This window comes from Erpetoichthys calabaricus, chromosome 2, assembly GCF_900747795.2.
Source record: "Erpetoichthys calabaricus chromosome 2, fErpCal1.3, whole genome shotgun sequence".
NCBI lineage: Eukaryota > Metazoa > Chordata > Cladistia > Polypteriformes > Polypteridae > Erpetoichthys > Erpetoichthys calabaricus.
In genome coordinates this window covers 263,761,002-263,905,180 of record NC_041395.2, presented here as the reverse complement: position 1 = coordinate 263,905,180, position 144,179 = coordinate 263,761,002, and the positions used below count along the sequence as shown (strand labels likewise).

The following is a 144,179-nucleotide window of genomic DNA, read 5'->3' as shown; positions in this document are numbered from 1 at the left end:
AGGCAGAAAAGACTACAGTGCAGCAAAATATAACAGGCTCAAGTTCTAAATATAATGGAGTTCGTGGGGGCCTATCAGTGGGCTCACAGCACTTTAAATTCAATGCAAAGGAGTGCGACAGGAAATGTTTACGTATATAAATGAAGACTTGGAAAGTATCTAGAACCAGATTCTTTCTTTCTTTAGCAATTATGGCTTAAAAGTACAAAAACATTTAGGACAAATGAAGAGGTCCATCCCTTTTAATTAGTACAACCTATAGGCATCATGGATAAGAGCAAAGGCGCACCGTGTGGTTATGTAAACTGCATGTCACCTGTTCTTTAGGTGCATCCTATTCCAATATTGTTTTCTGCATTGTACCCGACGCCACTGCGTAAAGACTCCAGCCACAGCAACCCTTAACTGGATTAACAGGGTCTGATGATGGATGCTTTCTTACTATCTGAGTCACACTGGCAAGCTGTATGAGATGGTTTCTTACACTTTGTAGTCTTGGATAAAGATTCAGAGTCCTTTTTATTAAACAAGACAGGCTATAACTGAACTTTTGCGTGCTTTGGTGATAAAGACCCCTGCAGCGTGGTCAATCAACCAAAACACAAATTCATTCATTAATGATGCAGGCTTATTTCAATAAAATTCTTTTTTAGGAAAACAAAAATAATCATTATTTAGAGTTGGTCTCTTTTTATATTAGGAAAAAAAGTAAAGATTATTCCCACTCTGAAAAAACGGATAGAAAATTTAGAGAAAACATATTTTAGCTGTGTGGCTTTCATTAGTGTTTTTAAACTTCATTTCTTTCTCCAGCATGGGGATGACCTTTACTATTTTCCTATTGTATTTAACATGCTGACACAGCCCTTCACTAACTCTATTAGTGCTCCAGTTTCCTCCCACAATCCAAAGACTTGCACTTTAGATGACCTGGCATTGCTAAATTGGCCCTTGTGTGTGTGTTTGTGCGTGTGTGTGTGTGTGTGTGTGTGTGTGTTCCTCCACTGAGGATCATCCACCATTGGACCTCTGATGTCACTTCCACTTTCAACCTGATGCCCCACCTCTTCTGCCCAGAAACTATACAAGGATCTGCCTTGCCAGAAGTGCTCAATCTGAGTAAGATGTCCACCTTAAACTGCGGGTTGAAATCTTCATTTTTTTTTTTTTTTGCATTTTAGCCTTGGCATTTTGACATTTCAACCTGACATTAAATGGGGTGCCCAAGCTCTGTGTGCTTGTCTGTCTTATCTTTCACAATGAATATAGTATGATACATGGGTACCACCCAAAAAGAAATCTCTAGTGATTATCATATCATGTAATAATGTCTCTCTCAGGTACAAGTCGAGAAACTACTCTACACAGAGCAGTTCATGTAATTAATGTAATTACTGGCACTCATGCCTGCACTCAGGTGCTAAAGTGGTTCTTCAGAGCAATGCCATAGGGCAGGGATTACCAAACTCGGTCCTGGTGACCCCCTGTGGCTGCAGGTTTTTGTTCCAATCAGATTCATAATCAGTGATAATAACTGATAACACTCACTTCATTTAATTAGCTGGTATTTTTATCTCTTCTCTTATTTTGCAATCAGAAAAGCACAGCATTTTTACATTTATAAGACATGTAGAAATATTTTTATTTTACTATAGTTTTAAATCTTTTGTTGATTTCATTTTATTTTGCCCTTTCTCTGTGTAGTTTTCTCCCTTCATTATATCTTAATAACGACAACCAGCAGAGCAGACAGCCAGGCAAAATCACGAAAGGCTGCAACTACTTTAGCGTCAGACCCACTAATTAGTAAATAATGGATTAATTAAACAAAAGTAGAAAGAAAATTAAAAAAAAATACATTATTTCCATATAACTGCTTAGTATACATATTTTAATATTCATAAACTGCTCAAAAATATTAAAGGAACACTTTGAAAACACATCAGATCTCAATGGGAAATAAAATCCTGCTGGATATCTGTACTGATATGGACTGAGTAATGTGTTAGGAACGAAAGGATGCCACATCGTTTGATGGCAATGAAAATTATCAACCTACAGAGGGCTGAATTCAAAGACACTCCAAAAATCAAAGTGAAAATATGATGCGGCAGGCTAGTCTATTTTGCCAAAATTTCATTGCAGCAACTCAAAATCGAACTCAGTAGTTTGTATGGCCCCCATGTGCTTGTATGCATGACTAACAACATCGGGGCATGCTCCTTATGAGATGACGAGTGGTGTCCTGGGGGATCTCCTTCCAGATATGGACCAGAGCATCAGTGAGCTCCTGGACAGTCTGAGGTGCAACCTGGCAGCGCAGGATGGACTGAAACATAATGTCCCAGAGGTGTTCTATTGGATTTAGGTCAGGCGAGCATGGGGGCCAGTCAATGGTATTAATTCATTCATCCTCCAGGAACTGCCTACACACTCTCGCCACATGAGGCCGGGCATTGTCGTGCACCAGGAGGAATCCAGGACCCACTGCACCAGCATAGGGTCTGACAATGGGTCCAAGGATTTCATCCCGATACCTAATGGCAGTCAAGGTGCCGTTGTCTAGCCTGTGGAGGTCTATGTGTCCCTCCATGGATATGCCTCCCCAGACCATCACAGACCCACCATCTCCGGTCATGCTGAACGATGTTACAAGCAGCATAATGTTCTCCACAGCTTCTCCAGACCCTTTCACGTATGTCACATGTGCTGAGGGTGAACCTGCTGTCATCTGTGAAAAGCATAGGGCACCAGTGGTGGACCTGCCAATTCTGGTGTTCTATAACAAATGCCAATCGAGCTCCATGGTGCCGGGCAATGAGCACAGGGCCCACTAGAGGACGTTGGGCACTCAGGCCACCCTCATGAAGTCTGTTTCTGATTGTTTGGTCAGAGACATTCACACCAGTGGCCTGCAGGAGGTCATTTTGTAGGGCTCTGGAAGGCTCTTTTCCTCCTTTGCCCAAAGGAGCAGATACCAGTCCTGCTGATGGGTTAAAGACCTTCTACGGCCCTGTTCAGCTCTCCTAGAGTAACTGCCTGTCTCCTGGAATCTCCTCCATGCCCTTGAGACTGTGCTGGGAGACACAGGAAACCTTCTGGCAATAGCATGTATTGATGTGCCATCCTGGAGAAGTTGGACTACCTGTGCAACCTCTGTAGGGTCCAGGTATCGCCTCATGCTACCAGTAGTGACACTGACTGTAGCCGAATGGAAAAGTAGTGAAAAAACAGTCAGAAAAGATAAGGAGGGAAAAATGTCAGTGGCCTCCACCTGTTAAACCATTCCTGTTTTGAGGGGTCGTCTCATTGTTGCTCCTCTAGTGCACCTGTTGTTAATTTCATTAACACCAAAGCAGCTGAAACTGACTAACAATTCCCTCTGCTACTTAACTGAGCAGATCAATATCCCAGAGGTCTCCCTGAATTGATTCTGTACTCTGATTAAAATGTGTTCCTTTAATTTTTTTGAGCAGTATATGGTATTTATGTATTACCAAACTTAGCTTTCTAATTTCTATATTGTTCCCAAAACACAGAACTTGGGTAATAACAGTTCACTTAATCAGCCCAGGAGTCCAACTAAAAACAGAAGCTGGTTGGAACAAAAACCTGCAGCCACAGTGGGTCCCCAGGACTATAAGTTTGGGAATCCATGCCATAGGGGAACCAATTTTGGTTCCTAAAAGACCCATCCACATGAAGGTACCAGAAAGAACCTTTATTTATTTAGATCTGTAACCAGTAAATAAGCATGAATAGATGGTAACAGATTTGTGAAATGCCAATGGGTCACAATTTTAAAAGGACTCTTCTTGCATACAGTAACACAGAGTAAGTTCAAGTTTTCTTAATCTGTTAATGCCCTGCTAGGAAGCCTACCATACATTGAAAATTTCAGGATTTTTCTACATATTTGAAAGTTTTTCAAAGCACAAAGAACCAACTGCATATGCAAAGATCCCATCCCAGAATGAAATGGTGGTTTGTCAAGCAATGGAGCTATGAGGAACCACACAACCCAGTAAAGAACCATAAAGAGCCATTAAAGAATCAGTATTTTGAAGAGTGTGGGACTAGTTTAGAGTTCTCAGTTATTTTAACCTGCATGTCTTGGGGGATAAGGGAGGAAAAAACCTGTGCAAACAAGAGTGTGACGTGGTAACTCCAAAAGCATGGGATTCAAACCCTGGGCACTGAACCTTGGAGGCAGTAGTGCTACCCAATGTTAGATAATGCATATGTGTTTCTTTATTTCCAGCAAAGATCTTACTTTGTGGTAAAGAAATATAAAATTTGTTTCAATTTCAAAAATGGCTAGTCCTCACAGAAAAATACAGCAAAGCACAGAGTAATGCCAAAACCCCAATGTCACAATGATCAGAGTCTACTCCCTTTTCTTTCTACATTAGCAACAAATTTATCATTATCATTCCCTTAGACACAGAAAGAATAGCAATGAAGGCCACACAGTAGCATTTCACTGGCCAGCAGCACAGACAAGATGTTCAGCTACTGAGTGAATCTTTTGTCTCTCTCAAGCGAGGCGCAGCTAGAGATTTATATGCATGCTTCTGCCCTGACAGCGAGGACGCCCCTATGGCTCACTCACTGAGGGTTAAACTGTTCTTAGAGATTCGCCCGAACCTTGCTTCACAAGCCTAGCACCTTGGCATGAAATGGTCTCTTAACAATTCATCACCTCTCCAGCTTGCAAGAAAGCAGCGAACAGACCCATGAAAGAAAAATCGCTCCTTTCTTGTGCCTCTTCAAAGATGTCTGTGTTGCATTGGTGCCTATGCCTACATCGTGTGAACAGGCCCTTTGGTGCTATTCTTTGATGTAATCACTGGATACTCTGGCCAGTTAGTTTGATTCAATGCATACTCTATGATGTCATGCCACCCATATGGGGTACAAGATGAGGGGAGATAGATGGCAGTCGCCGGACTCTGTTGTTCTTAATTTTGTCTTTTTCCTCCATTTATCCATACGGTTTTCATAGTTTCCATCATTTTACATAAAATAAATGCAATAAAAGATACCATGCATCCACAATTTAGAATAAAAGAGAGCCTGCTTTTACTGAAAAGAACGCAGCCTATTCACTCTGAGCAGCATTGTGCGCTAATGTCAGATGTACCTTTCTCCAGTATTGCTCAGTGAAACAGCAACTGTTGAAGGTTTTTGGTTCTTTTTACTTTTTATTTTTTCTGGAAACGGTCCACAGTATGAGTGGTAAAGCAGTGCTGCAGATTCAAAGGAACATAAGTTTTAATTCTAGTCTCAGTCACCATGGAGTCTGCACATTCTTGCAGTTTCCGCTTTCTCCTGATACTCCCATTTCCTCTCACAACCTAAGGACGTGCTTGATAGGTTATTTGGCATCTTTAGTTATATACTGTGAAAAGTGTCTACTGTGATTGCCATGTCTGTCTGTCTGTCTATTTGCATGAAGCAACTTGGCTCCTAGCGGACTGATTTTGTTCAGATTTGGCATACTGATTATTCACAGAACCTTGTCAAGTAAGTTCAATTTTTCTTGAAATAACTCGAATGGAGTGCTCTCTACAATGTTTGAAATTCTACAAACTTCACATCGGCTAACTTCTGAACTGATCTAATTTAAAATAAAGGAACTTTCTATGGGACTTAAATATGGATTAGTTGAATGTTTCAAATTTACGTTGAGAGAGGTCACGTCAATTTCTATATTTTGTAAATTTTCCTCCTTTACTCATCCAACAGCCACTCCTGATGACAAAACATATCAAAAATACATGTTAGTCAAATAAATGAAAGGAGAGGCACACGTGTGTAAGCCGTACCTCCGGTTCACAAGCTCACTTCAAATCCTATTATTTGATATCATCTCCTGTTGAATTCTGCTCTGTAGTTGTAATATTTTTATCGCACTATTATATTGTATTGAGGATTACTTGTGTTCTGTTCTGTGTGTTGTATTTACCTCCTTTTTTGACACCCACTGCACTCTTTGAACTGCCTTTCCCGAGGTTTCTTCCATTTTTTCCCTACAAGGTTTTTTTTCCTTGTTCTTTTAGAAAGTCAGGGCTGGGGGGGCTGTCAAGAGGCAGGGCCTGTTAAAGCCCATTGCGGCACTTCTTGTATAATTTTGGGCTGTACAAAAATAAATTGTATTGTATTGTACTTCTGCTACTTAAGGTAAGTAAACCATTAAAGAAAAAACAAAACCTCTTTTATTTAGAAAATAAATGTAAGAGGAAAGGAATTACAGTGCATCCGGAAAGTATTCACAGCGCATCACTTTTTCCACATTTTGTTATGTTACAGCCTTATTCCAAAATGGATTAAATTAATTTTTTTCCTCAGAATTCTGCACACAACACCCCATAATGACAACGTGAAAAAAGTTTACTTGAGGTTTTTGCAAATTTATTAAAAATAAAAAAACTGAGAAATCAAATATGTGTCCTGCGGTGGGTTGGCACCCTGCCCGGGATTGGTTCCTGCCTTGTGCCCTGTGTTGGCTGGGATTGGCTCCAGCAGACCCCCGTAACCCTGTGATCGGATTCAGCGGGTTGGAAAATGGATGGATAGAAATCATATATACTGTACATAAGTATTCACAGTCTTTGCTCAATACTTTGTCGATGCATCTTTGGCAGCAATTACAGCCTCAAGTCTTTTTGAATATGATGCCTCAAGCTTGGCACACCTATCCTTGGCCAGTTTCGCCCATTCCTCTTTGCAGCACCTCTCAAGCTCCATCAGGTTGGATGGGAAGCGTCGGTGCACAGCCATTTTAAGATCTCTCCAGAGATGTTCAATCGGATTCAAGTCTGGGCTCTGGCTGGGCCACTCAAGGACATTCACAGAGTTGTCCTGAAGCCACTCCTTTGATATCTTGGCTGTGTGCTTAGGGTCGTTGTCCTGCTGAAAGATGAACCATCGCCCCAGTCTGAGGTCAAGAGCGCTCTGGAGAAGGTTTTCATCCAGGATGTCTCTGTACATTGCTGCAGTCATCTTTCCCTATATCCTGACTAGTCTCCCAGTCCCTGCCGCTGAAAAACATCCCCACAGCATGATGCTGCCACCACCATGCTTCACTGTAGGGATGGTGCCAGGTTTCCTCCAAACGTGATGCCTGGCATTCACACCAAAGAGTTCAATCTTTGTCTCATCAGACCAGAGAATTTTCTTTCTCATGGTCTGAGAGTCCTTCAGGTGCCTTTTGGCAAACTCCAGGCGGGCTGCCATGTGCCTTTTACTAAGGAGTGGCTTCCGTCTGGCCACACTACTATACAGGCCTGATTGGTGGATTGTTGCAGAGATGGTTGTCCTTCTGGAAGGTTCTTCTTTCTCCACAGAGGACCTCTGGAGCTCTGACAGAGTGACCATCGGGTTCTTGGTCACCTTCCTGACTAAGGCCCTTCTCCCCCGATCGCTCAGTTTAGATGGCTGGCCAGCTCTAGGAAGAGTCCTGGTGGTTTCGAACTTCTTCCACTTACGGATGATGGAGGCCACTGTGCTCATTGGAACCTTCAAAGCAGCAGAAATTTTTCTGTAACCTTCCCCAGATTTGTACCTCGAGACAATCCCATCTTGGAGGTCTACAGACAATTCCTTTGACTTCATGCTTGGTTTGTGCTCTGACATGAACTGTCAACTGTGGGACCTCATATAGACAGGTGTGTGCCTTTCCAAATCATGTCCAATCAACTGAATTTACCACAGGTGGACTCCAATGAAGCTGCAGAAACATCTCAAGGATGATCAGGGGAAACAGGATGCACCTGAGCTCAATTTCGAGCTTCATGGCAAAGGCTGTGAATACTTATGTACATGTGCTTTCTCAATTTTTTTATTTTTAATAAATTTGCAAAAATCTCAAGTAAACGTTTTTCACGTTGTCATTATGGGGTGTTGTGTGTGGAATTCTGAGGAAAAAAATGAATTTAATCCATTTTGGAATAAGACTGTAACATAACAAAATGTGGAAAAAGTGATGCATTGTGAAAACTTTCTGGATGCACTGTATGTGTCATAATAAACATTATTTTTGTAGTTTTTATTGTTGGGAACTCGTTTAGGAACAATTTGAATTTATTTTCATTTTGCCGTTTATTATTTACGTGAGGTAAATTATGGGTCATGTGACCGCTATCATCGTGCTTGTGTTGTAAGCAGACGTTCCTGCTATCAGTTGGGTAAACAATAAGCAGCAAGTGGTAGTGCTAGTTAGTTTCTGTTCTGAGAAGGCCAAGTGCTAGGTTCACTTCAGTTTCATTCCGTTCTTTGCCTTTGACGTTCGAGTTCTGGTTTACCTTTGGTGCTTTGGTTGCTCGATATATTTTTTTTTTAACCTAGCCTGGCACTGACTATGATTCAGGTTCATGTTATTATCTCCTGGTCCTTTCACCTGTCACAATAAAACCAGAGGCTCAATCTCATCAAATTATAGAATTCTGTAAGTGTCACTCTATAAGCATAGAGCTAATGTATATGTACTCGATATTTACATTAGGGTCTACACATTCTGATGATTTCATATTGGACTGACACTGTAATTTATTGGCAAAGCTCCAGACCTGTCTCCATTATGGACTGAAGCAGCCAATAATGGATACTTTTTTCAAAAATGTTGATTAAATTTGAACTACAATATATCACAGACTCTCCACAACTGTAATTTAACAATTGGACATCAATTGATGCCATTTGTACCTCACTAGATTTACAATCTGGTCGTCTATGAAACCTGCTCAGTTACCTAATTGGGCTCCAGTTTTAAAGTTGTAAAGTTCTGTTAAAAGGCTTGTTTTTAATTTAGTCTACTAATGTGTGTAACTGCATTCTATTATCGCTGGTATTTTTGACCTTGATCAGTGTTGTGTAACGTAGCCAACAGCCATACCTGAGCAGAGGTAGAGGTATCTTTCTGGAAAGTCAGTCAGTCAGTTATTTTCTAACTCATTTAGTCCTGAAAAGGGTCTCAGGGGACTTCTGGAGCCCATCCCAAAAAAAGAACAAATCCTGGACAGTGCACCAGTCCATCGCAAGCCAATGTAGGATCACCAATTCACCTAACCTGCATGTCTTTGGAAACAGCGAAGAAATTTTTGGTCATCCTGTATATTGTCCAGGGACAGCAATTCAAACAAAAGGAAAACAAAGAAGACACTCGTAAGCTTTTGTCCCTTCAGCAGGATCATCAGGAAAAGTGAACAATGGGTTGTCGCTGCTATCAGAGCTCCCTCTGGTGGGTTACTCGGCCTCCTTCTAGGACGTTCAGGGTTTAATGGTGGCTGGATTGGAAGGGGTGGAGTTATGTGCCTTCATCAGAAAGCTTCTCAGTGCTGTAGGGAAAGCAGGAAGCAACATCATTAGAGGCAGAGCCCCCCTCTCGTTTCAGCAGGTTACCTCGAGTGAGCTTGCGAGGAGGTCCTTCGATGCGCACGCATGACAACTGAGAAATGTCTGCTGAAATACTAGCCTGAAAAAGCAAAGGTAAAACACAGGAGTAGAAGTGTTGTGGAGAACCCATACATCCTCTGTTTATTATGGGATGACCTGTGCATTATACTGCCTTGTCAGTTATGTAGACTCCTGCATGAGCTACAGTCAATACACCCATCATACTTGGGTCAATGTGTCCCTGACTGTGTTTTCATTAATTTACATGACTCTCCATGTTATTACTATAATATACCCTTTTAGCATCACCCAAGAAATTCATCTGGCGATGTGGCTGACCTTATTTATTCGTAATGTTTTAAGTGTAATCAGTATCTGCTGCCTGTATCCTTTTTATTCTTGCAATTCAACTATAGGCGCTCCGGTTTCCTCCCACAGTCCAAAGACATGCAGGTTAGGTGGATTGGCGATTCTAAATTGGCCCTAGTGTGTGATTGGTATGTGGGTGTGTTTGTGTGTGTCCTGCGGTGGGTTGGCACCCTGCCCGGGATTAGTTCCTGCTTTGCACCCTGTGTTGGCTGGGATTGGCTCCAGCAGACCCCCGTGACCCTGTGTTCGGATTCAGTGGATTGGAAAATGGATGGATGGATGGATTCAACTATACTGTTATGGTCTTTACTGACTCATGATGGCGGTAAGTGCTTGAGTCCGGCAATCCATATGTAACTTTCCCTGCATTAACCAGAAGCTTGCTATTAGTCTCCTTTAAATTGGTAGAAGCAGAGCTCCCCAATAAACCATCCCTTTGAGTCTTGGGCAATTTATTTTTTCCTGGTTGCTTTTTTCTTTGTAAAGCTAAGTACGCTGAAGCACTCACAGACTTAATGGCATACAGCACAATGGTCATTTTTCCATATGAGAAGTATTGTAGCTCCTTTGGTTATTTCTTATTTTATTGCCTTATTTTTTCACATATTGGATTTTTTTTTTTCTAAATAAAGCAGCTGGTAAAGATGGGATGGACGCAGTTAGCACTGCTACCTCTCAGCTACAGAGTCCTGGGTCAGAATCTGGGTCAAGTCTGCATGAGTGGGCTGAACTCTGCTGCTTTCATGTTAAGGTCATTAGTGACTCGGGACTGGCACTGAGCTGGCACCCAGAGATGCCAGCTACAATGACTTGGAGTTGAACTCAACAGGTTCAAAGATAGGTGTAGAGACTAGTAAACTACTTGTTGATGAAGTTGAATCTTTATCTTTAATCTTTTGTTGCTTGTGACTGAAGAACAGAATATAAAAGCTGAGTGAGAAAGTTAAGTAACACTGCAGAGCATATGCAGCCCCGTTGAAAAAAATTTTAAATAAAGTTCGTTCAGGATGTGTTTTTTGCACTATACATTAGAGTAGCACATGAAGAGGAGACCTTATCTTGCTGGCGTTTACTCAGTATTTAAAATGTGCATTCACACAACCCATTAAGTAAAAAGCCTGTCTGAACAGTGTGCCGCATTGTGACTGGCATGTAGCGTATGGAAGGAGGGGAGGAGGTTTTGGGAAACTGAGAGGTAGAGGGTGCATGAAGAAGGTGGAAGGAGGAAGGAGAGTGGAGTGAATGGATGGAAGACAAAAAAAGAAAAAATGACTGAAGCTGAATGAAGAGGCAATTTTGAAAATATAGGGGTCGGCGATTTAGGCATTATGAAGACAGAGGGTGTGTAAGTAGTCCACACATTTCAGACACCTGTACAAATTGACTGTATCAACTTTCAAGATGGTCAAAGGTGTGTTAGAGGCATTTATATAGTGTGTGTCACCAAGTATATGCATTGAGCTCGTAATAAAATGGAAAGTATATGTACAGTATACTTAGTGAGTGAACTTCCCTGATATTCTGCGACACAGCCTGGCTCATCTGCTGTGGTGCCATTTCTGTACAGGATGGGTTGGTGAGACCTGCAGTCTGGAGCTGGCCATAGATGAAATCGGTGTCAGCTTATCATAATGGATTTGAAAGAGCCATGAGTAAGGCGAAAGGCATTCAGCATTGTTCATTTACTTTTTTTGTTTGTTTGCTTGTGATATACAAGTAAAAATGCAAGTTGTTGTTTTGTTTGTGGGGCCTGCAATGTTGGGTAAAGGACACTACATGTAAAGGGGTACACGAACATTGATATAGCCTGGAGGTATGCATTGGGTCTGTTCCCTTTTAAATATTGTTTAAAGAAATAAAGCCCTTTCAAAATACTTTTTATGATGAGCTATCTTTAAATGAAATTTCAATTTTTAGCTTTGATTTATAAGTGCTTCAGCCATTTATCATTTTTAGGTTCAGCCATCTTTCTCAATAACTGTACATGTATGTGTGTTTGTGTGAAAGTCACTTTATCAGATTGACGCAACAGGCTATTGGCTCCACCCCTTTCTCTTTGGCCCTGGGCCTGCCTATCTTCATCTGTTGCTGGGCAACATCAGTTGGACTGTAGTCATGTGATGGAAGGGCAAGTGAAATAAAGAGCCAGCCAGGAGTGGAGCTCCTCGGGCTTATTGCCTCTGCAAAAATCTGTCTTTGGTAATTCACCGGTAGTCTGGGGTTTTGTATTTTTGGCCTTATGCTTTATGACCACTAGAGTTGGCACCAGCAAGCCTCAAACACTAGACACAACTCCACAAAACACAGTTGTAGGTTAAAACAAAGATGTTTATTACCCAATAATATCTTCACAGGCTTTAAACTCAGTCCAACACAGAACCATACAATAGTAGCAACTTCCCAGTTCCCTTCCACTCCTCCACCATGTCTTCCACCTCTCAATTCTGACTCTCTGAATGGCGCAGAATGGCTCCTTTTGTGTGGGACCCAGGAGTACTCCTTGTACCATTGCATGGCCCACCAGTAGCATTTCCGGGACACACAGAAGTTGCACGAACCAGGAAGGTTCTCTCCCCAAGGGATCCACCGGCAGCACCCAAAGACCCCAGCAGGGTTGCCCTTCCACACTACATATACCAGGCAACCCTGCGGGTGTCCAACCCGCCAAGCCAGAAAAATACCGCCAGCTCTGACACTGGGGGATAAATTGCACTTGATAGAGTATGCCCCCCAGTCCATTCATTATCCTTTCTATCTGATTTGGACAAGACTGGAACCCCATCCATGCAAGGTTTTAACCTCCATCCGTGTTGAAGTTCTGCTATGGCCTCCTGGCCAGGTAAGGAGTCGACCTCAATCCCAGTCATTTACAGCTTGTTTCTGTATTCCACCATTCTGTTTAACATTTGAATACCATTACCAGTTTTAGTTGCCTACCCTGTATCTTCTTCAACTTTTGAAAAAAGTGTTATACTATATGTATTATAAATACTGTATGTATTATATTTTTAACTGCCTGTCATGGCTGCACTTTTACCTGCTCATCTGGGTTTACATAACTGACAAACTGGGAGTGATGAGGTGTTGGTCCACACCTGTACCAGAGAGGCTGAAATCGGAGGATCATACAGAGAAAGCGACCACCACTTAAGGAGTCGATAATCAGATAAATGTAATATGCGTGGAATTGTGCTTCTATGAATTTAAACATCCAACCATTAATGAGCAGACAACTGAAAAATATTAAAATGAACAGATTTTGATAATATGGTAAAGCCCGCAAGGTAAACTAAGTGACATGCATGCACTTCAGCCATTATTTTTACTTGTAGCACAACAGCAGATACTAACAGATAGATAGATAGATAGATAGATAGATAGATAGATAGATAGATAGATAGATAGTTTATTAATCCCAAGGAGAATTCACATACTCCAGCAGCAGTATACTGATACAAAAACAATATTAAATTAAAGAGTAATAAAAATGCAGGTAAAAACAGACAATAGCTTTGAATAATGTTAACGTTTACCCCCCCGGGTGGAATTGAAGAGTCGCATAGTTTGGGGGAGGAACAATCTCCTCAGTCTGTCAGTGGAGCAGGACAATGACAGCAGTCTGTCGCTGAAGCTGCTCCTCAGTATGGAGATGACACTGTTTAGTGGATGCAATGGATTCTCCATGATTGATAGGAGCCTGCTGAGCACCCGTCACTCTGCCACGGATGTCAAGCTGTCCAGCTCCATGCCTACAATAGAGCCTGCCTTCCTTACCAGTTTGTCCAGGCGTGAGGCGTCCCTCTTCTTTATGCTGCCTCCCCAGCACACCACCGCGTAGAAGAGGGCGCTCGCCACAACTGTCTGATAGAACATCTGCAGCATCTTATTGCAGATGTTGAAGGACGCCAGCCTTCTAAGGAAGTATAGCCGGAAGTATATATAACACTGAATATATATATAACAGTGAATCTCGTCAACACAAATACACTGCAGATGTTTGTTTAATGTTGATAACTCAGATTCTGCACTGCCATTGAGAATCTTGAGCTGTCAGAAGAATGTGGCAATGGCAATGTTGCTGAAAACCAGCCTCTGAGGTGCAACAAGTAATACAAACTGAGACTTAGCAATGCATACAGTCGTGGTCAAAAGTTTTGAGAATGACACAAGTATTGGTTTTCACAAAGTTTGCTGCTTCAGTGTTTGTAGATCTTTTTGTCAGATGTTTCTATGGTATACTGAAGTATAATTACAAGCATTTCATAGGTTTCAAAGGCTGTTATTGACAATTACATTAAGTTTATGCAAAGAGTCAATATTTGCAGTGTTGGTCCTTCTTTTTCAAGACCCCTGCAATTCACCCTGGCATGTTGTCAATCAACTTCTGGGCCAAATCCTGACTGATGGCAGCCCATTCTTGCATAATCAATGCTTGGAGTTTGTCAAAATTTGTTTCTTTGTTTGTCCACCCGTCTCTTGAGGATCACAAGTTCTCAATGTAATTAAGGTCTGGGGAGTTTCCTGGCCATGGACCCAAAATTTCAATGTTTTGTTCCCTGAGCCACTTAGTTATCACTTCTGCCTTATGGCGCGGTGCTCCATCATGCTGGAGAAGGCATTGTTCGTCACCAAACTGTTCTTAGATGGTTGTGAGAAGTTACTCATGGAGGATATTTTGCTACCATTCTTTATTTACGGCTGTGTTCTTAGGCAAAATTGTGAGTGAGCCAACTCCCTTGGCTGAGAAGCAACCCCACACATGAATGGTCTCAGGAGTGTGCCCAGTGTTGTCAGGATAGGCTCAAACAACCCTGAATTGGAACACCTGAGTCTTGTCTTATGTTAAATTGCTATACAGTTATTTCTAAAGATCGATCTTTCATTTATTTATTTTATTTATAGAGCACTTTTCAAGCAATGTGCACAAAGTGCTTTCCAACAACAAACAAAAAGGAATAAAAAAGAACAAAAAAATAAAATAAAGAACCATTCTGTCTAAACATAAGCATTTTTCAAACTACAGCTGACCATTCAGTCCATTAAACATGTTTGGTTTGTCAATAGCTTAGCTGTGCCAATATCTCTATCCGAACATTATATAGGGTCTCTTCTTCAAATAATATGACATGGTTGTTTCATATTCCCAAGTCCTCCTTCACGTTTTCATCTTGATGACACTTTCTGCTGATGGTTTCAAGAAGGTCACTAACATTTTAACTGCCTGTGTTCGGTTTGACCAACTTTATTGATGACATTACATTCTCGAACCCATTTAATCCAATCTAGGATTGAGGAGGTCTATCCTGGCAGCATCAACAGCAAGGCAGAGTGGGGTGCCACTCCATCACTGGAGTCATACTCAGACTCACCAATTTCGAGTCACCAATTACCCAAACACACACTTCTTTATGACAGAAGAGGAAAAAACTTGAAAACTGTGCACACAAAGAGCCACCACAGTAGGTGCACAATTCAATACCACATCACTCATGAATAAATAACCACTCACAATATGTGCTGCTAAATTTGATCAATCTCTTTATTATAAAAAAAATCTTGGAAGTCTTGGAAGGAGACGATACGTGATTTTCTCGGAGACGCTTTAACGTCCTGTGAGACAAAAGGACAGCTGCTGTATAGGCTTTTAAATGATCAACGCGCAGCACGACAAGCAAAACATGCAGCTCGGCAGCAGCAAGCCAGCAGCTGATCTGTCCGCATCTCCTTAGTGTGTGTTCAGCAGACCCCCCCCCCACTTCACAATGCGAGCGGCAGAGATGCGAAGTGGCTGACGCGTAGCGCGCCCTGGCGCTGGAGGGGGTGGGTGAGCGAAGCGAGCAGGAGGCAAAACCCCCTAGTGTATTTTAAATTTCCAAAACCTAAATTAGATCCACACACAGTCTTCTCTAGTCCTGACTAAAGAGATTTAAATTCCTGATCCTGTCAGAGTAGGACATGTTCTTTAGTTCCAAGGATACATTTGGTTATTTTTCACCCCACAGCTGCAGGTTCTGCTCTGTCTTTCTTGTAGCGTGGTGATCAGAACTGCACACAATGCTTGAGTGGTGGTTCCACTAATGCATCATGTAATCTGAGCATAACATCCCTCAATTTATATTTAAGAGTTTAATGCTTCAGGAAGGACATCTAACCTTAAAAATCCTGCCGAACTCTATAAAACATCAACCCCACATAGAAGTGGAAAAAGATGAAGAGGAAGAAGAATATATTTGTGCACACTGTTATATAAAAATATTACAGAAAACTCCTGAATCAGTTCTTGCATGATCTGTTTTTAATTTTTATAGTAAACAATATTGAAAAGTGATTGACAAATAAAGATCAACAGTGTGATTATTTAAACATAGAAAGGTTAGCTGACTTGCTCAGAGTCACCAAGTCAGGCAGAAGCAAAAATGAACGAGCAAACCCACAGGTTAAAGTTCAAGTTCCTTAATCACCAAGCCACACAGCCTCCCAGCCTGTTAAAAGTCACAAATGTTTATTCCATCATCTTCCAATTCTGAGAAAAGAGAAATGTGCAACACAAAACCCTCCATATGCCCATAGAATGGCACAGCTAGGCGAGTATCGTTCTTATTTATAACCTTGAACAGTTTCCATCACAATCAGACAGAGTGTCAAAATTTTTCAATAACCTAAACTCTCTGAATATGAATCATGAAAATATTTACATAGAAAGGTGTCATTGTGACAAGCCACAAAGTATAATTGTAAAATTGCTTTCGTTTGAAGGCTGGCAGAAGTGGCACAAGAATAAAAAAAGTCAAAGCCAATGAAGTCATCTTTCATGTTTTTCCTTTTGAACTGCAGTGTTACCCATTGTCTCGCTGAGCCAGAGCTCATTACCAATCGATTAATGGCAAACAAAGACTGGTGACAGTTACCTTTAATGTATGCCATATGCATTCTCTGTGCCTTCTTTTACACATTGTATAATAATACAAGCCTTAATGCATCTTGATTTTAAAGGCAAAAAAAGAAAGGATACATTGAATGAGACACATGTTAAACCCTTATAAATCTTCATTTTCTTTGAAGGATGCTGCTGTCAGAGATGTTAGCAGTGAGTCCAGATCATGACACTGCTGGTGTTTCATATACAGTACAATGATCAGAAGAATAAGATCTCAAGTAAAAGAGGAAGAAATGAGGTTTCTTTGTCCTGTGGCTGGGCTGACACTCTGTGACGTGACAGGGTGAGAAGCAAAGTGATTTGGGAGAGACTCAGAGTAGAGATCGAGAGGAGTCAGTTGAGGTAGTTTGGGCATGTCATAAAGACTTTGCACTGACCCCCGGATTACATCTCTCCGCTGGCTTGGGAATACCTGAGAATTCACCGGGAAGAGCTGGAATATGTAGTTTGGCTGACCTTTATGACCTGCCACCACTGCATCCCTTCATCAGGATAAGGAGATGAGACGAGATGAAATGAGGCTCAGAAACCGACAAAAAGCGCAGGCAAAGGTTTTCAAACCACTGCAGTAAAAAGAAAATCCAAGGACAAAACACTAGACACGCAGCTCAAGAGTAAACTCAACTGAAGGCTTCACATACTGGCAAGTAGTGTGCTTGCTAGAGTGAAGAATAACGGCACGTCCCCTTCTTATACCAGCCGTGCCCTTCCCTTAACTCAGTGCTGAGCAACAGGTGGAGTTTGTGGGGTCATAGAAAAACTGCTCATGAAAGACTGAGCCAGCAGTCGACCCTAAGCCCTTTCCTGGCCCATTGAAGTGCAAAGATTAGTGTTGCTATATTGCAGGTTAAGGGACCTCGGTTCTGTTCTGCCTGTGTGCGGCTTGCACGTTGTCCTTGTGTGTTTCTTCCCACGTATCAAAGAGGTCTAAATTCATGATTATGGACTTAGCCTGGTGTGACGGAGTGCTGGGATTGCCTCCAAGTGCTCTTTATCCTGTACCATGCACTGCCTCTTGGGACACCTACTGTCTTTATTCACTGTTCTTTTTGAATTTTCTTTTAATTTTCACTGTTTACACAGATGCTAATGGAGCCTCCTTGTATTTTTTGTTAGACTTGCAATGTGAAAGTGATTTACGATAATAAAAGACACACCAGAAGGTAAAGATTCAAAAAGATGAGAGTGTCACTTTGATTGTCGACTCTCAATAGGCTCTGTGTGAAGAAATATGGATTGACTTTATTATGTTGCTGTTATGTGTATTTTCCTTTTTAATTATTGTTTGAATGATTACTTTTGACGTTTTTTCTGTATGTATTTTATGTTATGCTTATTTATTATTTTGTATCTGTTTTTTTAACTCCAATAATTTATTTGAGATCTACCAATCTGGCTTTAGGCGTTTTCATGGTGTTGAGACGGCCCTCCTGAAAGTATTCAATGACATCTCTATTATTACTGACTCAGGTGACGCGGCAGTCCTTCTCCTCCTTGACCTGCCCGCTGCCTTTGACATCATTGACCATGAGATATTGCTGATGCGACTTGAACATCTTGTTGGGCTTAAAGGGGCTGCTCTTAACTGGTTCAGGTCATATCTAATTGGTAGACTCTTTTCAATGACTTTAAATTCCTCTTTTTCGTCTACTGCTCCTCTTAAATGTGGTGTTCCTCAGGGATCCATTTTGGGTCCTATTTTATTCTCTATATACTGTACCTTCATCCTATTGGAGCGATTTTTAGGAAATTTAACTTTTCTTTTCACTGCTATGCTGATGATACACAGGTTTATATTCCCGTCTGCAACTCTGCAACAAATCAACTCCACAACTGTCTGTCTGAACTAAGATCCTGGATGGCTAATAATTTTCTTGATCTGAATCAAAATAAAATGGATGTACTTATAGTGGGTCCATCAGCTAAAGCCCAAATTGGTCTTGGACTTCTCGGCTCTTTCTCTGTCTTTTCCAAACCTCAAGTCCTCAATCTTGGTGTTATCTTTGACAGTAACCTCTCTTTTGAGAAACAAGTAAATTCTGTAGTCAAAAGTTGCTTTTTCCAGCTTCGTCTTTTAGGTAAGATCAAGCCTTTTTTATCTTCTAGAGTGGGCCCACTCCCTTGGATGAGAAGTAACACCATACTTGGATTGTCTCAGGATGCTTAACTGTTGGCACAACAAAGGACTCATGATAGCGTTCACCTTTCCCTTCTCCAGACAATCAATTTTCCAGATGTCCAAAACAATTGGAAGGAGGATTCATCAGAACAAATAACTTTGCACCAGTCTTCTGCTGTCCAATCCTTGTACATTCTTCAGGATTTCAGTCTGTCCTTGATATTTTTCTTGGAAAGAAGTAGCTTCTTTGCTGCCTGTTTCTGACACAAGGCCATTGTCTAAAAGTCTTCACACCTCACACCCACCTGCTGCCAATGCTGAGTAAGCTCTGCACTGGTGACAACATGATTCTGTAGCTGACTCCCCAGGTGCTTGCTGGACACTTTTAGCTGATCATTTTGTGCCAGGGTCAAAATAAGTGAAAATGGGTTTTTGTGATAAAGTTAGCTTTTTATGCTAATAAAGCTCTTTGAAATGAATTAATATGCATCTGATCACTCTGCACAATAATATAAAAAGAATGTGAATTGCCACCACAAAAACTGAAGCTGCAAATTTTGCAAAACACAACATGTGTGTCACTGCCAGCACTTTTGACCACTAGTGTATGTGTATATATTGATCTATTTTATGGTTGTGTATTGCACATATTGTTTGTTTAAGGGGTTTCTTTTCATTTTAATTTATTTTGAGAACATTGTATTTTTTTATTTGCTATCTCATTCTTTGGTTATGGGATGCATTAGAAGTCATTACATGACCATGATTGTTTTGCCGGTTATGTTACAGGATGTAACATTATAGGTGTGGTGGTAGTTTCAACATTTCTCATCCCTTAGTTTGATCAAATTTAATATGAAACACCTCTAGTGTTAGTTTGCTTTCAAACAGGTAGGTCCCAGTGTCAGGTTTCATCTCTGTTTATTGATCTCTTCTCTGCCTTCGACTTTGTTTCTTGTGTTGCCCTCGTGTTTACTTTGCATCTGTTGTTACTGACCTGTTTGCTAATTTTTAAACATTTCTGAGCTCACATAATCATATGCTGGTAATTTTTCCCTTCCCACAATAATCCTTGGATGTGGAGTCTTACAATGTTTGGGGTCAGACTGCTTTGGGTGAGGCAGGCTAGTGGAGGATCTATCTAGTTTGTGAGTTCTTTAGAGGTCTCACACCTGGTTTTTTTTTTGGCTATTTGGTGAAGAGTTGTAGTTGTCCCCTTGCTTGTCCCTGATGATGCCAGTATTCCTGTCCTTCATGATCCTGTATTTAAAATACTGGGTACAGGAAATGGCCCGATTGACTGACACCCCCTCACCCCCACCAATTCCATGGGCTTGCAGGGTCTTCAGTCTATCCTAGCAGCAATTAGTGCTGGGCAAGAATCAGCTCTGGATGGGACTCCATTTCTATTCAGTGACACAGAGTCTGTTTTGGGTCACCATATTTTTCATCATCATACAGTCCTTGTGAGTGACAATCACATCATATGATGAGTTGAAGCTTTCCTATCCCCGAATGTAATGATTAAGGCAAAAATCAAGACATTAGCAAACAAATAAGGGAATGTTAAGTTTGGGCACAGCTCTACATGAGGTAAGCAGCACTGAAATTCTATCTGAGATGGCTTGATTTCAGAGTGGGCACACTGGCAAAGTGGTTGAAAGCATAAAGCTAAAACCAGCCAGAAACAACATTTAACTAAAACTCTTTCCACCCTTAGACATTGATGGCCCAGCAGTGGCCAAATTAACCATAGCGAGGTTAAAGAAAACACATTTTGGTATTAACTGATGAGCAGTTTTTACAAAATTCTCCAGGTCAGCCACGTACTGTGTCCCTCTAATTGCAGAGGAAGTCAACCGACCCCCTGATGTCACAGTTTATTCTGTGAACAGGACCAGTTTTATCAAAAAAATACTCAGTCTCAGGAATGAGTTAAGCTCCCTATGCAAATGATCGTAATCTCATCAGGAATTTGTAGGATGTAAATCTGGCTATGATTCAGCACACATAAATCTGTTCCTCAGTATAGCTAAACTGCCAGATGCCATCCGGCTGCTTCTTTCAGGCCTGAGGCACTAAAGCAGCCCGTACGTACCATGCTTAGGCCTGAAACAAAAGACCCCCAAGAAAAGGCTTTGTTTTACGGCCTTGGGAGCAGCTTCCCACATTTTGCTACAAAGCAGGGAGTATCTGAGTGTCTGGCTTCATTCAGATCTGCTGGGACCCCCCCCCCCCCCCCAAATCACCCCCTCAACCGGTACATTGAAAGGAAGAAGAGTTTGTCTTCAAGAGATCCGACTGCACATCTTAATTAGTATACAAAACATCTGTGATTTCAGCTGCACTGATCGTCCCATGGATGGCGTTTCTTCAGCCACCGTTAAATCAAACTTCTCAAAATTGAAGACTGCAGCAGACATTATTTATTATTTGGTATTCTGCCTGCTGCCTTTAAAAAATTTAAAAACTAATGTTGAAATGTTTTCCTGTACCTTCCACTCTCTATTTGTAAGACTCAGTACACTTTACTAGTGCACTAATGCTGCCGCTTTTCATACCAATGGAAAAACAAATAAATAACTTACAGTGCTGTGTGTACAATACAAATAACTGACATAAAAACGGGAGCTGTCACATTGATATAGTCATTTCTATTAGCTTAAGTTAAAATCCGAATATTTGGTTCATCTGAGGTAAACATTTTATGTTATAGGGGAAAACTCCACATAGTCACCGACTTGAACCGAATGGCAAATTTTGGACATCAAGCACACTTCTTAAAAATTTTATCAGAATAATAAAATATGCAGTATTACTTGCCATTGAGATTTTGATTATTTTTATTATTTTTGACTATTGCCCAGGTTCTACCCTAGATTGTCCTTGTGTAAATATATACATAACACAGCTCAATTCTGGGCAGCATTTTAAAGCAAAGCATGAAGCAAGCCTGTACAGGGGGCACTCCATTGAAGGGTCACTCACGTGCATGCCCAATATCACACAAGGCACATTTAGAGCTTAATGTCTTATAAAATGCTAGAGCATCAAATGCTTTAGTATCAAGAGAAAAACCCTTGGAAGCATTGGAGAACATGCAAACTTCATACAGGATCAGGTGCACTAGAACAACCCAGGGCACTGTGCCACTTGTGCCATCCTATCAACATACCTGACAGTTTAAAAACAATAGGAAACCTTTAGTAACGTTGGCATGATGGACCAATATTTTATTCTACCCCTGTTATTCAATGCTAGTGATGAGCCAGCAATTTGCATGTGTTTCATTTCACAAAGGATTTGTGACCAGCAAAAGTATGGTTACTGACATGTTTAGTTCCTGTCTGGAAGCATTTTTTCTGTGCTAATTCTGCCTGCATTTGCCTTTCATTTAGTGTTTAGTGAAAAAGAAAAAAAAAAAAACACCCCACTTATTTCCTTGTCACATGGAGGAATATTAGATGTGTGTTCAGTTGGCCTGGTAGTGCGATGCTCACTTTTTCAATTATGATGATGGCTTTGAATGATGACAACCTTGGCAGTCAGAATCCTAAAGACATGTCAAAATATGATACTCAGTACATTCCTTCGAAGTTCTGACAGCATGCATATCATCTGTAGGATTCAAGAAACAGGAAAAGGAGTTTCTCAGATAACAGCAGGGGGCGAGTTCCTATGTGATGTGCTTACATTGCAGGGAAAATGTACTGATGTGTACAATGGTGTCTTTTGGTTTGTCTTTGTGTGAAAAATATGCAGCATGTTACATAGAAAAAACTCCTCAATGAAAACCATAAAATATAACTGGCAGTCACGGCAAAACTAAACAAGTTTCTCATTTCACATGCAGTTTCACAATTTTAGGATCCATTTTATAAAACTATATGCAGAACTAAATTTGGTTGTTTCGTTAGTCACTAATTCATGCTGAATGAACTTGATTTGATTTTTTTTTTTAATTGATGTACTTTGTTAATCCCCGAGAGGAAACTGTCTTTTCACATGACATTTGGGTGTTTAATACTAAAGAAACACTTTAATTTTGTATAGAGTTCCCGTGTCTGCACAGAATTTCCTTCTACAACCCTAAAAGTCAAGAGAGTTAAGCTGATGGGTGTCTCCATATTGGTCCTTGCTATGCATGCAGAACTAAATTTGGTTGTTTCGTTAGTCACTAATTCATGCTGAATGTCTAAAAGTCAAGAGTGTTAAGCTGATGGGTGTCTCCATATTGGTCCTTGCTATGCATTATATGCTGATTAGGGCCGTTTCCTGCCTTGCAAGCAGTGCTGCCAGGAAAGACTCCAGCACTTTAATTTGGGTAAACCAGGTTTAACAATCTTAAATTTCATTACGGTATGTTACCTTTCATGACAATCATCACTCTAAAGTACAACACAATGTTCTCTGCTGATTGAGGCCTTGGAGCCCTGGCAGCTGAAGTGTGTGTTCTGTTGTGAGTCAGTGACTGAGGCTTTTCACCCTGAAACAGTAGTATGGTGCAGAACTGACCACTGCACCACCATATACCATACGTGACGTTTTCAAACTTTAGTTCAATTCTTGAAAGTGTTGTACTTAAGATAGGAACTTGCTGTGCCCCTCACACACATCCTCTTATACACTCACTAAGTAAATTATGGGAGGCATGGTAGTGCAGTGGTCGTGCTGCAGCCTCGCAAAAAGAGATGAGGGTTCGCATTCCTGATCCTCCCTGTGTGAAGTCTGCATGTTCTCCACATGTCTGTAGGTGTTTTTTCCAGGTCCTCAGGTTTCCTCCCACAGTCCAATGACATGCAGGCTAAGTGGATTGGCGTCATTAAATTGGCCCTAGTGTGTGTGTTGAGGGTTTGCTCCTGCCTTGTGCCATGTGCTAGCTGGGTTAGGTACCAGCAACCCCTGTAACCCTGCTCAGGACAAAGACAGCTAGAAAATGACTGAGTAAATTATTAGGAACACCTGATTATCCATGTAATTATCAAATCAGCCAATCATGTGGCAGCAGTGAGATATAGAAAATCGTGTAAGGACAGATCAGGAGCTGCAGTTAATGTTCAATCAAACACCGAATGGGGAAAAAATGAGTTGCAGTGATTTTGAACTTGGCATGATCAGATTAGTGTGAGCATTTCTGTAACTGCTGATTCCCTAAGCCCGGTCAGTACAGGCTTACAAAACCTGGACAGCTGAAGACTGGAAAAATGGATACTAGTCTGATGAATCTAGATTTCTGCCAAGGCAAAGAGACAGTAGGGTCAGAATTTGGTGCCAACAGCATTTACCATTGTGCTCAACCTGCCATGTGTCAATAGTCCAGGTTGGTGGTGGTGTAATGAATTGGGTAATGTTTTCTTGGCACTCTTTGGGCCTGTTAATACCATTAATTTATCACTTGAATGGCATGGCCTACTTGAGGATTGTTGCCGACCATGTGTGTCCCTTCATGGCCACAATTTTCCCATCTTCTAATGTAGGGGTGTCAAACTCCGGGCCTGGAGGGCCACACTGGCTACAGGTTTTCATTCTAGCCCTTTTCCTAATCAGTGACCAGTTATCACTGCTATGTAACTCCCTTTTCCCTTCATTTTAATAGCCTTGTTTTTAAGGATCCAGTCCTCTGAATGCATTCCTTTCTTCATTACATGACAGCCAAACAGAAATGAGATGTGAAACAAGCCAACAGATGACCAGCTAAAGTGGGATTTCAAACTCCAACCAGTCTCTTAATGAGAAGCTGATTCTTGCTGTTAATTAAACCCGTTATTTAATTCCATGGCTTGTTGCTGTTCTCATTCTGCCACAGCAGACATTTCCAAAACTGTTAATTTTTCTGTTTTTTTTTCTTCTTCTAAGAACACCGTCAAAATGTTTTGGTGTCCTAAGAGATCAACCTTACCGAGACCTTCACTTTTCTTTATTTTCAGATATTGTGTGAGCTGGTCATGTGGCGGCTTGTTTTGTGTCTCATTATTGTTTGGACCGCTAATTAAGGAAAAGAAACAACTAAGCGGCCTGAGTCAAGATAATTAAAACTAAGCCAAAAGAAGTTAATTAGCAGCAAAAACTGGTCACTAATGAAGAAGATTTTTAGAATGAAAACCTGCAGCCACTGCGGCCCTCCAGGACCGGAGTTCGACACCCATGTTCTAACGGCTACTTCCAGCATGACAATGCATCATGTCACAAGTCAAAATTTACATCAAACTGCTCTCATGTACATGACAGTGACTTTAATGTTCTTCACTACTCTTCTCAGTCACTGGATGTGAAATCGAACAGAACACCTATGGGATGTAGTGGAACAGGAGACTGGCAGCATGAATGTACAGTTGACAGATCTGCAGAAAATGTGAGATGTGGTCCTATTAACATGGACCGGAATCTGAAAAGGATCGTTTCCAACATGTTATGAAATCCATGCAATGATGAAATGAGGCTGTTAGGAGGTCAAAAGGAGGCCATGCTTGTCATAACTTGCTCATTGAGTGATGTGGGAAGAAACCTGGAGGACCCAAAAAAATGCACAGACAGCAACAGGCAATGGAGTCAAACCAAGGAGGGTGGGCGCCGTTTGGCAGCAGGTCTACTGCGTCACACGTTAATTTACCAGTCTGGCTTTTTAGGGCATATATAGGACTTGCCAAGGCACTATATAAAGTAAAAATGCATGCATTAATCTGTGGGAATATGGTGGCATCACAAATCCTTGACCCCGAATTTGAATTCTGCCCTGGTGAGAGTTTGAACATTCTCCCCTTCTCCCCATATTTCCTCTCACATCCCAAAGACGTGTATGTTAGCTGGGCTAGTGACATCAAATTGTCCTGACATTACAGAATGTGACTTGCTTTGGGACTGGCCCTGCACCTGATGCCACTCTGGAGACCCTCCTTGATCCTAAAATCAGATTAAGGAAAAAACTGCGTGTGAACTCCATAACAGCAGGCAATAACAAATACTGAGCTGATTGAAGGAGTTTGGGATGAGATGACAAAGCAGCGACATCCTAAACCTCAGTGCTTGGCCGCCAGCTTCATTATGACCATTTTTTTTTTTAACTCTTTAGAGTAGGGGCCATCTATAGCTGATTGTTAGCCACCGACTGCTGCCTAACAAGACCTTAACAAGACTGTGTTTTTGTTATGTTGCAGTTAGTGACCTTAAAGCCCTCTTTTAAAAGTGTTATCATTATTTCTTCTGTTAACTGCATGCAAATGGCAGCATTTCTCTCATCATAAAAGCTTTGTTCTGACCTTCCTATGAAAAAGGCTGGGAGAAGTGCCCAAGCTTGGTATCGATCTTTTTATTTGTCAGTTCCTGTGAATCCAATCACTTTGTACACTTCCCAGTTGGCTGCTGGACAGGTCTGAAGTGGGGCCTCTTCTTAAGCCGTTGTCCTTATTACTGGTGGCAGTGTCCCTGCTCTATGACATGAGGCTATAACTCTATTTCTTTTGTGGTGTCGAGATTTATTGTGGGAATTTTATTCAGATGAAAAGATCAACAATGGGTACCCGCACATCCTTTTATTTTCTGGAGCAGGGAGGATGATTTATTATTAGTGACAGCTATTTAAAATGAGTGTGACAATACGAAAATAAATCATTAGGGAGAAAATGATAAGGTACAAAGTGCAGATAAATTTTAAAATGAATATATTTCATGATAAAATAAGAAAAAAACAAGGGACAGTTTGGAACTGTAAAGGAAAGAACAGTTTAAAGTCGCCAGACCGTAACAACATGAAAATTGAACAAGTACTAAGGATAAGAGAGGCCTTGTCTTTAAATGTGTCAGTCATGCAGTTAACAATTCTGCAGAAAGTAATTTCTCTTTTCAAGTTACCAAAAATAAATAAAATACGTTTAAATTTACCTGATGATTGAACTCCTGAAAAGATTGCTTGGCAAATCTTTCCTCAGCAAGCATCAAGTACTGTGAGGTAACAAGATGGCATTTTAATTACGAGCCTTAATAACTTTGAGAGGCAATTCATATCTGGTGGCTTGACGTCTCACGAAACCCGTTAATTTAATAAAAACGGCCAGTTTTTTCCGCCAAATTATGCAAATCCGGGTGCAAGTCTCTGAAACAGGGATTAAAAGGGCAGTCAGGTTCAGCAGGATGAAACTTGAAAGCCACCATGTGAAAGATATTTTCAAGGGCTGGCATTATGAAATGCAAGAGGCTGTTAAACTGAAGCATCGCAAGTTCATTTTAATGTCGACTCACTTCTGACTCCTGCCTTTGTAGGATCCTCAAAATTCTTTCACCCATTTTTCTAAAGGCAAACTTAAGGTAATTAAATTAGTTTATGAAGTCACTGTAAATTTTTGAAGTAGGCACACATCAACCAAGTTGTCTATGATGTTCACTTACTTTTCCACATTGCTCCTCTTCGCATTCCAGTACTCCTTACATTGATTGGCTGCCAAAACGATCCTAACGTTATGTCATTCACACAGAGCAATACACAACCTAGAAACGGGAAGAACACTCAGAAAAAATCTTACAAATAGTCACTCACAGTAATTTACCAAATGTGACAACTCCAGTGACAGAGGAGTGGCAAGACTTTAACAACCGCAGTCCTTAAATGTGACATGCCTTCCACCTAAAACTCACTGCGAGTTGCTTAGAAACATAAATGTGACACTGCCTTAAACCAACCCTTACCCCCAAAGCTAATGCATTCCTGCAATTCTTATCTTGGTCAGTAACTTAACTTAAAACACAAAGTAAACCAGTGTTCTAACCTCCTACATATTATAACACTACATTAGAAATGTGTTATGTTTTAGTAGTATAATGGACAGACTAGTGTCCCAGCTGGGTGGCCAACATGAAGAATTGCACAGAAGGGAAGAGCAACAGTACTGGCATCCCAGCAGCCATAGATGGTAATCCCATGGCCAGCTGGAAAGCCAAAGGACAACATGGATGGAGTATCCCAACCAGGAAAAGTAATGGACTCTTTGCAGGTTGGGAGATCACATATATGGGACAATAGGAGACTGCCTCTCACGTGCAGGTCATTCCTCCATACACTGGATGCCAGGTTGGAAGTTGGTTTTCACTGGGGCCACCAGGGAGAACTGCCAGGAAGTGAATACTCACGTTCCACCTGACACAGAAGTGCTTTTCAGAGACATGCAGTTGGGACTGGTAGTACTTCTGGGTTGGTGCTTAAAAAGAAGACCTCCATTTCATGCGAGGAGTTGGAGAAGAGAAAGAGCACAAAAGATTGTGCTGTGTGAAAAGAAGCCTGTTAAAAGGACACTGTTCAATAAACACTGGGGACGTGTGTCTGGGGTTTGGGGCTTGGCGGCACCTCCTAGTGGTCACAATGGGTATGAATATTTTGATTATGATTCAACTGAAAATTTGTCTGTCTTTTTTGTGGCTATGTTTTGAGTAAATATGATTCAATTTAAAATATAAATGTATACTTTCTTTGTGGATATGATATTGTTGTAACTAAATTAAAATCAGTATGCTTTCCTTAATGTTATAAAATGACATTCTTTATATTATTTATTTATTGCTACTATTATTTAACTATTAATTGGCACAACCCCTCAAAGACTCCTATCCAACACCCCCACCCTTGTCCTGGGACAATAACCAATGCCACACACCCACCCAACTAATCAAAAGACGGCTTCATAAAAAGCGTAGAAATGACCTGCACACTAGAATCCAAGGACCAGTTTCAGGCTGCTCTAGCTGAGCTGAACAAACTGAAGCATCTCAGGAAGATTTGCATCTTATGGAAGATAAGCCCTGATACTTAAAGAAAGAAAAAGATTGCATTATTTCACCATACATACTGTGTTATTTTTCAATAATTATTGTGTTATCTTGTAAAAGAATTGTGTGATTTCACAAATTTTATTGCTTTCACAAAGGTATTGAGTTATTTCACAAAGACATTGTCTACTGTGGTCACTGTCACTGGACACCTGGATGTTCCAGTCATCTAGTGACAGCTATTGAAGAAGAGGTTAAGCATGTGCAAGGCATTCAATCAAGTGACAAGTACCAAACAGACATTATAGGCTGTGAAGGGTTGGAAGGACAATTGTAGACGTCAAGGAAGTGTTTGGGTGCCAGAAGGGTCACCCCTACTAATTCTAACACAAATAATATTAAACAAAGACAACACTTGGTAGTTAAAAAGAAACAAAAAGCAGTCTGTGCGACTTTTCTTTTAAGGGTAGCAGGTCGATAGAGTGGGAGCTCCGTTCTGGTGGCAGTTTGAGTCTGAAATGAAATGCCATTCTCTGGGATGTCTGCTGTTTTATAGGACTCTGGCTGAAGGGGTGGAGTCACTTGCCCTTACTGAGCGTCTTCTCATTGCAGTGGGTGAAAAAAGAGACAACAATGTTATGAATGTGGCCCCTTTTGCCCCAGGGTGGTATCGCTTACCTCTGATAAACCTGGAATGTGATCCTTAGACGTGCATGCGTAACAAGGCATATACTGGAATTCAGTCCTACACGTGCTGATGAGTATATTTATTCCACACAGTTTAGGGTCACAGGAAGCCAATGATTACACAAGGACCAAACATAGTAGGCAGTACGCTGGTCCTTGCAGGGCTCAGTCATACAGCCAAGATGAAAAGAGTATGCTGTGTGGAATCCAGTAACAGAAACCAATAATAATAAAAAAAGTATCAGTTTAGTTTTAATCCAGTTACTTGTTACTTGCTATAGATATTTTGAAACAGTGTGAGCTAGTGGTGCTATGGCCAATGTTCATATCTTGAATCTTCTGTGGTTTGGCTTGGGGATGGATGTTATTTACTTCACAGCACATGATGGACTTGACATATTTTGTAACTTGATATGCACTGCTGTCACGCTTCCACCATCCAGTGTTAAATACTTAGTCATACACAGTTAAGCACCCTCACAGATATTAATCAATCCACAAATGCATGCGGAGAACATGAAAACAACATGCCCACCCTGTTACTGTGAGGCAGAAATGACAGCTCTGTGTTGCCACTCTGCCAAGGTTAAAATATCTGTCCTAAACTTTAACCTGACTAAAACTAAATGTATTCTGTAAGAGCCAAAATTAAAAGTTAAAGCTTTGAGTTAAACTCATATTAGTGTTTGCTTAATTTGAATAGAATATAATTTTCTTTCATAGTCATAGAGAATGGTACAGTCTTTTCCTCCTATAAGTTCGTAAGAGATAGAACTTTCTTGCTATAACTGAGACACAGAGTAATAATTGAGCCAGTTGTTGTTTAGAATAGGTCCCAGTTCACAGGGACTTAAAAGACCCATTTTCAACTTAGAATTGGGATAGACATCCAGTTTTCTGACTGTTTTGAAATGGTTCAGAAACGTTTTGAAGTGATTTGTAATGATTTGAAATGTAACAAGATTTAAGCTTTGAACAGAACTTTGCTTAGCAAAAACTTTTCTTTTTTTGGCTATTTTAATTTTTTCTTTTTTGTGTGAACTGTTTTACTTTGAATTTTAACTAAAACTTTTAAAAATGAAGATATTTTGTCCGTGGAATCATTGTGCGTCAGGCTTTTGTTGAATCCCATTTTTATGCTAGAGCTGCTGAACTTGGGTAATTTTGGAATAAACGCAACTACATATACCTATACGTTTTATTCGCTTCTTGTTGCTTGATGACACACTACGTACTTATTTTCTCCTTCTATAGCTGACACTACACAAACAAAACATGAAATTACAGACAGCAGTGGGCAGTATCTTTACGAAATAATGCAATACTTTCACAAAATAACATCCTACATCTTGCCTGAAGAAAGGGCGTGAGTTGCCTCGAAAGCTTGCATATTGTAATCTTTTTAGTTAGCCAATAAAAGGTGTCATTTTGCTTGGCTTTTCTCTACATTCATAATGGCTAACACGGTACAACACCCTAGTACTACAAAATAACAGAATAATTATTGCAAAATAATGCAAATCCTTTGCAGAATAATACAATAATCATTGGGAAATAATGCAATACTGCTACAAAATAATGCAGTAAAAACTTTTTTTGAGTCGTGGGTATAAGCTTCCATAGTTTTGCACTTCTCCTTTTATATCCTTTTCATTTTATAACAGTCTGAGGGAGGATTTTTTTTTTTTCAAATTTCCCATTTGATTCAGTTCTCTTTATATTTTTATGGTTTCTTGCACTGAGGATATCATTCCAGGTACTGTATGCCTTGTTGTATGCACTGTCATCAGGGTTGGGGAATATTACTTTTAAAAATAGTTACTTTATTAAATATGTATGTTATATAGTTCCTTGTTATAAAATGTAATGTGTGACAAACAGTGCTTGCTGCCATTGCTTCCTTGCCTGCATTACACAAGGTGCTCGTGCCTGAGCACTTGCTGTATTCACAAGTTCTTTCTCATTGCGTTTGCCCTCAGAGTCTGCTGGACTGACATGGAAGGCTTCCACATTGCAGTTTACCTGGCCTGTCAGAGGTCTCTCTGCTAGTTATAATACTTAAATCAGATGTGCAGTTTTGATTCATGCTATCAATATTGCAATTTGACAATGAAGCTACATTGAAATGAGTTTTTCTCTAAACCACTTTGTGGTAAGTGAGGGAGGGGGGATTAAATGATTTTCATTTTTAAATCAGCTAAACATTTAAAATGTTTTTAAATACATCCTTAACAAATATAAAACAAGTCCTTGGGCTATGAACAACATATATAATTTTATGTACAGACATAATTTTGTCTGTATGTTGCAACTTGCACTGAAAATATCTGCTAATGGAAAAACCCACAAAAATTCACAATTGCAAATTACTTATTTTACATAAAAAAAACATTTCAATACATTTTAATAAAGGGACAATGAAACAGTATTAATGTGCTTTAAATTCAAACCCTGTTCAGGACTAAGTGGGTTAGAAATTGAAGAATGACAGGTATATACAGTGTGTTGAGCATATGTTTAAACCTCCTACTGTCTTTGATAATGATACAGTACATTAATTAGTGCAAAACATCATAAATCAAAACCAAATACAGAACTTTCATTTTCTCTTCATTTTGAAGAAAAGCTTAGAAGGATTTAATGGTGGGTCGAGAGTTCTTCCAGGGAGGGTGCTTATTATTTTGTTTTTTGACTTTCTGCTTACATTCCATTCCTTTAATAACATGCCTTGGCCGAGTATGAAATTGCTGGCTTTACATTAACAAAGATCTTGTGACCACCCATCCATTTTTAAACACAGAGAATCAAGGTCATGGGAATCACAGCCAACTGCATATCAGGAACTGCCAACTATATATCAGGAACTAACGCTGGATTTGCCATCGTGCCCTCAGAAAGCCAATTAAACTGACAGACACATTTTTAAGGTGTAAAATGAATATCCACAACCACATTGAGAACATGAGCACTCTGCCCAGACTGTGAAGGGAGCCCGGCACTCTGAAGTTACATGTCAGCAGTGCTAATCACTTCTCAGTCTAGTGACCCCCCTCCTAATTTCCCTGGTCTACGAAGTGGTGGCACCACTCCTGCTACAGTAACATACTGTATACAATTTCAAAATGTTTTATGTGGGCTGAGCATGTGAATGCTGGTTACTCAGATTAGCTGTACCGCAGATATGCTCAGTGAAACCCCACCAAATCAGGAGGTCCCTTTCTTCTATTTTCTTCTACGGTCATTGTTTCCTCATATTTTATCATATATTCAATGATCTTGTGTTTTATGTGGCTACTTTCTGTGATGGTGTGGGTTGGCCCCACACTCCCTACTGCTTTTGAACCCACAACTGTCAGTAACATAAATGGGACAAACCAATTTATGTTATGTGTCCTGTAAACCACTTCATCATGCTGTGCCCTGTATCTCATTAACCTAGAAGCATCTGACTGCTGCCTATTACCTGGCTGTCATCATACCTGGCCCTCACACTTCAACCTTGTGGATGTTCAGCCCACATGGCAACTTCAGGCATTATCCGACTGACCCTGACTAGGTCACCAGGCTACCAGGTGCTTGTTGATGAACACCAATCCCAGCTAAGGTGGGTTGAGCATGAGAAGACTGAGGGGCAAAGCCAGGACACACTGAAATGGCCTTGAGTGGCTAGGAGTTCCTCAGGAGGAGCTGGCGCAAATTGACAGAGACAGAGGACACTGATCAGCCCAGCGCAACATGGAGCTCCTGTGATCCTCACCAGGAAATGTGGAAAATGACTCTGATTACGGGTGCTATGAAAAGTGCTATACAGTATAACAGAGTTTGACCAATTATTGAAATGACTTAATTTTTCTTGTTGTTAACCCTACTTTACCTATATTGGCAGTTTGCCTGTCAAAGAGAGAGCTGTTTTTGGGGATTTTGCTGTTTTTTTTCCCCCGAAACTCCTCCTCAAACATAATATGTTTAATCCATGAAAACTCATTTTAGTGTGCTCAAGGACCAGGGTAAAATTGGATTAGTGTAAACAGAAATTCTGAACATCTGGAAAGGAATATAAAATGCATAATCATTGTCAAGCCAGTGATGATAACACTGAGCAGCAGAATTAAAATGTTAAAAATCAGCTAATGAACAGGCACACCATTAAGAGAAAATGCAGAAGGCGACATCTCCATAGTGCTCTCTTTCATGGCAATTAATCCCGAAGGTGCTGTGAGGTCATCTCCGATAATAGTCAATGCTGTCATTTTGAACTTAACATCTCTCCATTTACCACCCCCAAACACTGCTCCAAAGACAGTAGATTTTAATTAAGTCTACAGCTATTTCTAGATCAGGGGAAAAAATATGTTTTGAATGGCTGAATGATTAGAGAAATGAGGAAATCCTTCTGGGTATTGTCAGTAGCAACATGCACATATGGTGATTCTATAATAGAGTATGAAACCTGGTCTTAACGGTCAAAATGCTATCGTGAACCATTAATTATTTAGGGACACAGGCTGAATCTCACTACTCCCTTTTTTAATTTAAAGGCCAACAAGTAAGAGCAGCCAACTCAGACCCTATAAAGATGATGGCTTATGAGCAAGTCTCTTAATCCAAGGTTATTTTCAAGTTTTGATTGAACTCTCCTTACACACCAATGAAGACTAAACTGACAGAATGGTGTCTCCTTCTCAAAATTACTTTTAATATTTCAGCCTAAAAATGTCTGTTTTTACTATCCATCCATCCATTTTCCAACCCGCTGAATCCGAACACAGGGTCACAGGGGTCTGCTGGAGCCAATCCCAGCCAACACAGGACACAAGGCAGGAACCAATCCCGGGCAGGGTGCCAACCCACCGCAGGACACACACAAACACACCCACACACCAAGCACACACTAGGGCCAATTTAGAATCGCCAATCCACCTAACCTGCATGTCTTTGGACTGTGGGAGGAAACCAAAGTACCCGGAGGAAACCCACGCAGACACGGGGAGAACATGCAAACTCCATGCAGGGGGGACCCTGGAAGTGAACCCAGGTCCCCAGATCATACCATTGAAAGATATATATTTTGGGGCATCAACTCGGCATTCCCATTTTACTTTAAAGGAAAGCAAAAACAAAACAGAACAAAGTAATAGCCACCAAATAACGTGGGGCTGACAAATTCTAAACATTTCGTCTAGCTTATACAGGAGCTCCTTCTCTCTGGAAGCTCGGTTGTCAAGTGATGCCTCCTTCCCAGGCCCAAGGACAGGAAGGGGAGGGGTCAGTTGCCCTCACTGGGCGGTTTCTCAGTACTATGGAGGAAAAGGAAGACAATACAGTCAGCAACAACGCCCCCACTTGGTCTTGGGTGGAACCCTGAGGGTGACCTTCTAACTGCCTGCGTGACAATATAAATAAATTCTATTAAGCTCAGATAGTATTTTGTTTTTTTAGGATTTCTAAAATTAATAGCTGAATGATGGCAAACGTAAAACATATTTACAAACACAACCACCATGTAAAACCGCGCTAGCTACTGTATACAGGGTTTTTTCTTCAGCAGAGTTTTCTCACCACAGGGTTTCAGGAACTGGAAGCACAACTGAAGGAGTGAAAACAGGGAAAGGAGTACATTAGAGAGGCTGATCTGTTTTCTATTAATAAACATGACACTAAGTATTTTAATACATTCTTGTTTACTGTGGTGCTAGACAGTGTGGCATGTTACTCAGACATGAAGCCTCCTTAGCATTATGTTTACCTCCAGAAAAATGGTTTAAAAAAAAAACTGAATTTTTTTAACAAGAAAAAATGTTAAGTGTAACAGAAAAATGTAAATACCAAAACATCAGCATCAATACAGTAGGAAAGGTATGTCTAGTGTCCACAGCTGTACTGATGTAGATTTAGCATACGACCTTCTTGTGATATGTTTTGAAACGGCCAACAACGCATAGTTCAACACCCCACTATAGGACAGATAAAGCGTGTTTCTTTGAGAACTTATTTTTTCTGTAGGCTACCACGACACAAGGCTTAGTGACTTGCACGTTTCCCCTAATAAACATTGACAGTTGCTGCATTGTGATGAATACTTAGGGGACTAACATCTTTCTTGTCCTTACACTTGATCGCAATCACTTTGTCTTTTTTGCGACATAGCTACTGTCACATCATTTTGAACCATCAGGTGAACGAATTTCGCCAGAAATATCATGGTGGCTTGGTCATCCACTGTCTGTGTCAACATCAGATGACCAGTTTACAGTGTCATCACTATCGTTTTATTCGAGCAATGGTTCAGTTTCAGGTTGTTCTAAAACTGGCTTTATGGGTTTTCATTTGTCAGTGTGTTTTTGGTTGAAGGCTTCACCCCACTCATTAATACTGATGAGTTGCCACAGAGTTATCACTGGCAGAATGAATGGAAATATTCAAGATTAATGGCAGCATGATGTTATTTCATCCACTAGATGGCAGCAGAATACTGTTCGGAGTCTTATACAGGCCTAACATTGTAAAGCAGATTATTACACATCACTCCAAGTCTGACTCAGGCTTAACCATATTTACATAGAATTCTGAGCCAGAGTCACACCCAGTATTAATTCCAAAGAGCTTAAGTAACCATTTGAATGTAGTGTGTACATGCACTGCTACTATTTATGATATCCCTATAACTGTACTTTATCTCCTTGAGCAGCGTGAGAAGAGCAGAATTTAGGTAAACAGAAATGGCATGGTAAAGGAGATGACCCATTCTTATTTAAGCCTTTGCCCATTTGATGGGAATGTATGCCTTTAAATGGATCACTTACATAAGCATTATGGGAAAAAGCAAGTAAGGGACTGAATGTAAACCAAAAGTACAGTGACATGAGAAACACAAGCACCTACCACTGCAGGATCATTTGACTAAATAAAAGTCTAGACAGGTCCATAGGGTAAATGTTGTTATGTGTATAGGGTACAATAAAATTACTTACCTGCATTTGCTAATCAACAGGGAATACACTGCCATTCTTGGACACCATGATTAGTGAGTGCAACTGCCTTACTTGGAAACATCTCTCTTCCTAACCTGAAAAACTGAAACAGAACATCACAATTCAAAACAGTTTAGTTAAAATTGTTATTTAAGACAGAATTTATAGTCAATGCAACTTTATAACACTGAATTCTGAAAAGGAACCACAAGAACCAGGAACATATATTGTACATAAGACATGAAGCTGTGATGTTCACACCTACAGGCCATGCTTAAGTGACACAAAGCTATGGTGAGACCACAAACGGAAGTATCAAAAAAACAAAGCAATGCCAGAGGGGTCTAATTTCAGCTCCAGTGCCTCATGCCCCATGCCCCAAATTTTGCCAAATTTCCCCCAGGGACAAATAAAGTTTTATCTATGTATAAAATTTGCTTATGCTTGGAAATGAGTGCAAGCTATTTCTTACACAAAAGTCGAGATTTATAATTCATAAACTTGGTGTAAAGGTTTGGCTTATTGTTACTGCAAATTTCAACCATCTGTAAGTCTTACATATACTTCTTATTACTGGCATTTTAGTGACTCCAGGTGGCAGGACAATGAAGTGAACAGAAAATCTCATTTCATTGCTCATTTCAATGCTGTGTTAGTCCAATTCTAGTGTTCGTGAAATAATTATAGCAAAATTAACCAACATGTTCTCAGAGTACAGCTGTCTTGAACATCAGTAATAACATCAAATGTATACACTTAGTATCGATTGCTATTTTCTATAAGCAAAGGGTGTGCTGTATGTTGTACGAAATAACTGGCAATGGCAATATTAGCTCTTCTGGAGGATATCGCCAATGGCAGGCTATGTAAGGAGTGAGTTTTCAGGGATCGCAACAAAATCTTTTGGCACGTGAAACTGATGGACAGTTAAGCTGAGTCCCGTCACCCTGAAGTTGTGAGGTTAACTGGAGGCTACATTACGGAGACATTCACGCAGAAATCACACCATGCCTGTTCCACTATAGGTTTTAACAGCCTTAACATATTTGGGAATGGGTGCCTTTCAACATGAAGAAGTCGACCGGACAGGAATCTTACAGTCATCCCTGAGCCATGTCATGCCATCGGTATGGAATGGTATGATTAAGATGCTTCCCAGGGACGTCCAGTTTCCTTATGGTCAGGGTAAGCAAGCCGAGATCAAAAGGCAATTTGCAATGACTGCTTATTTGTCTACTGTAATTGGCACAATTGCCTGCACACATTGTGATAAAGGCACCATCACAGAATGAGTCTGATTTTGTAAACAGAAAGTACTTTCATTTAATTCATATATACTGTAACTAAAATGTGATGCTCAAGTGTGCTGACTAATGATTTTGGGAGGTGGACTAGCTCAACCCAGGATTCCTTCATTTTATCAAATGGTAGTGTGTAAAACAGGCTTCAGGATCGGGATGTGTGTGTTGGTTGCTTCTTGGTAAGCCTAATTGAAAGGACTGCAATTAAGTTTAGTACATTACAGAAAACTTGTATACTGTAATCTTAAATTCAGCTGACAGTGAGTACACCACAAGAGAAGAGGATATAGGCTTTCTGGCACACAACTGGTGACAGAATGGACCGCTGGTTCATTAAAAGATAGATGGCAGTGTTTAGACTTGTACAGCCCCACAAAGGTTTGCTGCATCATAAAGGTATGTTGCAGTATTGCACAACATATTGCAGAAACATGGAATGTCTCTGGCATGTAAGAAAGGCCAAGATGAGCACATGGATGAACCCACAACCCTGTTGGTCAGGACATCAATGAAATGGCAATTCAAACATGTCTGGATGTAGCATGTTGAATATAAAGAGAGGCTTGTGAATTGCAACACTGACATTTACTGGGCAAAATTATTATTATTATTATTTTTTTTTTTTTAAAGTTTAATAAGAATGTTCTCAATATCTCACAGTTCAACACCTATTGCCTGCATCAATTCATGTTGTGTACTGGCGGCTATTTGGCCACTGCATGATGGCACATCCATTCTGCTTCTGTCACCCGCTTTTTTTTTTCTTTTATTTGTGACTCCTGCAGAGTGAACATCAAAAAGAATGTTTTTGCAGTTCTCCATTGCAGTCACCAATTACCTCAATGTTCACATTCACTAAAATTTCATTTCAGTGTTCTCCCACGATTTGTAGTAATGATGTTACTCAGCAAAACGGCCAAACGTAAACGGTGGTTGCATCATGAATATTAAAAAGGGTGTTTTAAGCCATACATTATTACTGACTGGAGGTGATGGAAAGTATATAAACAAATAGTTTTCAGTTGATTTGAGAGGGACTTGGCAAGGCATGTGGCTAAAGTTCAGTTTTATAAATCCCATTGCTTTTGTGAGAAGGTTTTCTACATGAGGTCCCAGTCCTTACACATCACAATTTTTTCATTTGTGTAATCATCGGTCTGCTATGTTTTATCAGTATCCTTAAGGAGTTTGTTCAACACTCCTCTCTTCATGAACACAGGCACATATTAAAAATATGGTTGACAAATACATGGTATGTTTGTGGCTTATGAACGCAAATAATCGTAACATACAAAATGTATGGTTGGCCAGTTTATTTTTCTCAAAAAGCAAACAAGAAGAATTGCACAATGCTAAAAGTCACTCAATTTTCAATATTAATCTTAGGGCTCTAGAAAATATCCTGTCAGCATCAGGGAGAAGGCAGGACCCACCACTGGAGAGAGTACAAATTGATTTCTCAAGAAATTACTAGAAGTGTCATTGCAAACTAGTCAATAGAAAAAAGAAGGGCAGGAGAAACACGCATATAATTCAGGTGGCAGTTTAAACCAAATTGGAGGGCAGTGTAAACACGGAGATTTACCCTATTGAAGCAGCACTGCACAAAAGACATACAGGATGCCAGCTTGTAGCCAGGAACACTCCATCATACCTGCCAATTAGAGATGCCTATTAACTTTTTAAATTTGGTGTTACTGGTAATATCAGGCAACTGAACATTTGGTATTTTTCAAATCAGTTATTTTTTTCCAATCATGGCATATTTTAATTGTGAAGAGAAATTGAGTTTTAAGGCAAAGCATCTTTTATAAATTAAAAAAAAATACTCTGACTGTTCTTGCGGTTTAAAATAGCAACTATGAGGCACAAATCAAAAAGTGAAAACAAAAATCTTAAAAAATACCAAAAACATCCAAATTCAAGTCAATAGTACAGTATTCTTGTGTATTGACACAGGTCTTGGGGTTGCACACATATTGTAACAAAGTGCGTCTGTCTCTTCTTTGGAGGTTTTAAAAACCTTTTGTGAAGTTCTGCCATTCTAAAAGAATGGCAACTGTGCTCTTCTCCTCATTGCCATTGTTTCTTGTGGCTCATTGTTTTTCTGAAAGTGATTCAAGCACATAGGGAAAAGGTTTTTCTCAAGATTTAGAAAAAATAAGCTTTCATTTTAATGATAAATCCAACTACAATGTGCCATGTGTCGCTTAAAAGCTTCAGACACAACTAAGCGCTCCTGTTATTTTATTTTACTATATTATAAATTATGGGTTGCCTGTCTACAACCCAAAAACTTGTGAATCACTGGCCCTTGAACCTTGATCGGGAACCTATGATGCAACGTGCGATCCTGTAGCAAAAATGGAAGGTTTGGGCTACCCTGGTAGAGAAATCATTCTTTGGTTCCTTTTCATTGCAAAAGGCGGCATGGGCATGGAACCATAGATGACAAAAAAAATAACAGTGGCCACATCTGCTGAGAGTGAAGCACATTACACAAGCTAGTCAAACATGCAGACTGGATGTTTACATTGCAATGGAAAGTCATACACTCTGCAAAGCAAAGTTATATATATATACATAACATTAGGCTATGAAAACAAATCTGTGGTCTCCACTGAATGTTGAGCCAGAAGCAGGAGTCATTTAATTGATGACAACCAATAAAACAATGAGAACGCTAGACACTGCCGCACATATGAAAGCAAGCAGTGAGCCTGAAAGTACAGCCACTGAGCATCTTGCTAACACTTGCAAGATAACCTCCACATTACAGAGTGCATGGCATGAATTTAAAGAACAATTATCAGAAGAACTCCATGACAATAAGAAGGAAAGGGTAGTGCTTGAACAAGCTTTAAGGACTGGAGGTCTGAGTATTTGCTAATTTACTTGAAAACAGATCAATAAAATTCCAATTTGGCATAACTGGGAAAAAACATAATTGACTGGAAAAATTACTAAATGCATCCTTTAAACATTAATTTAGACATAACAATAGTTTGTTTTTTGTTTTATTTTAACAAACCGTCAGTATCTCTACCTTCAAGCAAAGACTACAATAATACTTTCTGCCTAGATTTGTATAAGAAATGCCAATCTTTAAAGGGAAACAGGGAAATTTGCCTAAATAGCAATCAACAGATTTTTAACCTTAAAGGAGTGTGAAGGAAGTTAAATTAGTACAGGGGTCTACAGTCCTAATCAGGTCAGTCAGTTAGCTTTTTGTTCTAAGTGAGAGCTACATTGAAGAATAATCACTTTCATTAAAATGATAATTAGATTATAACAGATTCTGAATTGTTTGTAATTATTCTATTATATTAAACAGGAGATACTGACATCAAGTTAGCCATCAAGGAGAACAGAGGTCAGTGTCGCAGCGACTCTTAACACCGGGGGAAAAAGTCTGTAAGTAAACTTTGACGCAGAATACAGTACAAGGAAAAGGAAGTGATCTATGTAGAACTGTTAACCCAAAATGAATTACCAAAAAAATAATAATAATAAATTGGAGGTATTAATCACAAAGTTTAATTTATAATTATTATTTATAAAGATTATTTGGGCTACTAGGGCCATGGCAGAGTCTATTTTTTTTACATTTTCACAGGTTGTGTTTTATTAACTGGCATATTTTATAGCTAAATGATGAAAAGTCCTGTTTTCACAATTCAGTTTAAAGGAATACTTCAAACCCAAAATGATTTTTTAAAAATAATTTACTTACCCCATGTTGTTTGTAGTGGTGGTCAAGAAAAAAATGTAATCTCATGTTTTCATGGATAAATTATATATTGAAGACTCAAACTCAATCAAACCCTGCAGTGGCCACTCCTGGGCAGCAAATGATGTGAAAAAAATCCACTGAAGAAGAAAAAAAAAATTCTCACGTAACTCGTGTTGCATATTCCACATGTCCTCTATCCATTTGTATAGTCAAAACATGCAAAATGTGTGCATTTATGGCTAAAAGATTATTAACACTCCCTGAAAACTCTGTGTTGAATGTCAATAGGGACAAGTTTGAATTGATTCTTGACCAATGAAAGAGGGAGACAGACAAATCTTCATCTTAAGGACATGAGGATTATGCGACATGTGTTACATGACAAACTTCCATGGAAGTTTTCACATTGTTTGCAGCTGTCCAGAACTGGTCACCACAGAATTGTGTTGAGTTTGAATCCGCAATATTTAATTTCTCCCAAGAAAACATGATTAATATTTTTTTTGATCACCACTAAAGCTTAACCTAACATCCTCAAATCAACTTGATCCAATTCAAGAGAGTGAGAGACTGGGACATACCTTGGAAGTACAGGGTTATGGCAACAAGTGACCTACTCACACAAACACACACCCTGACAATGTCTAGAAATGCCAGTCAGCCTGACACAAATTTTTGGGATGTTGTAGGAAAACCAGACATACCATAATTATAACCGAGGAATACAGGTGGCTGGGAGTCTCCTGGAGAAGTTGCTCTGCTGTGGAATTGTACTGCCTGTAGGTATCAGAATCGTACAATAGTTCACCAGTTGAGATCATGCTTATAAAATTATTGTTTTTGCAACAGCCGTAGTTGCTTTGTAAAACTTTCATTCTGGTTGTAACTATTAATAGTTTAAATAGTTTATACTCCGCTATTCCAACTTCTGTAAATGTTGCAAGCTTTGTGTTGTAGAATATATTTGTTTAAGTTTATCTGGCAACATGTTGGGAAAACTGCAGGCTGTTTTTTTTTTTTTTTTTAAACTTGCTACTTTAGTTATCCTGTTATATATTTTACTTTATACCAGAATTAATTTTTATTTTGCTTTTATTACAGCATTTGGGCTTCTGAATGGATAAAAAAAAAACTTTTAATTAAAAGAAAAATAACTGGCCCAGTTGAAGTAAATGTGTACGTGAAAACAGATCACATCAAAAAAGGCACTCTGTTTAGGGCTGGTCCCTGCCTTGTGCCTGATGCTATAGTACAGGCTATGGCTCCTTACAAACTAATCATCTAATAAGCTGATATTGAAAATAGATGGATTAACTGCCATTTAGAGTCTCATAAAGAGTACTGCTTTATCAGGGAACAGAGTTCAGTTTGCAGCATGTCTGTGTGGAGTGCCTGTATGGCTTTTAAGAATTTACTTTTTAACTAATATTCTAAAGACCTGCATGTTAGTTGACTATTGTTTCAACATCTGTTTATGGCTTCTTTATATCTGGTTCTACTACGCTGACTCCATTCACCTAGGGAATCATGATCCCTACATAATTGTACTGTGTATTTAAACAGATTACCACTACATACCATCTACCTCTCCTAACACCCATAACCCTGAACTAGACCGAGTGAGCTGGAGAACTTTGTTACATTTACAAAGATTCAAATAAGCTGTCAATGTTTTCAATGAGACCCATAAAACTTTTCTTATTGTGCCACCTGCTGGTTAAAAAATAAGATTTCTAACAAAGTGCATTAAAAAAAATTTTGCTCATTTTTAAATTAAAAACATTTAAATATTTTATAGGTAAATAAATCACAGCCGCTACAATTTGATTTAAGATGGTCTTAAACAAAGTAAACTGTATGTCTGTGACTTAAATTTCCGAGAAATTCTTTGCCACTATAAAACTGACAAATAAATTACACACCAGTAGCCAAGCTCAAGAATTGGTACAATTTATTTAACCACGGTATGTGAATGGAATGTTATACCTTGTCCTCACAAAGCCAGCATGAAAAGTCTAACATCACAAACACTGTTAAGACCAAACAATGTAAAAAATTTGACAACCAGTTTAAAAAAGTGCACGAGAAATGAAAATCATGCATATCAATCATAACTGATGTTAAAGTGGTGCATAAAAACAAAAATCACCATGCTAAACTATCACATAACTTTAGCTTCAAATGACTTTCTATACAAAACAGTGCTATTTATAAAAAAAAAAAACAAACAAAAAAAATTACATCCATCCCACCACCAATCAAATGAATATAACTATTTTTTCCAATTTGTAAAGAGAAAAGTTAATAAAACATGTTTATAAGATGTATTTGAAACATCAGTGGGGCGTCTACTTGGGCTTTTACCAGTTTCTTTAAGTTTATAGTGTTAGACATTTTCTTCAGAAAAATAAAAAATTTACAGAAGAATGGACACTAAAAAATTATACTCCAAAAATGTGCATATAAATCCTGTTCAGTCATAGACCGTTACAAAACATTGCCTATCAAGCACTGCTTTTGACAGTGGAACCAGCTGTCAAAATTCTGACTCCGAATTCCTCATACATAAAGACAACATAACAGCGACATGCCCAGGGGATGACCACAGTTCTGTGAAGCAGTTAAAGCATTGGTGAGTGATTGAGCTGCTGTGTTTTCAGAGTTTTGGTTCAACAAAGCATGTATTAATTACATTTTTTTTTCTACACAAAAACAAATTGTCTTCCAAAATAACAAGAAATCATATAAAAAGCAAGTAAATAAATTATCATGCTAGTACAAAGTATTATTTACAACTTTTTTTTTTTTTTTTTTTTTTTTTTTTTTACAAATAAAGAGATCCTGCATTATTACTGTTAGAAACTGATGCAATTTATTTAATTATAAACAATGAACAATTTCATGTGCAAAGGCTCTCTGTTAGTGTAAATATACATTCATGACATTTTATCTTACGATGAAGTAATGATGTCAGTTATTAAAGTGCTGAAACTGAAAACAGTTTTTTGGACAAAAAAAAAAAAAAGTATTTTCCACCAAAGTAAGTTTATCATGCAACACGTAAGGGAGCCTTGTCAGAATGGTAACTTTGAGTTGGATATTTACAGTCTGTTCCTCTGTCATGTTCACCATTTTAAATTCTTCTCTCTTTAATCACTCCACTGGAGGTTCTGGCTTCATTATCCGATATGTGATTATATATTCTGGGTAAGCCTGAAAAAGAAACGTCAAAGTTGAACATAATGCTGCACAAACAATATCCAATCAGATCCATAAAAACAAATTGGCACTATTTCACTATTTTTACCTGCTCTCCCCTGTAAATAACATACTCCGCCAAAGCCAATCCATTAACACTGGGCCTGCCAGTAACTGAATGATGGCCAGGAGGTGAATGGGCCATTTTCATGGCACTAAACTGCAAAAAGGACTTTCCCAGCGTCACACGACAAAACAGCAAATGTCTATAAAACAGAAAAAAAGGAGTTTCAATATATGTCCTTTTAGTGCAAAACTGTTACTGCAACTGAACTGTCAAAAATATAGGAGTCTGCTCGCAGAAACACACAAATGTTTTACTTTTGAATGATGTATATACCGCATTTTTTCAAATATCATAATTAAGCACACAGCAGGGATGACTTTAACATGAGTTTAAGGGATGAGCTGATGTTCTCAAGGAGTAGTAAATGTGACCAAAAGTAGCTAGCAGAAAAACATTTACAATTGCACAATGTGCAGATGTGTATAGGGGTGTGGGGCACACCATTTAGCATTAAGTGCTGCAATGGATGACATGAACTTTATCCCAAGCACACCACCTACCTATTGGTGATAGGAAAGGCAATGCATTTGCAAAATACGTGACAAGTACCTAATTATTCAAATTTGGATTCAGAATTTGAAAGCAAATCCATCAATTGTCAGTTCAAGCACATTTTTTAACAAGAGTAGTCTCTTGTTAAAACTTCTGTCTGTCTACTTCTGTCTGTCCACATACAACTGGTCTCCCAGTGGACCAGTTTATATGAAATTTGTATATTTATTCTTCAAAGAAATTTGTCAGGAAAATTCAAATATCCGGAAAACAGTGTGCCTTGCAAATTATTGAAATTTCAAATACTCCCACTTTAAAAAGCAGTAGCAAATTTACAAAATTATCCTAAGCACAAATATTCTGTGTGACCTTTCACAGATTAATCTTTTAAATTTACCTTCACCTTAACTTGTATATTTACCTCTTTTAAACATCCAATAGGGCGGCACGGTGGCACAGTGGGTAGCGCTCCTGCCTCGCAGTTGGGACACCTGGGGACCTGGGTTCGCTTCCCGGGTCCTCCCTGCGTGGAGTTTGCATGTTCTCCCCGTGTCTGCGTGGGTTTCCTCCGGGCGCTCCGGTTTCCTCCCACAGTCCAAAGACATGCTGGTTAGGTGGATTGGCGATTCTAAATTGGCCCTAGTGTGTGCTTGGTGTGTGGGTGTGTTTGTGTGTGTCCTGCGGTGGGTTGGCACCCTGCCCGGGATTGGTTCCTGCCTTGTGTCCTGTGTTGGCTGGGATTGGCTCCAGCAGACCCCCGTGACCCTGTGTTCGGATTCAGCGGGTTGGAAAATGGATGGATGAATGGATAAACATCCAATAGCCCACTTCTGACAGCAAGACATATCTTTCATGGAGTAATCAAAAACAAAACAAAAAAACCTAAAAATGCTCCAACTTTCAGAACAGTCAATTATGTTTGAATGCTACACCATGTACAAATTTTTCTAACTTGTTATTTAAGTAAAAATTGAATCTCTACTGCAAAATATGATCAGGAACAAGTATTTTAATCCATTTCAAAAAGTTTAACCTAAAGCAGGAGATTGGCTGCTAATTTAAATCAAAGACTATTACTTCTCTCTCCACTTACCCAGTTTATATTGATGAACCGTTTTAGAAAAACAATCATATATTGGTATAAACAAACATCCAAACTATACATTTACCCAAAATGTCTAAAAATGAATAGACAAGAGCAAATATATAATGTTGTCAGACTGTTACATTAAATGTGAAAATCTAAACAAATGAACCTATGTACATTTTTCTTATTCAATGCGTATAGAAAAGAATCACCCCTTTGAAAGTATTCACATTTTGTTGTTTTACAGACTAAAACGAAAACACACACAAAAACCTTTTTGTCAGCTTTATTTACTTGATGCAACCTATAGCACCCAAGTAAAAGATTAAATACTAACAGTTTGGAAAAATATTAAATAAAAAAACAAAAATCACTGTGATTGAGAAAGGATAAAATCACCTTCACCATTGCACACCAAGGTAAACTGGTGTCTACCTGTGATCAACTTTAATCATTAGTTCAGCATAAAACCAGATATACCTGGAGCATTCCAGTGCTTGGTAGTGCAAGTGAAAGAAAACAGTTGAGAACAGGTGGCAAGGCACTTTCAAAAGATCACTGGGATAAAGTTGTGGACAGGAACAAGTCAGGAGATGGATATAAAAAGATTTCAAAAGCTTTATCAATCCCTAGGAGCACATTAAAGTTTATAATTAAGAAGTGGAAAGTGTTTGGTATTACTTGGACACTCCCTGGATCAGGCAGTCCCACTAGAATGGAAGATCAATGAGGAAACTGGTCAGAGAGGCTACCAAAAGCCAATGGCAGCATTGAAGGAGTAACAACACTTTACTGCAAAGAGTGGTCATTGTGTGCATGTGACAATAATATCACTAACACTCCACAAATGTAACTTGTATGGGAGGGTTGCATGAAAACATCCACTCCTCAAGAAAGGCCACATTAAGTCTTGTTTGAGTTTTGCCAACACACAAATTGAAGATTCTGAGGCAAAGTGGAAATACCATTCACCATCCAAAACACACCATACCTACGATAAAGCAAGGAGGTGGAAGCATCCTGTTTAGGGGGAGTTTCTGTGAAGCATGGACTGACCCACTTGACAGGGTAGAAGGAAAAAATGGATGGTGCAAAATACCATCAAATTCTTGAAGAAGACTTGCTGCCCTCTGCCAGAAAGCTGAAGATGCGAAGATTATTCACCTTTCAACATGACAATAGCCTGAAGCACACAGCAGAATTGACCACACAGCGGCTGAAGAAGAAAAAAAGTGAATGTTCTTGTGTGGCCTAGTGAAAGCCTAAACTTAAACCCTTTTGAAAATCTGTGGAATGATTTGAAGTTTGCAGTCCACCAGTGGTCACCATCCAATTAAACTGAGGTTGAACAGTTCTGTAAAGATGAATGGGTGATTATTGCTAAGTCTAGATGTGCAAGTGTGGTCCAGAAGTATCCCAACAGACTTAAGGCTGTAGTTAAAGCAAAATGTGGTTCCACAAAGTACTGACACATGGGTTGGGGTGTTTGTAATCCTTTATTAGTTTTTTATTTATTTTTTTCCCCCGAAGTGTTGCTTATATACCTTTGATTTAGATGTATAGGTTGCATTGAGTAAAGCTGAAAAACTACTTAAGTGTGTGTTTTCACTTTAGGGTAAAAAGCAACAAAATGTGAATATTTTATATATCCAGTGAATATTTAAATTTTTTGATGAAATTATGTAAAATGACCACGCATTATTGACAACAAATGCACCTTTTCTTTGACACTGAATAGCAAAAAAATGCTAAAGAGAAAACATAAAATGTAATACATAGTTGACAAATAAAAACCTAAAAATAATTACCTTTGGCAAACATAGCAAGACCTGTCTTTATGCAATGGGCACCCTGTTCCTCCACCGATACCATAAACATACTGGTTACTTTTGGATGAGTTTTCTGCAAAATAAATACCAGCACCAAACATTCCTCCAATATATGCATGTCTTTCATCAAATCCTTTATGAATAATTGCATTCACAAATGGAGATCCTGCAGAAAAATAATACAACAAATTAGTATTAAATCCAAGGTATAAATTATTTTTTCTTTATTCTGCTTAGCACTAAAGAGAACAATAACAACATTTTACAGTATAGTCATACCCAGGCCTAAACTTCTCATCTTTTTTGTCTGATAGGATTACTCTCATTTTACAACTCTTGGTTCAATTCCATGATAATCTCTTAGCTGTTTTGTTTTCTAAAAGTTGTATTAAATGAAAACTGTCAGGAGAAGGAAGTAAAAAAGACAAGACAGTATGGTTGTTTACATTGTGTTTCTCAATAATATAATGCTAAACAGGTTTGTTAACCAAATGTATTTACTATTAAGATACAAACAGAAACATTTAAGAATGTATTGTAAATAAAACCAAAAAGACTTCACTTAAAAACAATGATTTCAAATTTGAAGAAGAAAGGGAAAAAAACAGTAAATTGCAACAGAAAAGAAACCACTGGGATCAATTACTAGACATGATAAGATACAGAACATTTCCATATTCAGTGTCAAATTTACCTTTTAACACTATGCTCATACTGTCTTATTCTCCGGGAATATTACTCTGACCTAATGTTCTACTAATAGAACAGTCTTCAGTTAAGTAATTATGCCTGCCTGTAAAAGCAGACAGTATTGCTGTATACTCCCTATAAACACATTATAATTTTGAAGAAAAAAAAAAAAAAATTCCATGCAACTTAGAAACAAACAATGCTGATCATGATCAGAAAAACACACACACAATTATTATATATATATATATATATATATATATATATATATATATATATATATATATATATATATATATATATATATATACACACACACACAAACACACACACACATACATATACACATGGAGATTCACTTGAAAGAGGCTTTGGATATTCTCTTGTAACTCCAGACAGGATGAAGCAATCTGAACCAAAAAAATACACTATATACCTTGACATGTGTGTAACCGATTGCATTCATGCAGTGCCGCAAGTGGTTTCCGTTTTCTGCCCGATACATTTTGACACAGTGCTCAATGTTCCTGAATGTATTGGCAAGCGTCACAGGGGGAATAGCAGCAATTTCACGTTGGACGTTTTCCTTCACATTTTCCACAGTGCGAGACTTGTTCCAATAGACTTTTCCTTTGAGCATACTCCAAAAGAATAAGTCTAGTGGTGTCAGATCTGGCGACCCTGGTGGCAAAAGCCCCTCTGAAATTACCCTGTTGCCGAAGAACTCCTCAATTCCTGCAATGCTCCTTGCCGAATGTGACACACATTCCTCCATCTTTCTGGAAGTAACACTCATCATCGAGTTGATTCGTTTAATCGAATTGGTGATGCGCTGCTCAATACTGTACACCACCATCCTGATGAGAAGTCAAGTGACTGAGTGAAGGGGTACGGGCAGTATGCAGCCAGAATTTGAAAATGGAGATTAAATGTCACAACGGCTATCTGGCGCCTACCTCCTCACTCCAACACAGGCGCCTCCCGGCTTGTTTGAAACTCCATATACTGAGGAGCACATTGCACGTTGTTTTGTTCAGATTGATTTGTTCTGGTGAGAGTTACTATAGAATATTCGGGGGCACTTTCAAGTGAATCATCCTGTGTGTGTATTATATATATATATATATATATATATATATATATATACACACACACACACATCCACACATATATACAGTCAATGAAACCTCTGGGATATTGATCTGGTCAGTTAATTAGCAGAGGGGGTTGTTAATCAGTTTCAGCTGCTTTGGTGTTAATGAAAATTAACAACAGGTGCACTAGAGGGGCAACAATGAGACGGTCCCCAAAACAGGAATGGTTTAACAGGTGGAGGCCAATGTCATTTTTCCCTTCTCATCTTTTTTTCAATAGTTTTGTATTTGGCTACAGTCAGTGTCACTACTAGTAGCTTGAGGTTATACTTGGACCCTACAGTGATTGTACAGGTAGTCCAACTTCTCCAGGATGCCACATCCATACGTGCCATTGCCAGAAGGTTTGCTGTGTCTCACAGCACAGTCTCAAGGGCATGGAGGAAATTCCAGGAGGCAGGCAGTTACTCTAGTAGAGCTGGACAGGGCCGTCACAGGCATTCCTTCTCTGCTCGGAGGAACGTTAGACTCATTGACTCAGCATCTAATCCTTGCGTGTGCGTGAGTTACGAAATGTAAACAAAGGCAAGATGGCATCGACATCTCACGAGGGAGTGAAGCGAGTGCAGAAAAGAAAATAATCAGCAGACGATGTTTTGCGCATTATTGCCAAGTCGGACTCTGATTTTTCAGAATCTGATTTTGTTGACAGTGATCAGGAGATCGAGCAAGAGAGTGAGGAACTGGCATCAGCTGATCGCACACCAGCCGATGCCGCCCCAGCTGAACGGCTGCCAGCTTAGACCATTCGCGCAGCCAACGCACCTACGGCAAGGTTCGTGTGGGAGGAATACCCAGACATTGAACTGTGGGAGCCAAACTGGCTACCGAACTTCACAAGACATGACAGAATACCAGCCACTGGCGGCTGCTCTCTCCTGATGCTGCTTTTCAGCTACTATAAGATGAGACAAACAGGTATGCAGAGCAATTTTTTGAATTGTGGGCTGCGCTTGCACCGCATTCTCGTTTTTCAAAGTGGAAACCCACAACAAAAGACAAGATGAAGGGCTTTGTGGCATTACAAATAGAGATGGGACTAGACTGGTGATATAACTTCAGGGAGCATTGGTCCAAACGTGCTTTGTCCCCTGGTGGCTTTGGACAGGTTATGCCGTGTGATAGGTACGTGCTGCTGCAAAGTTTTATTCACTTCTGTGATAACCAGAAGCAAATCCCAAAGGGGGAGAGCCAGGCTATAACCCCATGAATAAAGTTCAGCCCCTGCTTGACATTGTGGAACCACATTATAAACAATTTTATCAGCCTGGCCGTGATATGTCTGTGCATGAATCTATGATAAAAGGGACACCTTTTTTTCTGACAATATATGCCAGACAAGCCCACAAAGTATGGCATAAAGTATTTTGTACTGGCAGAAGCAAACACTGGTTTCTGCCTGAAAGTAATTACATATACAGGAAAGTACTGTATTTCTTTCAAAGAGAGAACTGTCCCTTGACAAGTCGGGTTGTGCTGGAGCTGCTTTAGGGCTATGAACATTTGGGTCATGTTGTGTACATGGACAATTTTTATACATGCCCAGAATTGTTCATGGAGCTACAGAGCAGGGGAATTGGAGCTCGTCACATCTGTCATAAAGTTCTCTACACTGAACGTACACCTGGGGACCCCTTACTGTGACATAAGCGCAGAGATTAAGTTTTTTTTCTTTTTCACTGTGTACGTATTTTTTATTTCTTCACCGTGACCCTAATACGCTTCCATAGGGTTACACCACAAATAGCATTATAAAGGTAAGTTGCAGTTTTATTATTTATGTATATAGCTTAGCTTGAAGCAAGGTCCATATTAATGCAGTTTGCCTTAATGATGGTTCAGTTGGTAAAGATGTCATCACCAAGATGCACTTGTTTTATTTTATTTTAATTTGGTGAATACTGCGTAATGCACCTGGGCTTGAAGTCTTGGAAGTAATAGTATTATTACTGGAAGTTGCACTATTATTCATTTTATTGTTATTATTTATTAGTTTAAATTTTATGCAGTTTAATGATGGTAAAGTTGTTTAAAAAGTCACTTTAACGTGTCAGTGGACAGAGATTGTTAAACATTAAAGTGTAGTTGGTTTACAAAAAATATTTACTATTTATTCCTTTTCTAAGACATGTTCAGTGCAATACAACATTTGACAAGGACCTCTGGATATTTTACTAAGTCTAAATGCCTCTTTGGATGGTTGAAAATATGTTGTCAAAAGTTTAGTTTAAGTTGTTTGCAAACTTTGTTCAATAAAAAGGCTCTATATTTTGACTGAATCTGTCATGCAATGTGATTCCTTCTCTTCATTAGTGCCACCCCCTTGAAAACTGTCACTTTATGGGGCCATGCAAAACTGTATTAATACTTTTCCATCCATCCATCCATCCTCCATCCTCTTCCACTTATCCGAGATCGGGTCGCGGGGGCAGCAGCTTGAGCAGAGATGCCCAGTCTTCCCTCTCCCAGGCCACTTCTACTAGCTCTTCCAGGGGAATTCCGAGGCGTTCCTAGGCCAGCCGGGAGACATAGTCCCTCCAGCGTGTCCTGGGTCTTCCCCGGGGCCTCCTCCCAGTTAGACGTGCTCGGAACACCTCACCAGAGAGGCGTCCAGGAGGTATCCTGATCAGATGCTAAAGCCACCTCATCTGACTCCTCTCGATGCGGAGGAGCAGCGGCTATACTCTGAGCCCCTCCCGGATGACTGAGCTTCTCACCCTATCTTTAAGGGAGAGCCCAGACACCCTGCGGAGGAAACTCATTTCAGCCGCTTGTATTCGCGATCTCGTTCTTTCGGTCACTACCCATAGCTCATGACCATAGGTGAGGGTATGAACGTAGATCAACTGGTAAATTGAGAGCTTTGCCTTACGGCTGAGCTCCTTTTTCACCACGACAGACCGATTCAGAGCCCTCATCACTGCGGATGCTGCATCGATCCGCCCGTCGATCTCACGCTCCATTCTTCCCTCACTCGTGAACAAGACCCCGAGATACTTGAACTCCTCCACTTGGGGCAGGATCTCGCTCCCAACCCTGAGAGGGCACTCCACCCTTTTCAGGCTGAGGACCATGGTCTCGGATTTGGAGGTGCTGATTCCCATCCCAGCCGCTTCACACTCAGCTGCGAACCGATCCAGAGAGAGCTGAAGATCACAGCCTGATGAAGCAAACAGGACATCATCATCTGCAAAAAGCAGTGACCCAATCCTGAGCCCACCAAACTGGACCCCCTCAACGCCCTGGCTGTGCCTAGAAATTCTGTCCATAAAAGTTATGAACAGAATCGGTGACAAAGGGCAGCCTTGGCGGAGTCCAACTCTCACTGGAAACAGGTTCGACTTACTGCCGGCAATGCGGACCAAGCTCTGACACTGGTTCTACAGGGACCAAACAGCCCTTACCAGGGTGTCCGGTACCCCATACTCTCGGAGTACGCCCCACAGGATTCCCCAAGGAACATGGTCGAATGCCTTTTCCAAGTCCACAAAACACATGTAGACTGGTTGGGCAAACTCCCATGCACCCTCCAGGACCCTGCTAAGGGTGTAGAGTTGGTCCACTGTTCCACGACCAGGACGAAAACCATACTTTTCCTCCTGAATCCGAGGTTCAACTGTCTGACGGACCCTCCTCTCTAGGACCCCCGAATAGACTTTTCCAGGTAGGCTGAGGAGTGTGATCCCTCTGTAGTTGGAGCACACCCTCCGGTCCCCCTTCTTAAAGAGGGGAACCACCACCCTGGTCTGCCAATCCAGAGGCACTGTCCCTGATGTCCATGCGATGTTGCAGGGGCGTGTAAACCAAAACAGCCCTACAACACCCAGAGCCTTGAGGAACTTCGGGCATATCTCATCCACCCCCGGGGCCCTGCCACCAAGGACTTTTTTGACCACCTCGGTGACCTCAGTCTCAGAGATGGGGGAGCCCACCTCTGAGTCCCCAGGCTCTGCTTCCTCATTGGAAGGCATGTTAATGGGATTGAGGAGGTATTCAAAGTACTCCCCCCAACGACCCACAACGTCCCGAGTCAAGGTCAGCAGTGCACCATCCCCACCATATACAGTGTTGACACTGCACTGCTTCCCCCTCCTTAGACTTCGGATGGTAGACCAGAATCTCCTTGAAGCCGTCTGAAAGTCGTTCTCCATGGCCTCCCCATACTCCTCCCACGCCCAAGTTTTTGCCTCAGCAACCACCGAAGCCGCATCCTACTTGGCCTGCCGGTACGTATTAGCTGCCTCCAGAGTCCCACAGGACAAAAGGATCCTGTAGGACTCCTTCTTCAGCTTGACGGCATCCCTCACCGCCGGTGTCCACCAACGGGTTCGGGGATTGCCGCTACGACCACCTTACGGCCACAGCACCGGTCAGCCGCCTCAACAATAGAAGCACGGAACATGGCCCATTCAGACTCAATTTCCCCCACCTCCCTTGGGACGTGGTCGAAGTTCTGCCGGAGGTGGGAGTTGAAGCTACTTCTGACAGGGGACTCTGCCAGATGTTCCCAGTAGACCCTCACAATACGTTTGGGCCTACCAGGCCTGACCGGCATCCTCCCCCACCATCGGAGCCAACTCACCACCAGGTGGTGATCAGCTGACAGCTCCGCCCCTCTTCACCCGAGTGTCCAAGACATGTGGCTGCAAGTAAGATGACACAACCACAAAGTCGATCATCGAACTGAGGTCTAGGGTGTCCTGGTGCCAAGTGCACATATGAACACCCCTATGCTTGAACATGGTGTTCGTTATGGACAATCCGTGACGAACACAGAAGTCCAATAACAAAACACCGCTCGGGTTCAGATTGGGGGGGCCATTCCTCCCAATCATGCCCTTCCAGGTCTCACTGTCATTGCCCACGTGAGCATTGAAGTCCCCCAGCAGAACGAGGGAGTCCCAGAAGGTATGACCTCTAGCACCCCCTCCTGGGACTCCAAAAAGGATGGGTACTCCAGACTGCTGTTCAGCGCATACGTGCAAACAACAGTTAGGACCCGTCCCTCCAGCTACCCTCTCGTCCACCGGGGTACACCCCAATGAACAGGCTCCAAGTCGGGGGGTCAATAAGTATGCCCACACCCGCTCGGCGCCTCTCACTGGGGGCAACTCCAGAATGGTAGAGAGTCCAGCCCCTCTCAAGGAGATTGGTTCCAGAGTCCAAGCTGTGCGTCGAGGTGAGCCTGACTATATCTAGCTGGACCTCTCGACCTCGCACACTAGCTCGGGCTCCTTCCCCTTCAGAGAGGTGGCATTCCATGTCCCAAGAGCCAGCTTCTGTAGCCGAGGATCGGACCGCCAAGGTCCCCGCCTTCGCCACCACCCAACTCACACTGCACCCGACCTCTTTGGCCCCTCCCATAGGTGGTGAGCCCATGGGTGCAGGCCCGGCCACCAGGTGCTCGCCATCGAGCCCCACCTCCAGGCCTGGCTCCAGAGGGGGGCCCCGGTGACCCGCATCCAGGCAAGGGAAAACGCTGTCCAAATTTTTTATTCTTCATGGGAGGTTTCTTTGAACTGCTCTTTGTCTGATCCCTGACCTAGGACCAGTTTGCCTTGGGTGGCCCTACCAGGGGCATAAAGCCCCGGACAACAGATCTCCTAGGATCATTGGGACACGCAAATCCCTCCACCACAATAAGGTGGCGGTTCAAGGAGGGGTATTATTACTACTATTATTATTATTAATACTTGTGTGCACATTAAAATGTTTTTTGGACAATGTACAATTCTCATGACAGTGGAATAGGTTATTCTTAGCCAGTAATTGCAGTGGAAAATGTGGTTAACATCCACTCATGCATCAGAAAAAAATTACGTCCAATACCGTGAAACCAGTATAATTTTGAAAAATACTGCGATATAGAATTTTGGTCATACCACCCAGCACTAGCGGATACAATTCAAAATTCATATTTCCATCAATGATGTAAAGTCATTGTGGTGCAGAGGCAGCAAAAACCAAACCATGATACTGCCAACGCATTTCACATAGACGATAATAATAATGCATTTTATTTATAGGGCACTTTACATTAGCAGTAAATCACAAAGTGCTACATAAAAAGTTTAAACAAAGGCAAAGATGGGCAGCAATGTTCTTCTTTCAACCCTGCCATGCACAACACTGTTGTTAAGTATCCTCTTGATGGAAAACTCTTGAACAACAACTTCAGCCAATGCAAAAGAGGTGTTTAGATCCTTAGATGTTATCCTGGGGTTCTTTGTCACGTCCTGGAACATTACATGCCTTGCTCTTGGTGTGATTTTTATTGTAGACCATTCCTAACAATGGTGGAGTTCACAGTCTTTATAAATGTGTTTTAACTTTTTCCATCCTGATGATCATCAACTTTTCTCTGAGGTACTCGGAAATCAGCTTTGACTGAAGAATGACACACTTCTACAAGCATGTATGGTGAAGATCAGACTTTGAGAGTGAAACTCCAGATTTATGTTCTTAAAATTGGGACAGGGCCTGCCGCACTTACACCCAATTGTCAATTGACTCTAATTTCCCCTTCAAATGAACTGAGAATCCTAGAGGTTCATATAATTTTTCAAACTGGAAAATGTAACATGCATAATTTTCTTCATAAAAAAATGTATTATAAATGAAAAGTTATAAATTAACAAGTATTTATGCTTTTGTGTCAATTGTCTAATTGGGCTATCGTTATCTAGTTTTACAACTTGAATAAAAATCTGATCAATTTTAAGTTACATTTATACAGAAATAGTGAAAATTCTAAAGGAGTTGCAAACTTTCTAGCGCCACTGTACACACTAATAATAGTGCCTTAAGATTTAAAAATTTCTTTCTGGATTGCTCTCAGATTATACTATCCTAGTGAGTTGTCATTCTTGGAAGGTTAAACAATCTATTAGTAGTACTGGAGGAATTTAAAGGAATTAGCACTTACCATGAAATAGCATTCTTTCATTGGAATGATTATGGTTTTCTTCTGAAACTTCTTTTCTTCGATGACTATACCTTTCCCAAAGCTTTTTATTGCACACTTTTTGTATCTGGGTTTTTGGAGAGAACAAAAATAATTACAAGCTTACATTTTAAAGGAAAAGAATGTTTATTGATTTTACCTGCACTGATCTGAGTTACTTCAGATGCACTGTTCAAAGATGCAAGTATTTTACTGGTCTGTATTTTGATGTTTACTTCTACAATCAGTCTTTTCATAATTTTCAATGGTTAGCTTGTTACCTTTATTAGTAAAACTTAGATCCCTTCACAAAATGTTTTTTTAATCCCTTTACTGTGCACTTGGTCTAAAAGTGTACTCGGAGCAATTGTTCTAGAACGTTTCTCCTGTCCCCTAAACGTATTTTTTTGCATCTAATTCTGTCCCATTCACTCTTAAACCTGAGATCTTCAACTGATGTTTAATACTAAGACCTTCTCATTAAAGCAAATGGAAAATAACTGTCACAATTCCAATTGTCCTTTAATTGCAATGCTATAACACTCCACCTTTCAGTCAACATGCCAGCTCCACAATTTCCCAGTCTTACATGGCTGTTGGTCATGCAATGAGGTGTAACTAAAAACATTCAGGCCATCCTTATTAAAATATTGCTGTACCTGTAAAGGAGAAGAAAAAAAGATAGATTGTGTGGACCCTGACTTGGTACCATGACAATCCCATAAACAATACAGGAGTTGGCTTTCCAGGTGAGTTTACAGGCCTTCAACCACTCTGCTTGCGTCTTTGGTTTATGTTCTTCTTGTGAGCACCACAGTGACCACTACCCAAATAATAAAGGATATAAAAGAAAAAAAAAAAACACACGCACCCACACACACGTACTTGTAACGTCCATAATCGTTAATCTAAGTGCGAATCTATCTGAAAATTTACTTTTTTTTTAATTTGAACACTCAAATCTTGTTTTTTTTTGGCTAAATTGCCAGCCCTACAAAGCACATTAGAAAGCAATTCAAAGAAACATACAAATTGCTATGAAATGGTGCCTTCATACATTTAGGAAAAATGCACCATTACCTCCTGCCAATAAGATTTTCTTTACATGCTAACAGGATCAAAGACATACATGTAATTAGAAGGACTACACTTGGCTAAAGGTATGTGCCTCCTAAATACTTTGACAACTGTTAGAGGCTGTATATTCAATTAAACTAATATATGATTGAACTGGTGAAGTTATAATTTTTGATTTTGCAGCACACACAAATTGTAAAGAACATTATTAGGAGGCTAAAATAAAATTTTACATAATAACCTATTGTTCTGTTGATGTTTATAACTCTTCCCTGTGGGTCAAATATACTGCCTTCTTTTGATTATTCAAAACCATTTTGATCTTCCAATATCTTAGTATATACCCTTTAAATATATTTAAATTACTATTCAATTAAGCAGTGCCCATCTTATATTTGTAACCATTAGTGGAACATATAATTCATGCTTAATTTCTTCAGCCACCGTAAAATGACTCATTTTTAAAGCAAGGGAACACATAAATAATCTGAATGTCAGCCTAGTTATGATTAACTTCAGTTGTTGATTGCCACTGGCCGAATGTTTACCTCTAACACACATGCAGCTTTGGGATCTGCACATCTTTTAAAAGCTTGCAAGCTATTTTTAGTAGCTATTTTTGAAAATTAAATAGGATAAGTACAGGCACCTACTAGATGCTTGCAACTAACTGAGCTGCTAGATCAACTACTGCAGCACAAGATGATTTGGAATGGAAAGATTACACCCGAAATAGAGGTAAGTCAAAACATTATATTAAGCTTGTCGATACACTGGTGGAGTATTACAACTTAATGTGAATTTTCACATTTTCTCTGAAAATAAATTCAATTTTTCATAGAAAAAGTTTTCATCCATCTGTTGTGACAAAACAAAAAGACTGAAATTGAATCTAAATTGATAATAATTCAGTCCCACTAATGAAATATCAATTCATTTCTTCAATTGTTTATGCAGTTTTCTACATGTCTTAAGGATAGCGTCAGGAACAGAGATGGAGCCAAACCTGGATGAGAAAATAATCCTTGACATATTTACACATGTCTGGGATGTGTGATGAAACTGGAGTACTTATGGAAAAACTTATGTGCAAATTTCATTTACAGAGACAGCAGGAGGAACTGAAACTGTGTTCCAGCTGCTCTAATTGCTAACCACTACACTACAATGCTTTCCACTGACTTGATAACATGGCAATTTTACTAATAGTATTTATTCAATTTATTATTTTTACAGCTGGTGTAAAACAAGCAAAACAAATTAATATTCATACCTAGTGCAATGTGTCTTTCAAAAGCTACTAGCAGAAAATTCAAAGTTGCATTAGTAAAAGGTTTACTTGCCTTTAAAATGTTGTATCGGTTAAATACCCCTCCAGCATGTCCTCCATCCCTGTGTTCTCTTATTGTACTCTGCATCTATTTGAATATACAGTAGGTTGTATTAAATATAAATAGAGTTTATAACCAAAATCAAAAATTAATTAATAAAAAAACACCATGGATAAAAAGGAGTGGAAACAAAAAAAAAAAGGATTCATGCTACCTTTTTTAACATATTTAAATTACTTTTTCTTATGTTGCTGGGCAAAGTAAACAGTTTAACAGATTTTACTACATGATTGGCTAGCACCGTTTTTCACTCCTCTAACACATAAATTTGACAGTCTTAGTACGATTTCTTGAGAAGAGTAAACCTTAGTAAAAGTAATTTTGATTTTTTTTCCTTGTTTGTTTGATGATAATTGAAAAACAGTACTGTTTCATATGTTCAAAAAATCCTTACTATAGTTTTACTTTTCCTGTTACAAAGAACAGTCACAGATACTTGTATTAAGTGATTTTATAAAGAAATGTTTTCCAAACTTCTACACATATCAAAAAGACTGAGTGCATTAATGTCAGGTTTCCATCTTTAAAATAATACAGTAAAAAAAAAAATGGAAATTAATATATCCCACTTCACAAAACATCTTGCACATGTGCACTTAAACTGTAGAAAAACCAGAAAAGAAATCACCAAAATTCAATAAGTGAATTAAATAAGGAAAACTTTGTTTTGTTCATTGTATGGTATTATTTTAAAGTCAGTGCACACTGTGTTAGTACGATTGCATGCAAAATGTACTGTATCAGTTGCCACAGTATACAGGTTAATCATGTTGAAAACCGGCTCTATACAATTAAAAAGTATGAAAAGCTCTTTTAAAGGTGGAACATAAGCGGTTTTTTTTATTAAAACAGAAAAATAAATGTGAGGAAAAAAATACCATCTCTCTCATTCACTTATAAATCATAACCAAAGCACCCACCTCCTCTTCCACAGACTGGAACTCTTTATCATCTGGCGCTAAGTCAATTAAGATTGTCCCACTGTTTGAGGTATTAATTGTTAAATAAGGATTGAAACCTAATAAAAAAAATAGACTATAAAAATCACAGACAATATACACTAAATATATGCATAACATGCATTGACTGCTTAAAGTTAGATTTCTTAATGATTAATGTCTAGAGAAAAGTGTCTAGATGAAAGAAAGACTAGTTGTAAACATCTTTCTATTTGCCATTATGAAGACTGGCTGAAAGAAAATAGATCTATTCACAGACACGTTATCAAGTTCGAACACTAAGATGTTCTTGGTTTCTTAATATTCTTGGCAAAACACAGGGTTTATGCAAATCAAAAACGCCACAGAAAAAATCCAACCCATACACTGATATTAATGTATAGTAAATTATGTATAAGTAGATGGATTGATAATTCAGTTTTCAGTGCTAGTATTTGTATTAATAAGAACTAGTACTTTAAGCCTGATATTTTTTGTTTGATGGCATTTGGCAAACACTGACATACCATGTTGCAATGCACTTATCTCTTGTGTGATTTATTCTATTAAATTATTTCTCTGAATGGTACATGCTGGTGATGCAACAAAATATAAATTCTTTGCTCAAGACAATTTTCAGAAAGCACCTGACCAAGCACAGAGCACTTTTTTCATTTACATTTTGTCTGTTTGTTTCTGTGTCATTCAATAAGGCTTAAGTTAATCAATTTCTCTTTTGATTCATGCCTTTCAATGAAACTGATTCACAAAACAACTTGATGAAAAATTCTTCTATTATTTAAGTCAGTTTTCAAAGACGTCATATTTAAAAAAAAAAAAAAGCTGAAAATAGATGAATGAATAAATAAAATCAGTCATACATTTTTTTTTATAAATAACACATAATAACTTAGAGAATATAAAAGTACATCAACCCATGTATACTTTTCTTTCTTGGTGAAAAACAATAGCTCGCAAAACTTTCTTTGGCTAGAATGATTGCAGGCTTGTAAATTTCATAACCAAATTGCCTGTATTCTTCCATTGACTAAATTTTAAACTCACATTCAATGTGTACACCATGCCCAAAAATGCCTTACAGAAAAACAATGGCTGTTAAGCACAACTTAAAATAGCATTGCTTTGTGACCCAGTATGATCCCTTTTTTATCTCCTTCTATCTTCCATTGATCATTTACTTTTGCTTTCATAAAAGCATTGAGGTTTCTCAAAATATGTCATTACTACTGGTGTTCTATGTTGTAAAGCCAATTAAATACACTAAAAATGACATCCAAGCCCTAAAGTACAATGTGGTGTGATGTATTGTTCATTCCCTATTAAAGAGGAGGTGCTGCTTGAGTTTTACCCATAACCAATGCAGGAGGGTAAAGGAAAGAGTATCAAATATTTTGTCACAAAAACGGCATGTTTACACATTTGGCTGAATGTGCTACTTTTTTTGGCCATATATTTTGTGTGGCAAAAAAATTCTGTGTAAACCTAAAACATACATAACTATCCACTGGTATCAGTCTCCTTGAAGACTCTTGATACTTATTGAGAAATCAATCACTTGGGAAGGGTTTGTGAATCTAATGAAAATGCTACAGATAAAAACACACTCAAAGTAACAATTTCAAGATATAAATCATACCTTGTTGCCCTGCTATTAATCTTTCAACTGCTTTGATGATTTTATGACGATGGCCATATGCATTTATGCCAATTTCTTTAAGTTCTTTATGTCCCATTTCCACCAAAACATCCAATGTAATCTGGTTAAAAAAACATTTCACATATATATGCACACATGTATATATTATAAAATCACTTTGCTTTCTTAATTTTATATATTATACATATGCATACATACCCATACATACATACACACACACACACACACACACACACACACATATATACAATACATTGGGTGCTGAATTAAAAAATGAAATTCACTTGTCTCAATCATGTAAGATTTTTTCACAAAACGCATTTCTTAGCGGTTGATTACAGGTTTTTAATAGTTTTTGCACTATAATTAAATATTAGAATTTTATTTTAATGATAATTTGTTAAAATATTTTCTATTAAAATATATGTTTAAAGCAAAACACTTATTTTAATTGATAATAAGATAACAGTATAGTTGGAACTGAACACAATGATGAGTTACAGCAGTAGGTAAAAGCACGTGGAGCAATTAGAGATAAAAACTTATTCCAGACACAATTTTGTCTTGTTACCGAAATTGGGAATTTTTCAAGCAAGATGGAAACTTGGTTAACTGTACTGATGCTCATTCTATGCATTTGAAAGATGGAACTTTGAGAACTGAACTATGAGACTATGACAACTTTGAAAATCTTCTCTAGAAAATTTAAAAGCAATGAGTACTGCTGGTTCAGATGTAGGTACCTGAAAGTTATGCATATCTTATTGGGTCAGCAGTCAGGGTGTACAAAATTCCCATGTTTTCTCCAAGAGCGGGGCAGCAGAGCCAAGAATTTAGACTGGTATTAGAAGGAATGGCCAACTAGAAAAAAGCTACAGACTGGTGCCAAAAACATCATTAGACCTAGACCTAGATTGGTGGATGAAGATAAAGTGCTGCTACCACCACTTCACATTATGCTTGGTTTAATGAAACAGTTTGTCATAGCCCTAAAAGAAGATAAAGTATTATGAATTTTTGCATGAGGCTTCTAGGTTTGTCTGAGGATAAATCAAAATACAGCATTTTTGCTGGACCTGATATTAGAAAACTGATTTTTGATGCAGAATTTGATGGTGCAATGAACAATCTGGAACAAGAGCTATTATTATTATATTATTGCTAGCTAAACAGAGCCAAGGTACGCTTCAAAATCTGGCCAGAGGTAAGCCGATTCGAACGGAGGCTGGTGCGTGAGCGAGGAGGGCCTTGCTCCCATCCTCTTGGCCCACAGCCACTATCACGGATTTGTGCAAATAAATCGGTACTGCAAGCAAATTGTGATACTTAGCACAATGAGGGAAGTCGCAAAATCACCTGGAATGTTCCAGCAAATTAGAGAAAAGACCTGATCTAAATACATTAAGTAGTTCTCTCGTTCGCAAGCTAAGCAGAGGCAAGGTACAGGCCGAGGCTGGCACATGAGTGAAGAGGGCCCATCCAGCTCCCCACTCCCCTCGGCCTGTAGCCTCCGTCTTGGATTAGTGCAAATAAATTTGTCCTGCAAGCGATCTATGATACGTAGAGCTTTGACAAAGTCATAAAATCAAATCAAGCAAATTATAGAAAAAAACCCAATCTAAATCTGCTAAGTAGTTCTCTGTGAAAAACAGACAGGAATATATGGATTTATATATATATATATATATATATATATATATATATATATATATATATATATATATATATATATATGGAGAGAGAGTTTTAAAAATATCAGACTAAATATTTTCATGTTAAATTTAGAACAATATTGTATATATAAATAAATTGTATCACTTGTTAAATTTTAAGTACTTTTCAATTTTGTACTTAAACATGATGGAAATTATAATGATATATTTTTGTTTTCATGAATGCAAATAGAACTTTACAATTGAAACAAGTTTTTTATGAGTTTAGATTTGCAGAGCAGTGTTACACAAAGACCATAAATATCAATTCCATTAATTTGATATCTAGAAAAAAATGATGATATTTATACAGAACTGCATCTGTGCCTGTTCCTCAACATATTTCTTGACTTTCATAAAATCATAACTATAAGCATGTACTGGCATTGTAGCTTGACTTCACATACTTTATGAATTCAAAACCAATCTTTAAAATTATAAATAATATAAAATACATTGCTGAAGTTTTACAAGATAACCTGTGGTGTGTGTTCATCAATGAACAACAAATATAAAACCTCTATCATATATTACTAGTGAAAAACTGCCAACTACTTTACTGATGCACAACAGATAATTACAAAGTATGAACATACCTGCTCTCTTTCAAAGATTTCTGAAAGATGTTCAAGACTAAGATTCTTCAAAAACTGATTAATGCTGATGTCTACTCCTGTAACTAAACAGACAAAAGTAAGATTTCAATGATAGAATTTGATGTTCATGTTTTTTTAAATAAGAGATTAGAAAGAAACAAAGAATGATTCCTACAAATTGATATAGTTTTTTGCTTCAATTTATAAATCTACAATTTACTTGGTTTTTTTTTACGAATTCATTAATCATGAATTACATTATATGAAGCACAATATACATTTCATTTTTTCTCTTTTTTTATATTGCAAACTAGAATTTGTTGCCAATATACTAAGTACAAAAAGAATGTTGACCCTCTCTTTGCCATCTGAAAAAAAATCAAACTGTTGGTGAATGGATTTAAAAATGTGTTGAAAGTGTAGCACAGGGATGCTGGCTCATATTAATGACAATCTCATTCACAGTTTCTAAAAATTCAATGAAGTTAATCTCTATGGTAAATATCATACTCCATCTCAATACAAATGATGATTTTGGCAGGCCACTGTGTTGAGCATAATTTAGTATCATACTGAAGAGCTTCTCTCAGCCTTGAAGAATGAAATATTCTACAGAAAAAAAGCTATTTGCAAAAAGTTACAGTACTGCAGCCATAAAGTTTGGGTGTAACAATAAGAATACAAGTATTCTTCAAGGTGAAACAACCTTTGAGTTGATTTCTTAGTTACAGTAGTTATATTTATAGGTTATTACCCATAACAATAATAAATATACCTAATATAAATTGTCTCTTGTTCTTTAATAGCATTAATGGGATGAAAATGTTCAATCCTATTTCAAATGTTAACACTAGTCATACAAATGTTCTGGTAACCATGGAAAAACAATCAGTATAAAACAAAAAGACACAATGTGCTAATGATACAACTGGACACAGCATTAAATAGGAAGGCACATGCAAAACACAATAAAGCATTGAATGGTGCACTGAAAAATGTAAAAAAAATGTCATTAATGAATAACTGAGCACTAAATAAATCTGTAAATATATTACTTTTGCGAAACAAAATGTGTGAGTGCACCCACATACTTGCAACTTCTTGTTCTGTAGGTCACAAAAAACACGGCATATTACATTTGGTTTCATTATCACACATTCATTGCAAACAATTTTTTTTTTTTTTTTAAATAAATAATTTTTGATTCAACTTTTTGGCTCCACAGATGCTTTGGTTCACAGTATGTGGGAGCCTTTTAGGGTTGGTTGTAGGAATAAATCAGCGAGTGATCTGGAAATTTTTACTCAACTAAACCAAACGACTACAATCCCTTTGTTGAACTCTGGAATGGCCTTCACTTGGCAGCATTAACAAGGCGGTATGCTGAAAACACAAGTCATAAAATACTGTTGTATTACAAAAATAACATTACTGAAGTGAAGCAAGTCTGTCGCAGTATGAACCCAAGTAGTCAAAAATATCAAAATTTAATAATGCAACGCCCACTAATACACACACATGCACGCTATCTTGGTGTACTTGTTTGATTCCCCTCTGTATGACATCTGCAAGTGACCCTTGCATTCCTGCTAATTACTTCAAGGATTTTACTTGCGTTCAATTTGATTTGTTAAGAAAAAGAGTTTGAAGCGCTTTTAATTAAAAAAAAAAAAATCTGCAAAGAACCAGAAACTACCCCAGTATACACACTCGTAACATATGAATTACAAAATAAAGTAACATGGATAATACAACTAATACATGCATGTCTACACATTAAAAATAGAGCTAAATTAATCTTCTCAACTGATGCAAGTCAATAATGTAGTAAACATTCACTCACAAATCAGTGGCCATTCTATCCATCAACTAGCTTGCTTCTGGTAATCTGCTTTTCTATAAAAAATATTCTACATTGGACAAATTTGTTGACAGCTCTGGAGATTTTTGGATTGTTATTTTTGGCAGACCTGTAAAACTGTAGTATGCACCTCTACCAGTGCCCAGATTTACATTTCAGCAATTGTTGCCATGTCACCTCATAGCATTAAGACACCCATGACTAACAATAAATCTGTAATAAATACGGCAAACTTTGCAAATAAATTCCAATGTTTCATTTTAGGGCAAACCTTAGCTTAAGATCTACTATGCAATTATGTATCTGGAACAGCTAGAAAATACACTGTAGGCAGCACATGAATATTAAAAAATAATTACGGTAAATTCAAGATGAAAAAACAAGATGTTCTTACCATCTTCCTTCTTCTCTAGACCTACAGCACCCTCTGCCCCATTTCCACTAATAATGGAAGGAAGCTCTGGAAATGTCCCTGTGAGATTGTCAAGGCTGGTGGCTGCAGAAAGATTAGCTGGACTAGATGGACTAGATGATAATGCTGTAGGAGCCACTCCTGATCCAGCAGATACATTGATAACTTGAGGTTTATAACATGAGGGTAGTGCAGAAGGTGGCATTGCTGCACTCAGCAAGGCTCGGACATCATCTGCCTGTAGACATAAACAAGAAATACAACTCAGGCAAGATTAATTCTACAATGATATGCAAAGCTCTGCAATGGACTTTGAGTGTGAATTTTTTTCTTTAGCAGAATAAAAAGTATAGACCTGAAATAAATTAATTTAGAAAGAGCCTCCATGTCTTTGTTTTATTTTATTTTTTTTGTCAGTACATCTTTGACTTCATAGACCATAAGGTGCATACTAATTCAGCGTGAGCAGGAACACTCAATAAAACTGAATAAAAGAAAAATCAAGTGACGATGACATACAAAGAAGGCAGATTCACCAGCGTTTGTGTGTCAGCTTTTATGCCTCCAGATCAGAGAATGTCCAGTTCCATTACCTCAAAACACCACTCACATCTTCAGTTATTCCCAGTTTCAAATAAAAACTATCAGCGTCAGATCCCTGGGTGGGGGGGCGGTAGTATGCATTGTAATGGTGACTGAGAGAATAAAAGTGAAAATAAAAATGTAACTTTTACAAGTCCTATAAATGTACACCGTCTGTTACCAAATGTATGTGTGTACTGTATACTATTAAGAACATGAGCAGCTCACTACTGAAAACGGCAAATATAGGAATCAGTCGGGATCGAACCGGGGACTCTTGACTGCAATTCAGCAAATCTTACCGCTATGCCACAGAAGCTGTTATTTTATCCTTGAACCTTTTGTGAAAGTGTTTACTTGATCTTTGGACTTCAAGCTTCACACATTATATAGTTTATGCCAACATTTTGTCATTTACTACTAAAATATGAAAAACGTTTCTGTTTTAACAATGTGTTTACACAGATTACTGTAGAAACGGAACACACATGAAATGCATGTGTTCCAAATAATGATCTATTATTTCCACTCTAAAACTCCAGCACTTCACTCCCAGATATTCAATCAAGGCATGAGCTGGGAGAACTTTGTACATGTTCTGCAGCTGTGGGGGGATGGAATAGTAGGCTGCTTGCTGCTTGTCTTAATCGGCACATTTACTGGACAAAAGATGCTGACAGAGAGGTGCGAACGCATTTAAAGGTGGGCCGGATCTACGAGTTTTTTCATAGGTTCTGGTAATTCTAGTGTTAATCAGCAAAACGGCCATATGTTTGCACTGATGACAAACTATTTTGATGCTGTGAATGAGAGGTACTGCAAACTTTCTTACCAATGTGTGTGACACAATGAATGCAAACCAGATGCCACCAATTTGCATGTGTTTTTAAAGAGATAAACTCAAATTACTAATAAATCAATAATAGATTAGGGACATCTGCTTTGAATTGTAAATATAAAATCAACTACTTAGCAATCACAGATAGAAAGATACTGTGTTTTTAAAGATGCTCATCAAAAGTTGATACCCTTCCTGTTAATGTACCTGAACAAGCACTACTGTACTGGATGATACAGGGAATTTGAATTGGCTTAAAAAACAATCTTTATAAGCAAAGAGAGCTGCCAATCAAAAAAATACATTGTGCTTTATCACTGTTTATTTATTGCTGTGTGATGGCTGTGTAATAAATACCAGTAAAGAAGTGATTAAACAGCTGTCTTCATTGCAGGCTAAAGATAGAATTCCTAGACCAAAAAACACAAATAATAAAGCAGATAAGGAAAGTAATGCTAAATCAACACATTAGTTAGCCAAAACTACACTACAAAAAGAGGATACTGGCATACAATGATGTGCTTAGTTCTTGACAGGGGCCAAAGGATCTGGTTTTACTATTCTGCTTCATTTAAAGAAGGCAAAGGAAAAACAATTAAAAGCACATCTATTTTTTGCACAGTCTTTCCCTCTTAAAAGGACAAACAAACAAATTTGAAATCCAAGAGTTAGTGCGAATACTTGGTTCTAATTATTTATGTTATCGAACTAGTACATGAGAGACTACTTATGAGACAATTCTCCAATCAAAAGTTAAGTGTGAAAATTTGCAGATTCCAATTGCTGTTTGGTTGGAAAGAGCCTATCACTTTATTCTTAAGATATATTGTCTCATTGAGTTGTTAATTTTGAAATATTGGATTAGTAACTTTTGCACTAAATTACTGTGATGTAGAAGGAGAAGTAGAAGTTATCCAAGTTTTTTGAATGGAATATATTCTATGATGCACTAAATTCTAAACGCTCTGGTCAATATTAAAAAGAGACAGGCACAGAAAGAATTAATAAATTGATAAACTTAAACAAACATATACTCTGGCCATCACTAAATTATTCCATATAAAAGTACTGAGGCATCATCTATACCGTTACAAGATCCAGTGGAGACTGTCCTTCTTGGTTTTTCAGAGTTGGGTCAGCACCATGCACGAGCAATAAGGCACACAGCTGGGTCCTTCCTTTCTGGGCTGCCTCATGTAAGGGAGTGAAGGCCCATTTATCAGTGGCATTCACACATGCGTTGTATTTGATCAGTAAAGCTGCCACATCCACATGCTGCAAATGAAAAACATGTATGCAATTGCTTATGCTCTTCTTTGATCAGACGTCGACTCTTTCAATTTATTAGCCATTAACCTTCCCATGCTCACAAATAAACAAGCATGCTTCTTTAAAAATAAGCCATCTGCAATTTGAGCACCTGAAAATGGGGAAGCACTTTGACTCTGTAACAGTAGTATATTTGTATTTGTTTGTCCAATTTAACAGTTATTACATATACTTTTGTGAATATTTTAACAATGTATATCTACGTTGAAAAGGTCTTTTAACAAATACGCCAAGGTATAAAAATGCACGTTTAAAATCAGTATATGAAATTAAAGTAATAACTTGGATTATGTTTATTGTTCAAATAACCTTTTTTACAGAATTGCATAAAGGCTCATAACCACTCTCCGTGTGAAGAAAATACTTAGATTTTGGGAAATGAAGGGTGATTCCATCCATCCATCCATTTTCCAACCCGCTGAATCCGAACACAGGGTCACGGGGGTCTGCTGGAGCCAATCCCAGCCAACACAGGGCACAAGGCAGGAAACAATCCCGGGCAGGGTGCCAACCCACCGCAGGACTGAAGGGTGATTAAATATTCAAATCATTTTGTTCGTGGGTGTCGGTGTTAGAAATATTCATGATGTAATGGTATATAAATTAAAGAATTTTTAGAATGGAAACATGTTTAAGGCTGTCTTTAAAGCAATTCAAATAATGATGAAATAATGCATTAAGAGAAAATCATATTAAAGTCAAAATGTATTAGTTTAAGCCCAGAAAGCAAAAACCATCCTCTTTGACTGTTGTTTATGAAGCAGAAAAACATACATACTGTACATTCAAAAAAAATTAAAGCATTGATAACAGATATAAATTTACAGATGCAATAAATTTGAAAGAAGTCATTAAAATGTTAGACTAAATTATTTTGCAACCTTGAGTGTTGCTTAGTGAAACTGAAATGAATGATGCATTTATCACATGCATGGTTAATGTGATACACAAAAAAAAGCTACATTACAACATGGAAATACACAAAAACTAGTGTTTTTCAAAATTGTAAACCAGCAGAACAGAATTATATTAAAAATAGCAGGTTTATCTATTTTCAAACTGACCAAGCATATCTGTAACAAAGTCTGATTAGGTCATATTAAACTACAAATGCAAGCAAATAGAGTTGCAGGTGCAGGAGGTTTCTAACTTAGAAAAGCATTCTTCTTGATAGGTGATATTATACACCGAAGATTAATGGATGCCCATACAAAATTATTTTTAAACAAGACTCACAAATACTTTTAAGTGACTGTAAATACAATTATACAAGGCAGCTGTTTAAAATTATACAGTACATATTATAAGATAAGCAGTATGCTCTCCTTTCGTGAAAAACAAAACATCACAAAAATAATAACCATTCCCTTATGGCCCAGAAACCAAGTTAACAAAACATTACAAATATTTAAAACACTGGTGGAAGAGATTTAAAAGGCCAAAATGAAATATTAAAAGAATCTCACAACTTGAGTGCAAGTCTCAATATGAAACATGGTAATCTTTGCTTTGATATACCTAAACTTTTTACCACACATAAGAAGAGCGAACCAAGACTGGAACGAGCAGGATTAGTTTAAGTTTTATGTTCCATCTGGAAACAGTTTAGTAATTCCAAAGGTAGCAGATGACATACAAGGATTTTAGGAGCTGTGTGCAGCTCCCCTGGTTTTTTGTACCCTCAACAGAGACACGATGCCAGTACTTTATCATTAAAATAGATGTAGTTTTTAACCTTGGAACTCATTATAGGAACTGGTACTGCTTCCTTTATCTTCTTCTAGGCTTTATCTTGTGAAAGCTAAATCATAGTAATCAAATAATGTGCTTCCCCAATTTCATATTTGAACATTAGCTTTAGCATGCTTAAAGCATTAGGTGAATGATAGCTAGTTGTTTTGAACATGTAAAATAATACAGTAGCTGGCAGAAATGCTACAGATGGTAAAAGATACTTGTAGCATTCATGACAACTTATCAATCTCAGAATTTAATTTCAGATTAAATATTGACTGCTTTAGTTTACACTCCCTTATTAGAGTCATGAGTTTGGCTTCTTATTAGTTTTTCTGATATCTTTGTTGAGGTTTCAACAACCCCATTTGATCAATCTACTTCTCTTGGCCATGGAACAACATGTCAAGAGTAGTTGGAAATTCCGTAAAATATTCATCCAGAAAAAAAAAGGTGCCACTATAGAAAACTACAAATATGGATTTCACCATAAGGTGTATGATGTTGAAACATGTTTAGAAGGTGGAGAGCAACCAGGTGGCCAAGTTCAGCTAAATTAAGACTTTACGTGTTTGAGTGAAGTATGGTGTTTGCAAATGCTTATTTTTGCAAGGAACATCTCCTCTGTTGTCTTTTGAAAGCTTCAGATTAATTACATTTTTTTTTCCAAATTTACCCATGCATTACTATTTAATTTATCTTTATATATGTGTTTGTTTGTAAATCCTAATTGAATATTTTTTGATGTTGGAAAGTTTGAAAAGAAAGCATGAAAATAGTTGGGATAGAGTAGTTTTTACTTCAGTATGGTGGTACGTTTTAATATATGCACAATTATGGTGTAGCACTGAGGCACCTGTCCGAGTTTCAATGAAAACAACTGCCTATAGTTGGCTACAGCTAAAAAAAGTCTTAGAAGTGATCCTGTGAGTAAAGGAGCTGTCCAGGATTATGAGATTTGAACACATGGAGAAGAAATATAGCTAGATCCCATTTAATGCCCACTATACTCAGAGCACATCAAATGATCAGTTTGCAAGACAAATTGATAGTATTGCACATGCTAGTTTCAGGAAATGTGTTGAACAATCTAAGGCAACAAACAGAGAGTACAATATTAACCGAGAGGCAACTATTTTAACACTAACAGGTCTTAATTTGCACAGTTACAACTTTCAATCTCTACTTCTAGGAGCCACTTTTCAAATAAAAGAAAGACATGTATGTAGGACAAAAACAACAAAACTAGCAAGTTACATATGTTGCCTTGTTTACTTACACCATATGAGGCAGCATTATGCAGAGGTATGAGACCTCCTTTGTCTTGTGAATTTACTTCAGCACCAAGCTGTAGTAGATATTCTGCCACCTCTAAGTTGTTATATCCAGCTAATGGAGAGGGGGGGGGGGGGGGGGGGGGGGGCAGAGGGAAAATAAATAAAAACATAGGTTAACAAGACATAATGATAAAAAATAATCAAATTATTTTCATTGATTATTTGTACCTATTAATTTCTATGAAGGAGGATGAAGCATAGCTTACTGCTTTGGGTCCAAGACAGGAACTATACCCTCAAACAGGCAAATTTAAAATACACAACTTTCATATGCAGAATACCAAGAATTTGGGAAAACAAGCAATCTTTGAATACAGTAGCCCATATGGTAGTCAACTCAAAGATTTTAACTATGCAGTTAAAAAAACGAAATAGTGAAAATAAATACATTCAAAACATATTCTTTTATGAGACCTGATGTTAAGAATACAAACCTGCTAAATGTAAAGGAGTAGAGTGTCTGCCTTGTGTGTCTCGGCAGTTGACATTTTCAGGGCTACAGAGCTTCTTGACTCTTGCCAAACAGCCTTTTTTGGCAGCATCCAATAAAGCAGCATCACCTCTCAACAAGTCCTGAATGTCAGTATCTCCGTCTTTAACAAGGTCAAGTGGAGTGTTACCATCTCGATTCTTTTTGGTAGGGTCTGCACCATGCTAAAAAGAAGAAGAAGAAAAAAAGGAAAGGTTTGGGAAATTATGAATACAGAGAAACAAAATTAATCTAGATTCAAACATTTTATGAAAACAATACAAAGAGATCCAAAAAAGAAACTGCTAAAATGATTTTAGAAATAAACCTATTAAAATTAAAAAAGGCAAGCATTTAACGATCCTATGATAAAACAATTTATATTACCTGTATTCTATAATACTAAGGAATTCTATAACTAAGGCATCTGTAAACCATTCACTTACTATGTCACATAAACCAAAAGGTGGCCAAAAGCCATCTACAGTACAAGTTCTACTGTCAAGCATATTTTTAAAAATTATTTCATGTTTGTCACTTACTAAAGCAAAAATATGAGCTAACCTATGAAATTATTAAAGAGCAAGTACAAATTAAATAAGAATAACACATACCAGTCCCATTAAGGATAATAAATTGTTGATTCATCTATATATTAAAATCGTATTAATAGTGGTCGCTGTTCTATCAAGACAGAGCTTATCATTAAGATTTATCGAAGAACACTTGCATTTTTAAACTGTTACAGGTTTTCCTTTTTAAGGAATTGAACTTGTTCAACTAAGAGCCAGTCTGGTTTTCATTTCTATCATGATTATGGTAATATCTGTGCTTCAGTGGCTCCAATTCCGAGTACCCTTTTCAACTCCACAAATACTCTGCTTAAACACTAGAAGAAGATAATTTCCATCTAAAAAGGTAATTTAGGCATCTATTCAATACTAACAAACTAAAATCAACCATCATTAACCGAGTGTCAGAATATACATAAAGCATTCTAAAGAGAGCAAAATGTCAGTCAGTTATTATCTAACCCGCTTATTCCTGAAAAGGATTGCGAGGGGTGCTGGAGCTTATCCCAGCTAACATAGGGTGCAAGGAACAATTCCCTGGACAGGATATCAGTCCATTGCAAGGCGAACATACACACACACTAAGGCTAATTTAGTATTGCCAAGGCACCTAACCTGTATGTATGTCTCTGGACTGTGGGTGGAAACTGGAGCACCCAGAGAAAACCCATGCATACATGGGGAGAATATGCAGGGTGGATCCAGGACACAAATCAAATCTACTTTCCTGGGTAGCATCACTACCACTATGCCACCTGTGAGAAAAATGTGTTTAAGCAAAAGTCCAACAACTTCTCATGTAACTGTAACATGTAATTTGTCAGAAAACAATGTATGAAGGTTAGGAATGGTACCTGGCAGTCTTAAGATCTTCTCAGCAGAAAACCTATACATGTACTTTGAATATAGTGCTCTAAGTGCAGTAAAGCCAGCCTCTGAAATGTATGAGGTCATAAATGGCATAAGTAAATTAGAGCACAGGCTGAGTGTCACAATAAGATTTTTTTTTAGTTAACAAGTGTTCAGGAATGTATGCTAAATTTTTACTGAAAAAAAAAACACCAGTGGGTTAGGCTAGCATAAAAAGTCAAATTTTGTCACTTAACAAAAAAAAAAAAAAAAATTCAAGGAATGAGTTCTTGTTTTGTTATTGAACTGTACATATGGATATTTTTAGAAGAACCAATGTAAGTAATTAGAAGATAACATAGCACATATCCTATAGACAGAGCAATTTATGTACTTACTAGACATTAAGCCCGTTACAATAACGGGCGCTAGAACAGTAGTCCATAAACATTAGTAGGAACAGTTTATATTAAATGGCAAGGGACCTTTTACCTCATTAAATGTTTTCCGTAAAATGCCTGTAATTTTCTCTGACAGTAATACTGGCTTTGCTGTCCGTAATATGTGTAATATGCATAATTTTCTGTCACAACAGTGGGCAATCAGCAGATTCTCCCCAGCAACTGATGTAATGTACGCGAAAATAAATCTACTTTTACTTTACACTTTACCGGGCCAAGCTTCGTAATCGCAAATCTGACATCCTCAGAGTGAACACTTGCACAACAATGGGGAAGCTGGTCTCCGCGTCTCAGTACCCGATTGGATTTTTCGTGTTTTCCGTTTTAGGTCTTGCCTCATTTACCGAAATCCGATTGGATCTGCCGCGCGATATTTTATAGGTCCTGCCCTCTCTGTCTAGTGTGACGCGTCAGGCGGCCTTTGAAGCATTGCACTGTGCCCCGCGCATGCGCACTTCACCAGAAGACACACACACACGGACACTGGACGCACACAGGGGTTTTTATTAAAGAGGATAAACCTTTATAGACGGTGTACTGCACAAATATGTAAAATCTGATGAAAAAACATAACTGCTACCAAGGGTTTTTAACAATTTTCCCACTATTTTCTCATCTTTCCGACTGAAATATACTCTTGAAGTGTTCATTGTTAATTAATTTTAAACTTGCTCTATATATCTGCAGCCAGGTGTTATGTACTTATTTGGTCTCCAGGCACAATGAAAACTACAAAATCAGCTGTGAGAACACTGCTTATTGAACTGGAGCAAAGATGCTTAACATGAAAGAAAATTTAGATTGACTATTCTTTTTATATGTATACATTTTAATAATAGAATTCTAATTGCATGTATTAGTTTCATGTCATAGTACGTTTGTCTAAAAACTGATACTTCCACGTTATTTTTCCATGAATTATCTTACCTGGAGCAGTAATTTGCAGATTTCATATTTTCCTTTTGCTGCAGCTTCATGAAGAGGTGTAAACTTCCACAAGTCTGCTACACTCACCACTGCACCATGTGTGACAAGAAGTTCAGCAACTTCATAATGGCCATAAGAACAAGCATTATGCAGTGGAACCAGACCACTGAAAGAGGGGAAGTTTAAATCATTACTTATTTGAATTCAAAAACTCCTAATAATGCATAACTTTAAGCTACTTCTTCATACCCCTTATCTTTAGCATGTACATCAGCACCATGCTCTAACAAGTAGTCAACAACTGCAACTCTGTTGTATCCTGCAGCAAAGTGAAGGGGTGTTGACTGTCGTCCTTCAATATCTCTGCAGTTCACATTCTGGTGAGTGCAAAGGTTCTAAGAAATGAGAGTTATCAAGTTAGAAATAAAAAATGATACCTATACAAATACAATAAAACTTTAGCAAGAATGCCTGAATTAACTCTGCATTCACACAAACAGCTGAATATTAAAAATACAATGCAATAATCTTACAAGTATAGGAAGTAAACAGAAAACAGGTGGTCTAAATGTTACTATGTTAACAAATGAATGTTTCACCCACTTTTTGTAACTTTATTGCTTGGTTAAGAAATCAGAAGTCATTAGACAATTTAAACACTATGAAAGATGTGCACCAGGTTAGGGTGATAAAGCATTTTGATGGAAATATACAAGCGAGGAGAGTGTGTTGAATAGATGGAAAAAGTACTTTGAGAGACTGATGAATGAAGAGAATGAGAGAAGGTTGGAAGATATAGAGATAGTGAACCAGGAAGTGCAACAGGAGGAAGTAAGGACAGCTATGAAGAGGATGATGAATGGAAAGGCTGTTTGTCCAGATGACATACCTGTGGAAGCATGGAGGTGTTTAGCAGAGATGGTAGTGGAGTTTTTCACCAGATTGTTTAATGCAATCTTGGAAAGTGAGAGAATCCCCTGAGGTGTGGAGAAGAAGTGTACTGCTACCGATTTTTAAGAATTAAGGGTGATGTGCAGAGCTGTAGTAAATACAGGATGATAAAATTGATTAGCCACAACATGAAGTTATGGGAAAGAGTAGCGGAAGCTAGGTTAAGAAGGTAAGTGATGATTAACGAGCATCAGTATGGTTTCATGCCAGAAACAGATGTGAGGTTTGCTCTAAAGATGTTGATGGAGAAGTATAGAGAAAGCCAGAAGGAGTTGCATTGTGTATTTTGCGTCTAGAGAAAGCATATGACAGGGTGCCTAGGGAGCAGTTGTGGTATTGTATGAGGAAGTCAGGAATGGCAGAGAAGTACTGTATGTAAGAGTGGTACAGGATATGTATGAGGGAAGTGTGACAGTGGTGATGTCTGCAGTAGGAGTGACAGATGCATTCAAGGTGGAGGTTGGATTACATCAGGGATCAGCTCAGAGCCCTTTCCTATTTGTAATGGTGATGGACAGTTTGACAGATGAGATTTATACAGGAGTCCTTGTGGACTGTGATGTTTGTGGATGACATTGTGATCTGTAACAAGAGTAGGGAGCAGGTTGAGGACACCCTGGAGAGGTGGAGATATGCCCTAGAGAAGAGAGGAATGAAGGTCAGTAGGACCAAAACAGAATACACGTGTGTGAATGAGGGGGAGGTCGGAAGAATGGTGAGGATACAGGAATGAGTTGGCAAAGGTGAATGAGTTTAAATACATGGGGATCAACAGTACAGAGTAATGGGGAGGGTGGAGGAGAAGTGAAGAAGAAAGTGCAGGCAGGATGGAGAAGAGTTTCAGGAGTGATTTGTGACAGACGCGTACCAGCCAGAGTGAAAGGGAACGTCTATAAGATGGTACTGAGACCAGCTATGTTATATGGGTTGGAGATGGTGGCACTAACAAAAAGACAGACATAACTGGAGGTGGCAGAGTTAAAGATGTTAAGATTTGCATTGGGTGTGAGGAGGACGGACAGGATTAGAAATGAGTACATTTGAGGTTCAGCTCAGGTTGAACAGTTTGGAGACAAAGCCAGACAGGCAAGACTGCATTGGTTTGGATATGCGCAAAGGAGAGATGCTGGGTATACTGGGAGAAGGATGCTAAGGATAGAGCTGCCAGGCAAAAAGAAGGCCTAAGAGGAGGTTTATGGAAGCAGTGAGACAGGGCTTGCAGGTGGTGGGTGTGACAGAGCAAGATGTAGAGGACAGAAAAATATGGAAACAGATGATTCACTGTGGTGTCCCCTAAAGATAACAGTCAAAAGATGAAGAAGATTAAAGAAATCATTTACAGGTAGCAAATCCAATTAACTATAAGCTCACTAACCATTCACTTATATGTCATGAACATTCGACAGCAATTTATTTTTTATTATCATTATAAGAAAACCACAATTCCAGTTCTTAAGAAAAAAAAAAAAAAAAAAAGCAAGGAAGCACTATAATAGAAGTTAATGGTATTTAACGATTTTTAAGATCATAGAAAAATAATATTCCAGTCATTGTTAGGCCTGGGAAAAACATACATTTTCAGATTGTTATTTTTTGTTTAAATGATTTCATATCGATTTTTAAAGTCTCAAGATCAATACTGCGAATTTCTACCCTGCTCAAATACTATACAGGTAAAATTCCGTTACAACAAACTCCCAGGGACCTAAAAAATATTTCGTTGTAATGAGATTCTGTATTTGTTACTATAGTGCTTTCTTTAACTTGTATTTTTCAATAGCTTCTTTCGCGTTAATTTTAATCTCCTTCTGCCTACAAGTTATGCTGACGAGAATTTTTTTCAGCATTTCTTTGTGATGATACACTTTCAGGGTGCGAATGATGCCCAAATCCAATGGCTGAAGGGCTGCCGTGCAATTGGGTGGGAGGAATTCAATACGAACATTATCTAAATGCAGAAGCATGTTGTGGACAGCACAGTTATCAATCAGAAGCCGAATCATCCATTTTTTTTCTCTTCATATTGTAAGTATTCTGAACTCTTTTGAGACGCCCCCCCACTCCCCACCCAACAGGAACAACACGCTGAAGTGCGTCCTGAAGTGCGATTGCAGCATCTGTGGAAGATTGTTTGTCCGTTCCTGGAGCAGGGCAATAGGAGGCTCACAGCGCTGCAGTGAAGCGTCACAGAAACAAATCATAAAAGATCGGGGTCGCGCTATAAGTCCCTGTCTTGCACCCCAAAACACGAGGCAGAGTCTCAGTACTTTAGCAAAACCAGCTTTATTCAGCTTGAAACAGGAACGGCCCAGTTATTTATTGTAGCGTGATCTGCCACTGTGCTATACACAGACAGCAGTCAGGCAGGGTCATGCAGGTCAGTGATCAAGTAATCCTGTTATCTGCATTTACAATTTACGTGCTCCTAACCTTGCATCACCCATTGAGATCTTTTCTGTTTATTCTGGCGGAGAGGCACAGCATATCTGTGAGCCTGCTATTGCCCCGTACAAACGTGGAGATCGCACTTCGGGACACTCTTCGGCTTGATGTCTAGTTGTGGGAGGTCCCAAGAGAGTTTACAGACCTCACATTTTCTTGAATGAGTGCCGCATTAATAGGAATATTTCTTGAATTAGCATCACTGAACCACATAAAAACAGCTTTTTCAACGTCTTCAAATGCAGCAGTACACATACGTTTGCATCCTGAGATTTTTCTTCTTTTTTTGCTCTGTCTTTCAAGAAAGTTGACAGTGTTGATGGCGAAATTCCGAATTCACTGGCAACGTCTTTTTTCTTTTTGCCGCAATCAAGAGCTGCAAAAAAGTAAAGTTTTTTTTTCTAATATGAACTGTTATCGTTTTTTCGTGTCTGCTGTTTCTATAGCAGGGTGACAATGAGTTAAATTCCAATGGATGTTTTAAAAATGTGGACGAGCAATAAGCAAAAGGTATCACTGAAAACCGCAGGAAACAAAAAAGGCAAAAAAAATAAATACAGTACGAGGAAAGTTCAAAGAAAAAAAAAAATTAGTGTTTCTGTTTGGGGATCATTGTGCACAACTGAGCTGCGGCCACAGAACTAACTACGCTGTGGATGCTTCATTCAGGCATTTCAAGGTCTTTTGTGCACTTCGTTGTAATGAAAGTATCTGCTGAATGTACTTCATAGTAACGAGATTTCTATAGACTTGTGTCATATGGGGAAGCTGTTGGGACTATAAACATACTTCGTTGTAACGAAAATTTCGTTGTAAAGATATTCGTTGTAATGGAATTTTACCTGTATGTAGAATTTTGCCCAACTTCTTTTTTGGCATCCATTCCAGCAGATGTCGCTAATGTGCTTGTTAAGGTTTTCTACAGAAAAAACTCTTTACTACCTCAAATAAAATGGTGTGCCCTCCTCTACTGAATCAACACCTTCAACACTCAGATGTGTGAACTTACTATGGATTCAAATAGTGCGTCAGTAAAGAACAGCTGGATAAAAGCAAAGCCATATGTAAGCTGTGCAACTCATAAATTAAGTACTGTTGTAATACAACAAATTTGAGAAATCATTTATCCCGACATCACCCATAAACATAATCTTAGTCGACATTCAAACAAGTAGAGCCTATACAGTCTACACTGGAGACAGCACTAAACTCAAAGCTTCCATTTAATTCACCTCATGCCCAAAAATAGCAGAATATATAGCAGTTTTTATCTGCTAAGATATGAGACTGTACACCATTGTTGAAAATGAGGGCTTTTGACAAATGATACAGGGTTTGGAACTGCTCCATGATATACCAAACCGAAAGTAAATGAGTGAAGTTATTGTACCTAGGTTGTATGAAGATCTTAAGCAAAGCATCTCCACGATTCTCAGGTTAGTGGAGAGAGTAGCCCTAACTTGTGACAGATGGAGATCAAAGGCAGCACATTCCTACATGACAATCACATCTCACTACTTTAAAAACAACTGGGCACCTGAGGCGGATGAGCTGCATGCCAGTCACACCAGGAGCAACCTCGCTGCCTATATGCAGAGCTGCTGAGATGGCAGACTGTTGTTCCAAAAACTTTCTAGCATTTCCAATGTGCTGTTACATTAAATGACAGCTGTTCCGCATGGACTACATTGGCAGCACTGTTAGTCACAATGGCTGGTTCTTTGTCTTTTATGTCAGCAGGCATCATTTCTATATCTTCATTTTACAATGTTTCCTTTTTGTCTGAGGAGGAACTGTAAGGACACATTATTGAGACTAACTAATGTGACTGCTACATGTGAGCAATTGAATATATGTGTAACTTGTAGAATTATAGTTAACACATATTCAAAATTATTTTAAATGTCCAATAAGGGAATAAATTTAGCTAACAGTTTAGTTGAAGGATGTCTACTTGGAGATTGGTAACACATGGATAGGTTACTGAATAACATATTTAAGAAGAAAAATGTTATTATTTCATAATGATATTATTCACAACATGATAAAGAAGTTTCATAAAGTAGATGTCACTGCATTGAATTAAAACAAGGAGCCCTCATAATATGTGTGGACTCTGATGTGGCAATACATACTGTATGCTAGTTAAATTATAGTGAATTTCAGAATAAGTGTAGTGTTGTGAGAAAATTTGTTTTTTTTTTTTGTTTTTTTTTTTGAAAAGTGATATTTTGTTGCAGATCTTGCAAATGATGATGTTAACTGCTCATTACTAATCATAACATATGCATAACCATGGAACAACATTTAAGAAGCAATACTTAAAAGTCACTATGTAGAGACCCTTCAAATAAAGTGTTACTGAAATTGGTCATATTATAATAATGTTCACCATGCATGGTTAAGAAATCTCTAAAACAAACAGCACATCAAATATATAAGTGCCTGCTAATTCAGTCAAGAAAAAACAGATATTGAATCGGGACATTGTGAACCGAAATTGAATTGGGACATCAGTGCAAATACCCAGCCCTAGTCATTGCCTATTAGGTACAGAAAAGGCTTAATTAGTATCCTTGATTTGGTCAAAAATTTACAGTACACCAGATCCACTTTCTCTCACTGATTTCTAATCAGAGAATCTACAATACAGTAATCCCTCCTCCATCGCGGGGGTTGCGTTCCAGAGCCACCCGCGAAATAGGAAAATCCGCGAAGTAGAAACCATATGTTTATATGGTTATTTTTAGAATGTCATGCTTGGGTCACAGATTTGCGCAGAAACACAGGAGTTTGTAGAGAGACAGGAACGTTATTCAAACACTTCAAACAAACATTTGTCTCTTTTTCAAAAGTTTAAACTGTGCTCCATGACAAGACAGAGATGACAGTTCTGTCTCACAATTAAAAGAATGCAAACATATCTTCCTTTTCAAAGGAGTGCAAAGCAAGCAGTCAAAAAAAAAATCAATAGGGCTTTTTGGCTTTTAAGTATGCGAAGCACCGCCGGTACAAAGCTGTTGAAGGCGGCAGCTCACACCCCCTCTGTCAGGAGCAGGAAGAGAGAGAGAGAGAGCCACAGAAAAACAAAGTCAAAAATCAATACGTGCCCTTTGAGCTTTTAAGTATGCGAAGCTCCGTGCAACATGACCTTCAGGAAGCAGCTGCACACAGCCCCCCTGCTCACACCCCCCTACGTCAGCGCAAGAGAGAGAGAGAGAGAGAGAGAGAGAGAGAGAGAGAGAGAGAGAGAGAGAGAGAGAGAGAAAGTAAGTTGGGTAGCTTCTCAGCCATCTGCCAATAGCGTCCCTTGTATGAAATCAACTGGGCAAACCAACTGTGGAAGCATGTACCAGAAATTAAAAGACCCATTGTCCGCAGAAATCCGCGAAGCAGCGAAAAATCCGCGATATATATTTAAATATGCTTACATATAAAATCCGCGATGGAGTGAAGCCGCGAAAGGCGAAGCGCGATATAGCGAGGGATCACTGTATAATCAAGTCTCTTTTATAAATGGGCAACCAGATAACACATATTATGCCATATGGATTTTAACCAACTTAAAGGGACAAACTCTGTAATCTTAAACAATCATTTCCAAAAAGCCACTCCATTCCACTGATGAAGATCAAAATTTCTGTGTTACAACTTTGTACAATGCCATAGCATATTAACTGTGACCAACAAGCAGACAAAAGCACATACGCAACCTGCATTCCTATAAATACCAATTTTAATTCCTTCTATCACATTGGAGAATTAGAAAGTTAGTTTAAATACTGACTCAAAATACAGTTAGGTTCATAAGTATTTTGACAGTGACATAATGTACATAAATTTGGCACTGTGCGCCACCATAATTGATCTGAAATTAAGCAATCATTATGTGATTGAAGTGTAGACTTTCAGCTTTAATTTAAGGGGTTTACCAAAAATATATGTGGTGGGGTATAAAGCCAAAATTATGAAAATTGTCAATGTCCAAATATTTATGGACCCAATTGTATATAGTAAGTACAGTGGAACCTCGGGTCACGAACGTCTCGGACCACGTACAAATCAGGTTACGACCAAAATGTTTGCCAAACTTTTGTATCTGTTCACGACCACACACTCGTGAGACGAACAAGCAGTTTCCCTTCCAGTTCGTATGCGCCGATGATTTCCGCACGTGTTCAGTCCCTCGCTGTGCATTTCCTGTGCAGCGAGTGTGAGAGAGAGAGAGAGAGAGAGAGAGAGAGAGAGCGAGCGTGAGCGAGCGAGGGCTGGCCGTGTAAGGCCGAGAAGGCAGTTAAAGAATGCACTGGGCTTGTTTTTAAAGAGATTGATTCGAGCATTGTTTTAACCTTGTTGTATTTAATGAAGACTTTTTTCTATTGGATTTTAACCTCCACTTCACTTCTGTTTACAGCAATCGGTTCGTAGCGGGCATTGTTGCAATGTTACTTTTCTTGGTTGTTTATTAAATTATGGATTTTTCAAATGTTCATGTTTTTCCCTGTGTTTAAAACTCATTAAAAAAAAAAAGTGTTTACAGCGAGCAGTTCGTAAGGCTATAGCGTGAATTCTTGCAATGTCACTTTTCTCTGTGCAAAGTTTCCTCAGTGTTATTCAATGCTTTTACATTTAGTTTACTATTACGCTGTGCATTCTATGGTATAATTAATTATTTCTGTGCTTAAATGTCTTTAAAAAAAATATATTTACATACAGTTCGTACGTTCTGGAACGGATTAATTGTATTTACATACAATCCTATGGGGGAAATTACTTCGGGTCACAAACAAATCGGGTTACGACCAGAGTTTTGGAAAGAATTATGGTCTTGACCCGAGGTTCCATTGTAGTTCAAATGGTCTGAAATTTGACAAATTCACTTTTGACCAGTGACTCTGACCTAAGTATTTATTTATAAACTAGCCGAACCCCGCCGTAACATACAGCGGTGTAAGAATAGGAACGGAAAACGGTGAGAAAGGAATTCAGAAATCAAGAAGAAATAAATACTTCTTGAAAGACGCAGTGTGCATGTAGAACTTCCAGCCAAGCAGGATTACATGTGAAAGTGATAAATAAATCAGGCTTTCCGAATTTACGTACTATGGCCATGGCATCCTGATAGTTTTGTTGCATGCATCTTGGACTTCCTGGAAATATGGATGGTAATATGATCATTTTGCCTACACGTACGTTGTTATTTTCAGCATTTGCTTGCAATGTGTCTGATAGTTCCACGCGCAGATCTTGTAGATGTAATCTGAGCTAGATGAGACGCGCGCCCTCTATTTTAACATAAACATCTACGACGTACTGTTGGAATAGTTTGCCGCTGGAGTGTTCCAACCCAGTTGCTTAATTAGAAAACAATCCTTGCCAATAATTACATTTCATGGCTTATTAGTGCTTTAACTCTGCTATGTCAAGTCATTCTCATATCCTAGATTTTTTTCCATTCTAAGGATATCATCCAAATACTTTGAAGTGTAAAATGGATGGGTAATTCTCAATCCTTAACTTTTTTCTCTTCTCTTTCCTTCCAAGTATTTAATTAAACCAAATAGTGCACGATAAATACACACAGGTGTAAAGGGTAACAAGCAAAATGGATAACTGCTGGTTTCTTTTGTCATTTGCATCTTATTGCTAATAAGGACCAATTAAAAACAGAGAATGCAGCTGTTTAAGACTTAAATAAGTAATAAGGGTTCAAAATCTTAATGAGGGAGACAACTAAAATGAAGCAGAAGTGTTTCTAGAGCAATAAGTGTTTCTTATTAAGCAATTGGGTTAGAACAAAAACCTGCAACCACTGCGGCACTCCAGGAATGACTTTGCCCACCCCTGGCCTATGGGATAGATGTAAATGTCCCTTTTGGCAGGCGTTTCGCCATCTTCTCCGACAAAAATCGCTGCAATGTCGGGGCATTGTATCGTTGTAAATCCTGCCCAGTGTTTTCCTTGAAAACCATTCGTACAGATGCTATTGGATTGGACTGAGCGATTTCATGCATGTGTTTGTATGATTTAGCGAAGGGGTTGATGGTTCTGAGCATGGAATCTAGCTGGAGAAGTACATTTTCTCTGCATGCAGAGTTTGCTTTATTTTGTAAGCGTACTTCAGCAGCTTACGCTGTGTCAAGAACATACAACTGTCCATGTCCTGGAGAGATAGAAGTGTTAGCGTATAGTGGAAAGATTTGGTGATAAATTTGCCTGTGTATTTTAAAACAGTATGGTCCGTGGCCAGGAGGTTGAGTTATCTGTGCACCAATGGAAGTAAACACTAGAGAACAGTTGTATTCTCGAATGTGTTCACAAAAATTTTTAGCTTCCGATGTTTGCTGAGTAAGAAGCTGTTGTAAAGACACAGATGGCTCCCGCAAAGTGGTAAAGCTACTTTACCATTGTGGCAGCACCTCAAGTACTTGTTGGATGTATTACGCTCAGCAGGCCAGTATAGTGCATGACATGGAAGAGGACGAATAGGAATCGAGAAATGCCATGTCGGCTGCGTATGGGCGGGACTGGTTTTAAAGCTGAAGCAGGACGAACCAGAAGAGAAATATATAAGAGATATCAGGCTGCTGCCCAAATGAATGCCCCCACTAAAAAGCTCTTAAACTGCAACCCCACAGAGAATCATAGAACTTTCAGAAAATAACTTTTACTTCTATTCCACTCCTTCCTGATCAAACACTATTTGTGTATAGGAATTGGTGTAATGAAAAATTCAGAGCCTTGGTAAAATTAACATTTCTTGTATTTGGTATGCCTGTATAAAGTATTCAACAGCAGCTCTAGTCCTCTTGCTTTCTTTCAACAGTTTTGCAGGTTATGTTCTCTGTTCTGCTGCACCAATCTCAAACACTTTTTTAAATTCCCCTTTATGTCTGCTAGGGGAGCCCAAGAAAGTCAATTCTTTATTTCTATGGGGCTCATGAAGTTTCTGCTGCATCAATTTAATGTAGCATTTTCACCAACATATGACTGTTGGACATTGGTGGACCACCATATCTTTGACTTGTATCCTTGGTGTGAAGCACATCTAGAACCAGTGGTTTAATGTTATTTGACTTCTGGTGCTCAACAAAACAAACAAAACATAGATTAAGCCCTACATTTACATTCTGAATAAATCAATAAAACACAAAAATGCTATAATGGAAATTAATTTCATGTTCATGACCTTATTTTCATTCTTACTGAATTATAGCCTGCTCGATATACTGTAGTTGCAAAAGCTCATTTTACAATACATTTTCTAGAGTGGTATAAGGATGGTGGTAGTTTCATGTGTTCGTACTTTTATACCCTCTAGAATTATATACAAAGATATACACCAGCAGTTGAGAATGAATTCAAAGTTAATTTACTCACCTCGGAAAAAGTAAACATTAGTCTGTGCTATTTACCTAAAAGGCAATGCAAAGATAGCCTTGCTAATAAAAACAACAATAACTTATTATACAATAAAATTTAGTAAGTGACAATTAACAAAGAAAAATCACAATATGGTCACTAATCAAAGAAAGGTTAGCATTTTTAACTGATTTAATTTGGGTTAAAAAGCACCTTCAGTTTAATGAAACCTCTGAAAGAGTGATAATGCAACTATTTCTGATAGTGGATATGAATAAAACTAGTGTGTATATACAGTTAGGTCCATAAATATTTGGACAGAGATAACTTTTTTTCTAATTTTGGTTCTGTACATTACCACAATGAATTTTAAATGAAACAACTCAGATGCAGTTGAAGTGCAGACTTTCAGCTTTAATTCAGTGGGGTGAACAAAACGATTGCATAAAAATGTGAGGCAACTAAAGCATTTGTTTAACACAATCCCTTCATTTCAGGGGCTCAAAAATAATTGGACAAATTAAATAACTGGAAATAAAATGTTCATTTCTAATACTTGGTTGAAAACCCTTTGCTGGCAATGGCAGCCTGAAGTCTTGAACTCATGGACATCACCAGATGCTGGGTTTCCTCCTTTTTAACGCTCTGCCAGGCCTTTACTGCAGCGGCTTTCAGTTGCTGTTTGTTTGTGGGCCTTTCTGTCTGAAGTTTAGTCTTCAACAAGTGAAATGCATGCTCAATTGGGTTAAGATCAGGTGACTGACTTGGCCATTCAAGAATTTTCCACTTCTTTGCTTTAATAAACTTCTGAGTTTCTTTGGCTGAATGTTTTGGGTCATTGTCCATCTGTATCATGAAACGCCGCTCAATCAATTTGACTGCATTTAGCTGGATTTCAGCAGACACTATGTCTCTGAACACCTCAGAATTCATTCGGCTGCTTCTGTCCTGTGTCACATCATCAATAAACACTAGTGCCCCAGTGCCACTGGCAGCCATGCACGCCCAAGCCATCACACTGCCTCCACCATGTTTTACAGATGATGTGGTATGCTTTGGATAATGAGCTGTTCCACACCTTCTCCATACTTTTTTCTTGCCATCGTTCTGATAGAGGTTGATCTTGGTTTCATCTGTCCAAAGAATGTTTTTCCAGAACTGTGCTGGCTTTTTTAGATGTTCTTTAGCAAAGTCCAATCTAGCCTTTCTATTCTTGAGGCTTATGAGTTGCTTGCACCTTGCAGTGCACCATCTGTATTTACTTTCATGCAGTCTTCTCTTTATGGTAGACTTGGGTATCGATACGCCTACCCCCTGGAGAGTGTTGTTCACTTGGTTGGCTGTTGTGATGGGGTTTCTCTTCACCATGGAAATGATTCTGCGATCATCCACCACTGTTGTCTTCCGTGGACGTCCATGTCTTTTTGTGTTGCCGAATTCACCAGTGCTTGCTTCCTTTCTCAGGATGTTCCAAAGTGTAGATTTTGCCACTCGTAATATTGTAGCAATTTCTCAGATGGGTTTTTTCTGTTTTCGCAGCTTAAGGATGGCTTCTTTCACCTGCATGGAGAGCTCCTTTGACCACATGTTGTCTGTTCACAGCAAAATTTTCCACATGCAAGCACCACACCTCAAATCAACTCCAGGCCTTTTATCTACTTAATTGATAATGACATTAACGATGGACTTGCCCACACCTGCCCATGAAATAGCCTTTGAGTCAATTGTCCAATTACTTTTGAGCCCCTGAAATGAAGGGATTGTGTTAAACAAATGCTTTAGTTGCCTCACATTTTTATGCAATCGTTTTGTTCACCCCACTGAATTAAAGCTGAAAGTCTGCACTTCAACTGCATCTGAGTTGTTTCATTTAAAATTCATTGTGGTAATGTACAGAACCAAAATTAGAAAAAAGTTGTCTCTGTCCAAATATTTATGGACCTAACTATAAAATTAGTGTGCTTTTCAACACTGCAGTCCCTAATTCCCACTTCTCAGCATTGTGAAACCTATGTCACACTCTTCTGACTGCATGTGTTCTCTCTCTCAAAAGTATAAAGGGTCTACACCAACCAGATTATTTCATGAAAAACTGGGCATGCCTATTACATACTATCGGTTGCTAAGCTGATTAAACATGAAAATGCTGTATAAACACAAAGTAATTAATTTTATTGGTAGAGCTTTGCAACAGGTTAAGCCTACACACAACAAGGTGGTCACTGGGAGTGGCTTTTCTGCCACATGCCTGTGAACAGACCCTGCTGTTTGACTCGATGCCAAAATGTTGCAGTATTTACCGCTCTAATATATAGCAGCATTTGTTAATAAAACAAATATAATGGTAGTAGTTAAATTTCATATCAGTGCATCAGAATATGAAAAAAAACTCAAATGCAACAATATATCAATTTGCTACTGTTATCAACTGAAATTAATCCAAATAGAAAATTATCGGGGTTGCGAATTGATATTCAGTCTCCAGCAAATGATCCTGAGATGAATATTTTAATAATGTGACCCTGAAACCCCATACTGGCTTTATGCAGTAAAAGCCAAAGACATACAGAAAATAAACAGCCAGAGCTTTTGTTTTAAATACAAACACTAAAAACAGGGATATGTCTTGTGCAAAAGTACCTTGACAACTTCCAAATCTCCAGACTTTGCAGCTTCAAGCAGCTGGTGATCAGCATCAGAGTTTCCGATTACAACTCCTTCTGTTGAATAAAACCAAGTAATTAATATTTTGATATTCCCTAATTATATAAAATGAACAAGACAAACAATAATATTACAGCATAGACTAACCTTTATTACCTACATTGAAAGACCAGTTTGTTAAAGAAAGAGAAAAACATACATTTTCTACTTAATTTATAGTAAACGGCAAACAAAAACATTCTCTCACCTTGAAGTATTTGCTGAATGCTTTCATTGCCCATTTGTGAGGCTGAAAAGCCCTGCAGTGAAACTATTAAGGGATCACACCCAGAATTTAGCAGCAAGCGACAGGTTTGTAGGTGTCCACAGTGAGCTGCCCTGTGAAGTGCTGTCTGCCCAAGGTTGTCTAAAGCATTTACCTATAAAACAATTTGTTTAACAAGTCACAGCTTGCAAATAAAATACATTCTTTGTAATAAATACTCTTAGGACTGACATCACCATTACCAAGATCCAAAAGGAGATTACTACTAAAAGATACTACACTATGTAACGTAAGTTTGTTTATTTGATAATGGATTTACAACTTAAGTTTCAAAAACAAACATGGAGAAGAAAGTCAATATAAAAAAATCACAAAACCCAACTATGGCATATACCTTTGCTTCATGTTTCACAAGAACTTCAATGACATCATTATGTGATTTTTCAGAAGCCAAGTGAAGAGGTGTAAGAAAACTACAAAGAAAAACATAAAAATGCAGGTATAATCTAATATAGCAATAAATCAATATTTTTCCATCAACCCAAAATAAAAGCTTTTACTTACTCTTTTGTTTTTTCATTTACATTTGCTCCTTTCCGTATAAGCAACTCACACACTTGCTTTCTCTTGGGATATGGAGAAACAGCAGCACAATGCTGTTAACATTGGAGGAAGGGAAACAAAATTTTTAAATGAAGCTAACAAAAATTCATATGGAAAGTCTAGCTTTAACAAATACACTATGCATAAATGTCTGAGAAATATTCTTACCAAAGCTGTTTCATGAGTTTGTGGATGTTTAAAATTTACTATTTCTAAAGAAAGATGTTTCTTGAGCCGTGCAACATCAGCTTCCCTTGCTGCTTGTAGTAAAGTGTGACCCTTGAATTCATCTAAAACAAAAAAAATATTCAGAAGTGTATTATTGTACCCTAAGTTCTTGTCAATAAGCCGCGGCTTATCTAAGGAAAAAAGTTGTGAAAATGAAAAAATAGAATATCGGCTTATACATAAGTCCGGCTTATACATCCATCGCGGGGGTTGCGTTCCAGAACCACCCGCGAAATAAGAATATCCGCGAAGTAGAAACCATATGTTTATATGGTTATTTTTATATTGTCATGCTTGGGTCACAGATTTGCGCAGAAACACAGGAGGTTGTAGAGAGACAGGAACGTTATTCAAACACTGCAAACAAACATTTGTCTCTTTTTCAAAAGTTTAAACTGTGCTCCATGACAAGACAGAGATGACAGTTCCGTCTCACAATTAAAAGAATGCAAACATATCTTCCTCTTCAAAGCAGTGAAGCAAACAAATCAATATGTCTGTTTGGCTTTTAAGTATGCGAAGCACCGCGGCACAAAGCTGTTGAAGGCGGCAGCTCACACCCCCTCCGTCAGGAGCAGACAAAGAGAGGGAGAGGGAGAGTTTGTTTTTCAGTCAAAAATCAATACGTGCCCTTCGAGCTTTTAAGTATGCGAAGCACTGTGCAGCATGTCTTTTCAGGAATCAGCTTTACAAAAGATAGCAACGTGAAGATAATCTTTCAGCATTTTTAGACGAGCGTCCGTATCGTCTAGGTGTGCAAACAGCCCCCCTGCTCAATCCCCATACGTCAGGATCACAGATAGTCAGCGCAAGAGAGAGAGAACAGTAAGCCGGGTAGCTTCTCAGCCATCTGCCAAAAGCGTCCCTTGTATGAAATCAACTGGGCAAACCAACTGAGGAAGCATGTACCAGAAATTAAAAGACCCATTGTCCGCAGAAATCCGCGATATATATTTAAATATGCTTACATATAAAATCACAATTTAAATGACCGCTACGCGCTCGTGTTGACTCGGCGACGCCCAGAGCAGAAAGAACGCGCTCCGGCCGCTCCAACCGCGCCATGCGGGGAGTGAGAGAGACGGCAATATCTCACACTCTCTCCCCCTTAAAGAAATTAAATGGGCGCGAGTGAGACCACTGACCTCCCTCCCTTCTATTAGTTATAGGTTATAGTACGTTCGGCTTATCCATGAGTCCGGCTTATCTATGATACGATTTTATTTTAAAAATTCGTATGATTTTTGGTCTCCGGCTAATACATGAGTCCGGCTTATAGACAAGAACTTAGGGTAAGTTGCATTATATAGGCTAAGAATCAGAACCTCAAATGTGTGCTGTAATGCATAATTGTTGCACAGTTCATTTATGTCTGCTAAATATACTGCTCAAGAAAATTAAAGGAACACTTTGAAAACACATCAGATCTCAGTGGAGGGGAAAAAAATCATCCTGGATATCTACACTGATATAGACTGAGTAATGTGTTAGGAACAAAAGGATGTCACATCGTTTGATGGAAATGAAAATTATCAACCTACAGAGGGGTGAATTCAAAGATACCCCGAAAATCAAAGTGAAAAAATGATGTGGCAGGCTAGTCCATTTTGCTGAAATTTCATTGCAGCAACTCAAAAATCACACTCAGTAGTTTGTATGGCCCCCACGTGCTTGTATGCATGCCCGACAACGTCGGGGCGTGCTCCTTATGAGACGACGGATGGTGTCCTGGGGGGTCTCCTCTCAGATGTGGACCAGAGCATCTCTGAGCTCCTGGACAGTCTGAGGTGCAACCTGGCACTGTCGGATGGATCAAAACAATGTCCCAGAGGTGTTCTATTGGATTTAGGTCAGGCAAACGTGGGGGCCAGTCAATGGTATCAATATCTTTATCTTCCAAGAACTGCCTGCATACTCTCGCCACATGAGGCCAGGCACTGTCATGCAACAGGAGGAACCAAGGACCCACTGCACCAGCATAGGGTCTGAGAATGTGTCCAAGGATTTCATCCCGATACCTAATGGCAGTCAAGGTGCCGTTGTCTAGCCTGTAGAGGTCTGTGCGTCCCTCCATGGATATGTCTTCCCAGACCACCACTGACCCACCATCAAACCGGTCTTGCTGAATGATGTTACAGGCAGCATAACGTTCTCCACGGCTTCTCCAGACCTTTTCACGTCTGTCACATGTGCTCAGGGTGAACCTGCTCTCATCTGTAAAAAGCACAGGGCACCAGTGGTGGACCTGCCAATTCTGGCATTCTATGGCAAATGCCAATCGAGCTCCATGGTGCCGGGCAGTGAGCACAGGGCCCACTAGAGAATGTCGGGCACTCAGGCCACCCCTATTGAAGTCTGTTTCAGATTGTTTGGTCAGAGACATTCACACCAGTGCCCTGCTGAAGGTCATTTGGTAGGGTTTTGGCAGTGCTCAGCCTGTTCCTCCTAGCCCAAAGGAGCAGATACCAGTCTTGCTTTGCTGATGGGTTAAGGACCTTCTACAGCCCTGTCCAGCTCTTCTAGAGTAACTGCCCATCTCCTGGAATCTCCTCCATGCCCTTGAGACTGTGCTGTGAGACACAGCAAACCTTCTGGCAATAGCATGTATTGATGTGCCATCCTGGAGAAGACTACCTGTGCAACCTCTGTAGGGTCCAGGTATCGCCTCATGCTACCAGTAGTGACACTGACTGTAGCCGAATGGAAAAGTAGTGAAAAAACAGTCAGAAAAGATAAGGAGGGAAAAATGTCAGTGGCCTCCACCTGTTAAACCATTCCTGTTTTGAGGGGTCGTCTCATTGTTGCTCCTCTAGTGCACCTGTTGTTAATTTCATTAACACCAAAGCAGCTGAAACTGACTAACAACTCCCTCTGCTACTTAACTGACCAGATCAATATCCCAGAGGGTTCATTGACTTGATGCTATACTCTGATTAAAATGTGTTCCTTTAATTTTTTTTGGAGAAATAAATTAAGAACTACACACCGTTTTAAGCATAACAGGGTAACATGTAACAAAATTTTTCTTGCCTCTTAATAAGAATACTCAACTTACATGCTAACCGTTCCTTTAATTGTGAAGTAGGAGCCAGGTCATTAGCACTTTTATTGTGGCAGTTTAATAGAGTTGGATCAGCACCATAACTAAGCAACAAGGAACAGACTTCCACCCTATTCTTAGAGGCTCCTTCATGCAGTGGCGTGAACTGCCAGAGATCCATTGCATTGACACAAGCACCATGCTAAAATAAGAAATTATATATTAGTGAAAATATTATACCAGAAAAATATTCTAACATTCATAGTATGTCGATGAAATACAGGATGAGTTTTCCTAATATGAAATGCCTGGGCAAGCAAATATTTAAAAAATTTTTGGATTTTGGCATATATGCAAATACAAAGCGAAATGTCATGGGGACACCCTTAATCAAGTATGCAATTGCCACCAACCCTGCTAAATGATGACTCGCGTGTATAATAACTCATATCACCAAGTTATTATTAATTTTGACATTTTCACAGGTAAATGAAAGGAAGACATATGAGCCAGAAAATGCAATTAAAAAGAATGAAGTTTTTTTTATATGGGGGGGAGTGGGGGGTGGGGGGTCAAAATGTGGGAGGCAAGGATGGTGAGGGATAGCACTTGCTCCAAAAAAATAGCGAACTCGGCTATGTACAGTCTTCCATGTTGTTCTGGCCATGGGAAACATCTTCACCAAACATCTTGTTGGTAGGGCTGTAATACATGGCAACCTAAAACCAAGACTCATTCACTATCCATTCTCTCCCAGCCACATTGCAGCACCCTTGTCACTTTCTCTTCAACCACCTATCCTTTTCTCTCTTTCCTCTCTGGAGATCCTCTGAGCTCAATGGTTCAAGCTGAAAGCACACACTCCACCCATCATTCCTGTTGGTGGTACTCATTTCTATAGCCAGCTTAACAGTAGAATCCCTGAAGCCTACGAAAAAACTCATAATCCCAGGCCATTTTAAATTCCTTCGCACTTCTCCATCAGCGTCTTTTGTTTTGCAAATGTGTCATTCAGCACAAGCAGCCTGCTATCCCACCCCGCCAACCGATGGAGTGGAGTCCGTCGCAAAATTCTCAGAGCTCAAGTCTCTTTATCTAGCAGTGAGGTGCCTGGAGTTGTATAGGGTAAATAATGCATTGTTATGTGGAATGCACACATTTCATGTGACATTTCTAAAGGTAAATTGTGTAGAAAAGTGCACATGCCAGGTTTTATATGTTATTTTCTTTTGGCATAGACATTTTAATGTTTTTTTGGGTGTACCGATATTTTCACATTCAAATCCAAGAAAAGTTTTATAAAAGAAAATCATCTAGCATTGAATTTTGCACTTGTGGAGTCATGTCAGTGCTCAAAAAGTTTTGGATTTTAGATTTTTTGGATTAGGGATACTGTACAGTCTGTATAGTAAAGTAAACAAATTATTATGACACAGCAGAACTGAGAACATTTTCCACTTTGTTTTCTACTATAAAATACATTAACAAAACATAAAAGTTATTAACTAAAATGCTAAATTTAATTAGAAGTAAAATTCATGTTTTGAAAACTGACCTTAACTAAAAGTTCAGTGACTTCATAATGTCCATAAGAACAGGCATTGTGAAGCGGTACTAAATCCCTAGGGGAAAGAAAGCAAAGAAATATATCCTGGAATTAATATTAAAATCTAATTAATGAAAAAATTATCAAAAAGAAAAAGACAAAAAAAGTTACCCTTTATCTTTTGCATGCACATCAGCACCATGTTGTAACAACAGCTGCACTATTTTCACTCGGTTATATCCTGCAGCCAGATGCAAAGGGGTAGACTATAAAATAAAAACATATCAAGCGTAATTAAATAATGGTTTAAATTATATCACGAGACAATGGCAATATTGCTTGTATTTCCCGAACATTTTTGGGTGTATCTCATGAACTTTGGCCTGCTGCTCGCAAAAATAATTTTTAAATTTTCCTGTCACATACATTGTTATTGTAATTGCCTGTTTTTGTGATTTTCTCTTATTACACATACAGTATACACAAAGTACAACAACAATAACTCAGTCATCTGTGGTGATCTAAAAGTAGTGGCACCGCAGAATGCAGTTCAGATATACAAAGCACTGCTGTTTAATTTGCAAATGGGAACCATTTAAGCATTTATTTCCAGGTCAGAAAAGTGTAGCACATAAACCACTTTTCGACACTACAAAGATATGTCTGCCTCCTCTGCATATAAAAAATGATGAAAGTTTTGGTGAAACTGATAAACAAGGAAGGTAAAGGATTTTGCCATCTGAGACAAACATTTCCACAAAAAACTGACACAAAGATTCTATAAATCAGACATGTCATCAATGACAAGTGGTTCCAAGATCTTTCAGTGGGACCAGAGGAAATTTATGGAAGTAAATCAAAGATGTAGGAGAAAAATTTTTTGGGAAACTATACAGTACCAAATTACATCCAGTTAGTTGACAACTTGCTTCAAAGATGCAAAAACAAATGTCACTAAAGATCAATTTTTCTGCATCTACACATGGACTTTCCAGGTAATCTTAGTACAGTCAGTGACAAACATGGTGAAAGGTACCATGACATTGCAATAATGGAAAGCAGTATCAGGACAAATGGAATCCATCAATCCAAGCAGACTATTGCTGAACACTGAAACAACAACCATCTTAAGTGCAGTACAATCAAAAATCAGCATTTGTTTCTCCAAATTTCCATGATGCATTCAATCTGAAATTATGTGTGTATTCAGGTTGAAGCTGTCTACCATAATCACAAAAGATTATTTAGGAAGCAAAACATTTGAAAGAAAAAAAAAAAAAAGGTTGTCCAGTGTATACCGAAGGAGCCTTACAATCCTCAGCTTCAGTTAAAAAAAATAACTGTGCATTTTGCTTTCCCCATACTCCACTGTCCAGATTTTTAAATAATGAACCAACGTCACTAAATAGACTAAATAATTATATTGAATAAAACAAACATTCTCATAAGTCACATTTATTCAAAAACAGTTTAACTGTTTTGGGATTACAATAAAGGAACAAAATTCAACTCTAATTAATTGATCTTGTCACATCTTCTGCAAAACTCACACTAGCACACAGTCAAATGATCAAGTCATGTTTAAGGATGATGAATTAAAGTAATGGGAAAAAAAGAGGAAAGCCTGAAAAGGACAAGCAATTAAAACTTACATGGTCAAATACCAAACACTAATCAAAGTCTTAAATAAATAAAGATTAAATATTCATGGATTCACAATTTAAATATGTATTTAGCAAAAGATTTGAAGGAGTATAAACAGGTTGTTTTGAATAAATTATTATTTCTATACTATAAAATAAACGAAACCTAGGTCTGCCATACAAGAACTTGCCTTTTAAAATTATCACTTACTCCCATAACAAGGCAATTTCACTAGAATAATAGATTCATTCAAAAATATAAAAGTTAAATTTGCCAATAGTAAGATTGCTGAGGCTTTTCAAAGCACTTTTAAATATAATTTTTAGATATAAATGAATTTTCAACTAAACTCCTTGATTATACAGCATGAAAACGTACACATTCTTTTATATTAATTCTTGTCAATATTTCTGTTTCTTTTACACTGTTATAATTTCAGGTTTCCAGATTTTTGTATAAAATAAATTAATACACTTTATTAAAAAAAGTCAAAATTGAAAATGTGAAGTGGTCACATGCAAATCAAATGACAAGTCAAAAATTGATTATATTTCAGTTCATGCAAGTGCCTACAAAGAGGGTCATGACATTGCAACTATTATAGATATAAGACACATAGGGATGATAAGAAACTTTAAAATAATAGCAACAAAAAGCCAATTTAGGTGAAGATTTTATAGTTATGAGTAATGTCAAAAACATTATACTTAAACTGTATAAATACCAAGTTACAAGAGAAATTAATATCTGCATGTAACAGTTGCTTATAACTCAGCAGCTCAATGGTTTTTAATTTATGCAGACTGCCTAGAAAAAAGGTAAAGAAATTTAATTTAATCCAAGATGTTGCAATAGTAGGTATCATAGAGAAAAGAAAAATTCCTGCAAATTGACCTGGACAAATTTAAGATTTAAAGCATTTTCACACTTAGTGTGTTTAGAGCAGTTTTTTTGATGTCCAGTGCCATTTCCTTGAAACTCTGGTTCATTTAGGTAGATGTGAACTTGACAATCAAACTCGGGTGCGGACCAAACCCCTTCAAAAAGAGTGGTCTCGGGGGAGTACCAAACGAACCCTGGTGGTTACCGTGAGGTAAGAATGTGATCCAACACTGGAACGATCTAAATTAAGGAAATACTGAGCACTACAGATGACATACATTTTGCGGTAGTCATATTTTGAGTAATGATGGTATTTCATTTACAGCAGAGTCAAGGATTAACATGGAACATTAAAAACAATAAAATACACACAAAGGTACAAATGTGACACAATTCAGATAGAACAAGTTGCAAAATTACAGGTCAATTAGGCAAGTGTAGCACCTAATATATACCCCTCATACATGATCGAAGAAAGGGAGGTGTAAATTCACTTGAGATCGGGTTGATTAAAACAAATTCAGAGGTGGTGAGAAACAAACAGCAGTGCCATGTGGGACTGATTATAAAACTCAATAATACTACACAAGTGAAGTGTGCAGGTTGTGTGACCTGTCAATGTGATTGCTTTTTGGGCATGATGTGGATACACCAACTTTGACATATTAGTAAATGCTTATCAAAACATTAATCGAAACATAGTTATTGGAATTATGACAGCAGAGCTTGTTGTCTTCCACTCACCTATTTGAAGCATGTCTTTTTCTTGTCATGTGTAGTAGTATACAATTTTCAATTATTTTTTAAGTTACTTGATAATAGGCATTTTTATTCATAGAGATATGTTCAGCCCCTTTTCCTCCTGCAGGTAGTGGGCGCACAGGAGGGTCAGAGGCAACGTGAACTTGGCAGCAATCAAAGGCAGTGGCCTTGGCAGGAATTAGTGCATCAGGCAGGAGTGGGTTTCTTATCAAGTCCCTGCCTGGTCGATGTCCTATTGGAGTTTGTCCCGGAGATGAAGAGGGCTGCTTCTGTGTAGTTGAAGTTTGCAGAGTGGAGGACTCTGACTACCATAAGTGCCTATGCATCAAATGTCTGTTTGGAATACCAGTTTTTCTTGAAATCACTGGGACTCCATAGTTCTGCTGGGAAACTTCAATGCACATGTAGGTAATGATGGAGACAACTGGAGAGGTGTGATCAGGAGGAAAGGCCTCCCTGATCTAAACCGGAGTGGTGTTTTGTTATTGGACTTCTGTGCTAGGATAATGTTGCTCATAAGTGTACTTGGTACCAGAGCACCTTAGGCCAAAGATCTATGATTGATTTCATAATTGTATCATCAGATTTGGGCCATATGTTCTGGACACTTGGGTGAAGAGAGGGGCAGAGCTGTCAACTGATCACCCACTGGAGTGAAGTCGGGTCAGATGTTGGGGAGGCGCCTGGACAGAACTGGAAACCTGGGGCAGGTTTGGAGAAACCATGGAAAATGACTATCGATCAGGCTCAACCACGTTCTGGAAAACCAACAAATGACTCAGAAAGGCAAGGCAGGGATTCACCCAGGCTGTTCTCAGCAACAGTGGAGAAATTCTGACTCGGACCGAGAATGACTGGTGATCAATGCCTTGAGGGAGGTCAGTGAGATAGTTAAACTCCACAGTGGCAAGGCCTCAGGGGTGCATGTGATCCATCCAGAAAAGCTGAAGGCTCTGGACATTGTTGGGCTGTCTTAACTGACATGCCTTTTCAATGTTGCATGGTCATCGGGCACTGTGCCTCTGAACTCGGGTGGTGGTTTCCATTTTTAAAAAGGTGGCCAGGAGGGTGTGTTCCACCTATTGGGGGATTGCCCTCCTCAGCCTTCCTGAAAAAGCTTATGCCAGCGTACTGAAATGGAGACTCCACCCAGTCGTGGAACCTCAGATCCAGGAGGAACAATGTGGATTCCATCCAGGCCATGGAACGGTAGATCAACTCTTTATCCCTGTGCATTCTGAAGGGGGCATGGGAGTATACCCAATCGGTCTAGATGTGTTTTACAGGCTTACAGGAGGCGTATGACCATTTCCCTCGAGGGATTTTTTGGGGGGTACTGGGAGAGTATGGGGTTCTAGGGCATCACTTAAGGGCTGTTCAGTCCCTGTATAATCACAGAGAGAGATGTGTCCACGTACTCGGAAAAACATCAGCACCATTTCAAGGTGTGGGACTCTGCAAGGGTTTGTTTTGTATCCTGTTTGTGATTTTAATGGCTGGGGATGGGGGGTAGGGGGTTCCCATTTCAGTGGCCTTAGAACTGTTGGACAGTTAGCAACCAAGTACAAAGAGGCAGGGATGAGGATCAGCACCTCCAAATCTGAGGCCAACATCCTCAGTAGGAAAAAGGTGCACTGTCCTCATTGAGTGGGAAGTGAGTTACTGCCCCAAGTGAAGTTTAAGTATGTCTGGGACTTGTTCACAAGTGAGGGGAAAAGGGATGATGAGATAGACAGATGGACTGGAGGGGCAAGCACATTTATGCAGTTGCTATACCCATCTGTAATTGTGAAGAAGGAGCAGAGCCAGAAGGTTAAACTCACAATCTACCTCTCTACCCTCACCTATGGTCATCAGCTTTGGGTAATGACTGAAAGAATTAGATCAAGGGTACAAGGGGGCGAAATCAGCTTTCTCCACAAAGTGGCTGAACTCTCCATTAGAGATAGGATGTGAAGTTCAGACATCCAGGACAGGATCAGGGTAGAGCTGCTGTCTCTCCGCAATGAGAGGAGCCAAATGAGGTGGTTCAAGCATCTGATACAGAAGCCCCTGTGGAGGTTTTACGGGCATGACCAGCTGGGAGGACACACCAGGGAAGATGCAGGGCTGGTTGGAAGGATTATATCTCCTAGATGGCATGGGAATGCCTTGGGAAGTCACAGTAAGAATTGTCAAGTGAGGCTGGGGTAAAGTACGTATCGGTCTCACTACTAAAGACTGTTGCCCCCGCAACCTGTCTTCGGATAATTGGTGGAAAATGAATGAATGATCTGTGTTTGACAAATAAACCAAATAATTATGGCAAAAACAATTGTTTTCAACTCTCCATTATATTTTATTCCTGGGGAAAAAAAATTCTGCCTAATAAAACACACCCACAGGATGTCTACCGACATGTTAATTTTGCTTGAAAGTTTGCAGTGTGGAACAAAACCGAACTGGACATTTAAACAAATTAATGAATAAGGCCCAATTCGGAATAAAGCAAACATGGTAAGAGTATGAAAAGTGCAAGTGTAATATTTCCCAAAGGCAGGCTGCTCTCGCTATACAGGTCTCTAACAGGTAGTTCTTGGGCACTGCCCTGAAAAATTACCTTTTCTGCTAGTCATGTACTACATCATGGTGACATTCAAAACATTCATTAAATTTATCTTTGAAAGCCTGGCAGTGTTAATTATGCCTTAGGCCTAACCATACCAAAACCAAAAAAAAAAAAAAAAAAAAAAAAAAAGAACTAAGTTTCAATGAGATTTAAAATGCTAAAGCCCAATTTATATGCTGTTTTCATTTCTACATACAAAATATGTAAACCACAACGACATACCAAAAAAAAAAAAAAAAAACACCAAAAAAATGGAAAATACAACCACTCACAGGATTCCACACTGATACAAAGAAAACAGAATTCATCAAGATTTATCTCTTTTTCTTTACTATAAAAACTTGCAGCCCTCCATAATGCTTGGAACAAACATTTTTCCTTGATTTACCCCTCTGCTCCACAGTTTCAAATTATAAATCAGACAATTCAAACGTAATAGAAGTACATATTGCATGTTTTTATTTAAGGGTATCTGCATACAATTTGGTCATGATATGTAGAAATAACAACACTTAATAAGAAAATGTTTAGGCTAAGTCATATACTAGAGATTGATAAGGAGAGCTTAGTATGAAAAGAGACTGTTGACTTTTATATCATTATTTAAACTTCACACCTCATGTTAGGCATTGTACTTCAGTGCGTTTTTGTGTTTGCACTTTTTATAAAAAGCACATTTTTCCTACTATTCCTGCTAAGATATAATTTTCTTTAGGGTCGTTCTTTGATGCAATGGTTTGAACTCAGATGAAATGTTTGTGCTATATTTTTCAGAGTTTTTGTTTGAAATAGTTAATGACTTAGCTTCTCTGTGTTTCACAAACTAAGGGTACTTCAAAGTGAACCACCATTAAATTGAAAAAGTACAACAAATGCAATGGGCAATCATAAGACAAACTAACTGCACCACTTAGTTTTCACCCATCTTCCATTTTCTTGCAAGTAGTTTTCTAGTATACTATGTAGTGTTAATTTCAGTGTCTCTTTGTTTTTTCACACAGCTTTTAGCTTCATTTATATTTTGTTTAATAAAATAACTTTTTTTTTTTTTTTTTTTTAAAGACGTTTTAGTCAGTTTTTATTAACAATAATAAAGTATTCCATCAAAACTGATCACCTAGCTCTTATACATATTTTGATGATGTATCTAGTGTACGGTCTTCTATTTATTGCCTGTTGTTTGTGTTAAACTAATGGCACTAGTCTATCAGAGAAGTGCATGAACTTACTGAATTATTTACACATGACAATAAATCTAAATTTTAATTCTAGAGAAAAAGTGACCTGTAGCATAAGAATGGAAAATAATCAACACCTCCTTGTGCTGTATCTTAAACAGTGGTGAGGTTAATCCTTGGAATATACAGTATTCATAATTTGGGCATTAGACATGCAATGTACAGCATATTACTGAAAGACTTCAAAGTTCTGGTCAACCTATCACTTGTCACAAACACTGTATAAAAGCATATAATTTGCTTGTCTGTGTGTCTTATGGAGCGAATATTGCGTCACCATGATGTGTATTACCTGACAAAAGTCGACATCCAGGGGTAGAGGGCGACAAAACTCACTGTTACGTTACAGGCATTCCCTCTGTGCTTGGAGGAATGTTAGACTCATTGACTCAGCATCTAATCCTTGCGTGTGCGTGAGTTGCAAAATGTAAACAAATGTAAACAATGGCAAGATGGCATCGACATCTCACGAGGGAGCGAAGCGAGTGCAGAAAACAAACGTTTTGCGCATTATCATTTAGTCGGACTTTTGTTGAGAGTGATCAGGAGATTGAACAAGAGAGTGAGGAACTGGCATCAGCTGATCGGGACACCAGCCGATGCGGCCCCAGCTGAGCGCATTCGTGCACCTATGGCAAGGTTCGTGTGGGAGGAATACCTAGACATTGATCCGTGGGAGCCAAACTGGCTACCGGACTTCACAAGACAGTATGGCTTGCTGTTGGACTCGACAGATTACCGGCCGCTGGACTACTTCAGGCTGTTCTTTCCTGAAGCTGCCTTTCAGCTACTGTCAGACGAGACAAACAGGTATGCAGAGCAATTTTTTGAATCGAGGGCTGTGCTTGCACCGCATTCTCGTTTTTCAAACTGGAAACCCACAACAAAACACGAGATGAAGGGCTTTGTGGCATTACAAATATAGATAGGACTAGACTGGCGATAACACTTCAGGGAGCATTGGTCCAAACGTGCTTTGTCCCCTGGTGGCTTTGGACAGGTTATGCCGCGTGATGACAGGTACACGCTCCTGCAAAGTGATTATGAGCAACTGAGCTTCATAAATTCTGACACTAGCGATGAGGAGTTCTTGGGGTTTCCATAAAACTAGAAGAGTGCTTGAACCTTAAAGTCTTTCCTTATTTGTTAATGACAGTGATGATGTTTCTTAATACCGCTGTTGAATTTACATGGTTGAAATATTATTCTGCTATATTTTATTAAACATATTAGTACACCATTTGGTTCAGAATATTTTTCTTCTTGTTTTCCTCCTCTAAACCTAGGTGCGTCTAATGGTCAGGTGCGTCTTATGGTGCAAAAAAATACGGTAATAAATAACAATAACACAAGAAGTAACTAAGTCTTGCTAAGTTATTGTTAAACATTTATTTTAAATACTTGAAATACATACCTTTCTACCATCACTGGCATGGCAATTCACGTTTAAAGGTGTAAGAAGGGCCATCATCTTTTCTTCATTCCCACTCCTATAACACAATATAAAGTAGTATCAATAAATACAATTACCATAGATACTCGCATATTAGTCGATCTCGCAGATAAGTCGAGTGTATTGTTTAAGCCGAAAATTACGAAATTTGTTATGACCCATGTATAAGTCAAGGATAAAACCTGACAGCTATCAGAGATAGAGGGCGACAATCAGCTGTTAATAGCGACAAAACTCACTGTCATGTCACAGGCATTCCCCTCTGTGCTTGGAGAAATGCTAGACTCGTTGACTCTGCAACTAATCCTTGTGTGTGCGTGAGTTGCGAAATGTAAACAAAGGCAAGATGGCGTCGATATGTCACAAGGGAGCGAAGCGAGTGTAGAAAAGAAAACACTCGGCAGACGATGTTTTGCACATTATCACTGAGTCGGACTCTGATTTTTCAGAATCGGAAATTGAGCAAGAGAGTGAGAAGCCGGCATGATCGGACACCAGCCAATGCCGCGCCAGCTGATCAGCTGCCAGCTGAATGCATTTGCGCAGCCGATGCAGCTACCGGACTTCACAAGACAGCATGGCTTGCTGTTGGACACGACAGATCACCCGCTGCTGGACTACTTCAGGCTGCTCTCTCCTGATGCTGCTTTTCAGCTACTGTCAAACGAGACAAACAGGTAGGCAGAGAAATTTTTTGAATCGCGGGCTGTGCTTGCATCGCATTGATAGCATGCGTTGCCTTGGTTCTTTTGATTCCAAATCTGGTTGCACGTGGCAGCTAATGGTATGTTTGTTATCCAAAACCTGCAAAAGCTAATGCTCAAATTCAAGTATTTCACAGTTTAAAGAATTATTTAATGAATTTAGAAAAAAACTAGCTAATTAGCAATAGTATTGCTGGCTTATAATTATTTCAAAGACCATGGGAAACTGCAGATGATCGGTGACTTAACACCGTGAAGCGTTGAGTGTACAATGTCATTACCCAAATTCTATGGACAATTGTATTGCCCCGCGGATAAGTCGATTCTGTTTTTTTGAATGAATTTTAAGGCATAAATTTTTCGACTTCATGTCAGAGCACAAACCACGCATGAAGTCAAAGGACTTGTCTGTAGACCTCCGAGACAGGATTGTCTCGAGGCACAAATCTGGGGAAGGTTACAGAAAAATTTCTGCTGCTTTGAAGGTCCCAATGAGCACAGTGACCTCCATCATCCGTAAGTGGAAGAAGTTCGAAACCACCAGGACTGTTCCTAGAGCTGGTTGGCCATTTAAACTGAGCGATCGGGGGAGAAGGGTCTTAGTCAGGGAGGTGACCAAGAACCCGATGGTCACTCTGTCAGAGCTCCAGAGGTCCTCTGTGGAGAGAGAAAAACCTTCCAGAAGGACAACCATCTCTGCAGCAATCCACCAATCAGGCCTGTATGGTACAGTGGCCAGACGGAAGCCACTCCTTAGTAAAAGGCACATGGCAGCCTGCCTGGAGTTTGCCAAAAGGCACCTGAAGGACTCTCAGACCATGAGAAAGAAAATTCTCTGGTCTGATGAAACAAAGATTGAACTCTTTGGTGTGAATGCCAGGCGTCACGTTTGGAGGAAACCAGGCACCGCACATCACCAGGCCAATACCATCCCTACAGTGAAGCATGGTGGTGGCAGCATCATGCTGTGGGGATGTTTTTCAGCGGCAGGGATTGGGAGACTAGTCAGGATAAAGGGAAAGATGACTGCAGCAATGTACAAAGACATCCTGGATGAAAACCTGCTCCAGAGCGCTCTTGACCTCAGACTGGGGCGACGGTTCATCTTTCAGCAGGAAAACGACCATAAGCACACAGCCAAGATATCAAAGGAGTGGCTTCAGGACAACTCTGTGAATGTCCTTGAGCGGCGCAGCCAGAGCCCAGACTTGAATCCGATAGAACATCTCTGGAGAGATCTTAAAATGGTTGTGCACCGACGCTGATGGAGCTTGAGAGGTTCTGCAAAGAGGAATGGGCGAAACTGGCCAAGGATAGGTGTGCCAAGCTTGTGGCATCATATTCAAAAAGACTTGAGGCTGTAATTGCTGCCAATGGTGCATCGACAAAGTATTGAGCAAAGGCTGTGAATACTTATGTACATGTGATTTCTCAGTTTTTTTTTATTTTTAATAAATTTGCAAAAACCTCAAGTAAACTTTTTTCACATTGTCTTTATGGGGTGTTGTGTGTAGAATTCTGAGGAAAAAAATGAATTTAATCCATTTTGGAATAAGGCTGCAACATAACAAAATGTAGAAAAAGTGATGCACTGTGAATACTTTCCGGATGCACTGTATACACATATATACAAGAAAAGGTGTGGGTTATCATTTGCATTGTTCTCTGCACACTGGATTTAGGATAATTTACAAACGATTACCGTATTTTTCGCTCCTTAAGACGCACCTAGGTTTAGAGGAGGAAAACAAGAAAAAAAATATTCTGAACCAAATGGTATACTAATATATTTAATAAAATATAGCAGAATAATATTTCAACCATGTAAAGTCAACAGCGGTATTAAGAACCATCATCACTGTCACAGAGTGGTGGCTCTGAGGCTAGGGATCTGCACTGGCAATCGGAAGGTTGCCGGTTCGAATCTCGTAAATGCCAAAAGTGACTCTGCTCTGTTGGGTCCTTGAGCAAGGCCCTTAACCTGCAATTGCTGAGCGCTTTGAGTAGTGATAAAAGCGCTATATAAATGCAAAGAATTATTATTATTAACAAATGAGGAGAGACTTTAAAGTTCAAGCACTCTTCTAGTTTCCTGGAAACCCCAAGAATTCCTGATTGCTAGTGTCAGAATTTATGAAGCTCAGTTGCTCACAATCACTTTGCAGGAGCACGTGCCTATCACGCGGCATAACCTGTCCAAAGCCACTAGGGAATAAAGCACGCTTGGACCAATGCTCCCTGAAGTTAAATTGCCAGTCTAGTCCCATCTCTATTTGAAATGCCACAAAGCCCTTCATCTTGTCTTTTGTTGTGGGTTTCCACTTTGAAAAATGAGAATGTGGTGCAAGCCAAGGTTGTTATAGTTAACAAAAACTAAAATCAAAACTAAAACTAATTATTAAAAAAATAAAATAATTAACAAGACCGAAATGAAAAACTAAAACTAAACGAAGCTATTAAAGTAGCTGGAAAGACTAACTGAAATAAAATAATAATTTACTAAAATTTTAGTTTTCATTTTTGAATGAATATTCTTGCCGTTAGTTGTTAACCCTTATAATTTTTAGCTCTAAAGCTGAAAGTCATCCACCAGGAGCCGCCTGCATATATTCATCCAGTGAACGGCGGCTGGTGAAGGTGGGCAACTTTTCACACAGTATTTGCAATGACAGAGCGAGCTGAATACGTGCGTAAAGCGTGTGGAAAAGAAAGTGACTTACGCGCTGCCTTTCTTTGCACTTGTTGTATATCAAGATGTAATTCAAACGCCTGAAATTGGAATGTGCTGGTCAACAAAATCTTTACCATACGGACAGAAAAATCACGAGTGAGTGAGTAACGTTTCAGTATATTTCTCAGGTGCCTGCTTTTTGTTGACAGTAATTCACCTGCCACTTCGCACACAAAGTATACGAAGTATAGAGAAAGTAATCATGAAAAAATTCGACTCCCCGAGTCTGAAAATACTTTTTTTTTTTTAACTATGTCTGTGTGTGTGTGTGTGTCTGTGTATATAAACACGATAACTCAAAAACGCAACTAGATAGGTGGATGAAATTTGGGATGTGTTTGTTACACCAAAATTGCAGATCTGCATTAACTTTTGGGCCAAATCCATCAATCGGAAGTGGTACTTTACCTGAACACATTCTCGATTATTGTTTTATTCATGCAGTTGCAGAGTCCGATTTATTCAACTTTACTTTTATAATAGTTGTTAAATATATTTTTGATTTGATTTTTCATTGATGATTCTTTAATGTAAATAATATAATCATTGTCTTGCGGTTTACTCCTCAAATATCCATCCCCATGTCTGAGTACACGAGAAAGTCTAGGGGAAAACACTCCTGATTTTTGAAAATAAAACGGCATTAATCGAGAGACTGACAAGGTTATCATACAAGATCAGCAAATCGTTGCTGACCAATCACTTTTGCTTTAAAAACGTCGTTTAACAATGTATTGATACAAACCTTGTAAAATTCCTGAGTTGGCAATGTCTCTACTGAACTACAGGTAGGTTGGCAAAGAGAGTCTGCCAAGTGATGAAAAGCTAAACATACTAATGTGTTTTTATATTTATTAATTTATCTTTTTTAGTTAATATTCACAGCTCAAAATACCTGATATTATGAAAATAATCCAGTAACAGAATTATGTTTTAAAATATCGGTCCCCATTTTGTTTCTGCACTTGCTTCGCTTCCTCATGAGCTGTCGATGCCATTTTGCCTTTCTTTACATTTGTTTACATTTCGTAACTCACGCACACACAAGGATTAGATGCCGAGTCAAGGAATCTAACATTCCTCCAAGCAGAGAGGGAATGCCTGTAACGTAACGGTGAGTTTTGTCGCCATTAACAACTGATTGTTGCCCTCTACCCCTGGATGTCGACTTTTGTCAGGTAATGCACATCACGGTCTGTGATGCAATATTCGCTCCATAACACGCACAGACATTTCCACCCATCTTTTTGCGGAAAAAAAAGTGCGTCTTATGGAGCAAAAAATACAGTAACTTTTAAGAAGCATTATACATATATACAATATGCCAGCATACAAGAGGTTTAAATTATTAGTTGCTTTTTGGGAAAAAATGAAAAAAGGAATATGCCCCTTTATTGAACATATAGTAATGATGTTCATACCAATAATAAATACAAAAAAAATGTTTATTACCTTGCACTTTCAAGTAGTTCATCCTTCTTGTATTCACCTACAACAGAATTAGGATAGTTAGTTGTAAATAAAGAAACAACAAGGAGCATGAATTTAAAGAATACACCTATAAACAATGAAGATCAAAAAAAAGTTGCCTTAAGAATGCCTAAAGAAAGTCTTTTCAATCTTATGCCCTTTAACTCATTAGTTTAAAATCAAGAGGGACAAAACCAGATTAAAAACAAAGTTAAAAAAGATGACATCTTCAGAAAAACAATCTACAAAAAATGTAAAGGATAGATATTTTCACAGCATACTGCTTTAACATTCAACTTCCTGGAAGTATCTTTTCCTCAAATTACGAAAATAAATAATTAATTTAACAACACAATGCTCTTAACACTTCCCAATTTCTGATCATTACAACTCAATGCTCTAGCTTAGTCAGACTACTTTATATGGGGAAATACTGATTTATTTTTTAAGAATGTTTATTCCTTTATTCAGCATTTGACTAATAAAGTACAGTAATGCCCCTGGAATCCGAACACCCCAGAACTCGTACGAAAAATTCTAGCAAATTTTGCCCCAGAAGCTGAACGCTGCTTTGGAATCTGACCGCCCAGCATGTTGTTCGTGTGTGTTTGTGCATACGTTTCCCCAGCACTCAGGCCACCCATACACTTTGTCATTCAGTTCGTTGTCGGAAGCTGTAGTGACAACATCTTGTGTGATTTTCGCTGCTAATTTTATGCTTTTGTGCCTGTTTTGTGTTATCTATACTAATAAAAGGCAAAGCCCTCACGGACTGACTGACTCACTCACTCACTGACTCACTCATCACTAATTCTCCAACTTCCCGTGTAGGTAGAAGGCTGAAATTTGGCAGGCTCATTCCTTACAGCTTACTTACAAAAGTTAGGCAGGTTTCATTTCGAAATTCAAAGCGTAATGGTCATAACTGGAACATATTTTTTGTCCATAAACTGTAATGGAGGAGGCGGAGTCACGTATCGCGTCATCACACCTCCTACGTAATCACGTGAACTAAAAACAAGGAAGACATTTACAGCACGAGTCACACGCGGGAACGAAGGTAAATGACGTTAATTTTTGACTGTCTTTTAATACTGTGTGAGCATACATATTAACACATGTGCAATTAAACGTGTGCATTTACGGGGTGATTTCTCAGGCTTAAAAGCTCACCTTTTATCAAACGCGGGAAGAAAGGTAACTGACGTTGTTCACTGTCTTTTAATACTGTGTAACCATACATATTAACACATGTCCAATTAAACGTGTGCATTTACGGGGTGATTTCTCAGGCTTAAAAGCTCGCCTTTTACTAAAAAGGTAAATGCAAAACTATTTTCAATCAGTTTATTGAAACGCTCCCGTTAAGGATTGCAATAACATATTCGCGAGATAAAAGAACGAAGTAGGGGGAAATGGAGGAACAGCCGCAAACAGCGAAGAGCAAAAAATTAATTAAACAATTGAGAACGGAGCGAGTTAAGCATACAAGCATGTTCATAAGGGAAACAAAGCACGGTGTAAAACGTAACTTTAAATAAAGTTTATAGAAACGCTCCCGCTGCGGATTGCAATAACATATTCGCGAGATAAAAGTTTAATGAGAAGACACGAGGTATAAACGAACCACACGCCGTGGCGCAACGTTAGGGGCAACAGTTTCAACCATTCTATGATCTGCTTCTCGCAACTGAAAGACGGCACATGGCGGATGTTAGCCGACTTGCTGACCGCAACGTTAGGGGCTTCAACTATGGCGCTGACGCCACATCTCAGTGCCAACACTTTGCAGACTGTACTTAAAAGACACGCCCTCCTCACTGGACAGTTAAAAACACCAATCAAACTAACGATGACATCAAGTATTACACAATCAAAAGTAGGAAAGGAGGCATCTTCATAAAATGCGTGTCGGATGATTTGCATGACACGCTGCTTTAAAAAAAAAATGATACAAACAATACGGGATAAATCCCGTCCAGTATTGATTCAAAACGGGACGCGCAATTTCATTCTCAAACGCGGCACGATTCCGTATTTTAAAGGACGGGTGGCAACCCTACAGTGCCAGGTAACCACCCATACAATCAGATTGTGATTCAGACTAGGAATGCAATGAATGTAATTACCCCGATCTACATACAAGGCGAAAGTCTTGCAACATTCAAAGATGATGGTTTGGGATAAGTACACCATACAACATAAAACAGCTTATGAAGCCTTGAACCGAAAAAAGCAAGATCTCAGAGATCGTAAAAAAAAAAATAGGAGGTAATGTCGTTTTACTCGCTGTAGATTTTAGTCAAACATTACCAGTTATTCCACGAGGGAGACCAGCACATGAACTCAACGCGTGTTTAAAATCCATGCTTCTCCCACGCTCGGTTATATGTCGCGTGTTCTCGGGTAGGTGCACCAAAAAATGTATACATTTAAGCATGTAATGGGCAAACAAAAAATGAGGTATACCCGAAGGCACTGCAGTGGTACTTAATGTAACTTTACTTCTTAAATGTTAATGTTTTACTGTTTAATAATTTATACGCTTCTTATATGTTGTTCAAATTCTTTTATCAAAATACCACTGACAGCGCAATGCACGATAACATGGAGTGAATACACCATACGCATCCGCCCACGGCTGCCCTGCTGTGCGCAGATAGGAGTTGATTCTACAATAAAATAAAATAACGATAAAAAGAGTAAAACAATCATCACCCATAAAGCGTGTGTGTGTGTGTATATATGTGTATATATATATGTTGATATGTGGATGTGTATATGTATATATATGTATATATATATATATATATATATATATATATATATATATATATATATATATATATATATATATATATATATATATATATATATATATATATGTGTGTATATGTATATGTATATATATGTTTATGTGTGTGTGTGTGTATTTTATATATATAAAACACAGCAACACTCATAACAATGACAACACTATTACATTGACAATCATGTTACGTTATTTTTAAAATGTTTCCTTTTTTTTTCATAACCTCTTTAACACACTACTTCTCCGCTGCGAAGCGCGGGTATTTTGCTAGTTTTTTTATATAATAACAACTTAGTGTAATCACCATGGGTCCTAAAAAGTGCAGTGAGGAAAATAAGAGTAAGAGGAAAGCTGTTAGAGCTACAATTGAACTTAAGAAACATCTTATTGCTAAGCATGAAAGTGGTACACTTTTGATCTTGCTACTATGTTCAGGATACCTAAATCGACTGTTTATAGGATTTTGAAAAATAAAAAAGCTATCAAAGCAGCTGATGTGGCGAATGGGGTTACGACACTGACCTCTAGGGGATTGAAAAGTATAGAAGAGATTTAAAACCTCCCATTAGTTTGGATTAATGAAAAACAGCTGGCTGGTGATGTGATTTCTGAGCCGATAATTTGTGAGAAAGCCAAGGTCCTCCACGATGATTTAGTGAAAGGCATGCCCAATACTAGTGTCAAAAGGAGGAGTTTAAAGTCAGTAGCAGGTGGTTTGAGAACTTTAAGAAAAGGCCTGGGATCCATACTGTTGTTATGCACGGAGAGGCTGCCAGTTCTAATTCGGAACAAACAGAAAAGTTTATAAAAGAGTTTAAGGAGTTTGTGAAACGCAGTGACCTGATGTTATCGTGGAAGGTGACTCACCTTCCAAGCAATAATCTCTCTCCTCCTCCTCCAGCTTTCAAATGCACCATCATCATTCCTTTTTAAGGTAAATACAGGTTTTTATATTTTTAATTTTATTAACTTACATTTTTATTCAAATATTATTATTATTTGTTAATATTTTACCTTAAAATCCAGTGTATTTACTGTTAAAATCATTTTGAAAATTTGAGTTCATGGGACCCAGAAACTGATTAATCCAGTTTTAAATTATTTTAAAGGGGAATGGATCAAGTTCAGATTCCAAGGTATCACTGTAATACAAAAACTTATACCAATTGCACAATAAAAGCTAACTGCCACTGCTTAGGAGGTGGCACTCTGTGTGGACGGATAAACTGGGTCAGACTGAGGTGGTATGTCACAATATCCACAGTCAACCAAGGCCCAGTTCAACACAGAGCTTGCAGAGTGTCACCTCTGAAAAGGGGAATAATCAAGGAGTGGGTCAACCAGATGCTGGCGGATGTGATCATCAACCCTTCCAACTTACTGTAGGCTAGCCCTGCGGTGCTTGTTCTAAAGGCCAATGGGACCTACCAATTCTGTGTAGACTATAGGGAGCTGAACAAAAAGACCTTAGATGACGCATACCCCACAGCCCTCATAAATGACATTGTGGAGTCTTTGCATGGGGCTGCAGTGTTCAGCTCCCTAGATTTGAAAACCGGGTCTTGGCAGGTGAGGATGGGGAGCATTGAGAAGACCACCGTTATCACCCCAGAGGGGTTGTTCCAGTTTTGGATAATGTCCTTTGGACTTAAAAACACAGGGGCATAATTCCAATGACTGATTGAGCAGGTCATCCGGGGACTCATTAGGAAGATCTGCTTTGTGTATATAGATGACATCATTGTGTTTTTCCCATCTGTCCAACAACATCTCAAGGACCTCAGTTCAACCTTTCAGAGACTAGACAAGGCTCACCTTTCTCTCAACACCAAGAAGTGTAGATTCTACAAGACCATCTGACCTTCCTCGGTCATGTGGTGTCAGTAGACGGGTCCGGGTGGACCTGAAGAAAATTAAGCCCATCTTGGACTACCCAGAGCTCCAGGAGGATTAAAGTCTCCAGGGCTTCCCCTGGGGATTGATTGGGTGGCTCCACAAATTTGTCCACAGGTTTGCCGACATTGCTGCCCCGTTGTTTCAGCTGCTGAGGAAGGGATCTCCCTGGGAGTAATCGCCTGCATGCCAAGATTCCTTCGAGAGACTCAAGAAGGCACTTACATTATCACCAGTCCTGGAACAGTGTGATCCATCCTTAATCTTTCAGGTCCACACTGATATGAGCAACCTTGGGCTCGGCGCCATTCTCTCACAAATAGGTCAAAGGGAGAAGAGGGTGGAAGCCTACGCCTTAGTCACTAAAGAGTGCCGAGTATAATTATTCTACCACACAGAAGGAAAGCCTCTCTGTCGTGTGGCTGTGGAGAAGTGGTGCCACTATCTAGAGGGGGCATCATTTGAAATCTACACTGACCATCGGGCTTTGACCTGGGCATTAATTTCCTGAAGACCACATATAGACTAACCAGGTGGGTACTATGCCTCCAACAGTTTACATTCAAGGTGTGCTATCTAAAGGGCTGTGCAAATGTTGTGCCTGATGCTCGGTCACGGGTGCATGAGCCCGCACTGGTGGTATGTGCGTTATCAGTCTCTAACCCTTGGCCTAAACTTCCTTTGAACATGCATGCAGGACATTGTTCAATCTCAAGCTGCTAGTCCTATATGTCAGGGACTGAGAGAGGGCACAGAGGGGAGGCCTGATCGCATACATTATCGGGAATTTCAAGGGGCTGTGTACCAACAAAAGATCAGGGTTACCATTATCAGTTGGTAGTGCCCAAGACATATGTGCCCAAATTCCCACAATATTATCATGACAGCCTGATCGGTGGTCACCTTGAACACACAAAGACACTGTTCGAAATCCAGGAGGTGGCATGGTGGACAACAATATGCAAAGACATCTTGTCCCATGTCCAGACTTGTACCACCTTTCAGCAATACAAAACCCTACCTGGTCTCTCCCTCTGGACAGCTTCAGCCAGTAACCATCTGTACCCCAGGGGAGAGCCTAGGCGTGGACCTAATAGAACCTTTTGCTACCAGTAAGGACCGGAAGACCTACCTGATGGTGGTTGTGGACTATTTTACATGATGGGTGCAGCTATTCCCCATGGCTAATGCCATAGCCAAGAAGATATGCTCCACCCTGAAGGATGAGATATTTACCCGATGTGGGGTGCCAAAGAACATCATCACAGACCAGGGCCTGCAATTTACCGGCTCAGGGGCTGAGGAGTTTTGGAGATAGTGGGATCACCTGGAGATGACAGCATATCACACCCAATCTAATCACACTGAGTGGGTGAACTGGACCGTGAAGACAATGACTGCATCCTTCGTCAGAGACCACAGTCAGGATTAGACTAAGTGACTGCCTGAGCTCCAATTTGCATTGAACATGGCAGTGCATGAGGTTACAGGTGAGACCCCTGCCTAGCTTTAGGCAGACAACTTAAGGGCCTTCTGGAAACAATACTCAATCACAATCCACCAAAACCAGACACCTTGATTCACAATCATCTACAAACTTTACAGCAAATTACACAAAGGGTGAAGGAGAGGATGGTGATGTCTCAGTCCAGGCAATCTTAATCATACAACCAGAGACATAAGCCTGTACAATTCTCGGTTTGGGAGAAAGTCTGGATCATGACTTATCCCCTCTCCAAAGCCTCTGACAAATTCACAACAAAACTGGCTCCAAAATGATTTGGCCTGGCTGACATAATACAGAAAAAAGGTCCTGTAACTCCGTGGTCCCGAACCTTTTTGACAGCAAGGGCCACTTTATTAGATGCTAATTTTTCCACGGACTGGTCAGGGCATGGGGGGTTGGGGGTCAGTTTTATACACAATTTACATAACATTTATATTATTATTAAGTTATTAAGCAGTTCGCATACGTTTGCAACCCGAGATTTTTCTTCTTTTTTTGCATATAACAAAGACATATGCTTTGCATTTGCCATTCCAACAGATTGCACATCACAAACATTAACACTGCTATATTTTTTTCGTGTCTGCCGTTTCTATAGGAGGGTGACAATGAGTTAAATTCCAATGGATGTTTTTCAAATGTTGACAAGCAATAAGCAAAAGGTATCACTGAAAACCACAGAAAACAGAAACAGTACGAGGAAAGTTCGAAGAATGAGATTTTTTTTTACAATGTTTCTGTTTGGGGATCGTTGTGCAAATGTGCACAACTGAGCTGCGACCACATATCTAACTGCTCTATGGATGATTCGTTCAAGCATTTCAAGGTCACTTCGTTGTAATGAAAGCATCTGCTGAATGTACTTCGTAGTAACGCGATTTCTATAGACTCATGTCATATGGGGAAACTGTCGGGACCATAAAAATACTTTGTTGTAATACTCTCTCACCTCGGTCTCTCTCCTCTCTCTGCGCCGCTGCAAAGCCCCGCCCGCCAAGCATTCTGAAAAGTCTGAGTGAGTCTCCGTTGCTGGCAGTTCTCTCGCGGCCCGGCTGTCAGACGGCTGCAGCCCGGTAGTGGGCCACGGACTGGGGGTTGGGGACCCCTGATATAACCTATTTGGTAAAGTGAGGATTGCCGGGGACCAAAAAGGTACACACCTTCAACATCTCTAACCTTAAGGCTTGGTTCGGCCGTACACCACAGCCTGGGGGTGGGGACTGTAGTGGCGCTACTGGGGAGTGAAAACTTCAATTCCCAGCAGTCCCTGCAATGGCTCTGACTGGTCATCTGCCGAGGGTGCAGGGGCTGATGGGGACAAGAAGGCCAGCGTGAGATTTAAAAGGAGGCCAGTTCTACAGAGGAGAAGGGGAAGTCTTTTGTGTTTCATGTCTTGAGTTGCCTGCCTGTTTGCCTTTCCATTTGCTACCTGTGAATTTTTGTTTGCACTGGATTGTCTCCTGTTTTGGGTGTATGGACTGTCTGGTGTCTTCCTGCTGCATGAGCACTGTATGAGGATTTGTTGTTGACCTGCAAAGAAAGGAACGCTCCCGATTCCATTCACACGTCATCAACTCATCAGGAAATACCATAGGACTGATCTTTACATTCACATACAGTGTGCTGATCTCTGGATTATGAACCTCCATCATTTCATTACATCAGTTGGCATTTTTCTGGACTTCATCGCATTTGGTTTTTGTTAGTGGTTTTTTATGGTTGAATTCGTGTTTAATGTATATCGCCGTAAAGGGAACTGGGGTGGGATCGTTTTGGTTTGTGTAATCATATTTTGTTTATTATTGTTCAATACAGTTCAAACAATTTCTGTTTTATTACCAGTTGCTTTATTGTCTCTATGAGGGAGTGTGTGTGTGAGAGTCAGGCCAAGGCTGGGTGCATTCCTGGGATCACAAATGAAAAAATAAATAAGTCACCGTCAAAGTCGACGTGAATCTTCTGAGTTTTTGATGTCCGCTACAGAGCTATGGGGATGAAAAAGCAGACCTATGTCCAAAAATCTACTATATTATAAAGAGAAAGAGGTGGTTTTCTATTTTGGTTTTAACACACAAAAAAAAAATAACCTTACATCCAAAGTTGCTGAAACAGGCGCTAGCATTCACCATGTTAATAAAATACATTATATGGAGCTTCAAAAACTGTTGTTGTTCATAGCTGACACTCTTCTACAACAAAAAGGCAGACAGAGTTTTCATATGTGTATGCTCTACTATCAGATATGGTAAATTCTGATATAACAAATTTATCTCCCAAATCACCCAAACAGGTTAAAGGGCTAATGTCTTAACCAATGACTATTACTATTGTTGTCATTATTAGTAGTATTGTAATTACCAATGCTAGTATAAAATATCCTTATTACTATAATAAATACTGTTATTATTGTATTTGCTTAATATGCCATATTATAAGGTCACTCTCTACTGAAAAGAGAGTAGAAACTGGATAAGCTTAGAAAGGATGGAATTATCTACAGTTTTTCTTAACTTATGTATCTTGGAACACTGGTTTTTACACACTACTACATGTGGGACATGTTAGAAGGCACAGACATTACTATTCTGAAATAGCTGGGAGGTTTAAAGGATAGATTAAACTTGTTATGCATTTCACCTCAATCTGTTCTCCATTATGATTATGTACCATAAAGCTTAACTGGCTAGAGGGTTTTGACTAAATAAATTTAGCTCTGGAGGTGGTGGTTCTTAAATGCATGTAGATGAGCTGTCACACCAACTACTGTATATACTTGAAATATTCCCTGAATAAACACAAAAGTGGGTTTAAATTCTTATGCAGCATTGAAGTCCATGTTGACATTTAATGTGCTATTTCCACAATAAATGACTAAAATTTCATACACAAATTAAATAAGCTAAAAACTATTTAAATACTGATAATTGATGAGAGGAATACATCCTATGTGGATTTTATTTATTTATTAATTTTTAAAAAGGTCTTTGTCCTTCTTTTCTTTTATTCATCACAGCTCATGTGGAAGTGAACCAGACCAACCAGGTACAAAGCAAACAAAGCAAAAAGTCTAGTGAACAGTGAAGCTGAATTGGATAAGTGCTTTCAGCTGAAGTTACTTCCTTTTCTGCTCTCTCTCTCTCTCTCTCTCTCTACAAACATTAGCTTGTTAATTCTTAATTCAGTATCTGGGCGTGCCCGTTAGCTGTAGATCGAAAGACCAAACTAGTTTCTAGTGTGCTGGAAAACTTTATTTTTAATATGACAATAATTGTAAATTTTATGTTTCTTATTAAGCTCTGTCACTGTCAAAAAAAAGACGAATGTGTTCATTGAAACATTAAGGCATCATTCACATTTATATATTTACTTGGGCTTTTTCTGCAATGATGCAACACAGGTAATGCACAACACACCAGTAAAATCAATTATATTCTATTGTCCTCATATAGATCATTGTGGAGGAATTTTTTTTTTTTTTTTTTAAATGTTATATGCTGTGTATTTTCATATGTAGAGACAAGAAAAAAAAGAAGCATTATGCACATCTGTTTTGCCTTTTTGGACAGAATAATGTTCAACAAAAGTAGCAAGCTCTTAATATTGCTTTGCAATTGCTCTTTCCCTGTTGCCTCCTTCCTACATGAGATTAAGCACACACATGTTCAAAGTGCTGTGGAGGAATGTACTTAACACTAGAATCCTTGAAGTCCACGAAAAAACTTGTAAACCCGGGCCACCTTAAAGGTGCAGAGAGAACAACTACTGCCTTATAACCCAAAGGTTCCAGATTCAAGGCCAGGTGCTCTGCGTTTTGAGTAATGAGCTGCTATTACTACAATTTAATAAAAACATACATTTGATTCTAGTCTGTAACACCCAGTGTAAATTTTGGCTACTTGTAAAAATTAGCTTTTTTTTTTTTTTTTTTTTTACTATTCAGTTTTATTCTGTCAGTGACATTCACGTGGTATGATGAAGTTGCCTCTCCATCTCCGTGTTGATGGCATTTATCTCCATTTTTTTCACAAATGTAGCGATGTCCTGTGACCACTATCAGACTATCATGTGGTGTTTGCGCTTTGACAACAAAGACACCCGTGCAGAACATGTGAAAAATGACAGATTTGCTATGATCTCAGAGATCTGGCAATGTTTTGCTGAGAACTCTGTTTTGAGTTACAACTCAAGGCAAAGACTTTAAGTCTGTGGTCATAAAGCTTACGGAGCAGTTTTTGGACAAAGGCAGAACCGTAACAACAGACAGCTTCTTCTCAGCGCTTCCGCTGGCTAATAGACTGCTGCACCGTAACACAACTCTGCTTGGCACCATAAGTAAAATGGGACTTCTACCTGCAGCTAAAGTCGCTTCAGTACGTGAGCAAGATTGGGGGGGGGGGGGGGGGGTATGGTGTGTGTGTGTTCAATTGACAACTCATGTTCAAATGGCATAGTGTTTTCAAATAGTGAAGTTTTAATATATGAATGTGTGTGTGTGCGCGAGTGGCAGTGACAGATAGATCTCATTCAAGACTTTACGGGAATATAAAATTAACACTCACCAGCGTAACATTTGTCTGCTTATATCATTTCAGAGATATCTTTTACATGTAGCCAAAGTTTGCACCGGCTGTTACAGACTCACTACTCAAAACACTGAGTGCCCAAACTCGAACCCAGTACCCTTGGGTTATAAGGCAGCAGATCTTACCCCTGCACCATTCAAGAATACATATCAATTTCCTGTAAATTAACATTTGAGCTTGGGTTTTTAAATCATTGACTGCAACATGTAAATCAAATGTTTGTTTATTTTCTTTGGTTATATTCTTGAATAAAAGTGCACGTTTATTTGATATTTGGACTAAAGTCTTCACATATTATAAACTTCATGTCATTATTAGCATGACATGGAAAATGTTTCTGCTTTAGGTATGCGTTCAGCATTTCTTGCCTTGCATTTCCTGCCATCCTGCACTTAAACAAATCATTGTAGACACGGAACACACATGAAATGTATGTATTCCAAATAACGATATATTTACATCTATATACAACTCCAGGCACCTCACTGCCAGATAAAGAGATTTGAGCTCTGAGAATTTTGAGACGGACTCAGCTCTGTCAGTGGGGAGATGGGAAAGCAGACTGCTTGCTGCTTGTGCTGATCGACACATTTACAAAACAAAAGACGCTGACGGAAAGGTGCGAAGGAGTTTAAGGTGGCCCGGGATTACAAGTTTTTTTGTAGGCTTCAGGGATTCTAATTAATATTGTTTCTGGTTCTGTATCTTGCTCTCCTACCACTCTACTTCTGATAGATTTCTCTACTCTCTCTCTTCGCTACCAGCGCATCATCTCACTGACCACAATAGCAGTCAAAAGTCTATAATAGATTCCAATAGTAAGACTCTCAAACCTGTCACTTTCTTGGTCTGGAAGTCCTCCTTTTACAACCTTGCTTTATTAGAACTGTCAGCTGCAAAGATCGATGGGGTACCTTAACATGCAATCAATAAATGGGAAAACACTATCTCAGTGATGAAGTCATGGCTGACAATGAAACCCTGATTTCGAAATGGACACATTTGTTTAGATTTCTTTCCTCAGCCAGGTATGTCGACCTCTGGTACCTGTCAGTGGCCTTCATGTTCTATCAGAAATAATTAATACAAGTTCTTAAAGAGCTCCAGGGTGGAGTGGATAATGGGTGGGTACCGGTGGGGCTTCTTAAAATCCATGCATAATGTCTTTTTTTCCTTTATTGTTGCCATACTATTTGTTTTTGACTTCAATAAAAAATGTATTGGAAAAAAAATTGGCAAAGTGGGCATCATACTAACAGGAAATTAAAAAAAAACAAACAAACAAAAAAAAAAAAACACACAAATGTTGCAGGAAATTATTCCAGTCTTTCTTTTCCCTCTGTACATGCACAAGAGTGAATCAGGTATACGAGTTCATCGGTGATTATAATTGAAGAATAACTAACAATAACTTCTTACCAGTGAGTACCGCTTTAGCGGATGGCTCTGCCAGATCTAATGCAGTTCTTCCATCTGTATTGCGAATTGTTGGATCTGCACCATGTTGTAAAAGAACTACAAAATAAACACAGCAACATTTCATTTTAAATACTTTTTATAAATGGTCTTGTATTTTGGGAGATGCACCAGTCAATCATTTAATATATGTTAGATCAGTAAGAAGATGGCAAGTTTTCATTCTTATTACAAGGTCAGCAGGTTGGTTTTACTGTTAATATTTTAACATATAATTGATCAATCTGTGCAAAGACCATACTTAAATGTCATCCTATTAAGCAAAAACAAGTTAATAAAATTTGGGAGATTTGTTGAGCCTGATGAAAAACCAAAAATTAAAAAACATATAATGCCAACCCTGCAGCAAGTATTAGCAATGTTGCAAAGAAATATTTGACAAGGAGTATGTAATAGAGATGTCTTTATTTATTTTTATTTTTTTAAATTGTGCCACTGCCTGAAATGAACAATGATGTTTCACTTCTTAAAATATGGAATTTTATACAATGCCAAAAATTGGGTTCAAAGAGACAAAGTCTCAGTTTAAATTATTCACACGAAACTTGAAAATGAGGGTGTACTCAATCTGGCCATTCGTTTTGTGCTCAAGCATATTTGTCCACATGTAATCCCACAAAGTCTAGTTTGTTTGACTAGTGTGATCGCTACATGCTCGGCCAACTGTATTGTGCCTTGGCCCACTGAGAAAAGGCAGGCCTGAGCATGGTTCAGTAGCATTTGGGAACAGAGTGATTGCTGAACATCCCAGAGTACAAAAAAACAGACCTGACGTCAATGATGCGACAAGTCAGATAAGTGCAATTCTCATTTCATTCGATACCATTTGAGTTAAAAACATGTTTTTATTCTCACTTTAAACATGAACGTGAACTGTAGTTGGCAAGAAAAGCTGCAAATTACTTCCTTAACATTATCTGTTTCAGTAAAAATCTTCTCATATATGAGCATGATTAACAGCAAAACGTTGGGCTGCACACTCAGTAAATCTGTTAGAGAGTAGAGCGTTACCCTGCCCTACACGACTCCAAAACAACAACAAAATAAGTAAATCATTTTGACATACATGCTGTTACTTCATGTTCGAATCTTGTTTTGACTTTACATGAAGTCTCATGGTGATGATGAAAGCATTCCAGGGCCCAGAACGTTAAGCGCAGTGTGAGTAGAGAGCGGGGACAATTGTGCTTGGGCATGGTACAGAACAAATGTGCCTTGTGTGAGTACACCCTGAGAGAAGCAGATTTAGATGAATGTAATTGTGTACAGTATAACAAAAACAAGTCACAAAAATAATAAAATATTTGGATCAGAAACTAAAACATACCAACAGACATAGTTTTCTTTAAACATTTTATGTCAATTCTTTTAATAATGCTTGCATGACTTACTGAATGAACACATTCATAACACATGCAATGGATACCAAACTCTAGGTACTGATCAAAATAAGGACACTAAAATGGAATGCCAGTTTTAAGCTGGTATTGCAAACAAATCCAAACTCACATGTAGAACTCTCTAGGCTTCACGGTAAAACGAAGAGAAGTAGTGTAGATGCTTACTCTGCAAGTACCTCAGCCATGCCTTTGTCAGCAGCAATAAGGCCTGCAAGAGTACCTAGAGCTGAGCGTGTGTGGTTAGGGGGTTTAGGAAACCCTCATGTCTGTAGAGGAAAGGTCAGCAAGTAATTGAGACCAAACAGAGACAAATTTCCTTTGGCTCTTACTTTCCACACCAGCAAGAGAACAGCAAAACAACCATTGATAGCCTAACGACCTTTAGGACACATTTGTTTGTGAACAAACCATCACATAGCTCAGGAAAAAATAAATAAATAAATAAATAAAAACTATCTTCATAACTGTAGTCTGACAAGCAGATATACCAACAATTGAGATGTTCAGTTTTAGTTAATTTTTGAGTGAAACATGAGTAAAATAATGTCTGGTTCAAGGAGGTCACCTAAAAAAAAATCGTTGTACTTGGACTTCAGTTACCAAGCTGGTGTACAATCTGCACTTCTTCTCTTAAGCACACTGATTAGCAAATACACTGAGCTGCCAGTTTATTAGGCACAAGCAAGTGGTGGTAATGTCCTGGTACACATTAAGGCCCCTAATCTACTAAAGGCAAGGCATGTCTGAACATCACTGCTAACAAAATTCATTCCTTTACAACTACAGTTTATCAACATTCAGACAGAAACATCAAACATGATTATGCACAATGTCACAAGGCACGTATTATCACTAAATAGTCCTAGGAACATGAGCAAGTTTACATTGCTTCAGTGGTTTACACAGCCTCTGAATCTCAACTCTATTAAGCACCTTTGTGATGGAGTGGAAAAGGCTATTTTCAGACTATGCAGCCATCGAATGTGCAACATCAACACAATGCAATCACTTCTGCAAGGTAAAAGATTTCTAAAAAGCACATTGGGCACCTTGTATAATCCAAGGCTGGACAAATCTTTGCTGCACTTAAGGCAAATGGTGGCACAGCATGCCTCTATATAGGTGTACCTAATACACTTTCCAGTATGTGCTTACGATGACCCTACATATCATAAGAAACTAGAAGAATAAGAACATGAAATAAGTTATTTAAAAAAACTAACCATTCACACTTTTTAATTTTTTATTTAACTGTAAATGTTTGTCTGCCATACTTTTTAAAAAAGTGGTTAGTTTACTTTAATATTCATTTACATTTAATTAAAAACTTACGGCAATAATACATTTCTTTATAAAGATTAACAACGTTATTATTTTGGAAAATTTCACTTCTGAAAATCTGCCCACTATTTTCATAAAGATTATTTATCCATCCATTTTAATGCCTTCATAGTTCATAAAAAATTGACATTCAAAATAAATAATAAATCTAAGAAATATAGCTATTATTCATATTTATGTACCTAAAAACAAATTAAGTCTTACCTATGCAGACATCAATCTTTCCCTTGATTGCGGCCTCATGTAGGGGTGTGTAGTTCCAGTTGTCTCTTGAATTTGGGTCAGCCCCATGTTGTAACAACAGACTCACAACTTCAGCATGTCCAAAAGAGCAAGCATTATGAAGTGAGATAAGGCCTCCATCATCACGTGCATGGACATTAGCACCACTCTGAAGTAAATAATCAACAACATCTTTCCGACCAAACCCTGAAACAATGAGAGAAGCAACTAAGATATTCTGCAAAATATAACATACAAAACTCTGCATTTAATAATATTGGGAACATCTGCTCAACTGAAATTTTGAAATGAAATTAGTCAATATCTTATAATTGACAAGACCTCATTATCAATCACACACTCGCACTGAAAATATTATTCTTAATTGAAAATTCTTGTCAAGGAATACTTGGCCACTGATTCCCTCTAGAACTTATAGAAATTCTTAATGGAGATCTATTTCACTTACTGTTTGTGTGCTGGTAAGGCTACCACATTCTTAACCATACTTCTAATGTGTATAACAGATTCAGTATAAAAAATGAAAATTGAAAAATCTGAATGTCTCCAAATAGCACCACATTTTAGTTGCATATACAGTATTTTATTTCTGTAAATGAAATCAATGAAAACGAAAAGTTTTCCCTTTCAGAAAATGTGTGCTTCTCTATAGGACCTCCTTTTCAATTTAAGAAGTAGGACACTGCACAGCTTTCTAAACTTTAGATGATAGGGAAGCGGCTTAAAGTTTGTCTTGCATTTCATGCCAAGGAGAGAATTTTCAATTCCACAAACTGAGATAATCAAAAGAAAAAACGGAGAACGACTCTGTGTCTCAATTTGCATGCTGCAGAAATTAGTTGTGCTGCTAGAATTGTGAGGAGGAAAACTGGCAAAATGCTTGGAGTTGTTCAAAGATGGTTATATAAAGTAAGTATGTTTTTGGTTCCAACAGCTACTGTACACTTTACTGCAATGGGTTAGATCACAAGGTCTCTGCAGCCTTCTCATTTTACAAATGTAATTATCAAATATGCAGTACATGATGTTGGGCTTTAAAAATCAATGACTTGTTTGTCCTTAGTTAGCAGATGCATTTATCTAATGCAATTTACAAAAATCAATTCACATAAAATAGAGTACATAGTTAGCAAAGAATAGGCAACAGAATTTTGAAGTATAACAGAAAATGCCTGTTAATACAGTTAATCTTAAAGTTAGGCTAAAATAGTTGTAGAACAAAAAATAGAATCAATACAGTTGTAGATCCAGGAGAACAGCAAAGAATTGGAAGCCTGAGGAGTCCCTATACTCATTGCAAAATGGTGCGATTTTAATAGGTGCTTGTTACACATACTGTACATCCTTCAAGCAACAGTTTGTAAAATATAGGTGTACTATTATTATTTATTGACAGCTAAACAAGTACATCATTAACACAATAGACTGATAAAAGCCAGTGTAGCTTTGAAAGTAGCAATTTTTTGCCCCCACTGAATGAAATCCAAGGGCATTTTGTAAAGTATACAAATTAACATTTTACACCTCATCAGATCTTTTAAAATGACTATTTGGACTTATCAACTGCAGGAAAAAAAATCACCTCCAAATGCGTAAGTTTCATCTATTCCCGTTTTCGCTCTTTTTATTAAAAAAATGTCAAAAAAGCAAAACATTCATCCAACCAAAAGAAAAAATGTTTCATGTAAGTCAGCAGTACTTAAATTGTTTTAGAACAAGGACTGATTTACTAAAGTCAAAGATTCAGCAAATTAGGTACATTATAAAAAATGCTACTTCTGTACTAATTACATAGCAAAGCTCAGAACACCTAACAGTACAAGCTACATATAAAAATGGCTCAGTTTTGATGATACAGCACCACCTCATCACATGTTGAAAAACAAAAACAGCAGAGGACATGTTCAAGACAGAAGAATGTGCAGGAATCGTATTTGTTATTTAAAAAAACAAAAGCAAAACATGCAGACACACATAGGGTTGCATTATTACCACTTTAACCGATTATGGAATTAGTTCAGAAATAGATATGTGCAAACTTTGGGAGCAAAACAACTATTCATGAAATGAGCAGTAATCATTTAACTTACATTCTCATGCAAATTGTAAGAGGAAATAAAAATCACTTTCAATTGTGTACTACATATTCCGATAAATGAATGTGAGACAGTGTAATGAGCATATCTGTCCACTTGTATAAAGTTCAGGGTCACAAAGGAGGGGGACCTCAAAACACGCATATTACACAGTTATTCATATAGAACTGTGGGACATGGGAGAACTAGCCATTCTAACACAGGAAAAAGCAAGGCAAGACTCAAACGAACAGGTATTTCTGTCATTATCACACTACAACTTTACACTATAATTGTTTTTTTAACACTAATTGTTTTTTCTATACTGGCAATGACATGAGTTGCACCATTTGTTAATACAAAAATAAAAGTTATATAGATAATATAGATATAGAGTATAAGTTTTATATTCACTATAGTTATATATAGTTTCAATGCTTCAAAGGAAGCTACATCTTCGTATTAAAATTACATGTAATGTGTTAACAGAGACATGCAATTGCTGAAGCACGCAAGTAGTAGGACAAACAGTATACTTCATTGCTAAATATGAATCTGCAAACACAGAATATGTGTCATTCATTTGGCTTTTGAATGCAAACTAATTTTCATTAACATTCTTAATTTGTACACAACAATAAAGTGTGATTGCTTGTATAAGATGCCTTGAAAACTGCAAAACAGACTGTTTAACAAGAGCTCCTGTGACAGACGACCGGCTATGGACTCCGGTCGTCACCCCCAGGCCGCTAGGAGGAGCCCTCCGGACAGCATATTTGCGCCCCGAGTTCCAGCAGGGCCTCATGGACTTTGTAGTGTTTTGACACAGCCCTGCTGGATACCTTGGGGGCCGCCAGGAGTCGCTGTAGGGGGGCTAGTAAGCTCTTGTGTGCCCTATAACCCGGGAGTGCATCCCAGTCACGTGACTGGAAGAAGCGATGTGCTCCCGGGATGAAGAAAAGGACTTCGCCCTGACCCGGAAGGAAAACAGACTTGTGGGTTTGGCTTGGAGCCACTTCCGGGTCAGGGGCTTTAAAAGGACTCTGGGTGAGCCCAGACATTTGAGCTGAGCTGGGAGGTAGGGTGGCGACGTGTCTGGGCGAGGAGGAGAGTTAGAGAGAGAATTGTTTATTGTGTATATGAGTGTGGTGGAAGGAGTGCTTTGTGCACTGTATGACAACAAAATAAATAGTTGTTATATTTTCACCTGGGTTGAAGAGTGGTACCTGAGGGTTCGAGAGGTGGACAACACGCTTATCTGCTACACTGGCGTAGTCGGCAGGATTCTCTGGCCGTCTGGAGGCAGAGGATCTGCTTTAAATATTAAATTCGTTGTGGCAGAGAACCCTACGAAGGTCCCTCTAGTAACCGCGGAGGTGAAAACTCCACCCGCGACCAAGAGCGCTGCAGCGGGAAGCCAGTCTCTACAGCAGGCAAGTATGGGGAAGAAAACTGGGAAGAAAGCTGGAGTTGTCCAGAAGACTTCGGTCCCAGATCCCGTGGAGAAGCTGTGGACTTACCTGACGGGCAGTGAGGAAGACCGGGAGCAGCTTAAGGCCACGCAAACCCGAGCAGGACGGCAGTCGGAACATTGCCGGATGGCAACTCCTGAAGATTACTACAGGGAGTTGGAGCGTGATCGGCAACGTTCCGAGGTATGTGCTGGAGCAATGCCCGAAACGCCGGGAGTATTTGTTTGTTTTGCAGGGGCCTGTCTGCACGAAGCGGACAAAGAACGCGCCCGCCTCACACCTAGACAAGATGGCCGCGAAGTAAAGAAAGCAAGCCAGTCTAGGCGTCCGCAGAAAGGGAGTCCATTGGCGGAGAATGTCCACATGACCTCGCGCGCCGGCAACCAGGAAGAAGAGCAGTTGGGAGCCGTCGGCGAGGCGAATAATTCCCCAACGCGTCTGCGCTCCCTGAAGGGGAAGGGGGCGGCGAGCGAAGCAGCGCCACCATTTAACACAGGTAAAGAGGGACGGGACGTGACTGTAGTGTCTGCCGGCAATATTAAAAAGGCAGACCGCAGCCAGCCGCAGGAGGCTACCCGTCCCTCTAAAGACTCCATATCCCAGGAGCCCTTGCGCTCATCAGCTGAGCACGTGCCAGGAGTGGACGTGCTCATTGGTTCCCGGTCGGCAGATGACCAAAATAAGGAAGTAGCCTTACTGCCAGCCGAGACAAATAAATTAACTGATTATATGATACGGGATCTCGAAGAGATACTCGAGCCCGTACTGGGTTTCTTTCAGGGGATCGAGGACCTGAGGAGACGGTTAGAGGAGCTGGGAGCCACGGTCGAAGCGCCGCTGAGAAAACTACAGGAATACCTTCGGCGGTTAGGCCGTGAAGCCCTGGCCTCAATTAATGCGGCGGTGCAGGTAGGTGCCCTCTGTACCGTATATAATAAGGGGACGCAGTGTGAATCGGCACCGCGTTTAATAAGTTGTGGTTGCCAAAGCGCGGTGTGCCCGACAGTTGAGTGTGGCACCATGACGGAGGGGTCGGTAAATTGTCCGTTTGAACCGGAGCAGCGGTATCAGACGTTGCTCTGGACTAATGCGGACGTTATAAGCCCGACCCGCGTGGAAAAGGGGTTGCCGTTGGTTAATGAAGAGGCGGGGGAAGCACCGATCGTCCCGGGGCAGCTGAATAGTGCTGTTACCCGGAGCGATACGGTACTAATGACGCCGCCTCCGAATTTATATAGGACAACGGGCGTGCAAACAGCAAAGAGGCTCTCTCTCTTCCATAGAGAGCCTCACGTTGTGCACAAGCCCCAGAGAAAGCAGGAGATCCCCACACAGAAATGCGGGTCTCCTAACAGGGAAAAGACAAGGGCAAAGAGCAGCAAAGTGGCTGTTAACCCCTCCTTGGCGGAGGACAGGGTGGAGCTGACAGAATTCCCGAGGTGCTTCAGGTCTCGGGAAGAGAGGCCACCAGGAGGACGTCGGCGGTGCTATAACTGCCGGCAACCGGGCCACGCGTGGAGGAGTTGTCCCCCAGAGGACAGGGGAGCGAAGAGATACCAGATACACCGTTCCCCCAAGGTTCGCTGGGGGATCTAGACAGCAGAACCACGGCCCGGATCTCGCGTTCTCCTGGAGGAAGACGTCCCTCGCGGGAATCAACGCTCCGCCCCACTGGTCGTCGCTAAGGGGGAGGGACTGTGACAGACGACTGGCTATGGCCCCGAGTTCCAGCAGGGCCTCATAGACTTTGTAGTGTTTTGACACAGCCCTGCTGGATACCTTGGGGACTGCCAGGAGTCGCTGTAGGGGGGCTAGTAAGCTCTTGTGTGCCCTATAACCCGGGAGTGCATCCCAGTCACGTGACTGGAAGAAGCGATGTGCTCCCGGGATGAAGAAAAGGACTTCGCCCTGACCCGGAAGGAAAACAGACTTGTGGGTTTGGCTTGGAGCCACTTCCGGGTCAGGGGCTTTAAAAGGACTCTGGGTGAGCCCAGACATTTGAGCTGAGCTGGGAGGTAGGGTGGCGACGTGTCTGGGCGAGGAGGAGAGTTAGAGAGAGAATTGTTTATTGTGTATATGAGTGTGGTGGAAGGAGTGCTTTGTGCACTGTATGACAACAAAATAAATAGTTGTTATATTTTCACCTGGGTTGAAGAGTGGTACCTGAGGGTTCGAGAGGTGGACAACACGCTTATCTGCTACACTCCTTAGTAAATGATTATTGCAAAACCGACAAGAATAATTTCAGCCAAAATGTGTTAAAGTTGGGACAAATTTAAAAAGAAAAAACAAAACTAACTAGCTAATGATGAAAATACAAAAATCTTACAATAGCAAATGTTACAATCTTAACAAAATGGTTACAAAAACAGATTTAGAGTTTGTTTAAATGGATATATCTGGAACTAACTGCAAAGTATTAGCATGATAATGACAGTAATACCGGTTAAATTATTACCAACATCAAGCACAATCTGGGGAGCACAATTACCCTCTCCCCTTGATTATTTCCATTCTTAGTACAAGTTCTCATATTGAAACTCTGTATTAAAGAACACTGAAAGAATGATGCCAGATTTTTAACTAAAGTAATAAAAGAAGAGGCCCTGTTAAATAATGATTAGTGAAGGCAACTTTAGGGCCTTTTTCTCAAATTCTCAAAAAGTACTCTCCCTTGCAAACAACAAGCCCTAAATTACTAAGAGATAAAAAAAGTCTCCTGAATGAGACAAATAGAGCATTCAAATATGGTGACAAAGAAGCTCTGAAGGATGCCCAGTGAGCACTGAAGAAAAAGCTGAGTGAAGGAAAGTAACCTCACAATGCTAAAATAGAAAACTCAGAATAATAAGAAACATGTTTTGAATGGACTGAAAGTTGACTCCTTGGCTCAGGTGCTAGAAGAAGATTTGTAAAAAGCTAACACCAGGAATGGATTTTTTAATGGATTTTTCCCTTCCACAGCAACCTTCTTCCAATAACAATTCCCACAACTTCTACTACTTCAACAGGAATGGTCAGCAATGAGTCCACCTCTGACCATCAGAATGGGCTATCTGCAACTGATGACCAAGTGAGGAAATAACTGAAGAACTAAACAAAGGAAAAGCTGTACGACCAGGAGTCAGTTCTCAAGTTCTTAAAACCTGTGCTGATCAACTTTGTGGTATCCTCTGTCACCTGTTCAGTCTGTCATTAAGGCTGTAAAAAGTGCCACTGTCACGAAAAACATTCTGCATTGTTCCTGTTCCAGAGGATGCAGGTGCCTCTTTACCCAATGACTACAGACCAGTGACATGCATCACAAAATGAAGACATCTGAGAGGCTGGTCCTGGACTGAGTCATCTTGTTGTACACCACCCGGACGCACTGCAGTTTGCCTTTTTGGAGTGGAGGATGCAATTATCTTTCTGCTCCACAAAAGTTGTTCTCACCTGGGAAAATCAAAAACAACTGCAAGGATTACTTTTTTTTTTTTTTTTAATTCTCAAGTGCCTTCAATACCATTCATCCATCCCTGTTAAGGGGTAAGTTTAGAGATATGGAGGTGGATGAGACTATGGTGTCCTAACGGACTATTTGTCCGGTAGACTGAAGTTTGTGAGACCGAAGGACGGAGTCTCTGATATGGATGTGAGCAACACTGGAGCACCACAAGGAACAGTCCTGTCTCCTTTTACCTTTGCTCTGTACACCTCAGACAGTAAATATAACATCAGGTCAAGTCATTTGCAGAAATTTTTTTGATGATTCTGCACTTGTGGGGTGTATTGACATGGAGGACGAGAGACTATAGTTGTCACGTAGAGAACACATTGTCTGCAATCTACTGCTTCACCACCTGAGGACACAGGTCCACCACGCCCTCAACCCTCTGCAGTTCGCATACCAGGAGAAGGATGGCAGCGGAGGATGCCATCATCTACATGCTACACCGATCCCTCTCCCACTTGGACAGAGGCAGTGGTGCAGTAAGAATTATGTTTCTGGACTTCTCTAGTGCCTTCAACACCATCCAACCTCTGCTCCTTAGGGACAAGCTGACAGAGATGGGAGTAGATTCATACCTGGTGGCATGGATCGTGAACTATCTTACAGACAGACCTCAGTATGTGCTTCTCGGGAACTGCAGGTCTGACATTGTGGTCAGCAGCACAGGAGCACCGCAGGGGACTGTGCTTTCTCCGGTCCTGTTCAGCCTATATACATCAGACTTCAAATACAACTCGGAGTCCTCTCACGTGTAAAAGTTTGCTGACGACACTGTAATCGTGGGCTGCATCAGGAGTGGGCAGGAGGAGGAGTACAGGAACCTAATCAAGGACTTTGTTAAATGGTGCGACTCAAACCACCTACACCTGAACACCAGCAAAACCAAAGAGCTGGTGGTGGATTTTAGGAAGACCAGGCCCCTCACGGACCCCGTGATTATCAGAGGTGACTGTGTGCGGAGGGTACAGACCTATAAATACTTGGGAGTGCAGCTGGATGATAAACTGGACTGGCAATACTGATGCTCTGTGCAACAGAGGACAGAGACGACTATACTTCCTTAGAAGACTGGCGTCCTTCAACATCTGCAATGAGATGCTGCAGATATTCTATCAGACAGTTATGGCAAGCACCCTCTTCTACACGGTAGTGTGCTGGGGAGGCAGCATAAAGAAGAGGGACGTCTCACGCCTGGACAAACTGGTGAGGAAGGCAGGCTCTATTGTAGGCACGGAGCTGGACAGTTTGACATCTGTGGCAGAGCGACGGGTGCTGAACAAGCTCCTGTCAATCATGGAGAATCCACTGCATCCACTGAACAGTATCTCCAGACAGAGGAGCAGCTTCAGCGACAGACTGCGGTCACTGTCCTGCTCCACTGACAGACTGAGGAGATCGTTACTCCCCCACACTATGCGACTCTTCAATTCCACGGGGGAGAAATGTTAACATTATACAATGTTATTGGCTGTTATACGTGCCTCGCGCTCTCCACCTTGCATTTTTTAACGTGCACTGCATTTTTATCACTCTTTAATTAATATTGTTTTCATCAGTATGCTGCTGCTGGAGTATGTGAATTTCCCCTTGGGGATTAATAAAGTATCCATCTATCTATTATCAACAACTTGCTGCACCAAATAGCCTCTAAGCCATATCACCATTCAGGTAGTGGATGCAGAAGTGGTGCACTGCTACAAGTACTTGGGGGTCCACATTAATGACATTCTGGACTGCTCTTGTAAAATGGAGAAACTATATAAGGAAGGACAGAACAGACTTTTTTTCCACCCATAGTAGACTATTTCTTTAATGTGGGCAGATATGAAAAAACACAACTAAAATAAGACAAAACCGTTAAACATAAAACATTTAGGTCAAAAAAGCCTAAAAGTAAAGAAAAATATTTTTGATTAATAATGGACTTAACATAACTTGATGTCAGCAGAACAACTTGAAACAAGATGAAATAATTAGGCATTTGGGTTCTTTTAGATTTTAGTGGATTACAACAAATCCATTCTAATACTCCTTTTACATCTCTTTAAAAATCCATCTCAAATTTAGATAGGTGTGAAAAGATGCCGTAAAGTAAGAATGCTTTCACAAATATAAATTTTTATTCTTATCAATTTACAAAATGCAAAGTAAGCTAACAGAAGAAAAATCTAAATCCAACCAATAGTTGGTGGGACTACCCTGAAGTTGCCAGGGTTGCCTTCAAACCAGCATCAATTCTTATAGGTACACTTGCACAAAGTCAGGGATTTTGTAGGATTATAGTAAAGTGTATGATAAGGACCTGGGTTCGCTTCCCAGGTCCTCCCTGTGTGGAGTTTGCATGTTCTCCCCGTGTGTGCGTGGGTTTCCTCCGGGCGCTCCGGTTTCCTCCCACAGTCCAAACACATGCAGGTTAGATGGATTGGCGATTCCACATTGGCCCTAGTGTGTGCTTGGTGTGTGGGTGTGTTTGTGTGTGTCCTGCGGTGGGTTGGCACCCTGCCCGGGATTGGTTCCTGCCTTGTGCACTATGTTGGCTGGGATTGGCTCCAGCAGACCCCCGTGAGCCTGTGTTCGGATTCATCGGGTTGGAAAAGGGATGGATGGATGGATGATAAGGCATTTATACCAAACAGATGCTAATGATCATCATTTTCATATGTAGGTTGAAACAGTCATTAACTGAAACAGAAACAGCTGTGTAGGAGGTTTAAAACTGGGTGAGGAATACCCAAACTCTGCTACCAAGGTGAGGTTGTGGAAGACAGTTTCAAGTCACAGGTCATACACCATGGCAAGACTGAGCACAGCAACAAGACACAAGGTAGTTATACAACATCAGCAAGGTCTCTCCCAGGCAAGGATTTCAAATCAGACTGTGGTTTCAAGATGTGCTGTTCAAGTTCTTTTGAAGAAGCACAAAGAGATGGGCAACGTTGAGGACCATAGATGCAGCAGTTGGCCAAGGAAACTTAGTGCAGCAGAAAAAAAAAAGGCAAATCATGCTTACTTCCCTTTGGAATCAGAAGATGTCCAGCAGAGCCATCAGCTGAGAACTGGCAGAAACCAGTGGAACCCAGGTACACCCATCTACTGTCCAGAGTCTGGCCAGAAGTTGTCCTTCATGGAAGAATTGCGACCAAAAAGCCATACCTCCAACATGGAAACAAGGTCAAGCAACTCAACTATGCACGAAAATGTCCAATGTTTTTTAATTTGTTAAAAATGTTTTTTGTATTTTTTTCAACTTGGCTTTTGTTTTTACGTATAGACTGCTAAAACACTGAAATATTCATTTGTGTTTGAGTATCATTAAAATATGAACTTCCACTCTCTGTATGCTGTTCGATCCTTTCTTTTTTGCAAGTCAAACGTTCAGACACAAGTCAAAATATAACTCAAATCCACAGCTAAAGGACTAATTACTGTTGCAATGATTGTGTGCTCTCATCAGATGTTTTAAATTAAGAGCTCTTCACCGAGCACTGGTGCCTCACAGAACCAATAATAAACCAACTACAAAAACTTATTCTAATTTAACCAGTGTCAGGTTGTTATTAACTTGAGTGTTTACTATTTCTGCATGGGTTTTTCTCTCAGCAATTCAAATTTTTCAGCAACATCCGAAAGACGTGTGCTTTACTTTATTTGATTATTATAAATAGGTCCCATGTAAATCAGTTTTTGGGTCCTACAACATAAAGGTATGTTGCTGGGATAAGCTCTCCGTGAGAACCTTAACTAGATTACTTAAGTCCAAGGACGTTTCCTTCATTGATCCTGCCAAGCGGCTACCCTCTTGAGTGCAACACATACCGATACTAAATTTGATAACTTGTAATCTCTTTGTTCTGAAATACTAAAGGAAGGAGTAAAACTTAGTGTCGCAGGACTAAAACCTGCCTTTAATTAAGGAACTGATTAGAATAAAATAGGGTGTTGTACCGTGTTAGCCATTATGAATGTAGTGAGAAGTCCAGCAAAATTACACCTTTTATTGACCAACTAAAAAGATTACAATATAAGGGGCCCCAGTTGCCTCGAAATCTTGCATATTGTAATCTTTAGCTAGCCAATAAAAGGTGTCATTTTGCTCAACTTCTCACTAAATGGCATTGTAAATATATGTTTAATCAGCAGTTACAATCTCGTGCCATGACAACTCAAGACATTACCAAATCAGTTTATGTTATTTTCTAACTTACGAACAGTTCAGATCGCTACACACTATTAAAAACCTGTCCAATCCTGAGGCCTACATGTGTTTACCTGCAGCGAAGTGAAGGGGTGTAGATTTCCGGCCAGCCGTGTCCCTGCTATTCACATTTTCGAAGTTCACTAGTTTCTTCACTCGCTCCACGTCTCCGTTCCGGCAGGCCTCGAACAGTTCCCTTGATGGCTCTCCGCTCAATGTTGCCTCTCCGCCAGTGAGAGGCAAGCCCAAACTGGTAGTCAGAGCACCCGGACACCGCCGGGCAGACATCCGCGAATCTGCAGTGAGATACTCGCCAACAAAGTGAGATCGTGGGTCCACCGGCTCACGTACAAGCCGGTGTAAAGGACAGCGCCCAATAATTACCGCTGTGATGAGAGCATGGACATGGACACAGTGAGCTGCGGTAGGCAGCTCACTGTAGAATAGAAAATGTAAATGCCTCACACGTTAAGACTGGGGAAAATCAATCTCAGGCGGATTAGTTGCTCCTCCGGTCCGCCACAGAAACAAGCGTAGAAGAAGATTCGTAGCCTGAAGAATAGTTTATTAATCCTTATTTCCTCACAGTCATTCTGCGTCATAATTACAGTCCCGTATACAATAAACACATCGGTAATTTAAACGTAAAAATCCACCCATAATAGGAAGCGCTTTTCCTCCGGGCTCGGCGTTCTACCTGAGCTAGGCGGTGCGCTTGGCCGCATCACGTGACGCGGTGGTGCAGCCAGATCCCAAACAGTGGAGCAACGCGGTTAGACTGCCAGTCCTCAAAGGAAACAATCCCAATGTTGCGTAGACATCCCACATAGACGCCGCATTGACTGCTGGTCATATTAGAGGCGATACGGCCACGCTCTCGCCATATTGGAGCGGTCCAGATCCGCTTTTTAAACTAGGAGCTAGAGACATGCTGAAATTTTTTATGGTAAAATTGGTTGTAACTTTATGATTTCTCAATGAATTTCAACAGTTTGTTTTGTTATAACAATTAGGCATGATAAACTATGTATAGCAATGTGCTAATTTACGTTGTGTATTATTTATAGTGACAGTATGAGCTGCTATAAATAAATCGAAAATAGATATCTAATATGTTCAGTTTTCTCGAAAGAAATGTACAGAAAATAATGTGGCACCTTTTCAGCGTAACAAGAACATCTAATATATAGTAAACATAATAATAATAGTACTGGTAATACAAAAGTAACGTTAAGTCATAAAGTAAATACATATTAATTAAAAAGTATATGTTGCTTGAAACAAAATTCTGATTGCCCCATGTGGATAATAGCCTTAATTCAATCACAGCAACATTCAATACAGTCCAATGAAAATTCTCTGTTCTGCACGCAGCGCTGTACTGATTTTAAGAAACTCTTTTGTTCATTAGAATCATTTATAAATGGTTTAAAATCACTACAGTTTTTTTATTCTCCAACACCTACTGACTCATTTGTACAAGAAAAGACCCACATATGATATCCTGTTGGATGCATTTTAATGTCTGATAATGCAAGATGTCCAACTTTTTGGGGTTTCTCTATTTTTGTCCCTCTAGACCAAAAAAGCGTTGATTTTAGGCAATTTTCAACCATGTTTTGTATACAGGAAATTACACCTTTATGATAAAGAGCAATAGATGTCTTCAGCAAAAAAGATCAGAAGGACTTCAAGTTGTGCATGTCACATCAACTGGCCCATTTAATCTAACAGTATTTCCAAAATGAGTCAGTACATCCTCAGTAGTCCCTGTTACCTCTGGGAGGTTAACAAACTTCTTCATATTTCAAGACTTTGGAAAAATGCATGTTTGCAGCATTTAGTTTTTCATAGTCCGTATATTTTAATTCCCCTTAACTATTCCTGATACACTTCCCCTCCTCTTTGATTATTCTTTTACTACTAAAATACTGAAGGCATCTCTTTGCTTTGTCTTTCACCTTATCTGCCATATTCCTCTGTAACAGTCTTTTAGCTTCCCTAATATCCTTCTTAATGGTTGCCATTATGTTCTCATATGCCATACCATTTGATTCAGAGTTACATATGCATTATTCAGCTGTTTTCTCCTTTGCAGAATCTTTTTCAACTCCTTATTAACCCACTGAAGAGTTTCATTTTTAGTTTCCTATTAATTCCAAACTTTGGGATGTACCTGCTCTGCCTTCTATGTAAAATATTTTTAAACCTATTCCACTGCTCCTCAATTCTTTCTACACTTAAAAGCTAATTTATCCCTTTTAGATTTTGTTCAAAATTTCCCCTACCAAAGTTAAACTTAACAGTTTTCGTCTTTGCATCTACACTCTGCCAAAAAAACACGAATTGTATTATATTATGGTCACTTAACCATGGGTGGTTCAATCACTCTACACCCTGAATTTTATCCTGGTTATTAAAAAAATACTAAATTTTGACAAACCAGCATGTTGGTGCTTTAACATAGTCTGTTAAAAAACTGTCACTGATTATTTCCAAGGTTAACCAAGTTAATATTAGGGTAGCTTAAGTCTCCCATAACTATAATATCCATCTGTAAATTTGCCTTTTAAATATTATTAAAAAGATGCACATAGACCATTACTGTCTGCATTTCAATTATGACACACTCTTACTGTAAGGCCTGTTTCCCTAATGCTTTCCAGACTAATCCAGACATCCTCAATAAGATGTGGCTCATTATTCAACTGAGGAAAATGTTTAAAGAAGGCATTTATATTCTGTTGTACATAAATGGCAACCCCCTCCTTTTTTTCTGTCTGTCCTTACTGAAAATTCGCGGGATCCCTTTGAGGTTGCTGGATATCATGGCCGGCCTATACACTGGTACTGTGAGTACTGTGCATAGTGGAGGCAGAACCTCTGCGTTTTTCCCAGTTGATTCTGGGGTGCGTCAGGGGTGTGTTCTTGCTCCTACTCTGTTCAATGCTTGTATGGAATGGGTGTTGGGCAAGGTCGTGGGGTTCAGCGGCTGTGGGGCCTCTGTTAGTGAAGAAAGACTCACGGATCTTGACTTTGCTGATGATACCGTGATCTTCGCTGAGTCTATGGAGGCTCTGATTGGGTTGCTCGAGAGACTGAGTGAGGAGTCTGAGTGTCTGGGCTTGCAAGTGTCCTGGATAAAAACCAAGATCCAGGCCTTTAATGACCTCTTGGGCACAGCCATCAGCAGTTTGTCTGTCTGCAGAGAGAGTGTCGACCTTGTTGAGAGGTTTACTTACCTTGACAGTGACATTCATGTCTGTGGTGACTCTTCCTATGAAATCAGTAGATGGATTGGGAGAGCATGGGGGATCATGAGGTCGCTGGAAAGGGGTGTGTGGCGCTCCTGATATCAATGCAGAAGGACGAAGGTCCAAGTCTTTAGAGTCCAGGTGCTTCCTGTCTTGCTATATGGTTGCGAGACATGAACACTATTCAGTGACCTGAGACAAAGACTGGACTCCTTTGGTACTGTGTCTCTCTGGAAAATCCTTGAGTACTGTTGATTTGACTTTGTGTCGAATGAGCAGTTGCTCATGGAGTCCCAAATGAGGCACATTACCTGCATTGTGAGGGAGCATCACTTACGGCACTATGGCCATGTGGCATGTTTCCCAGAGGGTGATCCAGCTCGTAAGATCTTCATTTTTGGGGACCCGAGTGGCTGGACCAGACCAAGGGGTTGTCCACGTAACACCTGGCTGCGGCAGATAGAGGGTCATTTCCAGAGGGTGGAACTGGACCACATATCTGTCTGGGGGGTTGCCAAATGGGATCCTGAGCTGTTTCGTCATGTAGTGGGTGCGGCAACGCACTGTACCAGTGCATGCTCCCCAACTTGACTTGACTTCCAGAAAAATGTGTAACCATCTATATGTTATACTCATCCCCACCTTACATATTTAGCCAGGTTCCTGTTATTGCTATAATATTATAATTATTTTCAACTTGATACAACTAGCATTACGTTAAGCTATTTTAAATGTGTTACTTATTTTTCTTTTGCACTTTGGGTTAGAATTTACTTTACTATGCATATTTGTTTTTACACTACTATTCATCCCTTCATGTACAATTCTAAACCTGACCTATCCTAAACTCCTTACCCCCATTTCCTAGTTTAAACAATCCTCAACAAACCTACTCATATGCTTTCCAAACACCTCAGTGCCCCTCTGGTTCAAATGTGACCAATCATGGCGGAACAGGTCCCATTTAATCTAAAACGAGTCCCAATGCCCCATAAACTAAGTCTCCAACAAGTCATCAATACACAGCATCAGGTAGGCATCAGAGTTGAAGATCTTATTCAAGTGTCTGAAATCTATACAGAACCAAACCAAGCCATCCAGTTTTGGGACCAGAACAATTGGGATTCGCCACTCACTTTTACTTCTGTGAATTACACCCAGTTCAAGCATTTGCTTCACCTCCTCGTATATCACCTTCCTCATCACTTCCAGAAGATTATATGGGTGTACTTTAACGGCGGGTTCCGTTACGATCTTGTGTTTTGCAATTTCCATCTGTCTGGGAATGTACGAAAGGACATCTGTATTCCTTCCAATCAGCAACAGCAACTCAGCCTTCTGGGTGTCCATCAAATCATCACCAATAATAACCTCTGTTTGAGAGACTGCCGCTGATGTGGCCAACACCTCCTGAGCTAGTGCCACTCTTTTGAAATATTCACATGTAAGATTTGTATGGGCTTTCGTCAGCTGGGAATCATGACCTTATAATTTATGGGAGACATATGTTCTTCCACAACTGCCGGACCCAGCCATCCATCCATCCATCCATCCATTTTCCAACCCGTTGAATCCGAACACAGGGTCACGGGGGTCTGCTGGAGCCAATCCCAGCCAACACAGGGCACAAGGCAGGAACCAATCCTGGGCAGGGTGCCAACCCACCGCAGGGACCCAGCCACTTCATCTGAAATTTATGTTGGTCAGATGGGGTCAAAACCAGCACCCGATTGCCATTTTTGAATTCACGAAGTTTGCTTTTCTTGTCATAATTACATTTTTATGCCTGCTGCTCATGCTGCTAATGCTCTATAGTGATTGAGGACAACTTAGAAATCTGTTCTTGGAACAAAATGACCCAATCGACAAATCTCACCCCATGAGTTGCATTGCAAACCCCTGTCCATTCCTCCAAAAAAATATCCAACACCCATTGTGGTCGGCAGCCAAATAACAGTTCAAATGGACTCAGGCCGGTTGATGCCTACGGGATCTTATGAACAGCAAACAGGAAGAAAAGCAACATAGCATCCCAGAAAGTCGGGTCATCATGGGCTACCCGCCAAATCATCTGTTTTAAAGACTTGTTAACCATTTCAGTCAGGCCATTTGTGTGTAGATGATAAACAGTGGTGCTCAATTGTTTACTTGAAAGGTTTTCACATAGCTGCTTCATGACGCAGGACATGAAGGGTGTACCCTAGTGAGTTAAAATCTCGCAAGGAATGCCAACATGTGTGAAAATTTTTGATAAAGCCTTAGCAACAGCTTAGGCATTGGCCTTCTGCAGAGCGGCCACCTCAGGGTAACTTGTTGCATAATCAACCAATACGAGCATGTACTGATAATAATTCTTACTCTTGCAAAGTGGGTCAACAATATCCATTCAAAATAGGCATCGGTGAGTGGGGAGCCCTAGCAGGTCTATGAGCGGAAACAACTTGACAGTCAGGGCAAGCTCTACAAAACTGATCCACATCTTGGCCCATATTCAGCCAATAAAAGTATTTTGAAATGTGATCTCTTGTTTTCACCATGTCGAAATGGCTCCCCAAGACATGGATGTGAGCACTTTTTAAAACTGTCTCCCTATGCCCGCTTGGGACCACCAGCTGCTGAATCCGCCCTTCCCCTATGCAATTAGAAATCATCTGATATAAGAAACTATCCTTAATCGAAAAGTGTGGTGTTTTATAATTCGGGCCCTCCCACTCCCATGGTAAGCATCGTTTGCAACATGTACTTGTTAAAATAGAAAGTCTAGGCTGCTGTCGGCCCATTGCAGGCAGGCAACCTCTGCCTATGTGTCAGTCCCCAGGGTCCAACACAGTACATTGCTCATCTCCAACCATTGTTTCTCCGGGGTCTGTAGCTGCTGGCTGGCTTGTGGAGGATGAAGGTGTGCCTGATTCGAAGAGCCCTCCAGTTGTTACAGAGTCTTAGGTGAGGGGTCATCTTCTACCTCATTGGTCAAATCAGGTTCAATCTCTAAGCCAGCTTCTTGACTGACCTTGTCAGTGGCGAATTCTTCTCTGCTACAGACAGATGTGCTCTGCTGGTTGCTAGGACACGTGGGAAGATGACATTCCTCTTTCCGATTAAAAGAGGCCAATGTGAAGTATCTGATATGGCAGTCCAAACTTTAAAGTTCCTCCCTTTAAATTTCAGAGGGAGTAAAATAGTCTCATATTCTTTAACATCTATATGAGCACAGTGAATGTTCACCCAGTCTGTATTTGTGTAGGAAGTTGGCCAGAGTAAGTCACAGTGGACTACGCAGAGGTCACTACCAGAGTCCAACAGGGCTTGGATTTAGCATCTGGCCAACTTAACAGAGACCTTAAAATTGTCTTTGTTCAACACCCGAGGGGAAACCTGCTACCTGCATACCTGGGCCAGATTGAAGTCCATGGACTCTGCAGACGTGAGGTGGCACTCCTGAAGCTGATGTCCTGGTTGATCACAGCAAAAGCATCTGCATTTGATCTCAGCTGTGGAGTTCATACAATACAGCCTTCTGCCTGTAGCGTCAGTTCGTGTGTCCCCAGCTGTGGCATCCGTGACTCTAGGAGCCTGGGTCTGAGAAGGAGAAGCCGAGGCAGGGCATGGCAGCAAATGTTGCTCTGAGGAAAGGCAAGGAAGAGGTGGAGGTGGAGACTGCAACCCATATCTGCATTGATTGAACAACAATGACAAATTAGGATAGACTCACTGTTTCCAGGTGGCTTGGGCACCCTCCTGTCTGCGGGTCAGATCTAGCAGGGAGTGGACACCGTTCTGGAGCATCACATCACAAAGGTCTTTGTTTATTCCTGACAAGACTGGGTCAATAGCAAGCTTTTCTAAAGTGTGCTCAAAGGTGTCGCCATAAACCAGGAAAAGGGTGATCTGGATCAATCTGCCACAGCTGAAACTGACGTCCCTTGGCCAAGGGGCTCATAGCCATATGGAGAAGGATCTTTGCTTCAGGAAATCATAATCATCAAGCCTTTCAGGAGGAAGGTTTTGCATGATCTGTAGGACCTCCTTGATCAAAATCTGACATTGTGCACCTGCTGAGGATCCATCAGTGCAAGACCCCACTCCTAGTACTATATGATATGTCAGTTACTATCTTGCACTTGAGAGAAGATGCTGAGTCCAAAAGCTTCAAGAAAACCAACTTTATTCCAATCAAAACAGGAACAGTCAGGGTATTTATGCAAACGGGAGCTACCACTTCAATACACACAGACACAGCAAATGAGCGGGGACAGAGCCAGGTCAGTGGCCGGGTTATAATGAGCCCCGCATTATCCATTGGGCCACAGACATGTTACATGGGGAGGCTGTGAACTTGCAGTTGCGTTGGTGGTGCTACAAATCTGCGGCTCCCTTGGCAATGGACAAGCAACCCTCAACAGATATGTCCATCGCGTTTCGGCATGCAGCACTTTTGGGGAGGGTCTCAAAAGAGCTCAAAAATCTCATCAATGTAATGATTAATAATGTTTAAATTTTTTATATATGAAATGATTATTTGCAGGTTAATCTGTACATGCTTCACAGACTTTTTGGTTTTTTGGGAAGCAGCTTTTCAATGTCTTTTCTTAAAACAAGACAGTGACATGATAAGAAAACAAAGAGACTTTATTTTGGAAATCTATTACCTTCTGAGGATTCATTAAGAGGAGTGATTTTATTTTAGTGGTAATGTCACTTGTTGTGATGAAATTTTAAACCCTAATCTGTTAATCCTTCTAAATGCGATGAAATGGCTTAGCTGTCAATCAGAGAGAGAAGGACAGGCAGATGAAGATCTAAGGTTTTACAAATGACTATTTTATCTTGAGGAAGAATTTCTATTGGCTTTAAAGTGTGTTTTTGTTGGTGTACAAAAACTGTCGTTTACTTTTCACTTCTTATTGCTGTGTTAATAGCTTATTCCTGTTTACTGTTTTCTTTGATATTACTGTTTAAGTACATGAAAAGTGCCTTCTATTCTGTACTAGCTGTGCTACTTCACAAGATGATAGGCCTCAATTATAGAAGGTAGTTCTGTCAGTTTAATTTAATGTATCTACTGTAATTAAGTACTTTTCTGTGTACAATAATTGTAGATTTCGTAGGCAGTGTGGTGTACTGCTCAAGGCTTTGGACTTAGGACTTCACACCCTGAGGTTGTCAGTCCAGATCATGCTAATGACACGGTGTGACCATGAGCAAGTCACTTCACCTGCCTGTGATCAAATTGGACAAACAAATGAAATGTAACCAATTGTATTTCAAATGTTGTACGCTGCCTTGGTTAATAGTGACAGTCAAATAATAAGTAATAACCTTATTAGGTCATTAGAGCTACTTATTCTCAAACATGCTATTTAGAATTGAAATAATGTAAAATGTGAGTGTATATTGTTAATTATTAGATGTTTATAATTTTCCTTTGTTTCCATCGTTCACTTAAATATTTTGTTTTGTATTTTTCTTCAGTTGTGTGTTCAAACCTGTATTTTTTTTTTTGCTGTAGCCATAGGCAGACAATAAAGTACTAACATTGAATTGTGTTTTACTTTAACGTATTACAAACAGCAAAGCCATTTACATGCTACACATTTAGGTGGCCCAAGAAATTAACTGAATGTTTTCTGTAGTTGTTGAAGTTGAAAAAAATATCTGCCAATACTGTGCTTTGGAAACGTCTTAAATAATCATGAGTCTCCCTTTAAAGTCTGTTGATGCAAATATATATGTAAAGAATTTTTGAGAGCAGGGAGGAAGGAGCATCCCCATTCAAAGTAAGGACACGGGCATGTAAATGTAAATCAAAGTCAAAGTGTCAAAGTGAACTTTATTGTCATCTCAGCCATACACAAGTATACAGATAGACGAAATTGCGAAGCTCAGGGTCCACAGTGTAACAACATGACGTGCAATAAATAAATTAAAAACAGAATTAAAATTTAAAATTTAAAATTAAAACACAAACAAGACAAGACATTGTGCAGAGATAGGACAAAGAAGTAGCAGCAATATTGATGTGTAAGATATGTAATATAATAAATAATAAATACGGTAATAGATATAGATCATACAGAAATTATCAGTGTATGATAATAGTTGTTTAAGACGTGTAAACAATGACAGGTCAGAATGTTTCACAGCAGAAGGATAACAAGAGTGTCAAAATACTTAAAGGTCAGTATGAGATTTTCAGTTCTTTTCTACATGCACACTCGTCTTTGCAGGACAGTGCCTCGCATGTATAAAAGTTCTGTTTTTAGAGGTGGTTGAGGCCGTGTGGAAGGTCCCAG

General features: G+C 39.3%; 1 protein-coding gene across 3 annotated transcripts; it reads right to left on the bottom strand.

The window, feature by feature from the left end:
- Positions 1 to 43,200: 43,200 nt before the first annotated feature.
- LOC114647008 (poly [ADP-ribose] polymerase tankyrase-2) lies at positions 43,201 to 135,424 on the bottom strand. Of its 3 annotated transcripts, XM_028795465.2 has the most exons (27): positions 134,707 to 135,424; positions 123,359 to 123,583; positions 120,357 to 120,452; positions 108,125 to 108,161; positions 103,199 to 103,274; positions 94,822 to 94,916; positions 94,660 to 94,726; positions 93,120 to 93,306; positions 90,005 to 90,126; positions 89,798 to 89,889; positions 89,628 to 89,706; positions 89,216 to 89,387; positions 88,945 to 89,024; positions 75,799 to 75,944; positions 75,550 to 75,715; positions 72,706 to 72,925; positions 72,214 to 72,323; positions 68,958 to 69,146; positions 66,434 to 66,689; positions 64,179 to 64,261; positions 61,850 to 61,970; positions 60,175 to 60,272; positions 59,207 to 59,281; positions 56,769 to 56,874; positions 47,979 to 48,165; positions 44,574 to 44,730; positions 43,201 to 44,479 (listed from the first exon to the last, which is right to left on the bottom strand). In XM_028795465.2, exons 1-27 carry the CDS (start codon positions 134,918 to 134,920, stop codon positions 44,420 to 44,422), a joined length of 3,516 nt encoding a protein of 1,171 aa, XP_028651298.1. In that variant the 5' UTR covers positions 134,921 to 135,424; the 3' UTR covers positions 43,201 to 44,419. The 3 variants fall into 3 exon arrangements, with proteins under 3 accessions (XP_028651298.1, XP_028651300.1, XP_051779050.1); XM_028795467.2 differs by lacking the exon at positions 68,958 to 69,146; XM_051923090.1 differs by lacking the exons at positions 94,660 to 94,726; positions 94,822 to 94,916.
- Positions 135,425 to 144,179: the final 8,755 nt, after the last annotated feature.

Coding starts and splice junctions, on each gene's coding strand:
- LOC114647008 (XM_028795465.2), bottom strand. CDS start 134,920: ATGTCTGCCCGGCGGTGTCCGGGTGCTCTGACTACCAGTTTGGGCTTG. Junction 90,127..93,119: donor ATTAAAGGAACGGTTAGCAT/GTAAGTTGAGTA, acceptor TTTTTGTTTTAG/ATGAATTCAAGGGTCACACT. Junction 61,971..64,178: donor AAATCTTTGAAAGAGAGCAG/GTATGTTCATAC, acceptor TTTTTTAACCAG/ATTACATTGGATGTTTTGGT.